We start from the raw sequence: 132,307 nt of genomic DNA on the forward strand, positions 1-132,307 counted from the left end.
ATGAGTTTTTATGTAGCTTAAATACAAACTATTCCTAATCAAACCAACGTATCTGGGTATTTGAAAATGATTGAATTACTTTGGCAATTAATCACACACTGTTAAGCGAGCTGAGTTGGACAAAATACATTGGGAACATTTCTGCAAGTTCTTTTTCTGCATTTGTTTCAATGTTACCATGTGCAGAAAAGTTCCTGGTGGATGATGCCAGTTGCAGTACATAATGAAATGCACATTATTTAAAGCACTGAATATATTTTGCCATGTGTATTTCTGGAATAACTTTTTCTAATTTGAAAATTTTACATCCATAACTGTACAACTCCAAAATGAATTAAAACAACATAAAACATAAAGCCCAATGTGTACTAGATTTCAAAAATAGAACACTGTGCTGCAGTAATACTTTGTAGATTAAAAAGCCTATAAAATAAGAGAAGCAAAAAGCAGGTATCAGAATCTCAGTTAGCATCAGGAAATGTGTCATACTTAAAGTCATTTATCAATCATATGCTGTACATCCTGTTCCTAACTGTCTTGCAGAAAAGACATAATGACATTAAGCTAGACATTAAGTCACCAATTTCACAACAATGTCCACAAAGACATTGAAGTTCTATATAATACTACCATAACACTCTGACAATGAAAATGGACATCAGGGATTTAGTCAAAGGATGTTTAACAAATTATGAAAAATCATTTTCAGTGGCATAACTGGTTTGTTTGAGATATATGCAACACTTTGCATGCATTATACTGCAGTTGCAGTATTAATTGATGTTGCTCATCTTAAAATCTTTATAAACAAATGCTGTGCAAAATGCTTCCAGTTTTGTATTCTGATTTAGACTTACTTTTGTTATAAATTCTAGCAGTTTCATCTATATGCACTATATGCACTTATTGAAAAAAACAATGCATTGTTTAGAACATGTCTTTCTTTTCAGGTCTAATTTGGGGAATTTGTATAAGTGTAATGCAGATGTTGATATGGGACAGAGCTTCTTTAATTAGACAAATGAATTCATTGCATTAACTGGGGAAGGAGCTTCAGAACTTTCATTTCCTTCTGCAGGTTCTTTCTCTTTTTTACCACTATATTGTCCAATAAAGGAGCCATCCTCATTGAATTGGCCATTGACTCCTTCTCCATAGTCAACTAAACTATCATCACTGTCTTCCTTTTTCACAGTCCTGTCTGAGGGTGACCTGCTTCCTTTTTTCAGAGGCTTGTGGTCATCAGCATCACTGGAAAAAAAAAGGAGCCATCTTTTAAAAACAAGTGTACTTATATATACTTTCTACAGCAATAAACTTTCTATAGCGCAGTACAAAATAAATGATGCATACTGATTTTGTCAACATTATTTTAGTTATTACATGATCAAGACAAATTAATACAGTGCAATTGGCATGAATACATGGTGCAATAATGGTTTAAACCAAGAGGTTTCCAGGTGCAGAACACCATTTTTCCCACCATACATGGCTTTTCAGTAAAAAACAAAAATTCAGCTCCCAATTTTGAAACAAAGGGAAAAAAAACACAAGCATTAGATATGGCCTTTTGTCTTCAAATACAAAACTTACGGTGTACATTGAAATTAGTTTGTTAAATTTCTTAATTCTTGATTCCTAAATAAGAATGAGGAATGAATTTGATTAAATGAAAAGCAGTGATTCTTTCATTAGGAAAATATAATAAATAATATGTTCTATTTGAAGTAATTTGTTATGTCACACATACCAGGTTTGAAATATTTAACCTTACCTTTCAAGAGACCTATACTGTGTATTCCATTAAAAGGGTACAGAAGAAACAAATGAAAATAGCCTAAGAAGAAAAGCAGAATCTATATCCTGATAGTGATCAGTATTTAACTGAATCAGAACCAGAACTCAATCACACATTTAAATGTTTATTACCACAGAAAGAATAAATATTTTTACAAACATATGTTGCCAGGTATGGATAAAGTGACAGATGTTATCTAATGCCACTGAAGAAAGTACACAATTTTATATATATAGCTGCCTGATGCATATATCCTCTGCTGAAATTCTAACAAATGAGAATGCATAAACAACGTATGTAGCAGATCCCAATTTTAATAATTAACTATGCATACATTACTAATAATTTGCACATGCAGGCATGCAAAGTTCCTGTTCTTACCTTACTCCAAAGCAAGTGATGAAAGAGAACTATGTTGTGCAGAACCACTGCTGCCTTAGTTATATTATTTGGACAACAATATAATTATACACTACCATTACAATGTAGGATTCACTTATATAAGAATGGATTTCTTGCTATTTTTATATCCTTAAGAAATAGCTAGATATATGTTGGTGAAATTATTTTCCAAATCATTATGTCACATTGGTGAGACATATTTGGATTTTTTTTAATTGTATAGCTACTATAGAGGTACAGACTTCAACACTATCTGGTAATGAACCAATTCTAAGTGTATCGATGAAACCTGGTGAACATTTGTGTGATTTTGCCAACACTTGAGACCTTTATTTTCTTGTCCATTTCGGTAAAAAAATACACACTGTTGTCTATGGTAGGATTAGCTTTTTAATTTTTTGATATAATTATCTATCATACTACCACATAGTGCCCTTTTGCTAGTCTCTAACAAGGAGCAATTGTTAGGTATTCAATATTCTGTAAAATGCTAAAGATATGAAATATATTTGGTAGAACTGCTTGGTTGAAATCTTTAGGATTAATACATATAATACTTTTGTGCTAATCATGGTCAACCCAAATAGGTATGGATAGTATACAGTGATTTTCCTTTACTGAACATATACACAGTATTACAACTTTGACAATGTATATATACTGACAAATATAGTTCTCTGATATGATTCCTGTGCTTATTATATTAAATTTTATTTTTTGTCTTCTATCTCTGGATTCTTGTAATCTCCTCCAGCAGCATCTGTAAGTGATATGAAATTGATGACAGGTGTGTGATGTTATCACACAAAAGCTACAATTATGTACAATAACTGGCACAAAAATGTAAGTCATGGCAGTTGTGTGATGCTGTCTTCATGGACCAGTTATTTGTGCCGCTTAGTCTTCCTTGAGGTTGGTCATTTCCTATTTTGGGGTCCTCTATTTTATAACTTCCAAAAGCACTTAGACCTACTGTGTATGTTTATGTAAAGTGTAATTTCAGCTTTAGGATTACAGTTTCAAAGGCCACAGAACAACCAGGAATAATATATTCACATTTTCCCTCTCTGTCCTGGTTCAAATAATTCAAAAGGGTGACCAGTGCTAACTCCCTGCCAATTCCAAGGAAAAGAATCCTGATATTCTGTTTCATCTAGAACCTCTGAAGTTTCAATATGTCTCCCTTTTCCACAAGCTTGACTAAATATGGAATATTGGGAAACAGCTGATATTTAAATCAGCAAAGTCCAAATGTTGGTCCTTTAGCACGGAATTCATCACTGTCTGCTTTAGGATGATGGGAAATTCTTCCAGCAAAATAGAAGTATGAATGATTTAAGTGATCACTGGCTGAACAGAATCCTTTGAGGCCCTTGTAAGCTAAACTGGGGAAGGATCTTACAGGCAAGTAGTGGCATTAACAAAATGAAGAATCTTATGAATTCTCTCCGGGGACAGATAATGAAACTGATTTAAATCCAAATCAGTAGAAGGTACAATGGACATGATAAATTTAGCATTACCCAGTATGACATCAATCCTAGCATAACTCTGAGAACTTGTATGAAAAAGGTAAAGGTAAAGGTTTCCCTCGACGTAAAGTCCAGTCGTGTCCGACTCTAGGGGGCGGTGCTCATCTCCGTTTCTAAGCCTTAGAGCCGGCGTTGTCATAGACACTTCCGGGTCATGTGGCCAGCATGACGACTCGGAACGCCGTTACCTTCCCGCCGAAGCGGTACCTATTGATCTACTCACATTGGCATGTTTTCGAACTGCTAGGTGAGCAGGAGCTGGGACTAGCAACGGGAGCTCACCCCGCCGCGCGGTTTCGAACCGCCGACCTTCCGATCGGCAGCTCAGCGGTTTAACCCGCAGCGCCACCGCGTCCCTGTATGAAAAAAGAACCCTGCAAATTGCTCACAGTGGAGCTCAGATGTTATTAGAGCACCAGTGGAACTACTCAATTACTCAAAAGTCTTGGAATTTCCAACATCATTCCTATGACCATCTGTGTTAGCTCAGTCAGGCATTCTGCTAGATAGAACAGTCTGTATATTAATAAAATCCCTCTCTTCACTGTCTATTCAAAATGAGGCACATACATAAGACATGACAGGTGTTCTTATAAACCTGTTATTGTTTGCCCCCCACACCCTCCCTGAATCTCAGTGGGTTCAGATATTACCTTCTAGAATTTTTATGGATTTCAGAATTAATGTTGTTGTATAGGCATACAGAAATGTGGTTTTGCAATAAATCACCATATATGTACATAAAGTGGTACAAAATGTGGTAGTTAACTCCTATGTTTAGTAGTGGAAAATACTTAGAATTTGATACAAAACTGGAATGTATCCTGAAAAAAATGAATCTAAAGAGTAAAAATTGTTTTAATTTGGCATATGCTTCACTTAAAAATGCTTCGAAATAATGTGTAGCATTATTAATTCAGATTGTATTTGTTTTATGTGTTATTAGAGAGTATAGGATTTTTTCTTTCAAATAAATTTGTTGTTTTGTCCAATTTTCTTCTATTCTTATTTCTTTTAGGCTTGCTTTACAAATTACTCATATATATAATCTAAATAATGAAAAAAAAATACTTACATGTTTGGTTGCATTGTTTCTGTGATTTTTCTATAAGCTAGTAATGATGCAGATTCTAACATCTGTATAATTAAAAACACACACACAAAAACAAAAGTGCAGCTTTACACACATGTGCACCTGCACAGAGGTGTGAGTTTACAGTTACAGCACATGCAAAAATTACTTTAAAAAGGCTTTCTTCTTTTTGCACACTATATGAAAAAACAAAATTAATATTGCTAGAAGACTACAGTAAATGTTTAGGAGGGTTACCCAGAGAAACCTCTCTCTGTTAAAATGGGATGCATTTAAGTGACATGATTGTCAAGTTTTGAAAGCTTTGATACATTTAGTATCCTTGGACATTGAGAAACAAGAACCGAAAAAGAAATGGGGCAAAACAGAGCTTCAGTTTAAAAAAGCTGAACACTAGATTCTGTAATTCCAAATGAATGAAGAAAGAATGCAGCTATCTTAAAGGGAGATATAGAACTAAAGAAGAATCTATGTACTACAGCTCAGAAAAAAAATCTTCTTACAGCTATGTGCGTGGGAGGCACTCAGGTGATCTCCCATTACTACAGTACAGCAAGCCCAATTCTCTTGTTTGTCTGAAGAGGGTTGGTGAGAGTATAGGGAAGATGTGGGGAAGAGAAAATTTTACTAAATGCGTTCACATCTATATGGGATGAGTGCTGCACAGAAAATGCTCCTGCATTCATTTCTATGGAATTGTTGTAAGTGAACCTTTTCCCACACTTTCATGAGAAGTTACACTGTCTTCATATTTGGTAAAAACTAGACAACCCTGTGACCCATTGTGTCATCCTTTGAGAGAAAGGTAGTGCAGTCTGATGTGACCAGAATGAACATTAAATTTTAGGCTGACCGTATCATTTTTACCCCAATGCTGGATGGTCCCATGATCCTCTAAGAAGAGTATATATCATAAATAGAAAAATAATTGTAGTGGCAAACAAACTTCAATAATAAGCCAATCTTTACTTACCTAAACATATAAACAGAATGACCATGGGTAGGCAAAAAAAGCAGTGGGAGCGAATTCCAACTTCCTGCTGGCTTCCCCATTGACTTTGTTTGTGGGAAGCAGGCAGGGAGCATCAGAAATCATGATCACATGACTGTGGGGATGCTGCAACGGCCACAACTTTGTGAATAAAACTGGTCTGAACATCGTGGAAATTTCAATTCCACAGGAGTAATGGGTCCTGGATTTTTTACGCATTCTTTAAGTTAGCAGATTTTAGGTACCTTGATTCAAAAATTGTTGCGGTATAATGCACTGTTTGGACTAACTTGAGGGAACAAACAGACAAACAGAAAAACACAATGAGAGTTTTAGTAGTATATAGATAGGGCAGTGAAATACCCTGACTCCTTGTAACTGTCCTTCAGAAGTAAGGCAATAAAAGAGATCTATATAAAATTTAACTGGATTCTTTGTCTTTGATTTTAATTCTTGGTGCAATATTTTAATATGGGGCTTTTACATTGTCTCATCATCAGAAATCTGCATCATCACTATTTTTTTTTTGTATCATCAGGTTAATATAAAAGCAGGATTCCATGCAGGAGGAACCCTTGTTCTTATATCATGTTGAGTATCTCATGATTCTTGATGATGCAGAAATGAGTGGTACTGCTTCAGGTTCTAGAAGATCAAGTTCCACATTAACTTGAAAGCAAGGCCCAAGAAATTTGAAATGGTACTCTGACTATGAACAGGAGTAGTATAGTTAGTACCATTTCTTAGACATATTTGGAATGAATCCACTGAGATAAATGGAACTTACTCATGATTTACTTTCACCTACTTTACACTTATTTATTAAGTATTTAAATTTACTAATTTGTTTTATTTATTTATTTTTCAAATTTGTATCACCGCCCATCTCTCCCAAAAAGGGAGTTTTTCCTTAGCCTAGGAGTGCAAAATGAAGTATGGAGTATTATAATTGATGTGTGACATAATCCTGAAATACTATGTAGTTTTACAAAGGCATGGGCAAAAACCAAAAACTAAAACTTACAACCAAATAAAAAACACCATAAAAATGCCATACATAACAAGTGCATTCATTCTGCTTAAGTGATTAAATAAATTTTTCTACAAAATATTCCAAAGCAAAGATTAAATTAGTGCATTCAAAGTGTCACCTTGATCATATCAGGACACCTATACTCTCATATCATCTACATTGCTTATTCTACTGTCTTTCTGCACTGCAGAAAATAAACTTCTCTCTGTCTCAAGATGGCGTATTCTTTCTCCTTCACACTGCTGAAATTTCAGAAGCTAAGTGTGCATAGTGGTTGATTACATTTCAGAGAAAAAAGGAAAGTTGAGTTTTTCCATAAATAGCCTGGGAGTGCAAAATAAAGTATGGAATATTATAAAAAATAACTTATATTAGAAAAAAATAACTTAGAAACATTGTTTCTAAGATACAGATCACAGAAAACAAATTTTAAAGAGCAATACATTAAAATATTAAATATTTCTTATCATTTATAGTAACACTTTATAATGCTGGACAGTTTACTACATTATTAATTACTTTTATTCTTCCTGCTTTATTTGGTTTGGAAGCTCTTCTGAAATATCACAGCAACCCTTACAAAATTAAAATAACTGTTACATCTCCTTATTTTTTTACAATTTAATGCATTCTGAAAGTTTTGAAACTAAGATCAACACTGAAAAAATCCTTTAAAACTTAAAATGTTTTGAATCTCTCTCTCCCTACTCATACGATTAAGAATACCAGAATAACTACAAGTGAAATATACATTTTAGCACATTATGTTCTCTTTTTTTGTGAAATGAAAAAATTACAATGGGAAATTCAATCAAGTATTTTGCTATTTGCAAGTATAAAACCAGTTTTCGTAAACTAACATTGGTGTTAAATATTTACTTCATATAGGAAATATGATATATTATATAATATCCTCTGGTTAAATTATACTCCTGTTTTCTTTATTGGTTTCATGAAATAAATAGCAAACTTGAAAGTAATAGATGAGATACATTATAGTGAAAAGGTGATCATGGAAAAGCATAAATAAACTGAAAGTAAAATATTTGAAAAATGTAAGTGTATAAAAGAACTTCATCAACACATTTAACAAATTCAAATTAAACTTCACCATATCTTTCCAATTGTATTTTATTACTTGCTAATACTCTTCACTTCAAGGATAGGCAGATATAATAAAACACTAAAAAATCAGAGTTATATACTGTATATGTACGTATATAACGATGGAATGTTATGCGATGGAATGTCCCCTCAGAAGGTTTCCTGGCTCCCTGCAAGAACCACATCATCTCGAGGGTATTTCTGACCAATGGATAAACGATCTAGATATCCGGCCATAGGCTTAGTTCCTTTAGTAACTGCTCATACATAATTTAATTTATTCATAATTTTATTCATCATGTGTATTGCGTGTTTTTAAAATAATTTATTGTCCCACTTTTATATGTTGTTTTTGTGATTTTTATGCAACGATGTTGCATTCTGCTATGCCATACAAAATAAATAAATAAATTCTTACGTTGTTCAGGAGCTGATGGATGACCTTGCCTAGCAGTTTCATGTAGATGTTGAATAGGATTGGGGATAGAGTTGAGCCCTGGGACACTCCACGTAAGAGGGATCTAGGGTTGGATCCCTCTGCTACCAACACTGACTGCAACTGGCCTTGGAGGAAGGAGAAGAACCACTGCTACAGTGGTCCTTTCTCCCAACCTGCTCAGCCAGCCCAGAAGGATACCATGATTGATAGTACTGAAAGCTTCTAAAAGACCTGGGAGGGAAAGGTGAATGCATCAGCCCCATTTCAAGCCCTCTAAAGGTCATCGAGAAGTGCAATCAATGCTGTTTTTGTGTGTTTCAGCCTCACTAAGTAGATCACATAAGGACTCAATTCTACAAGGCTAAAGCTAGCCTTTTATTGAGAGGGACTCTAACAAAAGAATCTTATGAGTCTTATTGTGCTGTATTTCCTCCCCATCTCATGCTCATATGAATTAGGGAGGTGTCTGTCTGAGCCTCTTCTACATATTTTTTGCTTGTTGTGGATTCAAGATACGTTTTTCCCCTTGTTGGCTCTCTCCATCAAGGTCATCCTCCTTACTCTCTACATTACTATAACCCAGCCTTAAACCTGACTGAAGAGTCCAGATCATTTGCTTCTTCCTGGTCCCCCAGGTAGCAAATGCAACTATCACCTTGTCAACAACTCTTCCCAAAAAGGAAAAGTTGGAAACTGGATGAAAATTGTCTAGTACTGTTGGGTCCAAGGATGGTTTCTTGAGGAGGGGATGGACCATTGCCTCCTTCAAAGAAACATTCTCCACTGTTTGAACCCAACTACATGCTACTTCCTGGCTAGAACTTACGCTACTCTATGCTGCTGCTACAAATAGCAGCAAATATACATATCTTTAATAATTTCATTGTATTAGAAGGGAAATGTTTACTAATGCTATAATTTTTACAAAAGCAAAATAATCCCAAAATCTCATTTTAAATGATAGCTTTTAGTTTATCAAAAATTGAGCGCAAATTCCTTCCTTGATACTGTGAGGCATCTATTGCTGTGTTCACACGCTGTGCTAAGCCATAATAGTATTCCCTTGTTTGTAACAGAATGTTACTGTGAACCTAGCCAACAATGATACAAGCCACTGTTAAGCAAACCAAGCTTAGCATGCTGTTTGTACCCAACATGGAATCTTGGGCAGCAATGGATCAAAATAGGATCATGTCATTAGATTCTACAAAAACAAAACAAAACAAACTAAAACAAACCAAAGCCAGTCAATGCTATTTAGCTCTTGAGCTTGAAGAATAAAACTTAAAAGTGCCACCGTAAGTTATCTCTTAGGGTTGCAAGTTCCAATTGGAAGATATGTATCAGAGTAAAATTGACTATGTATGCTTCTCTAATGAGGCAATATGGAGGATGGGATATGGTCAAGCAAAACAAATACTGAAGGAGAGGATTCTTGACATGGGATGGCAGCAAGAAGTGGCACCAAGGCAACATAAGTCTTCGAGGCTTGCTTTTACTACTAAGCCAGCTGACTACTGCCAATCCTTAACAAATCAGAATGTTATGTTATTTGCTCCAACTAGCTATGATGCCCTGGCCTCAGCAGGGATTGATAATAAATATCAAAAGATTCCTTTCCATGACTGCCTCTGCCCATGTGACTCCTGTATCACAGAGGATGTGTGACAGGTCCTATTGTATTTGAGTTCCTACAAAGAATTATGTGGTCTGTTAATTAAGGTCCTCATAAAAGAACCCCAGACAGAGATGATGACTGGCATGCCTTCTTTCTCCTGGCAGACCACAACAGCACCCTTACTCACAAAGAGGCCAAATTACATGTGGCTGCTATGAGAGGCAGCAAATGTTGTGCAAAACAACTGCACTCTTCCCATACCTTTAACATTAACTTTAACCCCAATCCTAAGGTTTTTTCTTTCTTTCTTTTCTCCTGTTGGTATTGTTTTCATGATTTATGGGAAAGCTGATGTATATTTTATGTATTAAAGCTGGTCTATGATGGTAATAAAGATTATTCTACTGGTCTCTGACTATCATTCCATCAACACATTTCTCATGTGATCATTTGAAAGAGGTGGAATTACAATCTTAGTGCAGTAATCTAAAGAGTGTCTGTCTTCCCCATTAGATCATTTAGACACAGCTTTGTTAAAACAGGGACTGCTTCAAGAAACACATTTCCTTATTGCATGGGAACCAATCTCAAGTGATGAAAAAAGTTCAGAATATTGGAACTCTTGGGAAGAAAAATGGAGTGTGTGTGTGTATGTATGTATGTATGTATGTATGTATGTATATATATATGTATATGTATGTATGTATGTGTGTGTATGTATGTATGTATGTATGTATATATATATATATATATATATATATATATATATATATTCCAAACAGAGTTGACTTTCCAATTTAATCTACAGTTCAGGGATTTCCTAGTGATCTGCCATCCAAATATGAAACATGCCTGACATTGCTTAACTTTAAGGAATCAACCTAGATCAGCTAGATGCTTGGCATTTACAACTAAACAATATACAATAAATAGTAATTTATAGTAATTAATAGTAATTAATTAAATAACTATTGATTTAAAGCTGAAAATATATACTGAATTATAAATGAAAAATAAACAACACCTTTTTAACTGCACTACAGAAAAGTGCAAGACAAAAAAATAAAAATTAATATTTTTGGTTTAAACTAAACATGCCGTTCTGAAGGTATCAAGAGCTCTCCAAATTAAACTGTATATTATTAATAGTATAAGTCGCTTGCATCAGTTAATTTGTGGGGAAGGCATGCATTTAATTTGTTTTGTTTTGTGATGGATTAGCTCTGAAGACAGACAACACTTTTCAACTAAACTGTCGGTGTTTCATATCTGTCGAGTTACGGTGAAGTTCATACATCATATAATGTTAACTTTTTCTTTTACTATTTCCAAACCAAATATATGATTATTCCAAGGCAAATGGCAGAGTCCACCTTTTTCCTACAACGTGTAAATTTAATTCAGGACATTTAAATAACTTTTATTTTTCTTTCTTTAAAGGAATAAGACAGAAACTATAAATAAATGTAAGTCATGCATGCATCATTTTCTGCCCCAAATCACATAGGAAACACATTTACCAAATATATGAATGAAATAAAATGTTGAATCCAAATTTGTTTAAGTATTGGAATTTCAATACAATAATTTGGATCTGCATTTTATGTCTCTGGGTGATTACAATGTATATTGTCAAGATTCCCCAGCGAGGCTTCATTCCTTGCTTATTTATTACGGGATAAGGCCAGGATGAACATAATATATTTCTGCATAAATACATGGATGATTGTAGCATTAGAAAGAGATCTAGAGATATGGTAAGAAATAAACCAGCTAAAGATTAGTAAGAGCAAAGCTCTACTACTTCTATTCACTTGGATAAATTTCTATAGTAATAGAAATAGTAATAGTAATACTCCAATGTGTTTCTATGATACTATGCTTTGCCGTAATACCATACCCAAGCAATCTGAAATACTTCTTAGAATTAAATGAATTATTAAATGTCTGATAACTTAACATGTTGAATTATATATATCTGAACTGAAAAGTCATTTGGTAAAACAGCATCTAAAATGTTCATATGGCATTATGTTTGAAGATGGTGAGCTGATAAGTTATTAATATACCCTAAGTTAAATATTTTTGAATAGTGTTTAGAAAGTCTGAAGAATGTTATCTTCAAATCCAAGATGGTATGATTAATAAGAAAAAAACAGAATAACTTACCTGTATTCACCAAGAGTTCCATCATCTTCTTTCATAGGTTGTATTTCTGGATCACCATGTGCATCTTCCTTTTCTTTCACTAAAATTTACAAAATTCTACCTTTAAAGATGCCATACATAGGATTTAGAGTTAAACATCCATTAGAAAAACCCTTTGAAGTCTATGAGGCAATTTAACGTTGGCCTCATAACAGGCATGACTAAATTATGAATTGGCAAAGAAGACTGAAAGACTGGAGATATATATCTGTCTGTCAGCCCTACAAGGTTGTCCACATCAGGAAACAGATACCACAGAAAGACTATAACTATACTTTATTAAGAAATAAAGGTATAATAACAGAATCCTCCCAGTCTAATTGTGCTTGCCTTCCCTTGCTCTTATACCCAGGGAGACAGGGGGAAGCCAACCTAAGTCTCTATGTAATAATTTCCCTTCACTCTCAGCTCACTTTTTCATCTGCTGGACAGTTTCTGGACAGTTTCTTCAAGGTCATCTTCACAGCTCCCTATATATGGCAAGTAGCAATTGTCTTGCTAGGACACTGAATTAAATATTCTTAACTTTTACAATTTTTACAATAACTACTAGAAATGGGACAATAGTTAGCTATCTATCAGGGATTGTCCAGAGTAAGCGCTTCAGATTTCCTCTTTTATCCCATCACGTGTTGATCCTTCTATTAGTAGTGTGCTACACTGTTATAGCTGCTCAGATGCACAACACAATTAGTTGTGACTTCATAGCCATACTGGAAACATTTGGACATTAAGCTAAGCCAAAAACAATGAACTATATAGAGTAGGGAAGTCAAGCACACTTAAAGAAGATTTACTTCTTATACTTTGAATCTTAGCAGTAACAGTAGAGATACTTATATTTAAATAAAAATGAATATTTTCCTTTTTAAAGATTAAATCGATAGATATAAAACTTACCAGGATATTTTCCACCTTTATTTCTCCTTATGAAACAAACAATGAGCAAAATCAAGATGAGAAGAGCAACTGCACACATAAGACCAATGAACCATCCTTGAGTAGCAATGTCAACCTGCCGACTTGCCTTTGCTAAGAATGGAAAAGAGGCATTTATTCATACCAGCTCTATACTCCTATGAATTAATTTACATCACTATTAGAAACAAGGTATTTTGGCCTTTTAAAAGCATTTGGCAATTTTTAGTATACTTTATACATTTAAACAAGTAAAAATGTGTAATTTTTTATCTTATGGAATACTTGGCCTATTCTTCTAATAAAAACATTTGTGGCAGTGGTTTTTGGGAATTGTCCTTTGATGCACAACTGTATATAAAAATAATCATCATGGAAACATTTCTCACACATTTTTAAAGGACCTTTCTCTATGCACTAAATAAGAAAATTTGTGTAGTCAGTTTCCTATCCTTTCTCCTCAGAAATCTATGGTCTAGGGACAATGTGGTTCATTTAGCGGGCACCAGCCACATACAAACTGAATTTATGTTCATGTAAAAGAGTGCAATAGAATTGCTAGGATAGTTATAATATTTATAAATTGCTCCAATTTACTCTGTGTTTGAAAAAGGAGTAGCATATCTTTATGCGATATAAAGAGAACAAATTGTTTTTGAGAAAGTTTTTTGTTCCTCTTTTAAAAAGCTAACCTTAAACAACATAATATGAACAAGGAATGTTTAATAGGTTAGAGCAATCTGAGCTTTTCCAAACATGCAGTTATTGGTATTAAAAATACAGTGTCATGAATTAAAGGAAGACATATACATTTTACATTCAAATGCAGTATGTAATGCCATGCCCACTATGCAAAACAGTACATGCTTAACACATACTAATATATAATAAACTATGGTAATAACGTACTTACACAGTTTCCAGTATTTTTATTGCTGTATATTCTGCTAAAAGCATATAGGCTTCTTAAAGCCACTACTGTGTATTTAAATTACATAACTATGTGTAATTGCACTACATAGGCTGCTTCAAATGCATAGGGTATTCTCTCTGAAAAATACAAAAGCTGCTAATACAGGCAAGTCATATGAATTTATTCTACTGTACTTATTTAAAATCAAATCATTACTAAAGCAAATGTTAAACAGGAATCTTTTCAGAGGCCATAGAACATACAGTATCTTGTGAAATTAAGTAATTTTTAGAGCTTTTCCTTATTTACTTCCAGCTAGAGGTAAGTGGAGAGTTAGGGAAATAGCTGTTGGTTTAGATCCAGAGATCAATGAATTGAATGTTGGTCAAAGGATGCTACTACCCAAGAAAGGTAGGACTGATTCCTACTGATTCTTTCTTATCATGCAACCTCATGTTACCTAAAGAGTTACAACAGTTTATGTTCCTCTGGTATAACGTGAGTTGGCTAGAGAAGGATGGCTCATAAAATACTCTTGCCATTCCCACCTCCTTCCAAAACTTTGGAAAAACTCAAGTTTATGCAAACTTCAGAGAAACAATGGGGGAGGGGAATATCTCTTGAACTGTTCTATTTTCTTGTTTTCCCTCCACGGGTCTTCAAATACATCTACAAATGTCAAAGAGAAACTACAGGTGAAGAAGGCATCCATGAAGAGTGCCTTTCAACCTCCAGTGGGGGTTTAGCTAGATCTCAGTAAGTTTCTCTCAGCAAAGAAAACTCTGGGTCCAAATTTATGTAATTAAAAGTTTAGATTTTATATAATTTAAAGGACTGTCAGAATGTAAGGCTTTCATATAGCTGAGGGACTAGTGAATCCTTCCAAGGCCTGGATTGTTTTCTGGGTTTCTGGAAAAAGAAGTAAAAAAATGTTCCAAGCCTATCCAGAAGTTCAAAAGAATACTGCCCTGTTAATTCCAATGTTGGCTTGTTCATCTCTGTCACCCTGCCACTCTTTTGAACTTACTTCCTATTTTCCATCCTGTAAATTAAGCATCTGTAACCATCTAGATGGGGTGCAAAGGGTTTTGAGAGATGTACTTCTCTCATGCAAAAAGTACCCAACTATATTCAATAATATTTCAGGCATAAAAAAGCTGTGAGGTGAGGAGGGATCAGACCCTTTCACCTACAGGATGGTTCAGTTTATAGAGTTGTTTGGATCCAACCCATTACTTGGAATAATATTTATGTGCTGAATGCAAGGGCTTTTCTCAAGCCAGTCCTATAATTATTCATTGTAGAACAGCAATCTGTACTTCTGTTCACATATCAAACAACCAACATACACTTTTACTGAGCACATGATGTTAATGACCTAAAATATCATCTGAGTTAGGGGCTTTGGCCCATTCCTGATAATTTATTTTATCTTACAAAATTAAGTTTATAGATAGAATTCCATTTTATAAAAACAATAGTGTTCACACAGTATGACACTATGAAATAGTGAATGAATAAAAATATTTCAACAACATTTACTACAAAACACTTCTCTTAATCACATTCTTTAAAACAGGTGTGCATCCACCAGATGATGCAAGCTCTTAACTGAGCTCTCTAGCAATCTGTCCTAACCTGCAGTTTAGGGAAAGAGCTAGAGCAAGACAGAAAGAAGAGAGTGTCAGGTATCAAAAAGAACAAAAATGAATAGGTGGATAATCTGATACCCTTTTACCTCTGGTTCCATCCTCAGCTTGCCACTACTCACATATACTCCTGCAGATTACTCCACAGGATATATGATAGAATAAGGTTGCTCACTGCTGCTTTATGAGAATATGTGACATTCAACAAATGCCATTCAAATATTTCTCATAAAATCTATATGCTAAATATGTTTCAATATATACAAAAAACTGACATACAAATTGACATACAAAAAAGATTTTGAATAAATTACTCCATACTATATACACTATTTATATGGTAGCATTTAATGAACATTATGTTTTGTAGTGGTTTTGGATATCCTAATATTAGGAGAATTTACTGCTGGTGTGTAATTTCTTCAGACGTAACTATTTTCAAACATTGTTATATTTCATCATGAATCAAAAGCATACTATACAGAAAAAAAATCATGCCTGCATTATAAAGCATCCTTGAAAAGGAGACATGAGAACTATGTCTTTTCTTAAAATGAATGGCATGGATACCCATGGTGTGAATAAAAATGGGTTGGTGTAGCTCTGAGGAGCATATTTTAAGGAGGCAAACAAGACATTAAAATATGTGAAGAGAACATGACACTGTTTTGAAATGTCAGCACTTAACACATCACAATTCTGAATGGAAGGCAGAATTGCATGGTGTGCCTCACCTGGACCTGTCTCAAACACAGCCTCTGAGTTCCTAAAACCAGAAAGACCCTCAGCACCAACCCGGACTTTATATGACGTTCCTGGTGTTAATCCTTTTAAGAGAAAGAAGCTCCGAGAACCATTAACATTTTCTTTTCTCAATTCTTCTTTGCCTATAAAATTTTTAGGAACACAACATTTACATTCATTCTTAATTTCATGTTGAGATGTCTTCTGTCACTTCGTGATAGTTTAGATTCTAATCTTAATTTTTTTTTCTTAAGATAGAACACCTAGAGAACTATGTTCTAAATATTATTTTATTCTTCATGCTACCCTTTAACAGTCTTAAAAGAACTGAAGTTAAATTTAACTGTTCAAAATTGCAGTGAAGAAGGCAATTGGATGGGGTAATCATTTCTAAAGCATTTTTTTGTATATGATGATAGACAACATTTTCTATTTCTATTTAGACATACTGTACTTCTCTTAAATTCACCAAGAAGGGAAGGGAATCACAATTAAAAGGACACATTCTGGATGAACTTTTATAAACTACAGGTTTTGACCAGCTTACTCCTTTTATTAAGCATAAAAACAAACTTCTATTCATATTGGCTTATAATATCTTATTTGGAACTGATAAAAAGCTGAAGTTCTGTGCAGAGCTGTACCCACTAGAAACCATTTCCTCACATGGTGTAAGTGAGATAGCAATTATATATAACCTCTCGAGAATATCACAACAGAAGGAAGACCAAACAGCAGATACTCAAAGTCTTCCGTTTCAGCATGCCATATTGAAATGTACTTTAAAATATATATTGCTTTATAGTTGTCTGGTCTAAATAAATAAAATTGTTCTTCCGAGAACATAATGTAGTGGCAAAACTAATGCAAAGGGATTTAGTAGGACTGAATGTATTCCACAATGAGCAGTTTTGTGAATTGCTAGGAGAGCTCTACCCACATGTTGCATGTATAGTTAGTTAGATTGACAAATACCAGCTTAAAAGGAATGAGCCATTCCTTTAACAGCCCAAAAGCTATTTCTGTATTTCAAAGGGCCAATAATCTGCTAATTTACTTCTTGGGAGAAAGAAAGAACTAATTCAGTCAGTCCTGTTGTTTCTTTACTATCAAAGTGACTTGTAGGGAAAGGCAAGCTGTGTCAGACAGGAGTGTTTAAAGTTTTAGTAAGTGCTTTTGGCAGAAATCCTAAGATAATCTAAGAAGTCAATGCTCTATGTACACAGTTACACGTATGGTACTTCTACAAAATCTTTGCCCTTAATTTTTAAAACCAAAAATAACTTTGGAAAAGTAAATGAACACTGAATCTTCTTCTATTATTACAATATTGGTAAACATAACATCATTTAGAAGAATTCAATGAAATGTCTTCTTACTGCCTGCCACACCATATTCAACATAAATGTTCTCATGAACTGGACCCTCATATTCCCAACTGATATTGGCATAAGTTTCAGCAGCTGCTGCCGTAACATTTTTGATCCTTGGGTACACTGGCTGCACTGAATATACAAGAAAAAACAGAGCAAAATATTAAAGGCTGCACGTATTCAATACAATCCAACTTCATTTATCTGACTTTTACAAAACAGAATAGGGAAAAAAAAACAGCTTATTGTGAATTCTCATATTTAGAAATTCTACTGAAGCACAATTAAAAGTATCTATCTCATTTTAGTTACTAAACATGGTCCTCCTGCAAACGGCATCAAGACGACAAACTTGCCCTCAGCTCTAAAATGAGCCGATAGACAGAATAAGCCCCTAACTTCATCTGAAACTCTGTGTGTGTGTGTGCACACATGTGCATGTGATTTTGTGAACATGTATGTGTACTTACTGGCTGACTCTGGAATTACTGACAATACATAATGGAATATTCAATGTCCAAAATTTACTTTTTTCCAGTGGCCTAGGATGGGATAGCTTGTAGAAAACCAGTGCAACCTTTTAATGCCTGACACAATTGTGAAATAAATTATCAAACAATATAATACCATCATGTAAAATATGAATATGAGCCTTCTTGGATTGAGTGACATATATGTTGTAGTGAATAAAAAAGTAGAATCCCAGGTTGTAGTCTTATACCTGGATTCCATGCATGAGCTGCTGCTGTAGATACTGAAAAACAGCAATCTCATGCAGATAGTAGCTATAAACTGAACAGCCTTATTCTGTAACCTGTGAGAACTATAAAGAAAGGGCATCAGTCCGTCCTGATGTATTTGTCTCCCATTCTTTTACAAAGCAAACTCCAAGGGAAGAAGGGAGGGTTGCTAACGAGGCAAAAGCTTTTAGAAATAGAATACATACTATTTTAATTTTAGCTGTTTTAATAAGAGGACCATATTTGGTAGCCAAAAAAAGGTAATTATTTAAGATCTGTTCCATTCTGAACTGCTGGAGAATTAGTGACTCCAGAATTAGCTGACATAGTGTATATTATATAACTAAGTTATAACTAAATATAACTAAGACCTTCAATGCAACATCTGTAAGTACTATATTTAATGAGATATTGCCAGATGATTAAGCACAGGATTGAACTGCATATTTATCTACTCTAATGTCCAATTAAATAGATAGCTGTTCCTAAAACAATATTCCAAGGTGGAGGATTCTACACATTTATGAAGAAATATAAAAACATAGACACATTTTTCTAGTTTCATGCAATTTTGTAAATTTCAAAATTTCCTTCTAGAATGGTGCATTCCAGCTGTTTCTATGGAACGTTATTTTGATAAAATAAATAATACCCTTATAAAATGTTGAAGGTACAGTATGCATGACAGATGAGGTTTCAAAAGGGTTTTCTGAATATCCTTCATCCAACAAAGCAGCAAAAAAGAAAACAAAGAGGAAAATATGTTGACATGGTGAATATGTTTCAAGCAGCACATTGCCATCTATTCTCTGTCCTTTAAGTAAATAGCACACATACATATATGAATTTCCATACAGATTTTGATAATAGAATGACAATATCAAAATGAAAACAGGAACTCATTTTATAAGCTTCTTTAACAGATAACCTCTAGTTGTCTTCTAGCACGCCAAAGACTACTGAGTGGAATCTTCTGCCCCTGGGCTGGACATCTGCTTTTACTTTACGAAAAATTCGTAAGAGTCTCATAGTAAGGTTACTAGAAGAACTTATAGTGCACTTAGGTAGAAGCGAATACCAAATAACAATACTGCTCTAATATGTTGCATTACATATGTATTTATCTTACTGAGATTGGTGATGATGGTCTTAGAAAAGCAAACACTTAGAATGTGAAAATGTATTTAGAAAGCATAATGTGAGTGTTTCTCCCCAGCTGTAGCAACCTGACTGGGAAACTTGAAAATGTTCTTTAATTTTTGCTTCTTTAACTAGTTTTATATCCCTTTGATACAACTTTGAAATATAACTTAGGCTGGTTAAACCTGCTTTTACAGTGATGAAATACTAAATACTTGCAGTAGTAAAATTAAACTATACTGAAAATGTTGTAAAAATAGATGCATATAATCCAAGTTAACAATAAAAATGTGAAGAATATAATTTTCAACTAAGGAAACTTTACAATTTTGCCCTAAGATTTTTACACCAATTCCACTATTCATTGAAGTTAATTACTTTTGTGCTTAGACCTGTTTTCTTATCAAAACTGGAGACATGAATTCTTAGGGTTTTTTAAGACTGCTGAACAAATTCTGATTTCTATCAGATTATCAGTTTCATTTTATAATGTACTCATTGAAAAATTATAGCCTATATTTAAAATAAACATTTTGCTCAATCACAAGATAATAAGCAGATTTTCAGTGCTACTGAGAAAGAAGACAAAGATCTGAACCAAGATGCTAAGTATGTGTTACTAAAATGAGTATGAATCATCCTGAAACATAGTGCTTCTGTGGTTTTTTAGTACTTGCACAAACTGCCTAGAAGATTGTGCACAGAATCACTCTGCTCAGTCTGGCCATAACATTCCTGACCTTGACCTCTTTTACTAACCAGGATAACCTAGTGAATTAGATCATGTAACACAGATTTTGACATTATCCCTATTGAATGCCAGTTCAGTCTTAAAATATATAATCTTGTAAGCAATGAAAAGATGCCCAGATAAATCTCAAAGACCTATGAGGCAGGGACCTATATGGTTTCACTTCTTGACCTCTGAGTATACTGTGCTGGAGTGGTTCTGATTTAGTGGTTGAAAAGGTAGATGTTGCTGTAGTTCTTCAAGAAGTCTCTTCCCAGGACTCTTCTCTATTCTCTTCTCTACCTTTGCTTTCAAGGATATGACGTTGTTTTGAATAGTCATGTGAAAATAAGGATTGTACTGGTGTATCAGCTGCCCTGTTGCCTAACAGCATCCCTGACTGAATTGACAAAGGTTGTTTCTTGGTTTCCAGGAGTCTTCAAAATCCATGTTTGCTTATATGGGCATGTTACGTGATTTACTGCCTTCATGGATTTTGCCCAGATTGCTTTAGAATCTACCCATGAGATAATTTACAGTCTATACCCTTAATCTTGTTTTTATCCTGGAAGGGATTCCAGACCTGGTTTCCAAACCTGGTTTTCTTGCCACAGATGTATCAACTTCTGGAAACACATGGTTGGTATAGCAAATCCCCCTCTGTAGGGGGCAGGGACCAGATTAGGTTGGTCCACTCATAGAAGTTAATGGACCAGGCTGGATTTCATGCAGCTTTAGGAAATGCTTTATTGAATCTGACCAACCATCCTATCAGTGACTCTTTCCGGAGCACTTGTTATGGTGCCTTCTAAGTGCCTTATGCCACATGTCAGAGCCAACAGCACCCCATGATTGTGGCAAAGATCTAGGGATAGGCATAATTAGATATCGTCTAGATGCCATTACAAAGTCTTTGCTACGATAATCATGGAGAAAAAGAAGTGGTAGTTTTCCTTCTGATTTTGTGAAAAACCAGCTGGTGGATTCTTTAGGATTGCTGAACAGATGATAGAGCCCTTGGTGGCCTTGGCTGGCCCTTATGTCATCTTAACTCCATTGTGAAAAGCTTGCATGATTCTTCATAGATAATATCTTTCAGAGTCCTATCAAGCCTGATAGTACTTTTGAGCATTGCTGTACCTAATATATCCACTACACTAGGAACATTTGTTTGAGCCAGTTTCATTACTTCTCTCATGAAAAACTTGTAAGTCTTTGAAGTGGTTTGCCCCATTACCTGTCTGTTAAACTCCTTCACGGTCTGGCTTAGAAAGGTCCAAGGATTCTGCCCTTCTAATGATCTGAGACTGATCAATTTCTGCCCCAAATAGATTTCCCATCACAAGGAAGCAGTGGTAAAGTTGTTGCTCAAGAAAACATCTCTGTATCTGATACGTTTTAACAGCTTTAAGCTAATGTCCAGTGATTCATATTTAATCAAGATGATACAGTAGGCAGTGGTATTCCCAATGTATGAATTTTTAGAGGAAATGGATTAAATAGAATTGTTGTAGAGTTGTTGTAGGGCTAGACATCAGATTTGGGCAATACACCTGTTCTGTTTCACTGAACAGAAAATTCTTCTTCCCTAGAAGTAAGCTTTTGAGTAAGTGCCTTCAGTTTTTCCCTTTTAACCAGGGTTACCTAGCCCAAATGACTTGGGTATGCATGGCATAGAACAAAGCCCAACACCAAATGAACAAAGAATAAAGGATTTTTATTTTAAGAAAGGAAACAAAGGAAGTGGGTTGACTGCTTAAGGCTAAAATCAGCATACCAAAGTTAGCAATCATTAACTTGAGCAAACAAAGAGACAAGGACAGAGTGGGAGTAAAATTACTACAGACCTCAGCAGTAACGGCACGAAAAAGAAATAAAACAATTCTTCATGCATTTGTTTCTACTTTCTCTGCCATCTTTAATTCACTGGTTCCAGTTCTACCATCCAGGGATATTACAGTTCTTCATTCAACATATAGGTATCAGTTCTGATTTTGATCATTATTTTAGAATTTTTAAAGCTTACTGTTTTCCCTATTATATAATAGTATATTAGCAAGGGAAGAAATTTTGAAAGAATTATGGATGTCATGAAATGTTAGGATCACTTTCTTACTTTCTATTAATAAATTATGTAAATACTTAATGCCAATGAAATAATTAATACTTTGGATAAACGGGGAAAAAGTTAGCAATACTTAGCTATATTGATACTGTTCAGACAACATTTTCTACCTAATAAGACAGCAGTATGCCGTTCAATTGCTTCACAGAAATTTAATTTAATTTAATTTAATCCACTTCTAAACTCTGAAGTGTTCCCTAGGGTTCTGCAAGAGGTCACTAGGGGTTCCCTGGGAGATTACGATTTATTTAAAAAAATATTTCAGATTCAGGCAACTTTACATTAAAGAGGTAAGTTTCATTCTTTATTTTTAGTTTAAGAACACTGTTAATGCATATATTTATTATTATTTATTAATCAGATTTATAACCGCCCATCTCCCAAAAGGGACTCTGGGCAGTTTACAATAAAAGATAGATAAAAATATAAAACTATATTTTTTATAAAATATAAAATATATTTTATATTTTATAGGCCCACACATGAAACGAATATAATAATTTTGTAACTTCTGGCCTATATTTGAGCCTCAATGTTGGCCTCCAGGTCAAAAGGTTGAGAAAGACTGCTCTTTTCACTGTACCTATCTATGCCACTCTGAATCTGCTCTGAAACATCTCCCTACAATTCAGAACTGATTTTGAACCTTCAGAAAGAGCTAAAAGAAATAGAAGTGTTATTGATGGAAAAAAAATAATGAATAGGTTCAGAGTTCCCTTTTGTTACATTGCTATTTAAAAGAGAAGGCATAAAACACATACAATATCAATTATTGGCTGGAAGGAAAAGATATAAAATAAAATTCAGCAAGGCATTGCTATATTATTTATTGGTAATTACATCTTAGTGAAATATTTCAGCAAATAAACTCAACCACTGTATGTGACACATTCATTAATGAAATAGAAAAAAATGTATTTAGTTAATGAGCAGCTTAGGTTCTCTGGAACACTAATGTGTAATACTACAAGTAACAATCCTATACCACAGGGTTTCATTGATACAGTACTCTGAAGACCTCAGTAACAGGCATGAGGATGTGTGGTCCCCTAATATGAGTGCTGCTGAACTAAAATTCCCAGCACCCTAATTCAACAAGGTGAAAAATATGCATTATAGGTTAACAACCCTGGAAGGCCACATGCTTACCATCCTTCCATTATATGAATAAGAAAACATTGTTTGCCATCCTTGGTTGATCTGGAAGTTCCATAACCTTAGAAACAAATAACCCATCCCAGCCTATTCAATCAGTAGCCAGAGCAAAGGAAAAAAAATATTGCCACTTAGTCCTTTCCAGTAAACTGAAATTGTTTTGTTCAGTGTACTCAAAAGATAGGTGGCATTACATACCTCACACCATATGAACAACACCATTACAGGTAGCAGTGATAGCAGTGCGACTATAAATGCCTTAAAGGAGGATGAATTTGCTCTTTCAGTTTTTATGTGGTGATCAACAGCACAATTTGGTCTTGCCAAGCTTATCAATTAAATTATTTTGACAAATAATGGAAAAAAAATGAATGAGGCAGCATAGACCATTCTGCTTTTTGAACCAGTAATGGAAATACAATGTTAAGGCGATGGATAAATCTCTCACAAATACTTTCTTCTCAGGACCTTATTTATGGAACTCTACTGTTTCTTTTTATCACCAACTGCATTTTTTTTCAATATTCAATCAGTGCTTACTTTTACTTACAATTATATCCCAGGAATATGAGCATGAGCAGAGGAAAATAAAAGAACACTAGATAACTACATTACTAGATACACAAAAGGAATATCCATTTATAGTACTAATCTACTCATTGATATTAAAGCATGAAAGCAAGCAGTTAAATGAAGTTATTGGAATTAGAGAATAAGAAATTAAACACTAATTGATTTGCAACAGTCAGTTTAGAAACAAAAAACAAAGTTAGTAGGCAAGGAATTACTTTAAACTACCACTCTAGCAGATTCAAATTTTTTAACAGAGCATTTCTTAAATGCTTAGTGTTCAGTCTTACAATTTCTGGATGTGTAATTAGTGGAAACTCTCAAACTGCAGGTAATGGGACTTATATGAACAGAACATAAATAAGATTCTACTGTACAAAACAATTAATGAAATACCCCAATTAAATAATACCCCAGCAAAGGATATGCAAACACTATGCCAATTTTAGGCTTCTCACACTCAACAAGCTATTTTACTTTGGTTCTAATTGAATATCCTCTTTTTTGCATTTGCCAATGTGAGGAGGTTTTTGAGCAATGTATTTTCTGCTGCAGATGTGATATCGCAAAAATGTTTCACCAAGCTCTCTTCATCAAATGCATTCTTGCCATTGTTCAAGATCTTAAGGATTGATTTTGGTTTTAATTCCTGTTGTGTGATACAGTATCAGTAAACATTACAACTGATTGATTTGTTTAATTTATTAAATTTAAAATTGTTAAATTTATTGATAATTTATTTTATTCATTTAATTCATTCATTCATCCATTGGCTGGGTACAGATGCAGTTACATGGGTTTTTTTATCACTGTAGTTAATAATCTTAAAATGCATGGAAGTTTATACCCTAATCTAAGAAATAAAACAATGACGCTACAGGCAGGTTCAGCACCCTAGCTGAGCACACTAAAAAGTATTGTAGCGATATTTCTTCCCAGAAGGAAGATTTATACTAGCCAGGCAAAGGATGTGGAATTGTAAAAAACAAAACAAAACAGAAACCCTCAAAGATTTTATGTTAGCCCTCATTTATGCTGCAGACTATTAAAGAAGACACTGCCTGAACTATGCAGTGGCACATTTTGATTGATAAAATATTGTCACTAAATATTTGGGCTATGCAGCAGTTCAGATTTCAAAGCAAAAAGGTGATTTGGAGTAGAGTGAAGGTTCATATAGTACTTTTCAGCAACTCGGGAAAACTGGCAAATACCTTAAGGAATTTCAGACAGATACCACATGTGTACTTCTATGAGCTCCAAAGCACTGTTCAGCCTTTGAATCAATAGTGCTGCAGAGTCCGAGAATATGTCCTAATAAGCTCTTTGCACTAGGCATTCAGAATTAGAAAAATGCTTTCACATAACATAGATCTGTATTCCTTATATAAGATGATTAGAACATTTTCAAATGAGTTTCCTATTGCTATAATCAAATAATCTTTGTGAGAGCTCAATAAAAATTATTAAATATAATAATAAAAAATATAAGCAAATATATTAATATCTGTGTTTCTTTTGGGTTAAACAGCTCCTCTAAATGTAGAAATTAGGATATACAAGAGTTCAAAATGGTCTGTAAAAATGAATAGATTATTCCCAATGCATATAGTTATATTCTTAGAAAATCTGTGCACAATTACTTGTTTGAACTTGAAGTCCTCCCTTAGGCATGGAAGCCAGCTGGGTGACTTTGGACCAGTCGCTCTCTCAGCCCACCCCACCCACAGGGTTGTTGTTGTGGGGAAATCAGGAAGCAGGAACACTCTGTATACTGCCTTGAGTTACACAAATAAAGGTGGGATATAAATCTAATAAATAAATATAAATATTTAAAAATGATCTTACTTTTACATACCCATCTTACCTTCATTCATAATTATTACTGCTTCTTCTGTTATTTGACTTCCAGATCCAACTGATGTTTGTGCATAAAAATAGAACTTGTATCGAGTGCTGTAATTAAGGTTGCTTAAAATCAAGCTGGTCTCATTGGCTGGAATATTGATCTCTTCCAAGTGGCCTAATTCATGAGTACTATTAACTGTTGTTGTTATATAAAATAAAAAATATGGTTAATTTGGAAACACCTTTTATATTTAACTATTGAATCTAAGCAACTTATGCTAGATGCTGAATCCTGCTACTGAAATGGTGCATTAGCAGTATTCAGATAGTATAAACTGTTTGAATGAATGTGTGACATAGGCAAAGTAATCCTGATTCTAAAGTAAAGTAAAGTTTTTGTTTGTGGCGAAGCTGTCCTGTAGCTTCCTACATGTATAGATTTCAAGGGCCTACTAATTTTGAAAGTAATGTGCACAGCTTATGTGTTCACTTAACTACCTTTCTAACATCTGAATGAATGCTATTACATCTCCTCAAGATATAATGCAGGCTAGCAGCACCATATATCAATGCTCACTAAGCAAACTTTGTCCTGTCTGCATCTTCTGCACCTTTTGTCCCCAAGGCACAATGCATACGTTCTCTGATGCAAAGAAAGGTCATAGTGAGTTTTTACAAGGAAATACTGTAATATTTGCCTTCCATGTATTCTGCATAGTAAGAATACAGAGCAGAACACTATGACAGCATAATTTAACACTGTTCACTTCCAGTTCTTAAAAACTGCTTCCTAGAGAAGAAGTATTATTCTATTAATCTAAAAACGTACTATTAATTATTCAATAAAGATATACTTTGGGAACTGATTTTTATTTTTTTTAGATTTACTTACTTGGTTGAAACCTTAATGTGTATCCCACCAGAACACCATTTGGATGAGAAGGTGGGCCCCATTCCAAAGTAAGAGAGTCCAGATTTTGATTAGTAATCTTTAAAAAAGAGGGTGCACTGGGAACTAAAAAAAAATTAAAAAACAATGTAAAGTTAATTCTAATAAAACTCAATATTATCAAAATATTTTAAATGTTCTTTTAAAATCTCATTATATTCTGATAATTACTATCTCTATCACAAGTATATAAACACAGCTTTCAGACCACATGTGGATTTCCTAAAATTTGGATGCAGCTTCCAAAAGTCTTTTGAAAGTCACTCATCACTGTTGATATGTGCCTGAATTCTGCAAATATGTGGCTGGACTGCCATCTGTCAAAGTCAATTAGCAGTCTTCATTCTCCTTGTCTAACTTACTGTTAATTTCTTGCTTCCTATTTCCATTCCTTGGTACCCCAGATGCACTAAGTATGTTATGTGTGACAGACATGAATATAATCTCTAATATGCCTTAGTCCTGCCCATATGCTGACCCAGTACAACTGCAATAATGTAGCCCCTGCCTCTAAAAGTTTACATATCACTTTCCTATATATTAATTGTATCTATTTTTGCTCATATCCCATTGACTTCTAAATAAGTATGTTAAAAATCAGAGACAGGTTTATTATGTTTTTTAATATCAATGTATATTCTATTTTAATGAAAATGGTCAGGCAGCCCTTTACTCATAATGTTAAATGTAAATATCTGAGTTGTTCGATTACATACCTCCTTCTGGAGTTTTAAATGTTTCATCTGGGCTTGGTGGTCCTTCTCCTTTCCCATTAAACACTCTTACATTCAGTTTATAAGAACTATAAGGCTCCAATCCTGGCACCATTCCATGTGTTCTATTTCCACTGAAAGTCAACATTCTTTTTTCTACATGCCGCTTAATTCTTCCAGATAAATGTTTGACTTTCCAATAGTAAATCTAAATATATATGCATACAGTAACATTAATTTATCCTGTTCTGAGTTTGCATTATGTTATGATCACTGATACAGCCCAAATGTATTTTGAGATAGGCAATTTAGCATTCTATATCCACAATAATATTTTAAAAAATAAGCACATTAAAATAATTCAGTTAATGGAAATCCATTGATTTAATAGGTCTTCTCTAGACATGACTATCCAGTTGAGTGATCTTAAATTATCTGTACAAAGCCATATCAAATCCTTAACATATTTAATATACTAACATAATAGAGTACTGCAGTATTTGCATCAAGTTACTAGCTGACTCTGGTTTTAAAATATGAGCCATTCTCATAGACAGAGAAACAAAATAGCTAAAGCAGTTGCTTTAATTATTGGGAAGCTATTTAAGTAAGTAAATAAAAAAATAAGGAAAGTTCTCACCCAAATTCATCTGTGAATATTTTTATACTAAATGCTATTTAAGAAGTTTCTATGGTTAACTTACTTTGTATCCCTGAAGATGACCACGGGCAAACTTTAATGGAACTGGATCCCACTGTACCTTCACTAATGTACTGTTCACAACTTGTACTTGTAAATTGCCTGGAGCACTCATTGGTACTGACAAGGGACAAATGCAACAAATCTCAGTTTAGAGCCACTTGCATGTGTTTATAAACTATTTTGGATTTCATAAGTGTAGAAAATTAATTCTGAATCTCTGTATTTGTACCACAATATAATTACTACTTGAAGCTTCAGAGAAGTCAGTTAAAGCAAAAATTATAATAAAAACTGAGTCAAAATAAGAAACTTACAGTCTTCCCCAGAATGTCCAATTATTGTTATAGGCTCAGGTGCAGGTCCTAAGTCATTTAATGCCTGCACTTTTATTTCATACGGAACAAAAGTTGGAGTGTCAGCTACAATATATTTAGATACATTTGCAACTGTAACAGATGTCCATTCATCTTCATCATCATTCTGCCGCCAACTGACTTTATACTGAAGCCCTGGACCATTGGACTGAAAATCTGTTAAAGGCTAAAATGAAAAATAAACAAAGGTATGATTTTAATTGGCCATAGAAAAGAGGATAAAGGTAATATAAAGTTAATGGTTTTGTTCTGAAGATCGCTAGAAAGTGGTGATTTGATCAGAAATTGCTCTCATATTCATGTATGGCATACACTTCAAGGAATCTTACTAATTTAAAGACTCTTTACCTTGCTCTTCAGTTTAAAAAAATCTCAAAGGGGTGCTCACAAGGGCAACAATAGGCGAAATGCCCTCTGGCATCCAGTCCAAAAAACATGCTATAAAAAGAAAAGGGACTGGAAAGGGGAGAAAAATGACAAAATCAAGTTATTACTTCCTTCTACGATCTTGTACTTCATGGGTGGCATAATGAAAATAAAAGTACTCTAACAGAACAGCCTATTTGTGATATAGTTGCATTGCAGAATGATAAGGATTCATAAACTGAAGAGTTTTAGATTGCATATATTGGTTTTAAAATAGATATCATATAAGCTGTATCTTAATCATGGGCAGTAACAATAAAGTCGTTCCTTTGTTTGCTTTTAGCACTATCACTAGAATTAGTATCAGCAGCACACTAATTTCAAACCCCTTTGGCATATTTGGTCCTAAATGTATACTACGTTGCTTTATAGCAAATTATTTAGCAGTGTCATCAAATAAAACAAGCACCAATGGTTGAGTGATGTTAATGGCATTTCAATGGGGTTCTTATACAACAGTAAGTCAATCTTTAAAACAATGTTTTGCTGTTTGTTCTGAGCATTGTGCCATACATTTGGAAAAGGTAGTATTAATTATATTGCCTTCAATATTTATATTAAAAAAAAAAAGCTTACCTTCCAAGTGATCACCAAATTATTAGGTTCTGTTCCAATCCCTTGAATGCTAATAGGATTGTCATCTGGCTCTAAAAATTTAAAGTTTTATATTTAAGTAAACCTTAGACCACAATAGTTGAATGCTATTTATATTCTAAGCAGATAATGGTGTTTATTTACTTGCAGGTTTTGTAAAGTATTGTTCAGAAGCTTCACTTGGTTGGCTCCTTCCAATTTCATTGACAGCTATTACACGAAATGAATAATTCACATATGGTGATAACTTTAACTTTACAGTTGTGAGCATGCTAGGGACTTCTGTCTGGTAATTCCATATTCCTGGTTCACGCAAAGCATCTTCATATTCAATAATAAACCCTGTAAATAAAGAGAAAGTAAATTTTGCTTCATAAATCCTTATTTTCCTCTCATATAACTAGTCAAACTTTTTTTTTTGAGAAGAGAGTAAAGACTATGCCAAGTGTGTTATAAATGCTTGAAAATGGAAGATTCTGAAGATCAAGTTTTCCTTGAAAATAACCAGAATTTCCAGAATTAGACCTTACCACAGGAGTGGGAGAAAACATTCAAAGGGGTATAACAAAAACATGGGACAATATTTCTGGACAACAAATGAAATTTGTTGAAAAACTGGATCAAAAAAGAAACATCTAATGTGTTTTGATACAGAAAAGTAGAGGGTGCTGCTACTGAATATGTAGGTAGTTTATACATTTTATTTATTTATTTATTTTATATCCTGCCTTTATTATTTTTATATATAACTCAAGGCAGCCAACATAGCTAATATGCCTTCCTCCTCCTATTTTCCCCACAACCACCACCCTGTAAGGTGAGTTGGGCTGAGAGAGAGTTACTGGCCCGAAGTCCCCCAGCCGGCTTTCATGCCTAAGGTGGGACAAGAACTCTCAGTCTCCTGCTTTCTAGCCTAGTACCTTAACCACTTACTAGGTAATATAAATGAATAGGTGGTTTACATTGTTATTTTGCACTGTAGTTCAGTGCTTATGCAGAGGCACTTTTCAGAAGCATATTTTATCAGTCATTTAATTGAAAACCATCAAACAAATGCTGTTTATTGCAAAGAATAAAATGCTAATAAAATAAATTCAAAGTGACTGGAATAAATGACATTCCAAATAAATATAATAAATCATACTTGTAATGGGGCTATTATTTTCATTGCCTGGTATCCAGGTGAGTTGAACACTTCTTTCTAAATGATCTGTTAATTCCAAATCATAAGGTGGATCAGGACGATCTGAAGGGGAAGTAAACAATTGTTACATTTTAGGAAAAATTCTGAACAAGCTTGCTTACAATATGTTTGTGTGACCATTGGCATGCAACTGCAATGAAAATGGACAACTGATTCCGCTGGGAAACAATGGAGAAAGAAGGCAAATTATTACAAATTCCAATAACATTGGAACAAATTCCAATAATAACATTTCTTTCGCATTATGAAGTAACAATAACTGAAAAGTTTAGAATTGCCATGGTTCACCAGCAGTTTCAGTTTATGAGATATGGCAATGAATATAGCACTATTTTATGTAAAAACAAATACTCTTTTACACAAAATGGAAAATAAAAAGACATTCAATAATTACAAAAAACTGTTTCAGAATTACACAGTTATCAGAGTCTCTACATTGGCATGTAATCTTATATTGGCTCACATAGACTGGATGTTTCTAACACCCTGAGAAAAAGGCTTCTTTTTTTCTGCCTCTTTCACAGTCAAAAATCTATTTTTGCTGAAGGACCAGGGGTCCTAATCATGGTGTTTTCTTAAAGAACAAACAGCTGTGCGAGCACTGCCAATGTGTGTATATGAGTGTGTGCTGGTTTTAAAACCCAAGAGAAAAGGGGAAATGTGATCTACATTCTTTAATTCTGATTCTGGTAAGTAGTGACAGCCTATCAGGAGAATTCAGGGCCAGGAAAAACAATAAAATAAGAGTTTTTAAAGTCATGCATTCCTTGTTAGATTCTTAGATAGGCAGACCTTTGAAAGGTGACAGAAAATTTGTAAAGAAAATAGTGCATAGATGTTCCAGTTACTGGGAATATAATTTACCTGTAAAAGTGGTTGAATATCTTACAAGTTTAGAAGCAAGATGCTACTGCTCATAAATATCTTCCGAATATAATAAATTAAAGATAAAACAAATGCTAGATTAAAAAGATAGATTCCCTAAAATTAAGCTTAACCCCTTATGTCTAACAAGGTGAGGGGAAGGGTTTTTTTTTTTAGTTAACCTGAATTCCTGGTGACTTCATATATATACGTCTAGACAGTTTTCTTGGTATCAGTAGTTCTTAGCACAGAAAAAGCTAAGCTATTTTTATATTTCTTAAAAAAACTTACTTAAAAATGTCTACACTGATAGTTATGGAGAAGTATATGAGCAACCTGTAATGTGAAAAATTCTTTGCTCATCATATGCCATAATCAAACTGAAATATGGCACCTATAACAAAAATTACCCCAAATTCATTCCAAACTGTTAAGATTGTGCTCAAAAATTGTGTGTCTATGACTAAAATGCTTAAAAATTACTACTGAAACTTTTGTTTCTTATTTATGGAAAAACAGTTGCAAAGAGAAAATATATTAAGTGTATAAATCTTTTAAAAAAGGGGGGCAATAAGAAGCCAAGGTCTGGCATAACTTAGTACATTTAATACAGCAGCATACTGTAGACTTAATTCTGGGCAGAAACAATATCCATTCTTAAAATCTTCCATTCAGTAGCAATAAACTACTAACAGCCCATAAAAAAGCTCCATATGTATGCTGAATATTATTCGCTGAGGAATTGGAAGGTATTTTTAAAAACAATATTGCACTAACTATGTTTAACTTAAATGATAAAAAGTGGTTGTATACAATTTTTAATAACTTGTTTAGGTAATTATTTGAGAAATTTATACTGAACACAAGTTTGGCTTAACTATAATAATGAAACAGTTTAAGCATTTCAGTCAAAAAATAATGGTAACACAAAATTAAATTCTTATCAGATTTAAGATAAAAATGTAATAAAACAAAAAGAGAAAGAGAAAGTTTCAATCTGAAAGAAGCAGAAAGTTAGGAAAGCTTAGTACATAATGCAAACAAGACTTATTGTTAGTTTACCGTAAACAACAGGTGGAGCTGTTGGAGGAGCTGGAAAATAGGATATTAATATAAACTATATAATCTGTGTTAGTAGCCAGAAAAAAACAAACATTGAACAATCATGTTATTACAATGATTTGTTATTGTAAAATTGTAATTATTTTATTTGTAAAAATGTAAGTGCCTAATATGCATTGAATGAAAACAACAACAAAAACCTCTTTTATCTGAGTTCTGAATAACTTTGCAGACAGTTGACAAACTATGGACTTATCATGTTGAAAGGGATCATTTAGGCCATGCAGTCTAGTTGCCTGCATGATGCAGGAACTCTTAAGCATTCCAGAAAGATGATTGTCTAGCATCCATCTGAACACTTCCAATGAAAACAAGCCCACTTCTCTGGGTAACTGGTTCCACTGCTGAACTGTTTTCACTATTAAGAAGGCTCCCCCCAACATGTAACTGGAATCTGCCTTCCTACTACAAAAGTCTACAATTCTGCACCCTTCATTACAGAATAAGAAAGAACAAGTCTCGACCTACTTCTGTGTGACATACTCTCATGTATCTGAGGAATGCTAACATATTCCATCCCTCACCCATCAGCTTTTCTCAAAACTACAGTTGTAATCGAAATTATTCAACCCCCATTGCAAATCAGGTTGATTGTCAAAATGTACAGACTTTCAGCTGTTTGCAATGAACAAATAAAACAAAAGCAATTGAAATAGCTCAACACAACAAATGCTTCAAGTGATGTCCCCAAAGTCAACTGAAAATGCAACTTATAATGACTTCTCCAGTCTCAAAATTATTCAACCCCTTCATGGCAAGCATCTTCAGTACTTAGTAGAGCATCCTTTTGCTGTTATGCCCTGCTGCAAACGAGATGCATAGCCAGACACCAGCTTCTGGCAGCATTCCTGAGGAATCTTAGTCCATTCCTCATGAGCAATGGCCTCCAGTTCAGTAATATTCTTGGGTTTCGGTGCTGCAATTGCCTTCTTCAAATCCCACCAGAGGTTTTCTATGGGGTTCAAGTCAGGTGACTGTGATGGCCACTGTAGAATCTTCCAGGACTTCTTCTGCATCCAAGCCTTAGTGGAATTTGAGGTATGCTTGGAATCATTGTCCTGTTGGAAGGCCAATGACACCCAAGCTTCAGTTTCCTTACAGACGGCATGACGTTTTCTCCTAGGATTTCCTGAAACTTCTTGCTGTCCACACGCTGCAGGTTTCCAGTGCCAGAGGATGCAAAGCAGCACCAGAGCATCACTGAGCCACCACCATTCTTAACTGTAGGCAGAGTGTTCTTTTCAGCGTATGCTTCATTCTTCTTCCTCTATACATACCACTGCTCCATTGGGCTGAAAAGTTCCAGTTTTGTTTCATCGCTCCACAGAACAGAATCCCAAAACTTCTGTGGCTTATTTATATGAGATCGAGCATATTGGAGCCGACTTTTCTTGTGTTTTGGGGTCAGTAGTGGTGTACGTCTTGGAGTTCTGGCATGGAAACCTTCTGTGTTTAGTACGTGCCTTATTGTGCTCACTGAAACTTCAGTGCCCATTGCCACCAAGTCTTGCTGCAGGTCTTTTGCAGTCACTCGAGGGTTTCTCTCAACTTGCCTTCTCTGTCCTAACAGTCAGAAATCACGCTGAGACAAGGAGTAGGTCTCTAGTGTTTATTACTGCAACGTAAGACAGAATCCTAACAAACTGAAGAAGCGTGGGAAAAACCCAGACAGATAAACCCCAAAAGTTAAGGTGGGTCTGATCTGTGTCTCTTTGAATGGCTGCTTAATTCCTCAGTACTACGCATGCGTTTTCCCCCCTGGATAGAGGCCCCCTCCTGCTCACCATCAGTACTCATGACATTCTCAGAAATCTGGTTGCAGCCATTGACAGCTTCCTTTTCTGTCCCGTCCAGGTAGTGTAACCACTGTTCCTTGAACTTTGATCTATGCTTCCAATGGTGTCTCTAGGAACATTCAGTGCCTTTGCTATCTTTTTGTATCTTGTTCCTTGTTTGTGAAGGGCGATGATCTCATCTCTTACCTTTTTGGACCATTCTTTTGACTTGTTCTTTATTCATTCAGTTGCTGTTGACTCTTCAAGACTTCATGGATCAGTACACACCAGAGCTTCCTGTCGGTTGTCGCCACCCCCAGCTTCCCCAAGGCCGAATCCGTCACCTTTAGAATGTCATCCATCCATCTTGTCCTTGGTCGGCCCCTCTTCCTTTTGCCTTCCACTCTCCCTAGCATCAGCATCTTCTCCAGGGTATCCTGTCTTCTCATTATGTGGCCAAAGTACTTCAGTTTTGCCTTTAGTATCATTTCCTCAAGTGAGCAGTCTGGCTTTATTTCCTGGAGTATGGACTGGCTTGATCTTCTTGCAGTCCAAGGCACTCTCAGAATTTTCCTCCAACACCACAGTTCAAAAGCATCTATCTTCTTCCACTCAGCCTTTCCTATGGTCCAGCTCTCACAGCCATATGTTACTACAGGGAATACCATTGCTTTAACTATGCGGACCTTTGTTGTCAGTGTGATGTCTCTGCTCTTAACTATTTTATCTAGATTTGTCATTGCTCTCCTCCCAAGAATTAAACGTCTTCTGATTTCCTGGCTGCAGTCAGCATCTGTAGTAATCTTTGCACCTAGAAATACGAAGTCTGTCACTGCCATACTGTATGACTTAGCCATACTGTATTTCTAACTTGCAGTCAAATGTGACACCCAACAAATCCCTAGCCAGTTCAGGTATTTCATGTGTTCCAGCTCAAGCACAGCTGGTGCAACTAATGAAGCCCTTGATTAGTTGCATCAGGTGTGCTTGAGACCACACCTGTTTTGCATACAGTATGTGTGCTGTTGTGATGGATTCTATTCAGGGGGTTGAATAATTTTGAGACTGGAGTAGTCATTATAAGATGCATTTTCAGTTGACTTTGGGGACACCACTTGAAGCATTTTTTGTGCTGAGCTATTTCAATTGCTTTTGTTTGATTTGTTCATTGCAAACAGCTGAAAGTCTGTACATTTTGACAATCAATCTGATTTGCAATGGGGGTTGAATAATTTCGATTACAACTGTAAATATATCTAGTTCAGCCAATTCCTCTTCATAGGATAACCCCCAATAATTCTTATCGCCTGCTCTTAACTTGTCCCCATTTCTCTGAATCCTTCTTGAAGTATGCAGACTAGAACTCAAAACAGTACTTTAAGTGGTCTAACTAAAGCAAAATAAAATAAAATGACTTTTCCTATAATTTGGAAATTAGGGTTCTGTTGATGCTGCCTAATTCTACATTTGCTTTTTTTTTTTTTTTGCAGCCAAGATCTACTGCTGGCTTATACTGTTTGCAAATAATTACTACACCAGTATCTTTTTCACAAATACCATAACAAAACCAGGAAACTCCCATCCTATACCCATACATTTGATTTTTCTTACCTTAGTGACTAATTTCCCATCTTTTTCAACTAAATTTCATTCTGTAGTTTTCAGCCCATTTCTCTAATCTCTGAAGATTTTTTAAAAATTATTTATGCCCTCCAGATTACCTATCCCACTCAGTTTTGTATCATCTGCAATTTGATAATCATTACCTCAACTTCCTCAACTAGTTATCAACGAAAGGACTGGCAAATTCTGAATATTTTAATCTCCTTCAAAATAATCCAAAACCTAACTGAACCACAACAGGCATTTCTATAGAGTCTGTTTATGTTGTGTTTATCTCATTCTAATCATGGTATGTACACCTCCAAGCTTTCTTATAATCTGTCAAATAAGGCAATTAAGTGCATAGGTTTTTGTGTGTTAGTTCACTGAAAGAGTGTACTTTTCCATTAAACTTCCAGCTGCTTTGTAGGAGATCCTTCTACAAAAAAATGCTTTCTAATAGGACTGTTAAAACAAAATTAATTTAATAATGTCTACCATGTCAAATACAAATTCTAAGGAATTAAGGTATTTTTAAATGTTTTCTATCAGACACAGGTTATTTTTTTTACCTCTAGAAAAGAAAAGCTAATTTATGAACTCATTATAAAATATTCCAAAGATACCTGTTAATGATAGGCTTATGGATAGCAGAACCATATATATCAGGATTCTGGTATGGAAAGAAAATCTACACAGAGAAAATTAAGAACTGTATTTCTGTTAGATCAGGTTCATAGGACAGATATTCGGAAACCTACTATGTTTTCAGGCAAGCGTGTAAGAAGTTATCCTGTCCTGTCTGGTAGCATTTTTTGTCTGAAGGAATTATCCTGTCCTTTCCATAATATTTTGGGTTCAAACCTAAGATACCATTCTAGTAGCAACTGAAAAATTATTTTGGTTGAATTTAAGGGAAATCAAAATGAATTATCTTATTTTTAAAATATTCCAAAGCTGTAATATCATAATAGCTTAAAATCAGTTAACATTTTTTCACCGTAAGACAACAGGTTTGCTTTTGCTTTAATTCTACATTAAGAAAAATCTTACCCACAACAGTGAGTACAGCGCTTGCAGAAACACTATCCAATGTAGTATTAGCTATGCAAGTATATTCTCCACCATCTTTATCAGTGACATTCATAATGGTCAAGTTGTATTTACCCACAATAAACCTGTAATTACAATAGATGTAATTATTTCCTTATTGCAAATAATTCTAACTATTTAATTTATTAGTTGTAGTAAATCACAATAACATCTTAATATAGATATACTTGCAACTTGACAGCAGTAGAAGAAAGAATCAGAAAGAGAAACAAAATTGGGTGACTACAGTAAATTACAAAAAGTGAAAAACACAGTGGAATTACTGGAGTTAGAACAATGGCAGAACAACAAATGTAAAGAATTTTAATTTATTTATTATAACGATTTGTTGACAAATTAAGAATTTTTTGGTGAGCTATAGGGGATTTCTGTTAGCATTAGAAGTTTAAATGTTGCAAAATAAATTCAACCCAAGTGTATGTTGAAATATGCATTCCACAGAGATTGCTCAAACCAAACCAAAACACCAAGAAATGACATGAATTATGGACAGGTAACGGAGGCATCTGCCGGAGTTGTGTGCCAAAGTGGGTAAAATGAAAAAAGTAGTGTAGTGACACCAGCTTCACCCCTTTTGTATGTGTGTCGTAGCATCACACAGGTACATGAAATAAGTGAAGTTTGCATCAGAATGGCACAATGCTGCTTGTGTAATTTTGATGAAAGCATCAGGACCTTCAATTGCCTCTGACTGGTATGACCATCTCCCCCACACCCAAATTTTCTTTTTCTATTTCTCCCATGTAGCACTTGATGGTTTTCCATTTTTAAAAAACTTTCTCTCATGTGATTTGCTGTTTCTTCCATTCCCACACTCTTTCCTATTCTTTCCCACCATTTGAGCAAGTTCCAGTGTTAGCTCCAGTGGCATCTGTGCTCTTAATTTCCCCATGGTCTTTCACTGTTTAAGCAGACACACCTAGGTGTCCTTTAGAAAAATGAAGATGATGGGTACAATCATCTCATGCAGAATACCATGCTAATGCATTTCAGCTTAATTTAATTATAAGGTATAGATGTTGTTCTTTATCTCTGTAAGAATTGGTTCCAGACTGATGCCATTTCAAGAGATCTTTAGGTCAATTACCAGCTGCAAACTTTCCCATTATCAATGAAAAGACCCACCTCCTAGCCACTTCATAGGAGGACTGTGAGAAAGGAATCAGAAAAACAAAGTATATTAAGATATATTTATTCTAAATTTAAAATAGTTGACCGGATGAAATTTTTGCTCTTATTCCTTTCGTTTCAATAAATCTTGCTAAAGAGAACTTTGTGAGAATTGTGCTTGGAACTGACCATCTTAAGCTGGTGCTCTTTGCAGCTAAAGTATGATGCCAGGAAAAGATGCTTTTGGGTTGGAGGAGATGTCAAGATATGCAACATGATGTTAAGTGGAGGGTTTACCTATACTCAACCACATTAAATCGTACATGCCAGGTGGAGGGAAATCATATAATTTTAAGCACTATCTTAAAAAAATAGTAATAGTTTATCTGCCATAGGATATATTATTAAATATTGCCTGGAAATATGTATTAAATTCCCCTATTGGTATTTTATTAACTTGCAGAGAAGTGGGGTTAGGGTAAGGGTTACATACCGTCCATCATCAGGCAATTCATCATTTTCTTTCAACCATGTAACTGTAGGTATTAATGCTGCATCATATTTAATTACACATTCAAAGAAAACCTGTTCCATCCTCTGTACAACTTTGTACTCAGGCTGCTTAATAATGACTGTGGGCTCTGAAACATAAAATAATTAGTAAGACACTTAACAGCTACAAATTGGTAAACAGATTAGGAAGTTCTTATTTCAAAACCGTGATTTCTTACCCTTAATTTCTAACTGAACATTATTCTGTGCTTTTCCTAGTTTATTTCTTGCTATGCAGGTGTACATGCCGCTGCTATCCTTCTGGGCTTTCAGAATTTCCAAGGTTCCATTAGTATGGAAAACATATTGGTTTCCCTGGAGAATGCTACCTTTCACTCCTTGAAACCTATGTATTGGAAAGAAATTATCCAAATTATGCAGGAATGAATAACTTCATTGATTAGTCAAATGACCATATCAGAAAATTGGGCATCAGCCACTATAAAATATGATACCATAAAACAGCTAAAAACAATAAAATTAACTAGAATATACTATGTTGAGATAAAATACGATATATTACGGTAAGATAAAATAGAGATAAAATTGTAAGATAAAAATGCAGGATGTTATAAAACAAGTGATAAAATACAGAAACAATGTGAGTATAAATGAATTTGTCACCTTTACCTGCCACCCCAATGCATTCTATAAATTGCATTCTCAGTTGGACAGCCCTAACTATAAACTTAACAGTTCTATTGATCACATACGTATTTGTGTCCTGGAGAAAGTAACATAGTCTTTTGTTACGATCCCAGTATGTGGTTCTGTCAATTAGTGTCTGAAGGTACTGAGCCCTTGCTGGGGCATATAGTTGGCAGTTAAATAGGACATGTGCAATATCTTCTACTTTGGGTGCTCCACAAACACATGTCCTCTGAAGGTAAGGCACTTGGTGAAATCATCCGTATTTGACCATAGAATCTAGCTGCTCAAATCTTGCTCTAGTAAGAGCTATCCTATGGTATTGGTTCCATTAGTATGGAAAACATATTGGTTTCCCTGAAGAATGCTACCTTTCACTCCTTGAAGCCTATGTATTGGAAAGAAATTATCCAAATTATGCATTCATTTAAACTTTATTTGGGGATCACAAGTGCCTGTTGCATCCCTAAACCCCAATAGAAATGCACTAATATTTGATAAATTGTAGGAAGATGATTATCTTAGCTTTCCACAGTAGAAATAAGAGCCAACTCACACAAAATGTTAAATAAATTATTGGATATGACAGGCCTAATTTTTTTTAACTGCACTGTTCCCCAATAAAGTTTTGGACTACAGCATATCATATGAGCTTAACATTTTCATTCCTTCCACTCCATGCTTTGAAATTGCTGTTGATCCCTGGGTGATTCTGTTGATGAGGAGAATACTTGGTAGGGGGAATTGCTTAACCCCAGTGATCCCAAACCTAATTGACTCCCCTCCTGCTGGTAGTTATTTAAAAGAAAATAGAATGATTATTTATAGTCATGATGTAATTTATCATCTGATGTTGTGCTAAGTAGTGTAAAGACAAATTAATTATGTATAAAATTGAAAATTAAATGAATCAAGGTTCCCTTCACATGAAATGGTAGACAAACAATTAAAGTACACAAAAAGGTATAGATCTCTATTTAACTTTCCAGATTCCCACAATATTCATTAGTTTAATGTGTATTATGTGTGAATGGTTTTTTTCATTGTGACTTACCATTCACTTTCAGGCACAGGTGAACCAAAAAAAGCACAATCTAGCAAAGCAGGCTTATTTTCAATGACTTGATAAAGTTTATTGTGTGGAGTAAGGATTCTTGGTGGTTCAGCTGAAAAGAAAAATGTTATCTTTACAAGTAGTACGACTTTTTTGAATGCATTTGTGTAGGAAAATTTATATAGGAAATATTTTTTAAAAGATGACTATTTAAAGGTAGACAATCTTGAAGATAACCCCTTTTGCCCCAATAACATGTGGCAGTAATGTTTCCATTATCATAACCTAAGTGAATTAAGGAGAATCCTCTGCTGTTAAAGATACATGACTTTGAAAAAAAAGTAGCTTTTGTTCTAGTAAACACAGTATTTAAAAAGATCAGAGTATATGTAAATTTCTCCTTCTTCCTATTTGCCAGTTTTACCAATTTGTCTTTTAGCTGAAAGGTTATTTTAAAAAAAAAGAATTAGAATAAAAAAAAAAAGAATCCATAGTGAGAAGATAATAAAGTTATTATGATTTTTGAGTTCCCAAGACAGTTTTCTAACACTGCCTTATAATGATTCTTATGTAATAACTTGAATAAGACTAATAACTTTATAAGAACAGAGTATTTAGTTATGCTAAATGCATAAGTGTCAGCCACATTTGAAAATGTGACTGAAATGAGTGTTGTATTTATTTTTATAGGATAGGTTATAATTTTGTGACTATTATCATGGTTTACTACAGATCCAATGAAATACAAGGATTGCTTTTTATGGGCAATTTGTGAGTATTTTCCTTCAGGACTGCCATCTTAATTCACCAGTTGCCCAAGCTAAATATTTACATTTAATAGCACACCTTGAACAAATATTGTAGCATGTACATTAATGAGGAATAGAAAAATAACACAGTAATTATTGGAATTTTTTATTTTTAAAAATCACCAACCGTCTTACCTAAAATATTCACAAATGCATTTGCTAATAGATATCCATATTCATTAGAGGCATTACATTGATAGACAGCACTTGATCTTTCTTGCACATTAGTGAAAATAATTGTATCACCATCAACTTTTCTGCTGGGATCTTCAGGAGCAACTGTTAAAATACACAAGAAATATTAAATTATTCAACACTGAAAAAAAGGTTCTTGGACTGTAACAACAAAAACAATTCCTCATCTTTTAAGAAAGGTCAGAAAAACTGCAATAAATACAAGGTGCGATATATAATGTATAATATAATTTTGAAAACTCACATCATATAATATTTTATGAAACTGCACATCTATTTTTCACCAAAACAGCTACATGTAAATAGTGGCAAAAAGAGCCAAAGGAAAGTTTAAGTAAAATATAAATGAAAAAGACTCAATTACATAGCCCTAGATACTTTTCCTTCCACCTTACAAAGTCAAAAATTTAGCACTGGCTAAATATTTTCTCTGAAGGTACAGAATTTCCATCACAGTCTTCATTTGTAGGTCAGTATCATGAGCATCCTGGGGCCGGGTAATGATGATTCAGACACAGTGATATAAGCATACAAATGCCATGACTTAAATATATGTCAGATGTCCAGACACAAGTATATAATCATGGCATTTACATAGTGATTACTTTATCATGTGTGTTGTTATTTTGTGAACATCACGGTTTGCTGCAGATGCTGCTGCTCAATCTTTATATCAGATGATTGATTAATTCTGGAAATAAACATATACTTGCACACTCGTTCCTTGACTCTGTCATGCACCAACTTTACTTTAAAACAGAATTACAAATTACACATAGTTAGCAGTCCAAATCAAGTTATGATAATCAGATCTCAAGCCAGTCGATCATTTGCATTAGCAAGGATGAATTCCACCAGCATTAATATGAACAGTTCAGGAAGCTAACTTCAAGGCACTCTGATTTCTATATATAGGCTCAATCTTTCTCAATACTACTTGAAATTCACTTAAAACTGGAGAATGAAATTGGACTGGAGATCTTCTTCATGCAAAATATGTTCTACCTCAGGTATGATTTCTGTTCTACCCCTTGGGATAGATCAAGGGTAAGCAGTTGTGACACTCTAGATATTTCTAGAATTCCTGGCAGAACCTGCTTGAGGGTCAGTACTGAAGAAACCTGGGCATTGTAGTTCAGCAGCAGCAGTTCATTGGGTTATTCTTCAGTTATATGCAAGTATAACTATTTTATTCTTCAAAACACTGAAACACAGCAAAGGCTCCTAATACGATTAATAAGGCAATTTCATACTCTCGCTCCCCATTTATTTCTATAGCTTCCATTCTCCTTCCCATCTTGCTTGGAACATCCTCAGATATTTTGGAATTCTTTTTAGGAGGCACATGGGCAAGGAAGAATGGGTAAAAATAATTTCCTTCTACTTTCCCCCCGAGCGGACTGTTCTATAAATCTGAGGACTGTGTTAGTAACCTTTTAATATGAGTGTGCTTGATAACTGTTTTAGAAACTTATTATTATTAGAGTAATAACACTACTGTATTACTATCTGTTATAAAAACAAGAACATAGATAAATTATAGGAGAATGGATCTTTCCTACCACAAATAAACCTCAAATTCCATTCCAAAAGAAAGACAACATACTCTTCAAGTTCTTTCTCCTTTCCTTCTGATTATTATTATTATGTACCTTCAAGTCAGTGATGACTGCTGGTGACAATTTGGACTAGTTTCTGCAGTTTTCTTGGCAAGGATTTTTGGAAGTGGTTTGCCATTGCCTCGTTCCTAGGGCTGAGGAAGAGTGACTGGCCCAATGTCACCAAGCTGGCTTCGTGCCTAAGGCAGGACTAGAACTCATAGTCTATGTACATAGGCTGTGCAGAGATCCAGATTTAAAGAGAAAAATGTGATTTGAAGCATACATAACTTAAACATGGCACCTGTTAGAACACATGAAATGAAATATGTTTTTTCCTGAAATCATGCAGCAACTATGGAGGGCAGCCTCACAAGCCCAGGAAAAGATACAATTTATAAAGATGTTCTTAACAGGTGCTATGTGTGCAACCATATATGTTCCAAATCACAATTTTTAAAAAAAATCTAGAGCCATGCCAGCCCTTGTACATATCTGCATGCGTGTGCGCACACACACACACTCATGCTCACACTGTTGCATTTTTTCCCTTAAAAAATACAATTGTGGCTTTGGGAATGAGGGAAGAAGAAGCCTTTCTTAATTCGTATTTTCATTAAAAAATATTTACCTATCACTCAACCACAAAAGTCTATAAAGACTATATTGCTTAGAAATCAGAATTATTATTATTGTTTAAATGATGAACTTGGTATATTTGTTCCTGCAGTAAACTAGAAAGCCATGGAAGCTGGAAAAAAAATCAACCTGTGTACAATCAATGGTAGCCTGTATGGATGCTTTTAGTAGCAAATAAATTAAGTCCCTCTGGGATATACTTAACTATTTTGATTTAAAATTTAGGAATTATGGCAATTATGTTATACATCAATTGAGCATCCCAGTGGATGAAAAGCATGATTCATCATTTCTAAAAATAAATGTAGTATTAAAAATCCTCTCAAACAAAATGCTCTTCCACTATAAGACCTTAGCAATCTAAAGCTTTCTTGTCCTTTTCCTCTTATTAATTGTTTCACAAAAGATGCTGGCTCTCTCCTTGTGAGGTACAACTTGAAACTCTCTCTTCCAGAGTCCCTGAATCAAACTGTTGCATAGCAACGTAGTGGGAAAGAAAAAATAAGCTTCAGAAAGGGCTGAGCAGTAGCCTGGTACAGAAGCATTAAGAAACTACTATTTCTCACTGAAGCACTTGGTATTAGTGGTTTTAGATTCCTTTCTTCAACTTCTTAACTAATGATCTGGCTACTTTACAGATTCTCTTACTTTGTAAGAGAACACAGCATTCATTTCTCTTGAAATAAATAAATAAATTAGTGGTGAATTCATAATTTTCAACTTTAGATTTAACCAACTAATTTTGTCTCTCTCTCTCCATGTAACCTTTAGCGGATAATGTGCATTAGTCTACTTATATTAAATTACAGTAAGGCAGCTCTGGAAACCTTCTTGCTCATTCTTAACAAGACCTTGGCTATCTGTTCAAAGACTTATGTTGATAAAACCACTAATATCAAGCAAGAATTTAACATGACACAAAAGTAAAAACAGCCCTTACTTTCAATGGGAACTCCATTTGCTAACCAGTTTATGCTGGGTTTAGGATTTCCATTAGCTCTACAAGTCAAGGAACCATCTTCTCCAGGAGATAATACAAGATTTGTAGGTTCTCTTATCCAGTAAGGGGCAGCTGAGTTTAAAGAAAGAAACAAAAGCATTTGGCAACTAGTTTTTGTAGTTGTGACATTATACTAGTTTACATAGATTAATATAATTAATGCCTAAATTCCAAATGCCTACAGAACAAAAAGTTCATTTATTAAGAAAATAAAATAAATGGTTTGTAAAATAATCAGGAGTTTGGTGGCACTTTTTCAGACTGACTAATTTTATTAAAGGCATAAACTTTCATTAGCTACTGCTTACTTCATCAGATCATCTGTTTGGTTGCGACTCTAAAAAGATGCATAGATCAGTAGACCAAAAGTAATTTAAATACAATAGTATATAAAATGGTATAGTAGAGACCTCTGAGACCTCTTGAATTGGCTGTAAACTTTTTCCTATCCCTAGAAAGCTTCTTATGTCAGAGGCTTGGTGAGTTGAGAGACTGAAGGATAAGAATTGCAGAAAATATACTACAGTTAGTCCTTCTTAACGGTATGCTTAACATACATTCGTTCAATGAACATTTGACGTTACAAAAGCAGTGAACAAAGGAATTTATTATCAGTCCTTGATGTTCCAGCAGTTACAGTGACCCCGTGATCATGTGAACAAAATCCGGGCCTACTTGGGCCCACCCGCACTTACGACCACCTTTTGGCTGCTCACCTATCCACTGCTACTGGGTCCTGCCCCCCGCTACCATGCCCATTGCACCATGCGCCACTACTGAACCGCCTGGGGCCTTCTTTCGTACCAGCTTCTTTCATCCCAGTGTAGCTGGGCTTCTCTCATGCCCTGCCCATGACCTCCACTTGCATGCCAGCCAGGACCTCCATTTGCATGCCAACTGGATCTCCATGTGCCAGCCACGACCTCTGTTTGTGCCCTGCCAGAGCCTTCTTTAATGAAAGAAGGCTCCAACTGTGCCAGCACAAAAGAAGGACCCTTCTAGCTGGGTTCTTCTTTCACACCAGTGCAGCCAGGTCCTTCTTTTGCATGGTGGGCTTCTTTTGCAAAGGAAGACCCTGGCTGGCGTGCAAACAGAGGCCCCGGGCAGGGTGAAAGCAGAGGCCCTGGAGAGCACATGAGAGAAGCCGGGGCTGCACCAGCATGAAAGAAGGTGGCGTGAAAGAAGGCCGTGGCCGGTACAATAGTGGTGTGTTGTGAGGCAGCCAACAGGGCTGTGCAGCAGGGGCAGCTTGTGGCAGCAGCTAGGTGGGCAGCCAAAAGGCCAGAGATTGGGGAAGATAGGCAGTTGGGGGAAATTCAAAAGGAAGCAGTCCCTTACCTTACCAAGGTTTGGGGCTGGGAGGGACCAAGCTGGGAGTGGCTTGGATCAGGGTGAGTCCTCACCTAATGACTAGTAGAATTCGGTTAACAGCAGCAATGGGAACTGCTGGGATTGCTGTCATTAAGCAATGTGGTCACATGACATAGTGCTTTATGACTGCATCGCTTAGTGATGGAAATTCTGGTCCCCATTACCGTTGTTAAGTGAGGACTACCTGTAATTTTAAAGAAATATTTCAACAAAAGTCTAGTGGTAATTTGCAATAAGATCTACGTTATTCAAAGTTTTGGGCAGCAAATTAGTGATCCCGCTTTGGAAAAATTCCTGATGATCAGATCTAAGATGTACCCCAAACTGCCAATTTGTCCAGTATATGGTTGAACAATTTATAGGCCAAAAGCAGCATCCAATTGTGATGCTTCTATCAGCCCTTGGTACACTCTCCTTGCTTGTACTAACATTCTTACAGTCCTATAACGCCTTTTTAATTTTCATTTTTATTTTCTTTTAACATTTCTTTCTTGCCATTGGTCCAATTATTCATTATAACCCACTAATATCATGGAATTAAAATGTGGACTTAAATGAAATAAAAATGTAACTGCAACCCTCAGGCGTTAAAAAGTTGACCACAATGGTCCACCAGATTTAAATATATCCTCAGATTACATTCTACATATTTGAAGGTCCTCCTTACACTATGTGGTTATTATGAATTATCAGAAAGAATTATAGGACACTAAGGAAATAAAAAGTTGTTATGAAATCACAATGAATCATGTGCAACTTGACAACTTTTATTTGTATTAAAGGATGTATTTCTGATCTGGCAAGAATGTGAATTTAGAAATACTATATACATAAATGCAAACTTTTAATTGCTAAACAAGACTACAGTAATTTTACCTCTGACATTGACGGTAATAATATGGTAAGCAGAACCCAAACGATTTGTTACCATACATTTGTATTTTCCAGAATCAGCTTGAGAAACATCTATAATTTTGAGGGTTTTCTGAAAATTTTCAAAGGAAGTCCTGTTGACAGGAAGGTCACCACCTTCTTTACTCCAACGGATTAATGGTGTAGGTCTAAGAGAAGAAAATATCATTAAGAACTGTCGAAATTACATTGATTAAAGAAAGTAGTACATTTCAGTGTTCTTTTAATAATTAAACTAATTTAATAATGATTTACTAAAATTCTAAATCCAAACATATAGACAAACATTATTCTAAGTCTTGTAAAATGCACTAACTACTTATGTACACAATAGTTACCTCTTATGGGTTGTATTACCTATACTATGTGTTACTTTAATTGGACAGGGCTAAAATGCAGTATTGCCACCCACTATAATTTGCCCAACTGTAATAAACCTGTAATGCTATGTGGGAAAGACATTGGAAGTCAGAGCAAAGACACTCTGCCAAGGGAAGTCAGATAAGAGACGGCATAGCCCACAACTGGATAGTGGGTGGGGCAAGAGGCTCAGAAGAGACCCTCCCTAGTTTCTTGGGCTGTAAAGGGAATGGAGGGAGAACTGTACTTTCAGACTTGCAAGATTCTGTCAATGCAGCCTTACAATAAAGTAGAATTACCTCATCTGATCATGATTCCTACCTGGTTTATCCCATGAGGCCAACAGGCCCTCTGAGATGGATATCATATGAGCAGATTCCTACTCTACTGACAAAAGGGAGAAAGACCATTTTGTGCTGATTCTTTACCTTGCAGGCTGACCCAGCCTTTGTTCTGAAAGGTTGGGAAGCCTCTGGAACAGAAGGTTAAAGAAAGAGAGAATCAGTGAAAATTGCTTTCTCCGTTTCCATAAATATAATTTCTATTTGCGTGTGCGTCCGCTCCACTAGGTAGACCAAACCAGAAAATCAACTCCACAGGAAGACCAGAACTATACTTTATTGAGTTTGGCTACAATAACAGAATCTTGCATGTCTGATTATGCTGCATCCCACCCCTTAGTGAATCAGGGCATCTTCCTGAGCTGCTTCTTAATATTACCTTGTTTCTCTGGGCTTAAACAATGTTTTAGACCCTTTTGTAGGGAGGCATTTGCATAAGCTGTTTCCAAATATCGTCTTGATTCTCAGGGCTTAAATAATGTTTCAGCCCACTTTGCCTAGGTAATGGTTCTTGCATATTTCTGCCAAGGTTCCATCCCTTACTGTCTATAGTGTGTGTGTGTATGTATGTATGTATGTATGTATGTGTATGTATGTATGTGTATGTGTGTGTGTGTATATATATATATAAGAATACTTAATATATATCACACTATGTATCAGCTTCATGCATATACATATACATATAAGTATACAGTACACACACACACACACACACACACACACACATACAAATTACAGAATGATATCCAAAGGAAATAAAGTCATCTGAAGACACTGATCAACTTACTATATTAGTTAAGTATAAAGACAAATGAGCAGAGACCAGAAAATTATAAGCCACTATTTATCAACTGGTAAGTTTAGTAAGAAGTCTTGGTTTACGCAGCAGATGACTGCAGAGAGCAGTCATCTGAAGAGATAGCTATGGCTGTCCTCCCTAGTGCCTACCAATCTCCCAGCAAGCATCACGAAGGGTACAAATAGTTGTTTCTGTTGCATTTGAGCTTGCCCAGGTGTGCTGATAGAGGAGAATCTATTAAAACAGGTAAGAAGATGCTTGCAACACTGCAATGCAAAACCCACACATTTTTTATGTACATCTATGAACAAAAGGGACAGGACTTGCATTGCAATGAGGCATCAAACACCTTGCATTTTTGACCCCTCCCCTGAAGAAGCTGCTGCAAATCCTGCATGCAAAACAGAGAGATGTAAAGGTGATATTTGAATATCGTATATTTTAATAAATTATTAAACATTTTAATAATTTCATCCTATAGTAGTGAATCTCACAATTCCATGTTAACATACTCAGTCTGAGCACCAGAGTAGTATGGAGAAAGTGGTCAATATGGCCAATAACATTATTGTCAGTGATGGAATATAATGTCAGTGTGGCATGTGAGCATTATGGTCTCTGTTCTTTGCAGTTCCACGGTGACTGATGGGAGCAGCAGGTACTATGAAGTCACTATGGTAGGGAAGAGAACAGATGAGTTTGCTTCTTGATGTTAGTTTATCAAGACACTGATAAATGAAAATATATTCCGTTACTCATTGTCTAGTAATTTAGCAAAAAGTTTATCTTTTATTGGTTGAACAAAGGCATTATCAATTATGAGGGGAAAAAACAGACAGGGAAGAATAACTATCTAAACTGTCTTCCTTTCTTTCTGTGGGCATTACTGAAATGCCAGCAAATACACAGATAGCATACTATTTCAGCAAGTATTTGGCAATGGATATGTAAATTAAAATCGTGTCATTATTATTTTCCTTGATTAAAATGACAACTCACAATCCTTCTGCAATACATTCCAGCATAAGAGTGTTTCCTCTTAGTTCTATTTTGCTACTTGCATTTCCAGCAGGTGTTAGAAGAGTTGGGTGTCTTTCTGAATAAAATCTGACTAAAAGAAAAAAAAAAGAATTATATATCATTTAAATGAAATTCAAAATCTACAATAAAAACTAATTCTTTGTATCCACTATAAATGCATATATTCATGCATTCAGTAATTATAAAACAAAATACATGTTTTACCTAGGGTTCTATGTATTGTTGGATTACTTGAACATTTTGGAAAGAGATAATTTGGACAGAGATAAGGATTTTGATTTGAATATCAAAATCCCACTTTTCCTTTAAAAAAAACCTCTGCAAATATGCTTGTGTAAGAGACATTTTCTTGGAAAATTTATTATTAAAACTCTAGTATAAAAAGTCTTAAATAAAATACAATACTGAAAATACTGGGTATTCTACTGAGCCACAATGATAGATAATACACTTCCATGGAAAATCTAATTTGATTTAACAATTAATTTTAATTGTTATACATAAATTCTGTGATGAATTTAGTTATCTTCCATGTATATTCCTCTTGCCCTTAATGGGATTCTGAATAGTTACAAGCAAAGAGGACATGAGGAAGGAGGAGTATTGTCATTACAAATGTACAGTAACTCTACCCAGCCTTAGTTCCACATCTTATCCTAAGGAAATACCAGAACTGTAATTTGATACAATTTCATCCTTTAGAGGTTTCTAGAATCTGCCCATGCTTATTTCCCTAACCTCAGGAATTACTTTAACTATGAAATAAAGGTAGGTCTAGGGAGAAAGATTTTGTAAGAAATAGTATGTTCCAGAAATCCAGAGTGCGCAGGTTGCCCTGTTTTCTGTATGTGACTTTTGTGCATTCAAAGAAATTATATTAAGCTACCTACTGTTTTAAGGAGAAAAGGAAAATGATCAAGGCACTATATCTGAACACTTGCACAAATTTGCAAATCAGCCAATACAAAAATGTTCTAATCAAATGCTGTGTTGTGAAAAAGCAAAAGATAAATAGTATTCTATGTGTGTTTGTGTTCCTTGAATAGTCATGGGCAATGGCAACTGAAAAGGCAAAAGGTACATGTGAAGGTAAGTAAAGGAAGACTATGATATCAGAAATACTCTAACTCATATATATGTGATCTCCAAATAAATATATTATTTACTCCTATGTATATAATAAGCATATTAAAAGCTGGTTGGTCTTTTTAATAATTGCTTTTATATTTTCAAAAAATTATATAGAATAAGTATTTATAGAAAAAATAATGACCATAGTGAGAGTCATAACTTGATTTTTATCTTCATAAAGGACTGAAATTTGCTAAATAAAATACCACATTACGTAAAATAATTTTAAACATGTAGCAAATATATTCATCCTAACACAAATGTATTAAATAGTTAACAATTTAATCACATTTTAGTAAGGCATTAAACAGAACAAGCAGCTTTTCATTGTATTTTAGCATATTTATAGTTTGGAGTAAGTATGCATTATTGTATAGTTCCAGGAATAATGAATCATCAGAGAATACAGAATTAAAAGAAAGGTTGTTATGTTGATTCTTGGGTCAAAATGAAACATGTTTTTCATGCAAACATTCTGCTGTTATTATCTAAACCCGGTAATATTTTTATTATGCAATTTACTTAACGTTCTAAAGAGATCTATATTAAAGTAGTATGGGCAGTAAGATTAAGCAGCCATGGATTAATGTTAGTTAACTAAATTCTATATGAAAGGAGTAATGTTCATCTCTAAAACTCACCACCATAAAAATGAGAGTCACTCATATTAGCAGTTAAAGTTTCATTCAATGAATCCACTGAAATAAATAGAATATCATGAAGAATGCAAACCAACAAAATCAAATGTGGGACTCAGAAGTTAACCCTGTTATCTATATACCAATGCTGTTAACCTCAAGCACAAAGGCATTTTGAACACAATCAATGATCCTTCTTAGTGTCCAACATGTGTAGGTTATTTTGATTTCTCCTGTCCAAGGTAGGAAATAGGCCTCTGGCCTGGGAGGAGTAAAACACATTTGATTCCTCCAAAGCTAGTTCCCCTGTACTAGAAATTCCCAAATATTTCGAACAGCTTGAGAGCCACTTTTAATGTATTTCTTTCATTGTAAACAATAGGAAGATCCTCCCTCCCCCAAGGAAGTTTCTCAAAGAGGTAAAGGCTGTGATTGGCACAAAATTGAAACTAAATAGTTCTGATTTACTTAGTCTTTCCAGGCTACAGAAACTACAAGTTGCCATTTCTGAACTACAATAACAACACACTTATTTTCTATATGGGATTATCACATGAAATGTCACATACAAGAAGAGTCCGAATGGGTATCATACTGTACGTAACGTCTTATCAAACTGTATTCAAATGAAGGTTGAAATTCAGCTAAGAGGTTGCTCAAATCTTAACTGATGTCAAAGGAATTTAAGCACTGAAACTATTTGAGAAGAACAGTGTTATATTTTTATAATGTTTTAATAAATATATATTGCAAATTACTTTGACTATTTTGTAAATATTTCATTTATTTATGTTCCAAGAAGACACAATTCTGCAAGAAAATGTTTTCTTGCACACCAACATAAAATATGTTTTGGCTAAATGTAATGTATACAAACAAATTTAGAAATTCATACCTACCTGGTTCAACTTTTAATGAAATAGGTTGCTTCTGCTGAATAGTTTGAGTGTGGTTAAATCTTGCATAACATATATAATCTTCACGGCTATCTTCTTGTATTACATTAGAAAAATAAAGATCTCCATTTAGACTTTGTGAAACTCTATTATTTTGAGGCAGCTTTTGAAAAGCTATAAAAATAAGAAACAAAACATCTGTAGTACCAGCTCACAGTATAGGGCTATTTTAAGCATATATGTAAATTACCGACTTTTTCCTCTGGTAAACCACTTCTGTTCTGTAGCCACAAGGAGTCCAGCTCAACTTGAAGGGATTTTTACCTTTAAGAGAAGTTTTTCTTAACTGATATATTCCACAATAATTTCTATTATTATGGCAGTTTCAGAACCTTCACAGAAATTGTTATAGGAGGTTCAGTTCATATCATGGTTTATATACTTAATTCCATGCATAGCAGAAATACTTTCTTTCTTTCAGAATATTTATTATATACTCAACATAATTACAATCCCTAAAGTGGGAAAGAATATTTAAAAAATCACATGTTCTAAGTACAATAAATAAAAAATATTGATTCAGATAATATGACTACATTAGGCCATGATCAGCAACAAAAATTATAAAAAAATACATTCAATTGTACATAACCTGTGAAAACATTCTCCACTAATTACATTACAATCACTATTAACAGTTAGACAAAAATAAAAATATGAAATAAGTTTAAAACAGTGTAAGCAAACATTTCTTGAAAATCTACTGCCTAAGCAACATGGCTGAGAAAAGAACCTTTCACTAAGATTTTAGTCACTGGACAAGTTGATGTAAGAATACAACCTTCCAAAGGGGAGACAGTTTTAAATATTAAAAGCATCACTTGGAATTACACCTTGAAACAGTCTGTCATTTGAACTACTTTAAAACTGTATTAGTGATTTCTTGTCAGACAGTGAGGAAAAGGAAAAGGCAAGCTTGCTTTCTAAAACAGTACTTCTGTTTCGGAAATCTGCTTAATAAAAAAATTGATAAACACGAATAAGCCATATTGATTTATTAGAGTGCCTCATAACAGCTCTCTTCCTAGCACAGTCAATCAGTTTGTAGCATTCAGCTTAATTCTTTCGGTTCTTAACTGCTTGAATAAAGGCTCAATGAATATTTATGTAAGTGTGGAACCTCTGGGATTGGTAATTCAGAATTTCTGTTGAAATTCTGCTTATTATACTAAGAAAGTGGAGATAAAAATACCACATTATAACCACTATGCTATAACACAAACCTGTTAATTATATTAGTTATAGAAACAATATGATAAGTATTAAGATGGGAGACAGAAATCTGGGGAGATCAGTTACATCCATCATGAAAACAGAGGCTCTGTTTCCACAATTAATCTTCTCAGTTACAAACAGAAGCATTGTAACATTTCATAACAACATCAAAATAACCTGTGTGATGACAATATCTCACAAATGGTACACTTATATAATGATATCATGACATCTGAGCAAGTACATATGTGGTATATTTACATGAAGATGTTATTGCATACGTGTCAGCATTTGCTTCTGACTGAAACTGTCCATTCAGGAAGAAAAAGAATTACTGTAAAACAGTGCCTCCAAGGCCCAAGCCTTGACAGTAGCACAGATGGATACCATGGTCAATAGTATAAAAACTTCACTAAGAGATCTAAGAGACCAGGAGAGGGTTCTCACCACACCCATCTCCAGTCTTAGACAGACTGACCCATGGTCAGGCCTGAACCCTAGCTGAAAAGAATCCACATAATTTGCTTCATCTAGGACACTTTCCAGCTGAAGAGTCACTATCTTGCCTACCTTGCTTGTCAAGGGAAGATTGTATGGTAATTGTGGGTGGTAATTTTCTAAGACAGTCAAGCCCAGAGAGGACCTCTTCAAGATAAAGTACACCTCTGAACCCCTCAAGAGAGGTGGCATTAGTCCCTCCCCAATAATGGGTTCACAACCTAACAGATCCAGCTGGTAACCTCACCCTCCACTCCCAAAGAACCCAGATTAGGCAGCAGACTAGTTCACAATTGGTAACACTCATGCTGCCCAGCACTGAATCCACTTCCTTGGAATCCACTGGATGAAACAAATCCCAAATAATATTGCAAGATTTTGTATCTGCTATATCCATAGATTCTGCCTATAAGAAGTTGAGATTTCAGTGAATTTGAACATTTTTATCAGTGCCCAAAACTGTCAAAGCAGCTTTTCTCATTGTCTATAGGGGAGGTGGATCAACCTAAACAAAGTTGTTGGGGCACTGTCACCTGATGCCATAAGGATAGAGAAGTAGGAACATTTTCTGCCTTTATTGCCCCAGTGCCCATTCATGCATAAGTATATACCTGTATTCTGTCTAATTCACTTCTGGTTTGCTCCACTGATGCTTTAACCATCTCTTCTGCTGTTTTATTTCCTGGGGCAACTTGGCAAACCAAAGGCCACTTGGGATCAGTGAACACGGAGAGGCTGCTTGGAAGCAAACTTGTCTAGTGCTTTGGTGATCTCTGTTTTTGAAACTAAACCACATGCTTATTGGAACTGCCTTCTAAGGTGAACTGGAACCCCACCCTGCAGTACTGTATGAATGTACTGTATGTATGTACGTATTCAACATATTTTTATGCCACTGAAATAAAAAAAGACTCTTGGTGGTTTACATAGACTAAATATAGTCTAAATACAAATATAGACTAAATCATCCACTGTAAGAATAAAACTACAAAAATAATAGAAGAATAAGAACCATACAATATGAACTACAAATAAGATAAATAAAAATATAGATGCCAACATTCACATCAGGGGAAAGCTCTCCAAAATAATTCAGGAGTTTCCAAAAGGCCAACGAATAGGGAGCCAATCCGATCTCCCTGGGAAGGCTGTTCCATAATGCCGGTGCTGCAACAAAAGTTGTGCGGCCTTACTTCAGCTCCCCAAACCTCTCAGTTCAGTTTTTCTTTGGTAGCTCTAACTGGTCAGGCCAAAACTGATGGGAATAGGTGGTCCTGAAGGTATATGCAAGACCCATTCTGGGCTAAAGCTAATCTGGGATTTGTCTGACTGATATAACTGACCACTTTTAGTACTCACGCAACACGAAATTTTCCTTTGTTGTAGGATCAGGGCCTATCAATAATTTTGCAATCCAGGTTATTATCAACCTGAGGCAAAATGAATTCCCAATGAATTTGAATTGTAACTGACATGTAGAATAGCAAAATAAACTTATTCCATATGTTTTATTGCTATAATCCATGGATGATCAGAAACAGAAAAACTGAGAATATAATTTTAATTTCATAGTTGCATATGGGTTTCAAATGTAACTTACAGTTATCCATCCAAAATATTATAGGTGGTGGCAATCCTGCTGGTGGCCTGCAGGGAAGAATTGCATATTGACCTTCAGTAACTCTTACTGGAACTAGTTTTTCTTTAGTCCATAAAGGAGATCCTGTATGGAAAAAAGCCTGTAATTTAGTCTTTGTTGTTGTTGTTGTTAGTGGCCATCATTTTAGGAATTGAAAAACAACAACAACAACCAGGAAGGGAAAAAGAGTCTACATAACATGCAAAAGTAATTTTTTTATAATATAAGATGAATGTCAATAGCAGCATTCTCATGGAGAAAGTGAATTTAATTTAATTTTCAAGTACCAATTAACAAACAGAATGGTATTCTTTTTTAAGTGGGAATTGGAGTTTGTTGGGTGATATAACCTGTTATATAAAAGCAAGCAATTTAAACATAGAGAGAAAACTAGTTTGCCAGTTAGACATTAAAGAAACAGAAGTGTACAAAAGCTTTAATTAAAATTTAATAAAAAAACAAATTAATATTATTTTGATAAGTTACCCAGGTACTTAGGTTTTATTGATGTTGGTTTATCCAGGGAGAGTGATACTGTTAATTCAAGCATTTGTAATTTTGTAGTAGATCAGATTATCATTATATTATATTACTGTGCAATACTTCAGGATATTCTTCTAAAAAACCTGTTGCTTCTCCTCACCCCATGTTCATCTGCAATGGACCCATAACTGTTTTGAGAGTGCAATGAAAGACAATACAGTTCCCTTGAAGATGCCTCACTGTCCTGTCTTATTTATTTTAATTTCTATGGACTTTTTTTTTTAAAGCACAGCTTTTGAGATATCTAATTTATATTTAACTCAATTCAATTCAATTTAGGTGCCATCTGACTTCAGATTGACTTTGGGTGACTCACAACATAAAATATATAACGAATATACCATCAAATAGAAAAAAAAGTTAAACCTATGATAAGATGGCAGATCTGGTCAATAACAACAACAGATCACATACTCAACAAAGGGCCCCAATCACCCTCCAATCACCCTAGATCATAGTTAGGAGAATTATAATAATAATATACTCAAGCATAACAATATTGATTTTAGTTTCCATTCTTTCAATAGCATCTGATCTTCAATATACTGGACAAAAAACAAAATATTCAGTTGCTTAACTTACTATGAATGTTCAGAGAAAATAGCCAGTTTTTCATGCTTTTATTTATCCAGCATACCATAAATAATTCCCTTGTTTTGATGTTTAAAAAGGCATATTGTTAAGAAAAGAAGAGAAATAAAAATTTCATTAATATTAAACTTACGGGATGCTCTTATAACAATATTATTGGAAATTGCTGCTCCAAGTTCATTCCTTGCCGTGCACTGGTAAACACCTTCATATAATTCTGCTTTTCCTCCACTTTCTTCATTAATAATATTTATTAAGAGAGTTCCTGAGTGAAGCTTCATTCTTACCCGTGCATCTTTATCTATATCAAAGTGAGTTCCATTACGTGTCCATGAAAAGCTATCAATAAAATAAAAACACTGAAAAAGTTCTTTATTTATTAAAAAACCCTACTTGTTTTAAGATAATGTACAAGTTATAGAAGTGTAAAGCCAATATAAATAATAACAATAGTATTTGGATATCCAATTAAAAACATGAGCAAAGATAACAGTTTTCTTAAAACAGTTGTCTCTATCCAGTCCTTTTTCTACAAGCAGGACTTTTTATTATCTCCAATAACAAAAAAGCAAATCACAGGGCATGCACAAATTTCCACATACTGAAGGCTTTTGCTCTGGTTCATATTGTCACTGATATATCTGACAATAGTTAAAAGAGTAAAAACACTTAATAAATGTATTTTTTTTCATATTTTTATTACCACCCATATCCCCCACTCGGGGGACCCTGGGAGGTTCACAATAAAACAGTATAAAATTCAATAAAATCAGAATAATATCAATAAATATCAATATAAAATATAATAAAATCCAAGTGATGGCAGATCTAATTCCACCTAAAGGGGACAAGACTGGTTCCAGCAGGGCTAGGGAAACAACCAACCCCAAGAGTGGCTCTTCCTCTCCCCACTCCAGGCATGGTGGCAAAACCAGGTCTTCAGCTGTTTTCTGAAGTCCAGGAGGGAGGGGGTTAACCACACTTCTGGGGGAAGGATGTTCCAAAGGACGGGAGCTGCTGCAGAGAAGGCCTGCCTCCTGGACTCCGCCAGATGGAATTCTCTTGCAGACGGGGTCCGTAGCATGCCCTCTCTGAATTAGCTTGCCTGAAGTATTATATTCATCTTCTTATTATTGCTTTTTATCTTAGATAAAGGATTAATTTGCCTCTTCAGATAGTTTGTGATTTTCTACTAAGACACAATTTTTTCCCCTGGAATTCATATATTCCTTTCAGAATTCTTTAATAAACCCTCCACTGAAATTTGCAACTTATCCAAAACAATTAGGAAGTTGTATTTTCTTAACTGCTTTGGTTTTAAAATTACTAAAATAGAATCACCCCTTACTGCCTGCTATTTATAAGATCTTAAAAGGAACTCTTTGAAAAAAATGTTTTGCATCCTATATATTTAGCAAAATAAAATTAAAAATACTGAACATGCTATAAGTGTTTTGCCCTGGTCAGACAACCCTTTTGCAAATACATAGAACACTGTATTTCCTTCTGGTTATTCTCCACTGCTTTTCATGAGATGTTTAGCTGGAGACTTTCTTCCTTAAGGGCCTTTTGGGAGGTATGTTCTTAATGCAAGATCATTATTTTGACATATAAAGCACTATACAGTATGAACTGATTGATTGCCTTCTCCATATACACTAGCCAAATCATTAAGATCTACCTGGAATGCCCTCTTCATAATGCTTATTTGCCCTACATTTATTATAAGACAACTTGAGAAAGAATGTTCTCAGTACTGCTGTCTCAAATATAGATTCCCCCGGCCTAGGAAGATTTTGCTCTTTTTTGTGTACTGTACATTTCTGTACCATCTGAAGACTATCTAGGTGATTTTTGAAAGTTTGTGTTTGTCTGATTTTTATTTGCTTTTGTTATTGCTGCCTACAAAGTATTTTCAACTTTCTACAGTTTTATATGATTTTGATGTTGTTTTGTAACAGTATATGGTTTTCTGGATTTTTCACACTGCAACTCTCTTCACCAGGATATTTTTTAATGGAAAGCAATAAACGTTTCAATAATTCTGAAAACTGGTCAAGATTATCATTTCCATATTACAAGGTGGATTGAGAGACTACAAAAGGCTGTGTAATCATCTGATGAAAAAGATAATTCTTGAACAGAAGATTTACATTCCCAGCCAAGCTTCTTAAGGTGCAATCCTAACTAAATATATCCTTGTTGAAGGGCAGTTATGGTAAGGTAGAAGTCACTTCTGCTATCTGAATCTTTTTTCGATTGAACAGAGACAAATTTTGGATGAGTTATAGCACATTCAACCAGATCAGGGAGATGCTTATTGGGGTAGCACAAAACTTGATCAAGCTATGGACAGTCCTACATACTGAATCCAATGCGAAGTCAAGACACCCCCTCCTCTTCCAAGTAGGCAGTATAAGAAATCAGCACAGATACAATATTCAATTAATGTATTCAGTTAAATGATGACCATTGTGTAAATCATGAGATTTCCAGCAATAGTTCTGGTTATATAGGTTCATTATTTAAAATGCAAATCATTGAGTAACATAAGTACACTGAACACTGCATATACTTTGGAATCTGATAGGAGCCATGCCTTGAACATATCAAAGAAGTTCTTCCACATATATATTCTTCCCCATAGTATTCCAACTATGTTGTTGCATTCTTCTCTTTTCCCCTGCCCTTTCTCATTCTTGTTCCAATAAAATTGAAAGCACAGCAGCAGAAGACAATGAAAGGAGAGACCCTAATAGCTCTTTATGGACTACACAAAGCACAATATAGGAAATGCTTTCAAAGGAGAGGATGTCAAAATGAAATAATAATTTCAGAAGCAAAATCCTAACAGAACCATTTAAAATACACCAGAGAAGCATTTACATAGTATATTTTGTTGTGGAATCAAAATTACTTTTCTATCTATAAATCATTGGGTCAACTTCATAAGATTTAGACATGAAGGTTACAGTTATGGGCATGAGAAGAAATCTTATTATTCAAATGAGCTTCGTTCAGGCATACATAGGACTGTATTATAAAAAGACAATGAACGTATCTATACAAGACAATCAATCCTGTAGTTATTTAAGAATGTTTCCCTTTTGTTTCACACTTCATTATAAAAAGACAATGAATGCATACAAATCTAGGACTTACGTAGGAGATGGTTTTCCTTTTGCTTCACACTGTATTACAATATTCTCCCTTGGGTCAATAATATAATCTTTTGGAGACTGCTGTGTTATTGTTGGAGGCTGTGACACTTTTAGAAAATGTGATCAAAGAGAAAAGGAGGAAAATACATTTTTAATCATTGGCTTTAAATTCCTCTTTTCCTTAAGGATCTCAAGGTGGCATACATTGCACTTCCTCCCCCAATTATCTCCACAAGAACAACCCTGTGATGTGAGTTGCCTGAGAGAAAGTGACTGGAAAGTCACCTAATGAGCTTCCATGGCTGAAGATGGACTTGAACCTGGTTTCCTCACTCCTATTCCTACAATTTAACCAACTTTCTAAACTGTCTGTCTATAAAATAGTAATGCTGATTACAAACATTTAATGTATTGCAATCATACTCAAACCTGCAATGGAATAAGCTGCTCTCAAATGAAGAATATTACCATTTCTTGACTGTAGAACTGCAATCTATGCATGCAAAACACATTTTTCTACATAAGTAATTTTAGGCAATTCAGCTAAGCTACCTGCTGCCAGTTTATACCAGCCAACATTCCAGCACACAGTATTATAAATGGTTGCTCTTATAAACCAATATCACTACTTTCCTTGTCAGGCAATAACTAGTGCCATTTTGTACATTCTTAAATGGAAGAAATATGTCACAAAAAGAACTTGGCTCAGGATTATACCCAGTGGCCTTGACCTGTTATTTTACAGAGAACATCAGCATATATAAACAAACTGTCTACTTCTAGAAGATACACTGAACTTTCACCAATGTCCCCAACACAAAGGGAACACAATGCATTATCAGATGCCAGGTTAGCATCTTTCCATTTTGACCTTCTGGGCAAGGTGTTTGACTCAATTTGTTCTTAAATATCCAGTGAATATCTCCAATTAGACTGGCAAGCAAATTCATGAGAATGAAAAGAATTGTAGTTTTATAATAACGCAAGGTTTTACATGATGTAACATGTGAAATGAAGAAATACCCAGTCATAACTAGATATCTTATTACTACAGAAAAGCCCCGATGTGAGATTGTAATTGTGAGATTAAAAACTGACCTGCTTAAAGTGATTGTGCTAAGAATGCAAAGCTAATCTCTTTAAACCACAAAAGAGTTCATACCCACTCAGGACTGTTCCAATTGTCTTAATTTCAAATTTCAGTGACTCAGCCAACTAGTTTCTATGGCAGGATTAAGCATAAATAGTGATGGCCAATTGGAGGGGCTGAATGGTTAGAAGAATAAGTGCATGTTTACATGGCATGCTAGGCCAAATTTTGCACTAATTCCTATGAGCAAGGTACTTACTCTTTGGTTTTTCACAAGATGACATAGCAAACTATAGCCTGCCACAGTCCGATACTCAATCACAGTTTCTATTAGTATCCCAGCTACTTTTAGAGAAGCTAGCTAGCCAGAATTTCCCAGTCCCTCTGACTTCAGCTTGGGAAAAAAAAAAGATTGGAAACAATCTCAGATGGCATAGGAAGGCTAAGGCTCCCCCATTGCCTTTCTGTCCCAATTTCATTCTATCCTGCCTACAGGGAGTAGAAACCACAGTAGAGATGGCTGATGAGGCCCATTTTATCACCTCAGGGCTTGGAAGTGAAAGCTAATAATAAACTCAAGCCCTCAACATTTTGATAAGACCACATGCTGGACCATGAATTAAGTAAGTCAATGATTATATATTTATGCAATAGGGCTACTGTTACAGTATATGGATAATACTTTGCTTTCCTCAAGGAAAAGAACCAGATATTTCTCGCAAGTGAACTCTTTAGCCATTTCTTTTTTCTGCAGAAACAATATTTTTGCTGAGTATTTATCATATGGTATATGTATCTTGTTTTTTAAAATACAGCTATGCTGTATGGGCTTTGATATTCTGGTAAGTATATCACAATGTATATCATATGTATGTCATGTAGCATACAATTATGGTTAAGAAATAATACTTTAATGTGTTATATTTTCTTTTAAGAATTATCTCTCTTTCATATATTGTTTATAATGAGTTCTTTTCACTTTAGGAAAGGAAGAAGTAAAAAAAAGTATTCTATTTTACCTGGTCTAACACTTCAAAACAGGTAAGAAATACATTTATAGAGGTTTAGGAAAAGCAAAATTCTAATTGTACATGCCTATAAATCAAAATAGCAAAAGGAAAAAAGGTTGAGCAAACACACACTTTGTGTACAGATGAATATTTATCTGGAACATCAGCAACATCTTCTCCCTGATGCTATGGCATAAGACTTGATTCAATTTAATGAACAAGAGACATTCTGAACAGGAAAAATGCCTCTTGGTTTCATTTTCCAAATTGCAATCATTCCTCTGAATCCTTCTTAAATAATGTGCACTAAATCCATTAGTGTATCCATCAAACTTGCTTTCAAATGTATTTTTGCATGACTTTAAGAGTTTTTAAGAGTCTTTAAGAGTTCCTAAATGGATAGGAACAGGTCCTTTCAAATATTAAAAATAAATATTTAAACAATATTTAAATCATGCCAAAATTGTTCTTGAGTATAGTTTCTATAAGCTATCATCTGTACAGAATATTAACAACTGCAAACACAATAAAAATAGTTTCCACACGTAAAAATTATTTACACACATAAATTTTTTTTTGTGTAGGCTTGTGGGCAGGAAACTTACATTCTTCAAGAAGTTTTGCTTTTTTCCATGTATCAGATGCAGCAAGTGAATTGTAATCATGAATTAAAGAAAATGATTTGTTAGTAGGACAAAAGTAATGAAATCTTAGAAAGAGAAGATACAGAGGAAGTACAGGCATCCATATTATAGAATTTTCTGAAAACAGCCACTAAAGTAGCTCAGATACTGAAGTCATTTTATTAGCAAAGCATCAGCAAAGTTTCTCACACAAAATGTTCGGAACATTTGTCTAATGTTGCATTGTCAATTATGAACATTGTTCCTAACCCATGTAGAATAATTAGTATTGATACAAATGACCTTGGCTGATATGGAAATAGAATTAATGGATGGCAACCTGACCATTGCAAGCAAAAATCAATCTTTTATGTAGAACAAAATGGAAGAACAAGTAATGAAGACAGAATGCCCTGTTGTTAATTATGCTCTTTCATTACCATCTGTTTGAATACAAGAGTCCCTCGTTAATATTTTAGTGAGTATAATTAGCTCATGTTACAATAGAAATTATAATTTTGTGTTTATGACATGGGCTTGATAAATATATTAGCTATATTTGCTAAGTTGATAAAAATGTAAACTTCAGCAAAAATTGCCTAAATGTTTTACCACTCTGTTCTGATAGCCTTTCTAATAGAACAGTGGGTTATAAGTACTTTAAATAATTATTTGAACTGCATGTAAAACCAGAGTAGTTTTTAATGGTTTCTATATGGCTGTTCTTGCTCCAATGGATGTATATTATTGCTTATTTTTAGAATATAGCCTTCTTTTCTAAGTAATTATTGCCTTTCAATATATCCAGTTAAAATACATGAAACACAAATATTTTCAACTGTACTTTGTTAAATAGACTTCCTTTCATTTCTAAGTCACTAAACAGTTTATGAGTGCTCAGGTAATCAGAATGCTAATTGTTTATTTTGAATATATTCTACATGCTCAAAGAGCAAGTATACAACAATGTAATAATTAATGGAACATTGAAAAGAAAAGGAAAACAAACTTTTACAATGAACCAGAACTTCCTGCAGCTAAGTGGAGTGTGTTTGCATATGTACATTTGCATATATTCCTTGCAATGTAGTATTGTTATATAGGTTTGTTTTAGGTTATCAAGATATTTGTCTACAACAATCTATTCAATCAGTGTATTTCCTTAGGCTGTGAACTGTTAGTACTTACAATCAAGAGGTACATCCAATGCAGTAATAATTTGGCATAAAAAAAGAACCAAATGCATTCTTTTTCCAGAGCTGATGCTGTGACTATCCATTCTTATTCAAAGATAGACCAGGAAAAATAATAACTCACACTGGAGTTATTATTACAAGTTCAATTTTCTGTTCTTTAAGGTTTATGGAATGTTTCTATTAATTTTGTATGAAGTTGTACAACCTAGAAAAGAAATGAATGCTGTAATTATCTTAAATTACAGAATGCTATGTTTATGCTTGCTTTACATGTCAAAAAATTCAGCCTAAATCTATATAACACATAAAATGCAGGGCCTCCAAATGCAATTCTCATATTTTTCTTCTTACATAGACAGAGGTTTCACACTGATTCTATTCAGAAATTCTGATGGCAATCTGAAATGTATGAAGTCACTCTTAGACAACCATGTGGCAAAATATAAGGAGCCTTCTCAAAATGAAATCTAAGTTAATTGTAGCTGGTGCTTCTTATGTAGCTGGTGCTGTGTCTGTAGCTCAGATAAAGAATATGCATTTACATGTTTCAGACAGAAGACAGATTCCCCATGAGGGATGGCTCTTGATCAGGGAGTTGGTCCCCAGTTCCTTCCTCAGTGGAGACGGAAATTTTGAGTCCTCTTCAAAAAGAAGACAAAACCTTTAGGACCATTTCTGAGACTGAAATAGAATTGGTTATTGGTTTTACTAAGTGTCACATTTTAGGCACCAATAGTATCATATTCTGCCTCATTTACTCAGAAGACTAGTTTATAAACAATTAAAACATTGTTTAACATTAACATGGTATTAAGGATCACTACAAAACACAAGTTGCTTCTATTTGGAGGTAAAAGCAGCACCTCCAGACATTACTTGACAAAACCACATCCTGGGACTACAACAAAAGACTATGTTACTTTCTCCAGGGCACAAATACATATGTGGTCAATAGGACTGTTAAGTTAATAGTTAGGGCTGTCCAACTGATAACACAATTTATAGAATGCATTGGGGTGGCATGTAAAGGTGATGAACTCACCTTAAGTCACATTGTTTTGTATTTTATTACTCGTATTATTATATCTTGCATTTTTATCTTACTATTTTACCTTTATTTTACCCACTGTATTTTATTGTATTTTATCTTAACATAGTACATTTTATCTTATCTTATTGCATTTTATCTGTTTTATGGTATTACATTCTATATTTTATATTTTAAAGTGGCTGATGCCCAACCTATTGATATGGTCAGTTGACTAATCAATGAAGTTATATTCTATTCTATTCTATTTGGAGGTATGCCAATGTAACACTTTGCTTACTTACAGAAATGTAGCTTTCTATTTCACAGGGTTCACCAGTGTATTATTTCCTTTCTCTTCACACTTTTTATTCCTTTTTAAAAAAGAAATGTTAGTGCTATAATATAAAGGGAAATAAAAAGACAAAAGGAAATAACTATAATACAATACAAAAGAAAAGTAGAAAGACACTCTCCAAACAATAAGCCATAAATCAAAATATTGGGTTAATATGTAAAAGGTTCTCATTTTTGAACACCATATTAAACTTCATTAAACTATGCTGTCAATAAATGGCTATTTCAAAGGCTGAAGACTGGGAAGTTCACAGGATAATAGTCAAAGTTGTGACACACATAAAAAACATGTGGAGCTTCAATTGCACTGTCACAGCCACCATATTGACCTTTCTTCACCAATCTGTGGATATCCCTGGCTGAAAAGTTAGCATGAAAAAAAAAATCCAATATCGTACATCTGAAAACATAATTTCTTTCAAACCTTTCAGAATTATCTTTGCCAGATTCCAAATTTTATAAGATCAAAACTCTTCATTATTCATAAATTCCAAGTCTTTAGTATATATTTCAGCATTATATTAACATCCCTACACATTATTTCTCTTCCGAAATCATATTAACAATAATGTATACTTTTTATGATTTATGAAACCACTTTATATCCTTCTTACTTTTAATATTCTTACATTAAAAACACCATGCTGGCCCCATTAGTTTCCTGGCCCTAGCACCTGTGGAATACCTGGGTCTTCACCCCTTTCCCGCTTTATAGAAGGTTTGTAGGTTGACACAATTAAAATTGAAGAGAGGAAAGAAAAATGTATGCTGCCTTGAGCAGTATGGACAGAAAACAGGATATAAATATAATCAAGTATATACTATGTTCTAAGCAAAATCAGATTTGAGTGAAACAGATCCTTTATTTTATCTGCCTGGCAATATTTCAAACCAACACATGATATTTGAAAATGTATAGTACTATTAACTTTTCTGAACAGCCACATATTGCCTCATTAATATCCAGTTTTAGATACATAACATAAATCTAGAACACAAGAGTTTGATAGGAAGCCAGCAACATTTAATTCACAAAGTAGAACTCAGTATATATGACTTCTAATAGATGATGATAAAATCCCTAGTGTAAATGCACCTGGAGGAGATGAAAGAAAAAGAATGTTCAGAGTTTTAGGCACTTGCCACCAAGGAGATTTGAAAGTAGAAGGAAAGTAGAAGTTAAACTGTAGAAAAAGAAGTAGTTCAAAATATAGAGAAAGAAAGCAGGCTTGTGAAGTAGGTACACGGAAAGGCGAAACATGAATACCACTGGGAACCATTAGAGATTAACTGAGGCAGGAACAGTGATTTGATGTTGTTCACAGGACACTGAATGCTGAGTGGAAACCCTAGGACCATCATATTTATAGGTCTTTAGAGGCTGGGTAGTGCAACCAAACCTGCAAGGGACAGAAGAGCAAAGGAAATTTGAAGTACTGGGGCTGCCATTGCCTCTTCCAGTACAAGCCATTCCATTGTAATAGGATATTTTATCTTCCCCTAGTAAGTTGTTTTACTTTGTTCTTATTTTATTTATAATTGTATGTTATTTTTCTGTAAAAGCCAGTATAAAAGCCCTTCTGTAAAAGTTTTGTATGAGCCTGTATAAAAACTTTTACTTTCTGTAAAAGTTCTGTAAAAGCATGTACAAAAGCCTTTCTGTAAAAGTTTTGTATATTGTTTTGTATAAACAATATACAAAACCATATACAATATACGTAACTTGTACAGTTGACAAAATATACAAAGCACTAATTCATACAATTTTATTTATTGATTGGTCTATCTTATGTCTATGCTGCTGCAGTGAAAGACACCATTCATGGCAGCACATAATGTAGGTTTTCATTTTCATTTAGCTCTTTGATGTCACTGAAAAGCATTATAGGATTACTTTTTTTGGTGTTGGATATGCATCTAGGAAAGAATTAATTTTGGCATGGAAAGTTCATTTAATGTCAGGATAATTGAGAGACCATACTGTACTGTATGTTTCAGGATTTAGAAAGACTCTCTAGAATGTTCTCCCTTTGAAATCTCTTCACTCTGGTTTCTCTGTGTGAACGTTGCAGACAAATAGTTTTGTTTAGTTTCCTTTTCCTCCCCAGTTATAAAGGAACATAAATGTTATTGTTTTGTTGCATGTTATTTATTTATTGCTGTTTTCCATGCAGTTGAATTTGTGACACTTACCCAAGTTTAAAAACTTTAAGATATACCACACCTTGCATTTCCAAGAAGAAATGCAAATAAGAAAAACGGAATATACCTTGGAATCCTATTTACTGTTAACATACGTTTCCTTAAATCCTAACAATGGAACGGATCTTTTCATAAACTTTAGGTCATTAATCATTTGTGTACTCCATGTCTTTAAATACAAATTTATTTTAAATAATTGTTTTGACAGCTGAAACATATTAAGTTTAAAAATATTTTATTAATCTCACTCTGTGTGTAATACTTTGTATTCTAACGAGTGTCCTAACAGATAACTGCATGTTAGCCTACTATAACGCTACACTGAAAAGTGTTTCCTGAATACTAAATATTATAAAGCTGAACAGCAAATAATTCATCGCAAAATTGTGAAAACTACACAAATTGTCATCACTTTGGAAATAAGCCAATATCATTATTTGAGTATCTATCCTTTTGTTATCTTGGCACTGACATTACACTGTCCATTATTTCAGCAGGCTTTAGAAACTGCTGCTAGTCAACATTCTCACGGAACACCAAAGCTCTTCAACGTTCCTAGACCACATACAATGCAAACACAAAACAAAACACTGAGCTAGTAAAAAGTAGGGTTACTAATGTCAGACAAATGATATCACCAATTCAAGTAGACATATGAATTTGCTTAGTTTTAGACATTCTCTAATGGTGTACATATTCCAGTTAATGTAAATAGTTCATTAGCTGAAATGTATATATTCCACTATAGCAATGATTAATCTTTTAATGATGACTTGAGATTCTGTTAAAGCTCAAGTCTCACTGTGGAGTGAGATGGATCATGGATACTTGCTTGTGAGACCTCTTTTCCTAATTGGAAAAGAAAATCTCGATGTCCCTTGGTTTATGGGGAGACTCCAGGTGAAATAACAGATGGCTAAAGCACAGGTGTTGCAAATCTCACTGTGAATTTGATTAAGCAGAGGGCATGATCATGTGGTGGTATTAGTGAAGAGGGCTTATTTCTTAACTGTTGCTGTTATCTTCGATGATCTGCTCACTAGGACTTCTTCAGGTGGTAGCTGGGCTGCTGATGGCTAGCTCTGAGTTAGACCATTAGTCCAGTCAGTAGCCTGCGATGCATTTTGAAAGTAGACTTGCTTTTATCAGCTCCAAATTACATAACACAATTATTGCAAATCCTGATGAGCTTATGGAGTTTGGTCACTGTCTGTGGAATCAGTTTGGACAAGCTTATTGTCTTTCATCCTGATTGTCCTTCTTTCTTTCCTCTTCTTGTCTCTTTTATTTTCTAGGATTGTCAGCAGCCTGCATCTGCTGTAAAGATTTAGGTGTCTTATCAGAACTTTCTTTAAAGTCTTCAGTTGACCACAAGAACTTGTAATTTATGCCCTCTGAATATTTGGAAAGTTCACTCATTTATTAATATTGAAACAGCTAAGCAGGTAGTTCATGCTTTGGTGTAATTTTGGGGAGGCTTTCCTGCTGGTATTCTCTGTCCTCTGTTTGAAGTTTAGAATGGCATGATCCATGAGGTCCTGGAACTTTTCTTATTCACCGCTTCTCCTTCATCTCTTCTTTCCATCAATCCTTACACTGGCAAGGGCTTTGGCAGCATTATCAGTTCGAACTGCCAATATTAATCTTCCAAGTAATGCTTAAAGGAACCCAGTAATTTGAGTAACTTGATTCCTGTTCCTGTATGCTTAGCTCTTACAGTTAAGATACCTTAGGTTTTTTTCTTCATGTCAGAATAGTAACCAAGTGTTTTAAAGCTTTTCTCCATCTAGTTCCTACTGTTTAGAATCAACTTCCCACTGAACTGTGCTTAGAGTCTAAGATTTAAAAAGACCCTTAAATGCTTCTTTTTTCAAGACCTTTTATGAAGCTGGAAGAACTTTCCAGTGTCAGTACTCAATATCTGTTAAAATTATGGTGGTGCTGGAATTAGATAATGTTTTTAGATTATTTTACTGTTACACTGTTGATACTGATTGACACAGTTTTGTGATTTCTATTGTTTTGTTTGTACTGTGCTTAGCTAAGCAAGTGCCAAATGCAATTACTGAAGTAAACATGCTAAAATACCAGTTATTGCAATCTGAGAAAGACAAAACAGTTGTTGGAATTAGACCACCTACCCATTCCCCAGATCCTTGTCTACTGTGGCAGTTAAGATTCAGAAGACAGGAACTAACTTTGTGATTCAGGGATAAGTCAGAGACTCTTATATTTGGAAGTTATGCCTTTCTCTTGGAGCAGCTAGCATGACTGTTCTTGAAAGATTACTCCCTGGATCCTGAGGCACTGGACTACAATGCCCATTTGCAAATATTCCTTTCTTGGGTAAGCTCCTGGAAAGGGTAATCATCATCCAGTTACAAACATACTTACAAGAAGCCAAAATCCACTTAGTCTAACTTAAGGTCTGAATATCGTACAGAAACAGCTTTGATTATTCTGACTGATGACCTTTACAAGAAGAGAGACATGATGATTCCATGTTGATTCTCCTTGATCTCTCCATAATCTTTCACATCACTGATTTTGGGATACTATGCTGGGATTGCCACTAAAATTTATGTTGAGCTACTATACTTGAGTTGTAAGGTCACACAAAGTTATCCTCTTTCTTCATTGATGTTAAAATTTTCATGAATTGATGGGGTAGTTATCTGAAGATCTGGAATACTGTGTCATCAATAATGCTGAAGACACTCAGTTCTCTCTCTCCTTTTCACATGAATCAAGAGAGGTTGTGCAAGACCTTGACAATTGTCTTGATGTTACAGTGATGGCTTGATGAGAACCAAAACACTGAAGGTAAATCCAGGTAAGATGGAGTTATTATGCATAGGTGTCTTCAGTGGCAAGAAGGGGCAAAAGATACAAATATTTCCCCAAAGGAATCTCCCCTGTGTCTTGGCTGGGTTTGTATCATCCTGGGATCTACAGCATCTTTTTTAATTTATTTGTTACTTTATTTATTTATTAACTTGTGTGCCCCCTCACCACAAAATAACTCTAGGTGACTTAATAATAATGTTAACACAAAAAATAGAAATAACAAAAGAGTCAAAAGGCATTATATTTCCTTGTTTTTCACTGTATTCTCCTTCTTTAATAAATTCCTTATATCTAGAGATCTGGCATATTTGGTTTAAAAGGAGAGTATCCTATTAAAACCTTCCCCAAGGCTGCATACCTGAGCTTCAGGATTGGCAGGTTTGTCAATTTCTGTGTTACTGGTTTTGAGCTGGAATATCCAAAGCCAGCAATACAGAGTTAGATTAATGAGTGAGGTTCTTAGGGCTAAGAACTCTTCAGCTAGGCAATGGTTACATTAGGATGTTAGAACTAAGAAATGGCAGTCTACTACAATTATTTTTTACTGCAGAAACTCAGAAGAAAGCATTAGCCAGTAAAGTTTTAGACTATCTTGTTCTCAGATTGTAACAATAATCTTACGGTATCTGGAGAATAGCAAACAACCCACCACTTAAGTTCATCAGCCTCACTGCAGCAAGGAAAAAAATCTTTCAGTTCTGTGATTTTCTATTCTTTTCACTGATGGGGGAAAGAAAAATAATTATACTGGTTTCAAGCTGGTATAGTATAGTCTGTGTCCAATCTGTGGAGGAAATCAAATCCTATGGATCCAAGGATGTTGTATTATAAACCTGCATTCTATAATGGTATTGGAGGTATTTTTGTGATTGGTTTACTTTTCAGTGTATTCCTTTTCCTCAAAAATGAGGATTGGTATGCACAAAATGATACAATGAAATTAAATTAATTTCATCACATTAATTTAGCTTAGAATACAGTCTCTGATTATTCCAGCCACTGAAGTACAACTGGGCTGAAAACTATGTGCTATTTTTCTTCCTGCACTTTTAATCAAAAGACTGTTTCTACCCTCCATTTTAGTATACAGTGGGCACTCTAGTAGTACATGAGATACAAACTTGTCTGCTTTTATTGAACATATACAGATAAGGTTTTCATGGCAGATGCTGATGTATCTGCCAATAGTTACCCTAATAGATAACTCACTAATTTGTGCCAAAGTGAAGTCTTCTGGGTGAGATGTGTAATATTTCACATATATATATATACACATATATGTAATATTTCATACACTCAGATACAAAGTATCTGAGAATGGACTAAAAAGGGATATTTATTGAACTGCAGGGCAAGTGAGAAATTCTAGTTCTATCTGTTTGAAAGTCTAGGTCCCAAATTCTCTGCTTGATGTTAGCTATAATTTTATGAGGGCTGAAAGTAGCTAATGCTGGGAAGGAAAAGCCACAATAAGCCAAAACAAGATTGATTTGAGTCCTCGTTAAGAAGACCATTCTAATGAGGTAATGTGAACCAAGGATGTTCTCCAGAGAATTTGCTTCATCTAGGATCTGAGGTAGCACAGCCTCACACAGGCTCCAAAGGAGATGCAGTTTAATTCTAACTGAATGGAGAGTTAAAGGTGGAATAAAGAACCCAGGTTATGGCCTTTAAGAATTTAGATTGAATAATTTCTAAGCTAGAGACATTCTTATAATTACACAGCTGTACACCGAATAACATAACCACAACTTTGGCCTTAAATAGTTAATAGCTGCTAGTATATAATAGTTGTCATGCTGACTTTCATATTTAATTATTGCACAGAATGCTTTTTAGGTTCTTATACAGAGGTCCTTTGCTTGATTGGTTCAACAGGTACTGTCATGAGTAAGGATGGCGAGCAGGGGGCTCCCATCCAGACTGTCAAGCGCATGCGTAGCACTGAGGAACTGTTCAGCCATTCAAAGAGACACAGATCGGGACCGCCTTAACCCTTGGGGATTATATGTCTGGGTTTTTCCCACGCTTCTTCAGTTTGTTAGGATTCTTGTTAAGTACTAGTAATAAATATTAGAGACCAGTTCATTGTCTCAGTGTGTTTCCTGGTAGTTAGGACATCAATCCTAACAAACTCATACTCCCATCGAAAGAGGGACGAACAAGCAATTAAGGAGATACGTTTAGAAATGTCTTCAGAAAACCAAGAAATGCGGCTCGCCATCCAGCAATTGGCAGCAGCCCTACAACAACACCAGCAACAAGTAGATCTCCAGATCAACACATTACAAGCTGCCATGCTACAGCAGTTACAACAACCAGCTCCGATTAACCCACAACCGGCACCAGCAGCAGCAGTAGCAGCTCCACCAGTAATGTTGAGATCCCAGGGCAGTCTACCAGAGAAATTTGGAGGAGAAGCAGGACAGCTGAGAATCTTTCTCACACAGTGTACTATGTTCTTCGACAGCAGACCCGCAGAGTTTCCCACAGACAGAACCAGAGTCACTTTCATCCTAGGCCTGCTGAAGGGACCAGCTGCCAAATGGGCTATTCCCATGGTGGAGAACAACGACCCGATTCTCAACGACTACCAGAACTTTTTGGCAGGGTTCCGAGCACACTTTGACGACCCCATCAGAGAAGCCACGGCCAGCCGGGAAATTCGGAGGCTCAAGCAAGGTAACAAGAGGGTGGGACTCTACATTGCTGATTTCAAGTTGTTAGCAGGAGATCTGGACTGGAATGAGAGTGCATTAAAAGACCAATTCAAACAGGGGCTGGATGAGGAAATTAAGAATGAATTGGTGCGCCAGGGAACACCAGCTACTTTAGAAGCCCTATATCAGCTATCGGTGGTCATAGATGCCAGGCTAGAGGAGCTTAGGCAGATGCAGCCGGGGAGAAGCAAGACCCTCAAAGCGTTTTCAGGATTTCCAGCTCTCTCTGTAGCAGCCTCTCACTCAGCACAAGAGGAGCCACTTCCTTGCCCAGTTCCCATGGGACTTTACAAGCAGATAGCACATCTTATCAAGACTCTGGAGGGGAGGGGGCTGAAATGGAATGTGAATCTGGAGGGGAGGGTGATGTCATGAGTAAGGATGGCGAGCAGGGGGCTCCCATCCAGACTGTCAAGCGCATGCGTAGCACTGAGGAACTGTTCAGCCATTCAAAGAGACACAGATCGGGACCGCCTTAACCCTTGGGGGTTATATGTCTGGGTTTTTCCCACGCTTCTTCAGTTTGTTAGGATTCTTGTTAAGTACTAGTAATAAATATTAGAGACCAGTTCATTGTCTCAGTGTGTTTCCTAGTAGTTAGGACAGGTACCTTTGTTTTGTTTGATTTGTGTCACTTTTAGATTGTTTTAGTGTGGGGTGTCTATGTGGTTTTATGTTTTATCTGTTTTTACAGATTTTGTGGTTTTGTATGCCACCCAGGGTCCATTGGAGTTGGACAGCTATAATAAACTTAAATAAATAAATAAGTTCTAGAATGAGTAAATATCTAAATACTTAAAAGTTATAACCTCCTCAATAGAACTCCATCTGATCTTCCAGTAAATCGGAGACTTGAAGTGCTTTATGAAGAATATTAGAAACTTTATTTAGAATAATTAATCTCAACATATTCCCAATGGCAATTGTTAAATATCTTAATTGTTCTTCTGAGCAGAAGATCATAGTTTAGTCTCCTAAGTCTTTTCTAAAAAGACTGCCAAATTTCTAACAATAGCTATGGACTGTAGAACTCATCTGGTACCTCCCTCTAAGTGTTTCAGGCTACCCTGTACATGTTTACTATTGTTTTATACTTGCTATATTGTTGTTATGATTTAAAATTTGGTCTTGGAACATAAAAATGAATGAAATAATGAAATCATTAATAGATACTCTTTCTGTGGGTCTCCATGACTACATGGAATTCGCTTTGAAGTTGCAATTGCAAAGTAAGTAAATGGCTATTCAATAATCACTCCATACTCAAAAAGAAAATCTGTACTTTTTCAATGCATATATAACTAAAGGTTTTGCAGTGTCCATTTAACAAAGAAAAATCTGTTCATATTACTGCATCTTCTAGTGATTATAGTCTGATGCAAATAATATTATGTTAACATTAAAAAATGTATATCAAAAGTCATTGCTGCTTTGAAAAGAAACCATTTGAGCAACTTGATTCTATACAATTAACAGAAATACATGAAAATTAGCATCAACATGTCACACACTTACACACATGAATACCCACACATTATGACTTGGGTTTTGCTTGCCATTTGCAATGCTTTGAAGTGGAGAGCTTGCTTGATTATGTCATGTTGATCCTTTGCCATTATACTACATCAACTCTTGGCAGTACAATGTGCAACTGCAGCAATTTTCTATAAAAAAGACTGAATCAGTTTTGTCAATCAATGTGGTTTATCAGATAGGAAAATCTGAAAGTCACAGACTTAATCCATGTGTTGTAATATGCATGTACTAAGAATTATCACAGCTCCCAAAAGGAGCAAGAGATGCATACAGAAATTATGTCTGAATGATGGGCATCTCATACTTTTCAACCAACCAATTAAAGTTTTCATCTAATAGCAAAAGAATTTGCGACATATCCCATTTTAAACCACTGGGCATCCATCATATACTCATGTTTTTATCCACAAAACTTGAGGCACTGCTGGCTTTCAGCCAGATCTGGCTAGTATTGTTCCTGCTACTCTACCATTCCCTGCTGATCAGTAAATGGGGCATATTTATCCAAGCATTGGAAAAACAGTAATAAAACCTTTCTCCCGTTATGGATTTCTAACACAAGAATGACAATAAGTATTTTTGAGTCAGATTGCACTGATTTAAATTCAAGATCATCAATCAATGGTAATTGCTATTTGAATGTGAAGCTGATGTAACTGTTTACTTACTTTGAACATTCTTCAAGAGTGAGAAAGGAGTTGGGTCTCTTCTGTGCAGCAGAAAAGGATAGGAGAATCAAAAACCAGATTTAAATTCTGAGGTGTTATCAGGACAGACTCATCAACTAGGAAGGAATGTTTAAAGTTGCAGCTGACAGACCACCATTGATTATGAAGTAATACATGAAGCTGTATACATACAGACTTCAGAATCCAGCAAAATTAAAAGATAGAAGATCTAAAGTGATCATCGTCTAGGAAGAAGTTGACACAGACGAAAGAATGCCAAAATAGAAGCAGTATAAGTAAAAGTAGTAACTTATTATTAGCGTGGAGAACAGGAGGCCATGATGAAAATATCTAATGAAAGATGAAGTAGGTATCTAGACCACTGAGAATCTAGAATCTCTGATACTATGAATGATAGAGAGATCTATTCAGTTATCTCCAGGATGCAGGGTCATATTAAGTACAGAAAGTAGAAACTCATCCCCTTACAGTATTGGGGTTAGTTTAACCCCAATTTTTCAACCAAGGAAGATAATGGTACTGTGTGGAATTATTATAGCCAAGAGAATATTGGGATCTACAGTATTAACCACCAACCAACCAAAGACAGATTGCCATGGATCTGTCTCAAGACGAGACAGATGAAAACGACCAAGAGAAAGCATCTCAAAAGCAAATATTATACATTTAAGCCCCAGCCACTCTGCTGAATCAGCAACAGACCCCGTCTTCTCTTCCTGGGCACAGAAGACCCTGACACACAACAGGGACTTTCTCCGCTCCACTCAGCCCTCAATAACTTTGTCATATGAAGATAAAATGTCAGAAGACAGAGACATTCAGGACTGCTTGGTCATGTTGTCGGACAGTCAAATCAGGAAAGTTTCACCAGGAAACAAGTCTAATTAGCACAACTTATGCCTGGGGAGGAACCAGAAGCTTCTAATATTTAGGGAGCAACCTGAGTATGGCAAAGCTCCTGGAATAATATTGGTCAGCGAGGGCATGCCTTAACTCCCAATTTGCCTAATTTCTTGCTTCAAAATGTCTCTGGAATTCACCTTGGTTTGTTTCTGGACTTCTTATTCATTTGTCCTTCCCAATGTGGTTTTTCAGGGAATAGTCTGACTTTGGACCAAATTTATGACTACGAGGTAGTTTGAAAGATTTAGTGTGATAATTTAGTGTGATAACAACACAATAATAACAAGCTGCCTTTTGCAAGGCGAAAACACAAGGTATGAAAAGGAAAGAGGTATACCAAACTCATTAGTATCAGCAATTCATTCTTACTTTTATTGTATTTATTGTATTTATAACTGTTCTGGTTTTAATTCCATTCTATTGTAAACTGCCTAGAGTCCCTCCTTGGGAGGGAGATGGGCAGTGATAAAGTTTGATTGATTGATAGATAGATAGATAGATAGATAGATAGATTAATTCCATGTAAGAAAGATGGTGGGACTAAGAATACAAAGGATCCCAATTTTCATCTTCAGACTTTGAGCCTGCTTTTATAATACAAGGGATATTGGATAGGGTAACAAAAGCCAGAGAGCATGGATGAAGATTGATACTCATAATACTACAGACATCAGATACAGTACTTCCAGTAATTAGCATGAGAGATAAATATATAGATTTTCATATTTTCAAGCTTAAAATTGCAGCAGATCTACTGTACCCAGTGTTAAGGGAGATCTGGAACTCTGGTAAGCTGACCAGAGTTACCGTGTGTGAGTTGGGTAGCCTTATAAATCTGTTTAATAAATAAAATAACAGAATACTTTATCTGCACTGAGTAGGCCAAGGCTACTTCAAATGGAGAGGATGCTACATTCTTTTGAAGTGCAGTAGCCTTAGCTATAATGAAAAAATGGCCCAGAACAGAAGCCGAACAAAGGCTTTTAGAAGACTGGCTTAAGAACTGAGAGTGAGAATCAATGATGTATTAGTGTGAAGTGCTTGCTCCCAAAGTGAATCTCAAGCTTGCAGGTGCTGATGGCATGTAATTCTGACAATAAATACAAGACTCAACCTGAAGGCTCTTGCCTGAACAAAAGAGACAGAGTGTTCCTCTGTTGTAGGGAGACTATTCACACAATCAGTGCATTTTTTAAAGAATTATCTTAAGGCCGTAGGCCATGAAGAATTCTTCAACAATACCCACAAAATGCTTCAAATTGCTACGGTGGCAGTAAAAGACAAATTAAGGTATTTCATCCTATTCTCAGTGTGGGAATGTGAAGTAGAGGGTGTGCTCCACTGGAAACTCAGCCTTTGAATATTTAGGAATAATGTTTTCATGGGGCAGATCTGAATGAGTCATGAACAGAAACACGAAGGACAAAGTAATGTGTAGTTACCTTTATTTTACAGGGCTGCATAAATAAAGTTACGAAATTTGAAAACAAAAACTCAGCTGAGCTGGTAATCTGTGTTCCTGCTCATGATGTGAGGATAATTTTACCACACATCAATATTCAAGGCTTTTCTTTTCTTGCCACCTCAGCTCTCTAAGAAGTAAGATGCTTATCTGACCTACACTCACAAAGCAAATGGTTCCTTTCCAAATCAATAGCCAACCTTCTGGTCATCTCATGTGATGAAAATATAGTGTAATCTGGTTTGGAAGGTATAAAACTTTTAAGCTTATTTGTTATTTTTAGTAAGTAAAATTTTTTTTCTCTCTCTTATTCCTGTTATTGTAGGATCCTATAAATTCTTGTTTATGAAACAAGAAATTCAGACCCCTTGTCCAGGTATTCAAGAAATGAGAATATGGACCAAGCCAGATATTTGGTCTTATATACATACAAACAATTTATAAAGTATGTTTGTGTGTGTGACATTTACAAATTCCCTCTTGTACATTACTACACAAGAAGAATCTTTGCTCACATATACAGAATGTGAAAGTTGGAGAATATGAGGATGGGACTACCCCACAACCATCTTTAAATATTCCTTGAACCTTTGGAAAAGATATTTGAATATCCTGTAGCTTCTGCATATGTTTTAATAGCTTTGAGGGCCATTAAGATTAGATTCCTCTTGGGGCACTTCTACTCTACCAAAATTTTCATGTCATATCCCTTACTATGCAGTCAGAAACCAAAGAACATTAAAAGGAAGTCAATATTCATCCTCCTCCTAATTGGAAAGTGAAAATTCCTGGCAAAAGTGATAAGACTCTGTTTTTCTTCTAAAGGTAGAAACAATGGGCTAAATGCAACTCCCAAGTGAGTCCATTCCATAACTTGGGAATGATACAGGAAAAATTTGTCTCCTGCATGGGCAAGAAGGAGGCATATTCAGAATCACTTTCTCTGCAAATCTTTAGTCTACAGAGGTTCATAATAAGAGAGTGTCCCTCAGATAATAAATACTAAGCTATTTGTGGATTAACACCAGCACCTTAAATTCTGCTTGAGAAACAAGGGGTAACTAGGTGCTGAACTTTCAACATGGCATCATGTAATTCCTGCATTGCACATCAGTTAGCAGCCCAAACAGCACATTTAGTACCAACTGAAACTTCTGATCACTTTTCAAGGGTAGTCTTATGTGAAACATGCTGAGCAGTTAAAAGTTAAGGGGTAAATAACTGTTGACACTGATGAAGTGGTACGGGAAAGGTTTCATACAATATATTTTCTAATACCTATTTTATCAAAATGTATTTATCTTTATAACTTGCTTTGATGTCTGCTTTTTTTTCCATTTACCACTGCAGCATTTTTATTGCTTGGAAGCTAATTTCATGTAGAGAGGCATATCTGAACTGTATATTTTGAATAATTTGATTATCTTACTTAACTAATCTTGCGTAAAGGATTTGACTGCCAGACCCTAGGAATCAGCAAAAACTGTAACAGCACTAACATTGATAATGGACTTGAAGCTGAATCACACTGTTTACAAGATTGATCATAATAAGAAGCTAAATCAGACATTTTCTTATATTTCTCTCTCCTTCTTCATTAATTTTTTTTCTGACGGGGTTTCCTCTGCTCTTACACAATAGAATTACATAGATATCATGCTAGCAGGAAGAAACCCATGTTCCATCTATCTGTGAGACAACATTAATGATCTTCCACAAGACCCTTGTATTCTGCTGCACAAATATCCAAAACTCATAAACATCATAGCTGAGTAAGCAGCTATTGAATCTGTAACAATACAAGGGTTAAAAGCAACATATATACACACAGGATTACTGATCACACTATAGGTCCAGGTTCAGAATTTACCAGTAATGGTTGTCAGAAACTACTTAAGTCATCAAATCTATATATATTTTTAATTCACTGTGTTTAATAACATTTGTGAAAAAATTAAAATGTTTTTACCTTTTTTAAGGTCTCATCTTAAGGAATTTATCCTCTATTTTGTATTGGTTTTCAAGAAGCTACTGGATCTGAAAGAAAGGAATAATTTGATTGAAGAAGATTTACAATACTTTACCCAGTCTTAAAAGTCACTATGCAGAGAGAAAAGCTCCCAGGATCAGGCGTGAAGATGCACATGCCAGAGTAAATGACCAAAATAATTCATTCCAATAATCCTTAATATGGCTTGTCAGTCTTGGCTTAATGAGCTGTGTAAACCCACTAACTGTACCTTATAAACCACAGTTTATGGCTTACTCTGCTGTATGCACCCATCCAGTTGTGGTTTACTGAATAAAACATGATTAAGCTAGTCTTAGTAGGTGGAAGCATCTGGCTGATATCTGGGTTCAGCAGATATATATGGATGGGAAATCTCGACAGAATACCAAAATTATAGAGTAGACTGAGAAACTGAAAAACATTCCAGAGGAAGGTAAGGAGAATCATTTATGTAGTATGATCAAGAAAACTATACAGAAAGCCATCATGAGACAAGTTTTTTTTTCTTTTTACATGCTGGCTTATCACTATGTACGAATTAGGTCAAGATCTTTTCCCTCTATTGTGATGCTACTATCCTCTGCTGGCTTTGGCGCTTCCCTGATCATGATATACCTGTCTGAATTAGCAAAACTGTTCCTAATGCAATATTTTGAATAGACTAAAGTCCTACTTTGTCATTATCATATTAGGAGAATTCAGCACAGCATAACGCACAGGATAAATCTTGTCACTGCCAGCATCACTCAAATGACAGCCTCCTGAAGGCATTTACATGGCCAGTATGAATAACTATGGGAAGAAAGACTTTACAGGTACATGCTAATTTCCACATGACCCAGGATTTACTCATGTGAAGTCAATAGACACAGTGGTATCTACAAATGCTATTCTTCCATAGTTCTGTTTCCAGGATTTACTTACATTAAATAATAAACTTTTTTCTTTTGTAAACATCCATGCTGAATGTGTAATTGATTTTATTTCGATGATACTGGTAAGTCTTACCAGGAAGGCTCATGTATTCAACACTAATAATTCAGTAACATCTGAATTGAGATTCTAGCCAACAATTTTCTATGGTATAGGCTATCTTAATCTATGGAAGTGATGGAGTTAAGGAAAGCAGAGGAATGGTAAGAAGAATAGAGTGGCTCTCTGTTTTTATATACATATAATGAACTAAATACATCAATAGTGAATAGCTAATATATTTTACATCAAGGGAGATAGTATTTTGGCTCTGTTTTCTTTACTGGAGTTATTTAGTGGAGTAATTAAATTCTAAGTATAAAATGTCAAAACCTGTAAATTTACTGAATGTTGTATTTTACTGCATATTCATATGAACCAAGCTACAAGAATGCCAGCTAAAAACTCCTGAATTTGTATGTCTTTCAGAAGTTAATGGCTAGAACAACAACAATTAGCATAAGCCTAAAAATAAATAATCCACTCTTAGTGAAAACACCTAGTGTTATCCTCATGATCAATTTGAGAATAAGTTATTTAGAATATGCAAGAAAACTATTTAGCTGTTACCTAATATGAAATTATAGCAAATATTTTAGGAGTAAATAATATATCAAGCATCTTTACTTTTGAAACTGCAACTGTCAGAAGGATCAACAAAGACGACTACATAATTTTAGCCACAATATTCTAAAATTCAACATCTCCTTTGAAAAGTCAAAGAACAGATACATCTTTATTGAGCTTTAGTTTCCCTAATCATACAGTAATTTAAAATAAGGAAGCTTTATGGCTTGCATGAGCAGAGATGCCTGAGGGTATTTTCTTTAAATATCTCTAGTGTATAAGAAATTTTATCAGGAAGATTGTCTTTACTACCAGAGTACTACCAATGGCAGAGAAAATTGTTAGTCTGACTTTTCCCTCTTTACACCACAATATCTGGTAGAATCTACCTGTTCAATCAAGTTACTTCTAAAAAACCAATGGGAACTCTGCTAGCCTTACATATTTGCAGCCTTAAAGAACTTCCCTGTTTTGAACAACTCCATCAGCCAAGCTCTTTACACACACTGTTTAAATCTCTTCCATTTGGATTTAAAAATGCTTCACTTTGCACTAAGATTTCAACTGCTGTAATGTAAAAAATACACGCTCTCTCACTCTGTTCATGTGTTTGTGTCTTAAGAACAGTATAAAACTCTCATAGTATTACATTTTGAATCAAATGTAGTGTATGACAAATGTTTGTCATACACTGCTATATATACAGGAAAAAAAAAAGAGTAAAGTCATCCAACAGCTTGCTTGTGTCTAAGTTGCACAATGGTGAAAAAGAAATATGCTGTCTTTTAAATTGAATTTTAGTGAAAAAAGCAAGAAGGAATTATTTGATTTCTTTTATATACAAATGCTTCATTAGTTAAACAGCATGTCTTTCCAGATGTACAGTATAATATTTTAAAACAAACTTGCAACAGGACAAAACTGGCTATTTGCCTAAAAATTTACACACACACACACACATTTACTTATGCATATGAGGTAGTAATATCAATCCAAACTGCAATATTTCCTCATCTCTTCCTTTTCACTTACAGTCAAAATCACAGAACAATGTAGTAACATTTTGCATAGAAAACAACAGAAAACTTGCAAATAAGTTTTGTGGTCATACATTATTACCGTTAAGGTTTATTAAAATAGAAGGTCCATATCAGCAAATCTAAAAAAATTGTAAATGTGTTACAGTCAATTGATTTATTTTCACATTTTTGCAAATTATTTATCACCACATACTTACCAAAACTGATGAACTGGAAGGAAACAAACACAATAACAGAGTATCAGACTATTAACCAGTTGTAACAGTCATATCTTCAGAAGTATTGTGAAGAATACTGTGCTATTCCTCTACTTCCCATATTTTAACATAAAAATAAAAAGATTGAATTAATTCTTTTCATTCTAATTCTGCTGACAAATCTCTGTGCTACTGAATCCAATTGCTGCTAGTCTGCATTAGGAAGTTGTACAAAACAGGCTGTTTTTAAATGGTCAACTGCATCCTTTCTGGACCTCCCAAGTTTCACTGTGTGATCAGCAAGAGCTCTATAGCAATACAATAGGGGTTAAATGCTTCCCTGTATTTAAAAGCAAGAAAATCTGCTTAGCTGTCTCCAAAAGCTACTTCTATTTAATTTTAAACAGCAGTAAGCATTTGTTACAAAAAGTGATTATTTATACAACTATGAAATTAGTAAATATGAAATCAGTTCATTCATAAAATTCCTCTCAGATTTTCTCCTTTCATTGCTTCTTTAAAAAAAACCTTACAGATCTGTTTTATTTTGACTTAGCTAACTACTGTAGTATTTGCTAATTAGCCAAGAACTTGGTTCTGGTCAGATAATGATGGGAACTCTAGAAATAATCTGTTTATAGACAAAGGAGCCTTTCAGCACAGGAAAAGGAAAATTCTCTGAAGCCAGAATGAGTAAGAAAAAATGACCACATTTAAATACAAAGTTGATGCACCAGATTTATCACTTTTGCTTTTTTTGCTTTTCAAGCTATTGCCTTGACACATTTAGTCAGGAACAATGATGCCTTTCAAACTTTCCTCTATGGAAAAATATGACATCTATAAAAACAATATATCTTTGCTGTCAGAGCACACAATGTGAGTTCTAGAAAAATCAACTAAAAAAATGTTTCCATTACCATTTGGCATGCTCAAAATAATAAGAATTGTTCCTTTGAAGCCCACTTCATTTCCTTGAAGACCAATTCATATTCTCAATCTTCACAAAAGCTCAATCACTATGTAACTGTTACCCTATAACATAATCTACTTCAAAATATATTGTTTGGGAAGTTAACAATAAGCATAGCCCGATGACCTCTTACACAGGAGACATCCTTAATCTGCTTTGTTCACTATGGCCATTGTAGATATTTATTATATTAGTAAAGTTAGGTTGCAGTTAATAGATAACACCAAACTTGCTTTATTTGACAATGACTTATATATTCAGTTTGTTTTTCTTTGCTTTTTTCATAAAGCTAATAAGGCATTTAAAAAATAATAATGTAACTTTTAGTAGCACCTGCCAATATGAAACTGAATTGTGTATGTATTGTAAATTAAGTATGAGGTTAATTCAATATTAATTTTATTAAAACTAGCAAAAGATAAACATTTCTCAGTATCATTAGACTCACTTGGATGGAATTAAGTGCATGCCTAATTCTTACTCTGAAATCAATGGGTATTTAATTTTTATCAGTAACATTACTTCCCCCAATTGGTATTATCTCTTCTTTTAATCCAGACTGTCTTGTAATTATTTTTATCTTTTTGATACTTGATAATATCTCAGTGTATAAATGAATTCAATTGCATGATTAAAAAAACAGCTTTTTATAGAAAATTTCTAAATGTTTGCTTGGAACAATGATACTTCTCCCATTCTTTAAATATGAATAGGAGAGAACAGAACTGATTTTGTAGCTTGATTGACCAAGTCTAATCAGAATTATTTCTGCACACTGCTTCACTACAACAGTACCCCCATTAAAGACTAAATACTTTTGAAATCCATCCCCTTTTCACCTCTAGTTGTGACCCACTACTTTTCAAACAGAAGCTACTCAATACGGTACTCAAAATTTTCAAAAGAAGATGGTGCATCTCAAAAACCATACCAAACCTATTTGATTTCTGGATTTATTATCTATAACTAAATCTGACACTACACATTAGAATTGTGCTGGCAGTCCCTTTTATACTTAAAACTATTTTCAGACCAGGATAATTTAAGTTATTGGAATTAATTGGATTTGCACTTGAAGATTTGTTGTGTACTTTTAAAAGAGTATGTATGTATGTATGCATGTATGCATAATTATATTTAATTAAAACTAAGTTTCCCAATTCCAAATGAGGTATGTTTCTAAGAAACTGTGCATTGGGCTGCAGCCCAATATGTTATATGTAACAACTTTTTCAATTTATTAAAATGTAATTTGCCCTGTTGATCAAATTATTAACCATAAGAATTGAATATATAGTACTAGCATAAATTAACCAGAGTTTTAAAAACTTGGCTATAATCTACAACCAAAGTTCATACTAAACTTGGAATTTTTATATCAGATTATTTCCTAGTTAGCATTATTCAAACAAAGAGCAGTGAGAATGAATGCAACCTTGGGTTCAGTAGAACCAATTACAAAACCAGTCCTAGGAGAAAAATTGTAAATCCACAGTTTCTACCATGTGAGTTAGCATGGATTAAAACAGCAGTAGATTTGCATCCCCAATCCCCCACACTGTTAGAACTAGATAAAGGTGTTTCTTTTACATGTTTAAATAAATATATACTAGTTTCACTGAATAGCATGACTGCTATCAGCATAACTAATGGTGCAATTCTAAATGTGTATATTCAAAAGTAAATCTCATTTAGTTCAAATAGAGGTATTCTTAGATAAATAAATTTTAAAAGATTAGAGCCCTACCAGATTGAAGTGGCATATAAATCTTATAAATAATTCAAAGATGATCAGTTGTCAGGGAACAAAAAATGAAAATAATTTACAATTCTTTAAAAAAAAATGTAAAATATTTTTCATTACAGAACATTTACTAAGTTTATTTATATATTTATTGGATTTCTATCCCAACTGTCATGATTGCTTAATTTAATGCAAATTTAAATAACATATTTGAAACATTAATGCTTTGTCTCAATGAATAGATTCATACAATTAAGGACTTCTTTAACATTCTTCAAAGCTGTAGACTAAGACTTAAAAAAAAATAATATACTGACTGCCCAGTATCCCAATGGAAAGTTGTTATATTCTCTTTCATGTACATTTCTATTGGAAAAAAAATCTGAGGTTATTGTTAGGCTACAATAAAATACCCATTTTTGATTTAACTCACAAAAATGAAAATGTTATGCCTCTAGTTATGTTTGCCATTATGACAACTAAAATCAAGAATACATATACTGTATTTTCTATAAATAATATGACTTTATTCTTTGTTTGCTTATTGATTTATTATTTGTAGAAAACCTTAATACTATTTCTCACTGTTAAAAAACCAGCTCCTGAAGTAAAGTATGAAATGCAATACAATAAATAAAACAGTAAGTAATTCAGTTTAAAAAACTCTAAAAATAACATTCTTAAAACCATAAACAACTATACAGAACAATTATCAAACCTGATTAGAAGGTATGACAGTACCAATTTAAGCAAATGTTTTGGTGAACTGATTTAGGGAAGTGTCTTTCAGCTCATGCTGAAAGCTTAAACATCTATCCCATTTGTACTGAATTCAACAATCAGGCACTTTTGTCAAGAATCTCTTCCCTTCATTGACAGATATTCCCTCTTGATTTAATTTGAGCATTAAGTACATAAGAGAACAGGTTACCTTTAAATATTTAGATTCTCAGCTGTATAAGTATTTGTATTGCCATAAGAAATACCTTAAATCTGAGAATAAATTGACAGGTTTAATATGTTTGTGGTAGGTTTCGCCGTTCAGCAACCTAACTGTAATATTTATGCTAACCGTAACTTCTGGGCCAGCATGAAAGATAGCCCTAGATTCAGCAATTTGCAATAATCCAATACTGAAGACTACTCCCCAGGCACCCTTTTAATATTTGCCATTCTGATTGTATTATAGGTAGCCATCAACACTGACAAATATATCAATAAATTTCATCATGCAAAAAAAAAAAGTGCCTAAAGTTATAATTCTGGCTATTTCTCTTCTTTTAAAAATGTTTTCAGACTTGATGGACAATACACAATTATCAAAGCAGTATTCTTTGAAACAGTGTTCTTTGGATACCATATTCATGTACATTAATGGGGTTCAATAATAAATTAGTCTACAGCCTGGTACATAAAAGGAACTACTTTAAATGTTAGAAACAGTTCAAATACATAGTAGTAGAAAACATGTAAGATATGCAGCTTAGTTACAAGATTTTGTGTTTTTTTAAAAAAACCCAACCTGTTTTCTTATCTATAAGTAAATTATGAACTAAACCAATTAATGGAAATGATGAGCTTGTAGAAATAACTTGAAGCTATAAAAATGAGAAAATGCAAAATAGATAACACATAATTTTTTATTTTATTTTTAAATCAACTGTATAAGAATGCCCAACTCTGGGCAGTGTACAAATTAAAAACACACCCCAAAACTTTCATATAATTCCCTCAGAAGATACATACTCCCCTAAACCATAACCTGGTAAAAAGGTTCTTCTGGGCCCATTTAAAAGACAGCAGTGTTGGGACAACTTGAATCTCTTTGCAATACTATTCCAGAGAGCAGGCCTTGCCACAGAGAAGGCATGCTTCCTAGGTCTCATCAGATAACATTGTTTTAAAGATGGTAACTGGACTGTACCCATTCTATCAAATCTTACCAGATGGGTAGAAACAATAGAGGCAATCCCTCATACAGTCATGCCTTATACCAATAGGCAATGTGTGACTACCAGTGAGAGTTGGGCCTTCAATAATCTGGTTAGATCCATGGTTGCCTAGTGGCTATTAATTCCTGAACCCCTCCAGATTCCACATGAGAGCAAGTTTAAGTTTGTAGTACTAGCAGCTTTGGAGACTCCACCAACAATACAGGATTCAATTGAGCAGCCCCAGGAGGGATGTTGCTATGCAGTAGGATGCCAATATAGCAGCAATAGACTCAGCTGATCCCTAGAGCCTAACTTCAACTACAGGGTTGTCTGAAGTGGTTTCTCTGAAAGCTACTGGGGTTTCCTGGAAAACAACAGCTACCCCACCCAGTACTGCATGTGCAACCCAGGTGGGCACATCTTCAAAACAGGAATATCCCCTTCTGGGCCCACCCAGGTTTTAGCAATACATGTCAGGTCAGCCTCCTCATCCAGAATTAGATCATGGAGGATGGCAGCTTTATTACAGACTGACTTGGCACTTAGCAGCAGCAAACATCATATATCAAGAAAGCAGACAACTAAAATAGCAATTCAGACTTTATAGAACAGATAATATTGGTCTCAAAGGCCATCTTTTGCTAAAACCAGCCTGTCACAAGCTGTAAAAGAAATTCATTGCCACAATCATTTTTTTGGTTGTTGTTCGATTTTCTGGAACTCCACATATAATCAGTACCTCACTTTACGTTATTGTGGCTATAATTTTTGTTTCAGAGTAATTTTCTATACAACTTAGACTGTGCATCATCATGTAACTGTGAAAAAAGGGGAAAAGAAAGGGAGCTTAAGTACCAGCTGTGGGATTGCCTTTCTTACAGAACAAGTCTCCTCTTCTCTTCCTTCCTTAATTACATTATGGCCAGATACAATATACAGAAGTATTGCAAAAATAATAATAATAAAGAGTAAAGATGGTAGTGTTGATCTACCCAGCTGAGTCTACTTAACTGATTGTTGGCATTCTTGGTATTGTCATGTGAAACAATGAATATACATTGATGTTTTGCTAGCCGTCCTGCTAGCTTCTACAGAGCAGATCTGAAACTGAATTCAGCAACAGATGTTATGTCCTTATATACTGCCTGGGTTCAATAGAGTAGCATACCCTCAAACCAAGCGCTAACTACCATGTAGATAACAATTGATAACCTTCCTCTTATTTAAATTATGTGGATGCTTATAATATTTGGAGAGAAAAATATCTGTTACAGCATGTCAGGGTGCTGATGTACTCCGGGTCTGTTTTGTGATTTGGCCTTGTGATTAGTATTCAGCCAAGGCTAAACTGCCTGGTGTTTACAAGCTTGATGAACATGTTTTCATGTTTTTTAATTCTGTATTCTATGGAATATCCTCCTTGTCCCCACATCATCCCCACACTGGCAATTTGTTTAATGCATTCCTCTTCAATTCTTAGTTTTTAATCTTCTCAGAGGACAGCAGTAGTAACTTGTCCATTATCTCAAAGCTTATTCCTATATTTTTTCAGTAGTTTTGTTGTTCTCTTAGTCACACTTTAGATACATGGAAAGTTTACATACTGTTTCATAATCTTTCTTAGATCATTCTTTTATTTTTCTTGCTCTAGTTATATTCTTTACAGTATACCTGTTATTTAGAACATTATTATACAGGTACAGAGTTTCTGTTACTTGCCTTGTTTTGTTATAACTATTCATTAGCAATCTAATATACTCAAGCATTTTATTGATATCTTAGAAAAACTGAGGGAAGGCAATGGTAACATCTTGGTGAGTCTTGGTGCTGCATCAATATCTACTAATATGCCACCAAATCGCCCAGAGTCCCTCTTTTGGGGGAGATGGGCGGTAATAAAATTTGAATAATAAATAATAAAAAAATAATGTTTTTGATCTGCTAAGGATGTACACTGTTAGGACTACCTTAAGAAACCGTGCACTAGCTAAAATTCTGACTCAGTAAGACTTAATTCCCAGGTATGAACAGAAATATGGAGAAGAAATCTTGAAATCATTAAGATTTTTATTTATTTTTTAAAATAAAGTACTTAGATGGAATATAGAATTCATGTGCATTGTGCTCATATAAAAATGAATAGGTAGGCTGAAAAATATAAAAGAAACTTTTAAACATCAGAAGATATTTGCTTCTAGAGTACATTATGCTTATCTGAATCCTCTCTATGCTTTATTAATGCTTAACTGTATTTATATAATATTCCATTTCATATGACACCATTATCCTTTGTGAAAATGAAACTATCAATGTTAAAATAATGGTCGATTGAGCTTTTAAAATAAAAATAAAGTTCCTGCTTTCATCAGTCACCCCAAACTAACCTCCTGCGGACATTGCTGCATCTGTGTGGTTTTGCTAGCATATTGCAGAAGCATTTTTGCCATATGCTTTTGCTGGGATATTTTCTTTTTTTTACTTCTCAGGCTAATAACCAACTCTGATGTTTCCTTGTAGACACCCACCCAATAATTAACCAGGGTGGATCTTCTTAGCTGTCTAGATATGCCAGAGTTGGATTTCTAGGGGAGGTTTGGTGAACTGAAGATGTCTTGGCAAAAGGGAGCCGATGACCACAGCAAAAACCAAGGAACTGGTGAATACACTGGTTGCTTGGAGCCTCTACAGATAAGGAATGATGGGAGATTGTCCAGATGTGCTCCAGATGGCTGCTTCTCATGAGGAGATTGCAGCACAGTGGTTTTTCATGGGTTTGAGGACTGGGAGACAACAGGATCAGCCATTTTGCTTGCAACCACAGCAGTCTTTTTAAGGACACTAAGTTCACAAATCTCACTTTCTGATCACTTTTGGAAATTGCCTATCAACCATCTTAAAGCTATTAGAGACCTTAGGAATGACAAGTTTGAAAAGTCTTCATCGGGTGAGTTTATCTTCAACTCTGAACAAAGGAAAAGTTAATTATAAGCTTAAGAACTGAAAGGATTTGAAATAAATGGCAAAAAGCAAGATATGCCAGAGTAGTCTTCGTGGCACCACAGGCTAAGGCAAAACAAAAATGTAGTGCAGAAAAAGTACAAGCTATATTTGTACATATATTCAGGAGAGTGAGTGTTATAAAATGAATTATAAGAGTTCAATGCTTCAGCAAAGGATCGTTACCTTGTCGGGGTGCTGGAGCTTGAGCACCTCAATGATGCCATGAGCTAAACCGTGAAGGGCCACCCAAGACGGGAAGGTCATGACAGAGAGGTCAGACTAAATGCAATCCCTGGGGAAGGTAATGGCAACCCACCCCAGTATTCTTGCCGTGAAAACTAAGTGGATCAGTACAACCAGAGATATGTCGGTATACCATCGGAAGATGAGACCCTCAGGTCGGAAGATGGTCAAAATGCTACTGGGGAGGAACAGAGGATGAGCTCAACTAGCCCCAGACGTGATGACGCAGCTAGCTCAAAGCCGAAACGACGGCTAGCAGCCAACGGTGCTGGTGGTGAACGGCGAATCCAATGTTCTAAGGATCAACACACCATTGGAACCTGGAATGTAAGATCTATGAGCCAGGGCAAATTGGATGTGGTTATTGGTGAGATGTCAAGATTAAAGATAGACATTCTGGGCATCAGTGAACTGAAATGGACTGGAATGGGCCACTTCACATCAAATGACCACCAGATCTACTACTGTGGACAAGAGGACCACAGAAGAAATGGAGTAGCCTTCATAAATAATAGTAAAGTGGCTAAAGCAGTGCTTGGATACAATCCAAAAAATGACAGAATGATCTCAATTCGAATTCAGGGCAAACCATCTAACATCACAGTGATCCAAATATATGCCCCAACCACAGATGCTGAAGAAGCTGAAGTAGAGCAGTTCTATGAGGATCTGCAGCACCTACTGGACAATACGCCTAAAAGAGACGTTATTTTCATCACAAGAGACTGGAATGCTAAGGTGGGCAGTCAAATGACACCTGGAATTACAGGTAAGCATGGCCTGGGAGAACAAAATGAAGCAGGACATAGGCTGATAGAATTTTGCCAAGACAACTCACTCTGCATAACAAACACTCTCTTCCAACAACCTAAGAGACGGCTTTATACATGGACTTCCCCAGATGGACAACACCGAAATCAGATTGACTACATCCTTTGCAGCCAAAGGTGGCGGACATCTGTACAGTCGGTAAAAACAAGACCTGGAGCTGACTGTAGTTCAGATCACGAACTTCTTCTTGCACAATTTAGGATCAGACTAAAGAGATTAGGGAAAACCCACAGATCAGCTAGATATGAGCTCACTAATATTCCTAAGGAATATGCAGTGGAGGTGAAGAATCGATTATGGGACTGGACATAGTAGATAGGGTCCCGAAAGAACTCTGGACCGAAGTTTGCAACATTGTTCAGGAGGCGGCAACAAAATACATCCCAAAGAAAGAGAAAACCAAGAAGGCAAAATGGCTGTCTGCTGAGACACTAGAAGTAGCCCAAGAAAGAAGGAAAGCAAAAGGCGACAGTGATAGGGGGAGATATGCCCAATTAAATGCAAAATTCCAAAGGTTAGCCAGAAGAGATAAGGAATTATTTTTAAACAAGCAATGCACAGAAATGGAAGAAGACAATAGAATAGGAAGGACAAGAGACCTCTTCCAGAAAATTAGAAACATCGGAGGTAAATTCCAGGCAAAAATGGGTATGATCAAGAACAAAGATGGCAAGGACCTAACAGAAGAAGAAGAGATCAGGAAAAGGTGGCAAGAATATACGGAATACCTGTATAGGAAGGATAACAATATCGGGGATACCTTTGACGGTGTGGTCAGTGAGCTAGAGCCAGACATCCTGAAGAGTGAGGTTGAGTGGGCCTTAAGAAGCATTGCTAATAACAAGGCAGCAGGAGACGACGGCATCCCAGCTGAACTGTTCAAAATCTTGCAAGATGATGCTGTCAAGGTAATGCATGCTATATGCCAGCAAATTTGGAAAACACAAGAATGGCCATCAGACTGGAAAAAATCAACTTATATCCCCATACCAAAAAAGGGAAACACTAAAGAATGTTCAAACTATCGAACAGTGGCACTCATTTCACATGCCAGTAAGGTAATGCTCAAGATCCTGCAAGGTAGACTTCAGCAATTCATGGAGCGAGAATTGCCAGATGTACAAGCTGGGTTTAGAAAAGGCAGAGGAACTAGGGACCAAATTGCCAATATCCAATGGATAATGGAAAAAGCCAGGGAGTTTCAGAAAAACACCTATTTCTGTTTTATTGACTATTCTAAAGCCTTTGACTGTGTGGACCATAACAAATTGTGGCAAGTTCTTAGTGGTATGGGGATACCAAGTCATCTTGTCTGCCTCCTGAAGAATCTGTATAAGGACCAAGTAGCAACAGTCAGAACAGACCACGGAACAACGGACTGGTTTAAGATTGGGAAAGGAGTACGGCAGGGCTGTATACTCTCACCCTACCTATTCAACTTGTACGCAGAACACATCATGCGACATGCTGGGCTTGAGGAATCCAAGGCTGGAGTTAAAATCACTGGAAGAAACATTAACAATCTCAGATATGCAGATGATACCACTTTGATGGCTGAAAGCGAAGAGGAAGTGAGGAGCCTTATGATGAAGGTGAAAGAAGAAAGTGCAAAAGCTGGCTTGCAGCTAAACCTCAAAAAAACCAAGATTATGGCAACCAGCTTGATTGATAACTGGCAAATAGAGGGAGAAAATGTAGAAGCAGTGAAAGGCTTTGTATTTCTAGTTGTGAAGATTATTGCAGATGCTGACTGCAGTGAGGAAATCAGAAGACGCTTAATCCTTGGGAGAAGAGCAATGACCAATCTCGATAAAATAGTTAAGAGCAGAGACATCACACTGACAACAAAGGCCCGCATAGTTAAAGCAATGGTGTTCCCTGTAGTAATATATGGCTGCGAGAGCTGGACCATAAGGAAGGCTGAGAGAAGGAAGATAGATGCTTTTGAACTGTGGTGTTGGAGGAAAATTCTGAGAGTGCCTTGGACTGCAAGAAGATCCAACCAGTCCATCCTCCAGGAAATAAAGCCAGACTGCTCACTTGAGGGAATGATATTAAAGGCCAAACTGAAATACTTTGGCCACATAAAGAGAAGACAGGACACCCTGGAGAAGATGCTGATGCTAGGGAGAGTGGAGGGCAAAAGGAAGAGGGGCCGACCAAGGGCAAGATGGATGGATGATATTCTAGAGGTGACGGACTCGTCCCTGGGGGAGCTGGGGGTGTTGACGACCGACAGGAAGCTCTGGTGTGGGCTGGTCCATGAAGTCACAGAGTCGGAAGCGACTAAACGAATAAACAACAGCACAACAAGAGTTCAATGACATACTTGAAACTTCAAAATATATAAAGAGAATATACAAAATCCTTAAAATATTTTTTTTCTAATGCATCTGGCACATGGTTATCTTTCATCTTAATTAATAAAAATGACTATTATCATGTGTAGAATGTTATAGTCTTAAAATATGTACGTAACAGAAATAAGCCATTACTACTTTGGTAACACTGAATTATGCATGTTGTTTAATGAAGATTATAAATATGTCTGCCAAGGAAGAAAAACAACATATGGGTGAATATAACCTATTCACTGTTTTTTGAATCAAATGTCCCCTTGTGTATGTAATGTGTCTAAAATTCCCAATTTATGGATTTAACAATTGATAAATTGTTTTAACTAAGAGTAGCATAAAAATACCACATGTAGTTTGATGACTCCCAATTGATTATACATCCAAGCATATTTAACAGGTTAGAAAAAGAACTTCAGCAAAGGATCGTTACCTTGTCGTGGTGCTGGAGCTTGAGCACCTCAATGATGCCATGAGCTAAACCGTGAAGGGCCACCCAAGACGGGAAGGTCATGACAGAGAGGTCAGACTAAATGCGATCCCTGGGGAAGGTAATGGCAACCCACCCCAGTATTCTTGCCGTGAAAACTAAATGGATCAGTACAACCAGAGATATGTCGGTATACCATCGGAAGGTGAGACCCCCAGGTCGGAAGATGGTCAAAATGCTACTGGGGAGGAACAGAGGATGAGCTCAACTAGCCCCAGACGTGATGACGCAGCTAGCTCAAAGCCGAAAGGACGGCTAGCGGCCGACGGTGCTGGTGGTGAACGGCGAATCCGATGTTCTAAGGATCAACACACCATTGGAACCTGGAATGTAAGATCTATGAGCCAGGGCAAATTGGATGTGGTTATTGGTGAGATGTCAAGATTAAAGATAGACATTCTGGGCGTCAGTGAACTGAAATGGACTGGAATGGGCCACTTCACATCAAATGACCACCAGATCTACTACTGTGGACAAGAGGACCACAGAAGAAATGGAGTAGCCTTCATAATTAATAGTAAAGTGGCTAAAGCAGTGCTTGGATACAACCCAAAAAACGACAGAATGATCTCAATTCGAATTCAGGGCAAGCCATCTAACATCACAGTGATCCAAATATACGCCCCAACCACAAATGCTGAAGAAGCTGAAGTAGAGCAGTTCTATGAGGATCTGCAGCACCTACTGGACAACACGCCTAAAAGAGATGTTATTTTCATCACCGGAGACTGGAATGCTAAGGTGGGCAGTCAAATGACACCTCGAATTACAGGTAAGTATGGCCTGGGAGAACAAAACGAAGCAGGACACAGGCTGATAGAATTTTGCCAAGACAACTCACTCTGCATAACAAACACTCTCTTCCAACAACCTAAGAGACGGCTTTATACATGGACTTCACCAGATGGACAACACCGAAATCAGATTGATTACATCCTTTGCAGCCAAAGGTGGCGGACATCTGTACAGTCGGTAAAAACAAGGCCTGGAGCTGACTGTAGTTCAGATCACGAACTTCTTATTGCACAATTTAGGATCAGACTAAAGAGATTAGGGAAGACCCACAGATCAGCTAGATATGAGCTCACTAATATTCCTAAGGAATATGCAGTGGAGGTGAAGAATAGATTTAAGGGACTGGACTTAGTAGATAGGATCCCGGAAGAACTCTGGACAGAAGTTGGCAGCATTGTTCAGGAGGCGGCAACAAAATACATCCCAAAGAAAGAGAAAACCAAGAAGGCAAAATGGCTGTCTGCTGAGACACTAGAAGTAGCCCAAGAAAGAAGGAAAGCAAAAGGCAACAGTGATAGGGGGAGATATGCCCAATTAAATGCAAAATTCCAGAGGTTAGCCAGAAGAGATCAGGAATTATTTTTAAACAAGCAATGCGCGGAAGTGGAAGAAGACAATAGAATAGGAAGGACAAGAGACCTCTTCCAGAAAATTAGAAACATTGGAGGTAAATTCCAGGCAAAAATGGGTATGATCAAAAACAAAGATGGCAAGGACCTAACAGAAGAAGAAGAGATCAAGAAAAGGTGGCAAGAATATACAGAAGACCTGTATAGGAAGGATAACAATATCGGGGATAGCTTTGACGGTGTGGTCAGTGAGCTAGAGCCAGACATCCTGAAGAGTGAGGTTGAGTGGGCCTTAAGAAGCATTGCTAATAACAAGGCAACAGGAGACGACGGCATCCCAGCTGAACTGTTCAAAATCTTGCAAGATGATGCTGTCAAGGTAATGCATGCTATATGCCAGCAAATTTGGAAAACACAAGAATGGCCATCAGACTGGAAAAAATCAACTTATATCCCCATACCAAAAAAGGGAAACACTAAAGAATGTTCAAACTATCGAACAGTGGCACTCATTTCACATGCCAGTAAGGTAATGCTCAAGATCCTGCAAGGTAGACTTCAGCAATTCATGGAGCGAGAATTGCCAGATGTACAAGCTGGCTTTAGAAAAGGCAGAGGAACTAGAGACCAAATTGCCAATATCCGCTGGATAATGGAAAAAGCCAGGGAGTTTCAGAAAAACATCTATTTCTGTTTTATTGACTATTCTAAAGCCTTTGACTGTGTGGACCATAACAAATTGTGGCAAGTTCTTAGTGGTATGGGGATACCAAGTCATCTTGTATGCCTCCTGAAGAATCTGTATAACGACCAAGTAGCAACAGTAAGAACAGACCACGGAACAACAGACTGGTTTAAGATTGGGAAAGGAGTACGGCAGGGCTGTATACTCTCACCCTACCTATTCAACTTGTACGCAGAACACATCATGCGACATACTGGGCTTGAGGAATCCAAGGCTGGAGTTAAAATCTCTGGAAGAAACATTAACAATCTCAGATATGCAGATGATACCACTTTGATGGCTGAAAGTGAAGAGGAACTGAGGAGCCTTATGATGAAGGTGAAAGAAGAAAGTGCAAAAGCTGGTTTGCAGCTAAACCTCAAAAAAACCAAGATTATGGCAACCAGCTTGATTGATAACTGGCAAATAGAGGGAGAAAATGTAGAAGCAGTGAAAGACTTTGTATTCCTAGGTGCGAAGATTACTGCAGATGCTGACTGCAGTCAGGAAATCAGAAGACGCTTAATCCTTGGAAGAAGAGCAATGACAAATCTTGATAAAATAGTTAAGAGCAGAGACATCACACTGACAACAAAGGTCCGCATAGTTAAAGCAATGGTGTTCCCCATAGTAACATATGGCTGCGAGAGCTGGACCATAAGGAAGGCTGAGCGAAGGAAGATCGATGCTTTTGAACTGTGGTGTTGGAGGAAAATTCTGAGAGTGCCTTGGACTGCAAGAAGATCAAACCAGTCCATCCTCCAGGAAATCAAGCCAGACTGCTCACTTGAGGGAATGATATTAAAGGCCAAACTGAAATACTTTGGCCACATAATGAGAAGACAGGACACCCTGGAGAAGATGCTGATGCTAGGGAGAGTGGAAGGCAAAAGGAAGAGGGGCCGACCAAGGGCAAGGTGGATGGATGATATTCTAGAGGTGACGGACTCGTCCCTGAGGGAGCTGGGGGTGTTGACGACCGACAGGAAGCTCTGGCGTGGGCTGGTCCATGAAGTCACGAAGAGTCGGAAGCGACTAAACGAATAAACAACAACAAAAGAAAAAGAAATCACAGAAATGAAGCAAATTCTATAAATCCTTCTTTAGTTTGACAAGTCAAAGGAATAGTGATCATAGTTCTAAACACTCTTTATATTTAAAACTGTGATTGAGATGCTAGATTTTATATCATTTATGGCTGTAATAAAACCTTTTTTATGGTTGTCTTAGGATGGCTGAGACAGCCCTGTGTCTCACACTTTCTCTGCCCTGTCTCATCACCTTTTACATGTAGGTATAGGTAAGAATAAGGGGACAGACCCTTTGGAACAGTGATCTGACTGTCTTAAGAATGGGGAAGCTCTTGGTACTTCAGATTCAAAGAAACATGAGGAGGACACAGTAGGTTACAAAAAGAAGAAAACGAGAAGTAACAACAGGAGAAAGAAAAATCTGAAGATGTTAGGAAGTGATAAGATAAAGGTGTCCATAGCCCGGACTGATCCTGAGAATATCCCAGACACTGAATTAGAGTGACAGTCCTGTGAACTGCAGAAACAGCCTTGAAGGGGTGGCATGGGCAAGCAAGAAGCTCAGCAGTGATGAGCCTGTCAAAACGGTGACAAACCTAGAAGAACCTGGAGGCCAGAGCAATGGAGAGCAGTGCTAGTTAAGGGAGAAAAGCACTAGAGACCATACTTGGGAGATAAAAGAGAAGGAGAAAGAAGTGGAGAAAAGGCTGACAAGAGCCACTTCCAGAGAGACAAGCACAACAGGACTGGGATCAGATAATGTTAGGCTACAGAACAGGGGATAAACAGAGAGGAATAAAGAAACAAAAAGAAATCCAGAAGTTTAAGCTATTAATACCATTTGGGGATTAGAGCCAGGTAAAAGCACAAGGAACGTAAGGTAGAAAACTCAGAGTTATAGCAATAGAATTGAATGAGGATTTGAGAGACAATAAAGTTCAAATATAGGAATAAGCTCCAGAGTAGATGTTGAAGAAGTAGGATAAATGAGAGTAAGGGTATTGAAAACAGAAAACAAATAATATAGTACTTTACTCTTTATGTAATAAACACAGTTGTGCTAGTAAACACAACTGTCCACAATTAAGAGTTATCTGTATCCTACCTGAGGGTAATTCAACCCTAGAACCTTATGACACTGAATTTCAGGCTTCCTGAGACAAGCTGAGCATACCAAGGCATGGTGCCATAGAGCTGGTTCACTACCTTTGGCATTAGAGCTTCAGTCAGCTATGCTCTTGACCCCAGTGATTTATTGCTTCATTAGTTTAGCTGCCACTGAAAGAAATATATTTGCCTTTTTATCATCTAGGAAATAGATTTCTAGATACTTTTTCCCCACAAAAAGTGTTGGACCTGACATAATATTTATCAAAATCAAAGTGCTGTCGTAGACGTCATACATCTATCTCCACGTTATATTTGATTTGCATTCCTCCTTGTCAACTGATGCAGCATATGACCTGGTACTGGGGCATAATAGAAATGCCTTCACTAATAAGGAATTTGGTACTGGAAGCTGAAATAGAAATTGGCAGCCATTCTTCTTGATGGATTCCAACTGCTCAGTAATAGGAAATAAGGGAGCCTTTTGACATTTCGCTCTGAAGAGTTGGTAGAGTTGACACAGCTGCCAGAGTTATCATAGCCAAATGGAGAATTTGGAATATGGAGTCTTCAATGGCATGGACCTGTATGGTCAGTTTTTTCATTTGCAGTAACTACTATCTACAGATGACAATGCAGTGGATTAGATCCCATGAACGTAACTAATCTAGACTTCAATTAATAATCATGTATGTTGAATGTGAGATTGACTGCTGCTTCAGAATTGACCACACTCAATCCCAAAGGCTGGATATGCACATTAAGGCTACTATAATACAGCTTGGTTTGGCAAATATTACTAATGCCAGGAATAAGGAGCTGCTTTCAGTTTCAACAATGACAAACCTTGCTATCACAAAACTTGCACCAGTGCTCTCAGTACAAAAGCCTTGGAATACATTCCACAGTTCAGGCAATTTTTGCCAGGAAAGTTCCCAACAATTCTGCAAATGGGCACAGAACCCATATGAATGATGCACAAGACCGGATGACACACAGATCAAGAACCAGATTAACCCCCTGCATCTAGGCACGGAAATCTCCATAAGTATTCTTAGATGGGTGCTGCTAAGCAGTAATGAGAACTGGCTAGATCATCACATAACTCAGTAGAAGGCAGCTTTGTATTTTCTGTGTCTGCATGAACAAGAAACTCAAATCAGATAATCAGAAAATTAGGAGGATACACCACCTTTGACAGCAGCCTATTCCATCTCCTACATATTTTAACACTTGTATGAGCTACTTAGCAGTCAATGGTAAAGCCATAGCAAAGAAACTGTGGTAAGTTCCCCATCCATGGATTTGCGAAAGTCTAAAAAAGATCAATTGATCAAGTTTAGGAAGCAGAAATTTGAGGACAAGTCATCATTATCACTGGCCAAGGCTACTAACATATGCCAAGTAGCTAAGTACATCCAGAATTCGTTTCTGAACAGCAAACAACTTAACATTTACTAACCATGAATGTTGTTACATAGTGAGGCCTGATAGATTGTGCTTTAGCCAGGAGACTTTGGCGAGAGAACTATTGGGCTGAAAACATGAAACTGTCCTATCCATGAACCTATATACTGCCTTCTTTTCCCTTTTGTCTCTGCTTTAGATGCTGTATTTCATTTATTTATATACACACAAACACACACACACACACATACACAAACACAAACACACACACACATACAGCTTCATTCTCTGATCTGCACATATTCATTACAATAATGCTTAGAGAAATAAGCAGACGATGTAAGTTCAGTTACTATCATCAATTAATACCCAATAAAAATAATATAAACACAACAGCACAAATCAAGGGACTTTAAGCACTTGATAAACTTCCTTAATTTGACTGAACTACATTGAGTTTTATCTAAGCATGTCAAATAGGAACCAAAAGATTCTACTAATCTTGGCAACAGTTTATAATAATGGCATTATTATGAGCATCTTTCTCCCAAAGATCTCAGAGGACCTAACAGATATGACACAGGGCAGGAGTAATTCAGAAAATTATAGATATGAACAGAAGATCAATGAAATAATACCCTGATATTTAAAAGGTTCATACAAGACTGAAATTGGGCAGTAGCTAATTGAAAATCTAATTCACAAAGAACATGTGAAATAAGCTGCAAAAAAAATTGTTTCCTCATTGTCTCTTTTTTGAACTCTTCTCATACTGTTAAAGGTTCCCTGAAAATTCAATGGATTAAACATTTACACAGAATAGTAGCAGTACCCTTTATAAATTGAATTCATGTTCCTATCCATAAAAACTTATTCCAAAGAGAGGTCTTACTCTAACAGAATCCTTTATAAGATTTAAATTTAAAAATGGTATAGTAGCACATAATGAAAAGGAATACGTTCCCCACTGAATAGGATCTCCTGCTTCAGCCACATCCTGATGCCAAGGGTATACAGACTTGTGATGATAAATTCATGATGACTCATGATGATAAATATATCTCATGATGATAAATTCAAAGTGTATGCAAAGAATAAAAGGCTAAATGTGAACAAATAATATTGTATATAGTTCCTTTTATAATAAATGACATTTTTACTGATTAGTTTAAACATTTTACATTCTGGCCAGAATACTGTACAATAACCTATTGGCTTCTATCACTGAAAGAAACACTGTTCCCTTTGTGATCTGAAATACCACTGAACTGTGGTCATGATTCTTGAGTCATATTACCAGAACTCTAAAGTGATAAAAATGCAAAGGATGGAATTGTTGTGCAAAATAGATGTCTGCAGCATGTATTTAAAATATATATAATTAATTAGATCAAGCCAAACCATTTGCTCCATTAGGCAAATGTGCACATTGAGATCCTTTATTAAAATGAATATTACTCATCTAATTGGCCTTAACTCACCACCGATTTTTGTGACTTATTGAACCTTTTAAAATGTTCTAGATGATGCATAAATTACTCCTTTATTAACTACAGAAAGTTCACACAAAGCATAGGTTATTTGAATTCACTATATTCAGAAGTGTAAAAATAATTGTTTAGGAGTATTGAGTTTTTAAGTGATTTTTAAAATTTTACTATCTCTGAACTATACTAAAATTGTGCTATTTCAAATCAATACTTGTTGCACAGCAAATTTAACTACTTGAGATTTATAAGGGCAAGAAGGGATGCTTTTCCTAAAGTAGAAACTGAAGAACTCTCACTTGTACTGCACCCAACATCCACAGTGTTTAAATGAAAATAGTTAACATTGCTTGGAATTAAGAAAATAATTAAAACTAGTTTCCCTTTCCTTGGATTGAAAAACACAAGTGATGTTCCTGAGTGATATCTGAGGGAGGGAGGGAGGGAGAAATACAACTCTTGCAATAGACAGAAAGGATTTGAAAAAAAGATTCTGGGGAAAAAAATGAAACTTTCAATGAATTTCACTGAAAGAAAAAAAATGCATCAAGCATTTTAGCAAGCATACGAAAGAATGGAAAATATTTTCATTTTAAACTGTTCTGTTAAACAAATCTTTAAAGAAGATTGAATCCTTGAAACAAGATGAAAGTCCTTACAGATTAATTGAATTTAATAGGGCTATGCAAAGCATTCCGAAGAGGCACTTCACAAAGTGCATTGCTACAAGTGAAGCACCCCTCCTCAAAGCCTTAAGGCAGCCACATCCTGGGGAAGGTTCAAAAGCTCTTCTTGATTATCTGTACTAATGTGCATGTGCAAGCAACTCTTCCATTATAACTGCCATGGAAGAAAAACCTTTGAAGATGCACGGACACTTCCACAGGAAGGTTAGGAAATATCTATTAGAGATATTTGGGCATCTACAGAATGGGTGCAAGAGTGACAAGAGATGAAATATGTTACAATACAAACTCTGCTCCTCATGACCTTGGCTGAGGTATCACTATGCAACTACAAAAGAATCGAGCTTATGTTGTAACACAGAGAATAAGCTTTCTCTACTTTGCATTGTGATATTGTGACAGTTACAATACATTTAAATACAGCCACTATATTATGTACTAAATGTAATGTGTAGGCTGGTCCAAAATGTGTATTTAGTAAGTCTTCTGAATTGCTTAACTGAATATTCTTTTAGTCCTTTGTGCTGAAAAAATTCTGATTTTCAAGCTTATTTGAAAATTGAAATTTGATTCCTGTACAATAATATGTATGTTTACTCTTAGAAGCCCCAATGGCTCTCTTACCTATTTGTCCTCCATTCACATGATCATAGGAATCTTCTGTATAATATATCACTGCCAGTTTGAGGCCTCTGGTGAGATGGTGAAGAGAACAATGAACATTTTACTGATTTGTTTTTTTTTTCAATTCAAAGATAATTATAATTTGCATCACTGAAAGACTTTTTCTCATTTTCTCAGTTTCACTTTTCTTTTTTACCAAGAATTTGGTCAGTACTTTAAAAAGGTTTCTCCTAAACTAATTAGAAAAATATCACTCCAAACAGTGTTAACGTGCATAAGCTTCAGATATTGGAAAGATGTCTGAATGATCATTAACAGATGAAAATGAAGGTCTGAATTCAGTCTTGATTTTGCTGTCTTTTCCCATTTCTGAAGAAGCTCCATTATCTCCCAAACGTAGTATTTTTATGGTCCATTACAATTTAGCATCCAGTGGTTTGTTACCAGCCCAGTAAAATGAGGTTTTCCTGTCTGATTCAGTAATTAAAGTTTTAGGATAATGTATTAGGAAAGTCCAAATGTTCTGTGAAAGGAACACGCAGCTTCTGGTGGTTTGCATGAGGACTGAAACATGTATGTTTAGTCTAGTCATGACTCAAAACATGGTATCGGCGCAGATATGAAGCACACAAGTTGTTCTGAGCAGAAATGTTTCATGGTGGAGAGAGCAGGAAAAAAGCAAGGTCATTAGCAGCAGGAAGTCAGGAAAAATAAGAAAAGATGGGAAGATCATGAAATAGGAGTGCAACCAGTCTGGATGGATATGCCATCTTGAATTCAAGGGTGGTGAAACATAGCAAATATGGGGAGATGGGGACCACTCCTTAGCTTCTGTTTCCTGCCACCACCCTTGAACTGAAGGGTAGCATCTCAAACAGGGTTGCCTGTTCCTTCCTGATCTTCCCAGTGTTTAATGTTTGAATTCAAAAGTGGAGGCAAGAGAATGCACTGAAAAACATTATAAACCATATGACAATGAAGAAATTTTGTACTAAGTTATCAAAAGAAAGAGTCAGGCCTTGATTTAGTGTGTAAACAGTTTAGTCGATTTATGATGCATATGTATATGCATAAGTGTGTGTGTGCATCATGCACACAGAAATAACGGCTTTCTTATTTGCCTCCTAAAGTAGAACAAGAACAAACAGGCCTTAAGTAGATATTATAAAATGTTATATTCTAATGTAGTGATATAGTATAATACAGTTTATACTATAATGCAGCTATAGTGTAGGTTGCCTTAGCAACCGACAGGACCAGCCAATCTTGTCTGATTTTGGAAATGAAACAAGGTTGACCCAGGTGACTATTTGCAGCTAGACTGGGAAGTGGAAGAGTCCCCAAAGAAAGCAATGACAAACTTCTTCCATATCAATGTCAAGAAAATTGCACAGATGCAGTCAGTAGAAATCAAGCTGGGCTTGAAAACCTCTCTACATTTTTATAGTATGTGTTGGAGTTTTGATTTTTATAGCCTCATATAAATGTCCAAGTGAGCAATTGCTAGTTTAGCGGGATATACACATTACTTCTTTTCCATGATTCCTCAATCATATGAAAGGTGGAGAGAGACAGAGATATATTATCTTGATAGAGCAGCCACTGCACACCCTTTCTGTTCCTTAAACCATATACCTAACAGATACATAGATAAAACCTCCAGAGGGCATTCCATAGACATAAGAAATAGTAACCAAACCTGTCTTTGTATTGTGTTCATTATATCCAAAGTTCTCCCTTTAACTTATAAAAAGATATGAGAAACCTTATAGTCAATCGGAGATAGTACATTAACATAATAAAAACTTAAACTTTATTTTTCTGTGCATTCAATTTGCATTTTCCTATAGAGCAATTACTATATCGAGGAATGTGTTATCAATATTAATTATAGTCATTTTCATACTTACATTTCTAACTATTCATTAATCCAAACACTTAATAAAAACATCATCGATTCTGAAATGAAACCTAGAGGCCATCAACCCTCTAGCAAATAATAATATGGATTATTTCCAAAACAGTTCTTACAACATGGTACATTATTTAAAGAATTTCTATACATAAGTTAGTGCTGTTACAACTCTGAAATAAATATTACATTTTAAATAATAGAAGAGTTTTAAAAGCTAATTTGTATGGGGCTATGCAGTGTTTCAGACTGGAGAGCAAAAAGGTGCTTCAAAGCACATAGGGGCACACATCTAGCACCTGTCAGAAACTCCTTGAACAAGAGGTTTTCAAACTTTTTCAGGGCATGCAACTTGTTCGTGAAAATTGACAGCATTTGAGCGAACTTTTTTTCCCCTTCTGTCTCTCACGAAACCCTATAGTTTGAAAACTCAAGTGATCCCTGTAAAAGACATGCTTGGTTTAAGGAACTACAGACAGATGCTACATAGGCACTCACTTGCTCTGAAGATCATTCCACTTTTGAAACTGAAGTGCTTCACAGCCCTACTAATTAAGCTACTCCAGAATGTATCCAGGACAGCACTGTGAAATAAGTATCAAATCAACATAAAAAATGATCAGTTGATTCAACTGGTTACTGTCTGAACAAAAGCTTGTTGCTGTTACTGTTTTAGATTTTCTCATACAGAATAAAAAAGCTGCTGATTCCAGTAAAGACAGATTTAATCTTTACTGTACAGTATTTAAAGCCATCTAGAACAGAGACCCAAAACCAACAGAATAAAAGCAAACTCATTACAAATCACTTGAGCTCTTATAAGCTACACACATTAACTGATGTTTATTTTAGCAGGGAAAAAAAATCATCAATCATTAAATTTCTAATGGGATACAGTGTATTTTATGATCTCATAGTATAGAAAGAAAAATAATTAAATAAATTTACCTTTCTATGATATTGTCAGAAAAACTAATCTTCTTAAGGAAGGCCAGACATTCACAATGTGCTGGAGAAAGCGGCAGGTTGTTCTGAAAGCCCACTTCAAACTGTGTCAACACTTCAAAGTGGAAGTGTAAAAACAGTGAAGCTGATCATTTTCTCATAATGGAGTACTTCCATTTATGAATGAGTTTCTCATATATGCTAAAAGTAAACTAGAACCTTCTTCTTGGTCTGTTTTCATTAAATGTAATTCTTAATGTAAGAATCATAGGCATTTAGGGACTACCAGACTTAGCAGAGACATTATGTTTTAGAGTATTTTGCTTTCTTGACAAGTTTTGAAACTGATATTGGCCAAATTATTTATTTGTTTTTATTTAAAACAATTTACTGCTTTCCAATTAAAACAACTTCAACATGTTTTACAGTTGTATAGATACAGTGATAGACTATGTAATTTTTTTATCTGAATGTATAGAGCAATTCTTATTTTTAAGCTATAGTTTAAGGTATCTGACTTAGAGACTTTTATTTGACTTATTATGTTTTTAACCAGCCTAATAACTAAAGTTCTCCAAGCACACTACATTGTTAGACATTATTTTCTATCAAATGGACAAGATATTACTCTGTTCCTTTGACTGCCTTAAGATGCATAATCAAGTAGAACAGTATAGGTTGGACATCCTTGCCAGAAAGGTATAGTTATAACATCCAGGAATGGATAGGGATTTTTGCCAGGGTATCAATTGCTCAGATATCCTCTAAGCTGGATGAGTAAGATAGAACTTGATAATGGAGGTTTTCATGCTTATGGCATTTGCAAAAATTCTACCACCAAGTGTGCCAGGTGTGCCCAGCCAACCAGGATAACCCAGGGTGATGCAGCAGCAGCCGCTGCCTTCAACAGGTATTTGCTGCCTTCATTTTCTTTACTTCCTTTCAACCAGGGTTATAGGAGCAAGGCAAAAAGAATGAAAATGCTGTCCCCTTTCTGCAATCTGGGGAGCACAACGGCACCTTAAATTACCTGGTAATTAGCCTGGAGAGGCCTAGGAGTTCCTAAGCCTGTTACTAGATTACCACCCAAGAAGTTAACACCAAAAATATTTGTTTAAATAGTAATTAGAGTTCATTAAGAATATAAATAGCCAAGTAAGAAAAAACAGATGAGTGTTAGGATTAAAAGAAAGGGATCTAGTTTCAAAACAGAAAGTGTGAATAAACCAAAGCAAAAGCCTATCTAAATTATTGATTGAGCCTCAAGAGATGTATTTTGGGATCTTGCCCTGACCAAACAAACCCAACACTGACTGTCTAGCTACACACTGATCCCAAACATTTGTGTGGTTAGATTCCTTCCAGTGGTCTTGGAAAATTTCACCCGCAGTTGGGGTGGAGAGCTTAGATTCTTCTCTTTCCTCCCCAGCGCCAGCTGCTGCTCCTGGGGAGATTCGAACACCCAAAAAAAGTCTTCAGCAAATCCTCCTTCATTACTTAACCTCAAGGCGCAGGAGGTGTTCTTCCTAAGGGATTTAGCCAACTGGTCCTCATAAACTTATTTCTTAGAGATTGAAGGAATCAATTAGTCTACAAGTTGATTATGGGTGCATCCTGATTTAATGAAAATCTCTATTTTTTGGTGTTGCTAGGGATACCCTATCAGTGTATCAGTGGACTGCTTTTTGTTTTTTTCATACCAGGACCACGTTTGTAACTGAAGCTCGATTACATTATACAAATAATTTTGGGACCAGCTCAGATAAAATATGACATACTGAATTTATGCTTTTCTGTACTGATTAGTCCTTGCCTTCTCACTGTGGTTCCCATGTGACTGTGTGATACCAAGGTACTTATAGCTGGTCTTTATGACTGTATGAGGCAAGGCAAGTTACATAACTGCCTACTTAAAGCAAGATAATAGGTTATAATGACAAAAATGACATAAAATTGGCCATTCGGGTAGAATAATGGACAAAAGTTAATGTAGGGCTGTAAAGTCCCTTGGATTCAATGGCAAAAAGATGCAATGGAGCAAAAAAGACATGAATGATGCACCTGCCTGCACCTCTTTAAACCAAAGGTGTCACTAATATATTGATATGCTTATAGGTGGCATAATTAATGTAATACCTTAATCCATAGATACAAGTAAACATATGGCTTTCATACTGCATTAACAATGAACCCTTATCAAATCAAACTAGCAAAGCATTACATATAATATTTGCTTTCAGAATGTCAGCAACAATTTAGCTTTAAAAGAAGCTGGAAGAATCAATCATATTGTGTTATTTTATGTTTTATGTTTATTGGTTTATTAACTATATCACCAGATCTAAGCAACTCACAATGGTTTCAAGTAATCATAAAGAGACAATTATAAAACCAGAAGCAGAATCACAAAAACAAGATAAAACAATAAACTACAATAAAAGTAAGGCAATCATTAATGTCAACCCCATCTAATAAAGGAAATACTAAATTGGAAAGTCTTGTAAATGAATTGAGTCTTTGCAGTCTTATGAAATAGTGCCAAGGAAGATGCAAATCAGAAATCCAGGGGAAACATCTCACAGACTGGAGGTCACCACAAAAAAATTCAGTCTCTGCCCCCTCTCCTCAATTTCAGATGTAGGAAAAAGAAAGCATTCCCAACCTAGACAAGTGCACCAGACAGATGGGTTCCATCTGCATGAGGTAGTCCTTAAGATATGTAGGACTGAAACCATATTGGGGTTTATAGATTTAAACCAGCATTTTCATTTGTACCTGGACACTTATAGACAACCAAGGCAGCACCCACAATATCAATACTATGAAACTAAAACAGCTGCTACCCACCAATTTGCAGGCTGCTACATTTTATACTGATTGCAATTTCTGAGTTACCTTCAAAGGCAGTCCCATGCAATGTGTGTTGCAGTAATCTGAGTGGTGATGAAGGCATGAATCATTGTTGCCAGGGCCTTCCACTCAGGTAGGTCTGCAAATGGTTCATCAGCTGAAGCTAGGCAGAGTTTTTCCCACTCCCACCCCAGTCATAGCTTCTACCTGCAGACTCTTCAGTAGCTCTACTTTAAGAAGGACTCCAGATTCACAGATGACTTCAGTCTGTTTTGTTTCATCAGTCCTCCATAGCCTCTAGACACCATAACAAGACTTCCATGGTACCTCCAGCCCAGCTTAACCCGGCGATGTAAAACTGGGTATCATTATATCAGAATATATAGCCCAATATACATTACTACAAATTGCTTTTTAAACTCCAAGATATAATAGTTCAGTGATGGTCAGCTCTCTCAACTTTTTAGATCAGATTCAGAGAAGGAAGATTTTCAATTTCGTGCTGATGACATCCCATCCACACCTTCAGAAAACCTCCATCAGTGGTTCCATATAGACGTTGAGCAGCATGGGAGATGGGTTGGAACACTGTGGCACACTGTAGGTTATTGGCTTTGATATTTCAAGACACATTTGTATACCACCACAGTCAAAAATTACGTTTGGCATTTCACATAGAAAAAGACAATATAAAACAACTCTGTACAAGTTCACTTTGTTCTTTCTGGGCTTTCTGTGGCCTCTAGTCCATTGATGAACTGGCTTTCTACTGTTAGTTAATTAAGTACTTGGAACCTTTAAATTCATCCCAGCCCTCATCTGACAGATTTGTTCCAATCTCTAAATAATCTGGATGAAACAGATTATCTAGACCCCTTTCAGTCAGGTTTCAGGCCAGGATATGGGACAGAGACCAGATTGGTCGCACTTATGGATGATCTCTGGTGGGAGCGGGATGGAGGGAGTGCATCCATCCTGGCTCTCTTGGACCTCTCAGCAGCTTTCGATACCATCGACCATGGTATCCTTTTGGGGCAGCTCAGGGGATTGGAGGTGGGCGGTGTAGTTTTGCGTTGGTTCACGTCTTTCCTCCAGGGCCGTTCCCAGTCGGTGGTGATAGGAGAGGAGAGATCTGCCCCTCAACCCCTCCATTGTGGGGTGCCACAGGGTTTGGTTCTCTCTCCTCTCCTATAAAACATCTACATGAAAGGGATGAGATCATCCGTCACCACGGGGCAAGGTATCATCAATATGCTGATGATACCCAGTTATATATCTCCATCCCGGGTGAAGTAAGTGATGTGGTCTCCACCCTCTTCAAGTGCCTGGGAGCTGTGGGGGTCTGGATGGGGAACAACAGGCTTCAACTGAACCCTGGTAAGATGGGGTGGCTGTGGATTGATGGCCACTCAGTTTCCAGGAAGTTGTCATCTTTGGTTCTGGATGGGGTGGCACTGCCCCATTCGGAACCAATGCGGAACCTGGGGGTCCTCCTGGACTCGCGACTCCTGCTTGAAGAGCAGGTGGAAGTCGCGGCCAGGAGGGCCTTTGCACATCTTCAGGTGGTGCACCAGCTCTGCCCATTCCTAGATCAAGATGCCCTCTGAACAGCCACTCGTGCCCTTGTCATCTCCCATATAGACTATTGCAATGCACTCTACATGGGGCTACTCTTGAAGAGTATCCGGAAGCTTCAGCTGGTCCAGAATGCGGCGGCACAGACAGTTATTGGTGCTATGAAATCAGCACATGTGATACCACTGTTACGCGAGCTGCATTGGGTACCAGTTTGCTTCCGAGTCCAATTCAAGGTGTTAGTTATCACCTTTAAAGCCCTGCATGGCATGGGACCAGGCTACCTGAGGGACTGTCTCATCCCTGTAACATCGACCTGCCTCATCCAGTCAGGAAGGGCATGCTACGGACCCCATCAACAAAGGAATTGCATCTGGCAGGGTCCAGGAGGCGGGCCTTCTCTGCAGAGGCACCCGCCCTTTGGAATACCATGCCCCCAGAGTGGAGATGGATTTCCTTGCTCCTGGTCCTCTGGAAGAAATTGAAGACCTGGTTCTGCTGCCTTGCTTGGAACGAGGAGGGTAACAGCTCCACCTGGGGGTGGTTGGTGCCATAGCACCCCCTATTGATTGGGATTCCATCTCCTCTTGGATTTTATATGTACTATCTTATTTATGTTTTTACTATCCTTTTTATTGTAAACCGCCCAGAGTCCCCCATTGGGGGAGAGGGACGGTAATATAAATCTAATAAAATAAATAAATAAATAAATAAGCTGTTTACACTTCTTCCCAAATCATGGGTCACTTTTTTTAGTTTAATATATCTTCAGTCTTATACCTTATTTTCACATATGAATGTATGAAAAACAAATTATCTAGCTTGTTACAGATAGGTTTTTGAAAAGCTAACACTTAGTTGAACAATTGAAATAATTACAGATTATTCCTATTTCATTTTCAAAATTCCTACAATTTCAGTCATGATTTCTATAGCAATTGCAAACTTATGAATGAGATAATGCAACTCCTAAATCATCTGAATTTTTGTTTTGCTGGCTTTTTTTAAGTGTCTTAAGATACTATCTTCTGTGTCTTGAGCCACTGTCCTTTGTAACGTATTTGGTACATGGAAAGTGCAATATAATGATAACAAATATTTAACAACAAAATAAAAAAAAAACCCAATTAGCACCAATGATAACTAAATGGTTTCTCCCTTACCAGCAACAGTTCTTGCTCAATACACCAAACAGAACAAGGTACCCTTTAGAATTGCAAGGGCCTTCAGAATAGCAGTTCCAGATCATCTTTCCATTCTTCTATCTTACTAGAGATGCTTAATGTTTGTGTTTGAATATCTGTGTTTTACATGCACTATCACATGCACTGTATTTTACATGCACTAGACAGTTATGTGAAACAGAAAATGCCAGACATTTCCATTATTCAACAGCCTGAGGAAATGCAATATGTATTACAGGGGGTGGTGGGTAGTAGTGAAACAAGTGTCATGACATGGTGATGGAACTATGAAAGTTTGAAGTTTGTATTGGGATATCACGAGATCCATTTTGTCAATTTGGCATCATGGTGGTTAGGAATGGATACCAATGAAAGCAGCTTGAACAAGATATTGTTTTTAGCTTGGAGAAGCATGACTAAGAAAAACAGGCAATGGAGAGATGGAAAGTGTTGATTGTGTAGGGAGAGGCACAGTCCCATCATTTCTAAGTAAGTTATAAGGGGTCCTAACATCTGCTAATCTTCTCTTGGGGAGAGTAGAGTAGCTGGTACTCTTGGCACACACAGCTCTCTTGATTTTCCTATAATTATTCTTCACATTTTGTTATGTTTACTACTTTAATGGAACCTATAAATAAGGCAAAAGAGAAGAATGAATATTATCGGTTCCCCTTCCAACTTCAACTTATTGTTATTAATCATTTGAAAATACTGTCACACAATTCAAGGATATTTTCCTTGAAACCAAAATCCAAGTAAAGGCTTTTTATGGATTTTGGATTTATTACCTTTCATTAGCAAAGCATGTACAGGTAGTCCTCATTTGGTGACCACAATTGGGACTGGCAAACCACAACTACACTTATGATCTTACTTCAGCTTTCCTTTGCTTTATAGACCTGTGAAGATTGTAAATGTGAAGATTGGTCGTAAAGTTACTTTTTCATCACCGTTGTAACTGCAAATTGCTAAACGAGGCAGTCGGTAAATGATGACTACCTGTACTGTACCCATGAATAAAAAGGAAACTGTCCTAACAGCCAGGAACCACACTGAGACAGGAATAGGTCTCTAGTGTTTTATTACTGCTACATAAACAGAAAATCCTAACAAACTGAAGAAGCATGGGAAAAACCCAGACATATAAACCCCAAAGGCTAAGGCGGGCCCGATCTGTGTCTCTTTGAATGGCTACCTAATTCCTCAGTACTACGCATGCGCTTTACAGCCTGGATGGGAGCCCCCTGCTCGCCATCCTTACTCATGACATCACCCTCCCCTCCAGATTCACATTCCATTTCAGCCCCCTTCCTTCCAGAGGCTTGATAAGAGTCGGCGTCTCCTTCTAAGGTCCCATGGGAACTGGGCAACGATGGAAAGTCTTCAAAGGAAAACTCCTCCAAGGACGAATCAGTGCTGCTCTCCAGGTCTGATAACGCTTCTGGCCCAGGTGGCCGCTGCTGGAAAATAGCTAGATAATTAGAAGAGTTGTCCCCCCTCCCCCCTGGGAAATGCACGCCTGAGGTGGAGGGCTGTGGGCCCCCCCCTCCTCTGTAACTGGAGTCAAGGCTTCAGGCGGGGTGGAAGGTGCAAACTTACGAATTCCTCTGCCTGCTCATCCAAGTGAGGAATCTCTGGTAGAGTGCGAGGCTTGGGTTTGTGAGGGAAAAGCTGATGGAATCGATGAATCAGTGCTGGAGCATGTACATCTCTGGCATTCTCCCACGTGCGCTCTTCCTCAGGGTACCCTTTCCAGTGTATGAAATATTGGATGCCCCTTCCCCTCCTCCTAGAGTCCAGAATTTCCTCGACTTCGTATTCCTCCTCCCCCTCCACAATTACTGGAGGTGGGGGGGGCAGTTGCGATTGTAAGGCACTTGGGGGAGGGTCTTTGGCTAGCAATGATCTGTGAAACACTGGATGGACTTTCATGGATGCTGGTAGCTGTAAACGATAAGCCACTGGATTTATCTGCTGTACCACAGTGAAAGGGCCGACAAACTTAGAGTCCAATTTCTTGGAGGGTCTGGTAGAGATCAAAAACTTGTTAGAGAACCACACTTTGTCTCCTACTGCAATCGCTGGCCCCTCTTGTCTGTGAGCATCTGCAGCTCTCTTATAAGCACTCTTTGCCCTGTTCAGCTGCTCCTTTAACAACTCCTGTGCGGCTTGTTGCTCTTTAAGAAAATCAGCCACGGCTGGAACAGTTCCCTGCTGGGAGGAGGTGGGCAACACCCGAGGGTTAACCCCGTAGAGTGCCTGGAAAGGGGACATCTTGGTCGAGGATTGCACAGAGTTGTTATAAGTAAATTCTGCCATGGGGAGCAGGGCTGGCCAATTGTCTTGCTGATAAGTGGTGTAACACCTGAGATACTGCTGTAACCATTGGTTAATTTTCTCGGCTTGCCCATTACTAGCAGGATGATGCGATGATGACAGGTGGATCTGGACCCCTAATGACTGGGAAAGGGCCCTCCAGAACCTGGAAATGAACTGTGGGCCTCTGTCACTCACCAAGTGATTCACCATGCCTCTATACCTAAAAACATGGTCCATGAACAACTGCGCTGTGGCTTGTGCAAATGGGAGGCACTTGCAAGGAATAAAATGTGCCATTTTTGTGAAAAGGTCCACCACCACTAGTATGGAAGTCAGCCCCTGGACCGGGGGTAAATGAGTGATGAAATCCATGGAGATTGTATCCCAAGGCCTACTGGGGGTGGGTAGGGGTTGCAAGAGTCTTGTGGGCTTCCCTGGGAGAGGCTTGGCTCGTTTGCAGGTGTGACAAGAAGCAACATAACCCTTTATGTCTGCAGTCATCTTAGGCCACCAGTAGTCTCTCAGAGCTCTATGGAGAGTTTTGAATACACCTCCGTGGCCTGCCGTTCGATGGTCATGGCAAAGTCTCAGTACTTCTTCCCTCAATGAAGGGGGAATATATAATCGCCCACTATGCCAGAGGATTCCTGCCTCCACATTGAATGGGGGGGGGCAGTGTCTTGCGGGCCCCTCTGGAGGTCATCCATCCTGGCCCTGGCATACGAGTCCTGTTGCTGCTGGGCTCTGACTCTTGTAAATAGGTCCTCTGCTTGTGTGCCTGCTGCTAAAATCTCTGTTTGGTTCCCCCTCATAGACTGATCAAAGTTGTGAGGTTGTAATATAGTAGCCTGTACCTCCTGGTGAGTGGCGGGGGTTGCCTGAAAGGATCGAGACAGGGCATCTGCCAAGCAGTTTTGCGCCCCGGGCACATAAGAAATAACAAAATTGAAACAGGAGAAAAACTGGCTCCATCTGATTTGGCGTGGGGTGAGGGATCTGGTGTTTTGTAGAAGCTGTAAATTCTTGTGATCGGTGCAAACTTTCACAGGAAAGGTTGCACCTTCTAGCCAGTGCCTCCACTCTTGGAATGCTGCTTTAATTGCCAGCAACTCCTTGTTAAAAACATCATAGTTTCTCTCTGCTGGTGAGAGCATGCGTGAAAAAAAGGCACACGGAAGCAATGTATTCTGTTTTGTTTGTATATTGCGATAACACCGCCCCAATGGCAATATCGGAAGCATCTGAATGCATTATGAATTGCTTTGTGGGATCAGGGTGTCGTAACAGCGGCTGGGATGCAAAGCGTTGCTTAAATTCTTGGAAGGATGCTTGCTCTCTCTCCCCCCAAATGAATTTTGATCCTTTCTTCAAAAGCTGTGTGAGGGGTCTAGCCCTGTCACTAAAGTTTTTTATGAACCGCCTGTAGAAATTGCAAAATCCTAGATATCTTTGTACTTCTTTTAACATTTCGGGGAGGTGGCCAAGAGAGAATTGCCTGGACCTTAGAAGGATCCATGGATATGCCTTCTGTTGATACCTTATAGCCCAGGAAATGTAATTCAGTTAAATCAAAGGCACACTTCTCTAGCCTGGCGAATAGCTTGTTCTCTCTCAGTCTTTGTAAGACATTACGTACATGGTTTACATGAGTTGTAGCATCCTCAGAGAAAATTAATATGTCATCTAGATAAATGACCAGATACTTATCTAGTAAATCAGAGAAAATTTGATTCATAAATCGGGAAAATATGGCTCCTGCATTAGACAAGCCAAAGGGCAAAACGAGGTACTCAAATTTACCAAGCTTGGTGTCGAAGGCAGTTAGATATTCGTGCCCCTCTTTCATCCGGATCAGATTGTACGCATTCCTGAGATCCAACCTGGTAAAAATGCGTGCTTTCTGTAAGCGATCCAGCAGTCAGATATTAGAGGCAGTGGGTAAGTTTCTTTTTTTGTGAGTTTATTTAAAAAACTGAAATCGTGGACCACTCTCATGGGTGTCTCCTGGGTTGCAGGTGCCAACAGGTCAGGCTTCTTTGGTACGAAGAAGGTAGGAGCAGATGCTGGGGAAGTAGATGGTCAGATGAACCCCTTTTGGAGATTAGAGTCCAAGTAATCCTTTAAGGTGGCTAGTTCCTTGGGAGACATGGTATTGTTTCCTTGCTGGAATCCTGGCTCCTGGTATCAACTCAATGGTGCAATCACAGTCCCTATGGGCCCAAGAGGCTGTGGCCTCTTGTTCGCTGAAAACGTCTGCGAAATCTGCATACTTGGCTGGCAACTGGACCCCCCCTGCTTCCATGACTGCGTTGGTTGCTGGAGAGCGGAGAGCGGCTTGAATCTTGTGGTGCTGGCATTCCTTAGCTGGGAAGGAGATTGCTCCCGTAGTCCAGTTCAGCAATGGGTTGTGGATCCTCAGCCAAGGCGTGCCTAGGATTACAGGCACATTAAGCGATGCAGTAACATAAAGCTGGATCCACTCAGTGTGGTCTCCCGTTGTCAGTTGCACCGGTTCTGTGAACCTTCTAATCGGCCCTGCCTTGAGGGGCTGGCCGTCAATGGTCTCCACTTCTATGGGACATGGTAATTCTATGGTCGGGATGTTGAAGTCTTGTACGGTCTGCACATCAATAAAATTGGTTGAAGCTCCGGAATCCACAAGGGCCTCTAGCTTGACCTGGTGCTCTGGGTTGATGTGCATTATTACTGGTAAGTAGTAAAAGGATTGCCTGGAATCCTCGGAATGAGCCCTCCTTAATTGATTGATGGTCTCCCTGCTGAGCTCTGTGGAGGGAGACCGACGGAGTTTCCCTGGTTAGAAGCAGAGGCGGAGATGGCTCTTGTTTCAGCTGCTTGCCCTGGGTGTCTTACTGAAGTTGCTTGGCTTCTCGCTGGGCAAGCTCTCACCATGTGCCCCTGGGCTCTGCAGTAAAAACAGAGGGCTCTCTCTCTCCTTCTCTGCCTCTCAGCCTCGGAAATAAGCCTCCTGCTCGCCCCGATCTGCATCGGCTCCTCTGGTCCTGAGTGAGTAGATGCTACGGAGAGAGCTGGAAATCCTGGAAGCGCTCTGAGGGCCCTGTTTCTCCCCGGCTGCATCTGTCTGAGCTCTTCTTGCCTGGCATCTATGACCACAGACAACTGATATAAGGCTTCTAGGTTAGCTGGTGTTCCCTGGCGCACTAATTCATTCTTAATTTCTTCATCCAGCCCCTGTTTGAATTGGTCTTTTAATGCACTCTCATTCCAGTCCAGATCTCCTGCTAACAACTTGAAATCAGCAATGTAGATTCCCACCCTCTTGTTACCTTGCTTGAGCTTCCGAATTTCCCAGCTGGCAGTGACCTCTCTGATCGGGTCGTCAAAGTGTCCTCGGAACCCTGCCAAAAAGTTCTGGTAGTCATTGAGAATCGGGTCGTTGTTCTCCACCATGGGAATAGCCCATTTGGCTGCTGGTCCCTTTAGCAGGCTTAGGATGAAGGTGACTCTGGTTCTGTCTGTGGGAAACTCTGCCGGTCTGCTGTCGAAAAACATTGTGCACTGTGTGAGAAAGGTTCTCAACTGCCCTGCTTCTCCTCCAAACTTCTATGGTAGACTGCCCTGGGATCTCAAGACTAGTGGCGGAGCTGCTGCTGCTGCTGGCGCCGGTTGTGGGTTAATTGGAGCTGGTTGTTGTAACTGTTGTAGCATGGCAGCTTGTAATGTGTTGACCTGTAGTTCTACCTGTTGTTGGTGCTGTTGCAGGGCTGCTGCTAATTGTTGGATGGCGAGCCGAATTTCTTGGTTTTCTGAAGACATTTCCAAATGTCTCCCCCTTAATTTCTTTGTTCCTCCCTCTTTCGATGGGAGTAGGAGTTTGTTAGGATTGATGTCCTAACAGCCAGGAACCACGCTGAGACAAGGAATAGGTCTCTAGTGTTTTATTACTGCTACATAAACAGAAAATCCTAACAAACTGAAGAAGCGTGGGAAAAACCCAGACATATAAACCCCAAAGGCTAAGGCGGGCCCGATCTGTGTCTCTTTGAATGGCTACCTAATTCCTCAGTACTACGCATGCGCTTTACAGCCTGGATGGGAGCCCCCTGCTCGCCATCCTTACTCATGACAGAAACTCTCCTAAGATGTTACATTTAAACAATGGAAAAAAAACTTAATATAAGACTTTTGGATGAAAACTAGAGGGAATATGAACTTTTAAGTGAAAAGTCACTGAAAGTCCTATTAATATTTTCTTCAACATATATTTTGAAAGTAGATCTTTAGCATCCATTGCAACCAAGACCAACTACTGAAATAAGCTAAATGTTATGCTGACTTAACAAACTTCAGTACAGATACTGATAAAATATACTGTGACTTAGAAGCTCATACATTCACCATTAAGACCTGTAATCAATCTAATTATTTAATAATATTTAAATAATTAGCCGACATGGCCAACATGGCCGACAGGTGGGTCACTAATAACTATGAGGTGTGTCAAAATAAAAGGTTAATATGGGCCAAAGTTGATACTATGGCAATATCAGATAGCCTCAAAGCAGAGAATGCAGTTAATTGGGCTACTACAATTCAGTCGCCTACTGCCGACTGGCTGTCAGTTTCCAATTTAAATAATTATTAAAACTTATTTCATTTTTTCCATATTCTTATTTTTTTTCCATTTTTTGAAAAAAAACAATCACAAGTATTCCGCATTAATACACCAAAATGTTTGTTATTCCATGATCTGAAGTTCAAGAACCACTAGGCTATTAACTGCAGTATCTGAAACTAACTGAAAAAGAAGTACTAATATGTATATTATAGAATCATTTGTGAGCCATTGGGGAAAAAAATCCTTCTTAAAATGAATATCCAAATAATGAAGTGATACGTAAGAGAGAGGGAGAGTAAGTCAGGGCACAGCAGAGTTTTAAGAATTCATAAAATAAATCACTACCAACAAAGCAGGCACACATGAAAGAAATCTTCTGTGCTAGCTGTGTGTTTCTAAAAAATTCATTCATTAAAAATGGTCAAGAACTCAAAGTACTGGAACTGTCAGAGACTACGCATTTTACATATGACATTCAGTATGTACTTCCGCCCCAAACTAACATTGCACTGATCTTACTTCTTGTTACTCATTTTCTTTGAGCATTTTGTTGGATAGCCTGCTACATTCTTGGTTTGGTAATCTTTCAGAATAGCCTTGCTGATTGTTGCTATAGTGGAAAAATACCCATAGATTTCTCTGTTCTCAAAATCAGTAGGTATAAATATTTGATTTATAAATATTTATAAATATTTGATTTATTTATTTAAATGTCAACTAGGAACATTAAAATAGGACAGTAATTATTCAGCTATGGGACTGAAATACCTTTACCTCAGATTCAGTTACCTACCATTTCAGTTATGATTTCTATCACAATTGCAAACTTATGAATGAGATAATGCAACTCCCAAATCATCTGATAATGATTTTAAACACAGAATCTAAACCTAGAATGTCTTACAGCTTCTGGATTTGCTGAATGCAGAGGAACCTCACTGGGGAGAAAATGGTAAGGCAAATAAATTGAGAAGTTAAAAAAGGAGCAGTTTTGTCACCAATGCTGGAAGAAAAGGGACTAGAAAGCTGGTCTCTACCTGGTTCCATATGTAGAGGCAAAATCATTCTGTTTTTCCTGCAAGTAGTAGAAAAAAAAATACATTTTAGTTCTCTCCACTCATCCTTGCGGTACTTGTCCCTTTCTTCTCTACACATCGCAATATCACCTTGCCCTTATCTTACATTTGCCTTATTGTTACTTCACTTTCTCCTTATTATTACCACCTGCCTTCTTCTCCAGATAAGCTACAACTATACACATGCATCATTTTAAACTACCATTTACTCATCTTGCTGAAGAAAGTAATCATCCATTCCCTAGGCACACGCAGCTATGGTAGGCTGACTGGTGCTAGATTTAAATGTTGCACATGTGGACAGCTCCAGCAATTTTTGTATTCTAGCTTTTTTGGACAAAAGTGTTAAGGGAAAGGGGGCAATAAATCTAGGAGGCTGTTGAGGGCTCTGTGCTGAGGGACCACTTGTTGTTACGAATCTCCCTGAATGCCACACTGAAATGAATCTATTTATTAGATATGCTGCTCATATACTTTTACATAGACGCGGGATAAAAATATTTTAAATGAATTAATAAAATAAAATAAAATAGGCCTCTGTTAGCTCTGCCATTAGTAAAGGATTTAAGAGCTAACTGGTTTTTTGAACTGTTTTATAATGGTTTTAAAATAAAGATCAGATACAAGTCAAGCAAACAAATATTTTAGGTACAGTAACACCTAACTATTTCTGTATAGTATGACAGTACATTTGTATATTTGTGGGTGGTTCCAATTAGTGTTGGTAGTGGAGGGGAGGCTTAGCATCCATTTGTCTGGGATGAGGTATCAGCAATACCCTGATGATACACACACGCGCACACACACACACACATTTTCAATCCAGATGTGATGGAAGTCTTGACCCAATGACTTGGATGTCCTAAGTACTGCATGGAGTGGACAGACTCACACTTAATCCCAACAAAATGGAGTTATTGGTACCAAGGAAGTTCTGTCTTGCTTACTCTTCTCTTGAAGGAACGGTATATAATTTGGGGGTTCTCTTGGACTTCAGGCTCCTGCTACAGCAGCAGGTAGAAGCTGTGGCCAGGAGAGCCTTCAACCATGTTTGCAGCCCTTCCTAAACCAGGTGCTGAAAATATTGACTTGTGCCCTTATTATCTCCCAGTAGTAATTTGTTTTATATGGGACTGCACTTGAAAATGACCCAGAAGCTGCAGCTAGAACAGAATGCAACTGTCTACCTGACCAGCAGAAGTAACTCCTATGCTGTAGGGGCTACCTGTTTGTCAGTAGCTTCTAGGCCCAATTCAAGTTGTTTCATGGCAAGGGAATTTCTTATATTAAGGGTTTTCTCTAGGTGGAACTTGCTGACCTCCCTACATTAGCCAGGTAGGAGCACTGCAGGTACCCATCACCCAGGAGGTTTGGGGGAGAGACCTTGAGGACATCCTTCTTGGTTACAGTGCCTCATTCTGAAAGAATATGCCCCCTATGCTGTAAACATTCAGGAAGGCAATAAAAACAGTGCTCTTCTGCATGGCCTTTGACAAGGATAACTCCAGTTAGGCAAACAACTGTCTTGATAGGCAGTTATGCAGAGTGGCTATGTTTTGCCTAAAATCCATGGAATAGGTGACATACAAATGCACATAAGTAAGTAAGTAAGTAAGTGTCTGTATGTGCATGTACAAAGCCAAAGTTTCTAAGGGGCAGGCTGCAATAATAAAATATATAGTTAAATTTTATACAAGCACTGTGAAATTTTAACAAACCGCAACTTGCAACTTCTGCAAACTAGTTGGAAGCCATTGAAGGGCTGCCGATTAATTTTCAGTGTGTTGCACTAATAGCAAAAGATTAGTGGCAACAAAACCCAGTATTACCAAGCAGCCTTGTAAAGCCAATTAAAGTTCTTAGCTTTTCCTTTTGTATATGTCCAAGAGGCCAGTCCCTATGAAAGATTAGGCCCTCCTGCACCACTCAGCACTAAAGGGCAAGATATTAGCCTCTTAGCAAGCTGGTAAAAATTTATCTTTGATCAAGAAGTTTCCCCGTCGCTCTGTCAGCCTTTGTTTTCATAAAGAAAAGAGGGATAGAAAAAGAGAATTAGAACATAATAATATGTTAAAACCATATCTCAGTTTAATTAAAGAAAGCCGTGTGGTAGTTAAAGACTTCAGCTTGGACCAGAGAGGTTCAGTTCAAAACAATTTTCAGCCATTGAAGCTCAGTGAGTGACTTTAAGCAAGTATTACTTCTCAGACCAACCTACCTCACAGGGGTATTATTGTGGGGGCAAACTGGATTAGGGTCTGCTATGAAGACCACCTTTAATTACTGGAGGCAAGATAAAATATAAATATTATGGATGCATGAATAACTGCCCAGAGTCATGTTTTGTGAGAAGGGTGTCTATAGAACTATAAATAAATAAGCAAGCAAGCAAGCAAGCTGTTAAGCCTGGACTGTTAAAATTACTTCTTTAGATTGTAGCAGTTCAGTTTTGCACTTACCCAGTCACACAACTGAAAGAAATTTACTTGGACATGCAACACTTCTTTTTAAGAAAAGCAGAAAGTAATTTCTTTTACTTAATATTTCAATATGACTAAAGAATATAAGAATTAAATGAGCTATGAAATGAAAGATGCAGTTACATAGGCACAAATTCCAGATCACTTCCTTGTCTTATAATTTGTTTTTCAAGTTAAAACAGTAGATTTCCTCCAAACACACTCCTTACACCAGACTCGATGCACCTCAAAATATGAATACACAAGTTTTGAATACACAGGTTTATGCATATATGTTTGTATTAATGGTTTAGAACTGAACAAATTATCAAGATTGTGCTGATTTAATCAGTAGCTGCTCTGTATTGTCTGTACTGAAAACTTCTTACAAAGCGTACTGACAAACTGAGGCTATTTTTAAAAGCCAAACTACAAATCACTTTAATCAGATTTATAGTTTGTTTAGATCCACTTCTCTTTTTAAACAAAAAAACAGTGGCGGGTTGTGAAATAAAAGTTAAAGTTATATAGCTACAATTTCCAGACCATTTCATTCTTCTTCTCAGGACTGTAACATTTGCAGCAAATAGGAACTTCAAAGAAATAGCAATGTGTGTGGGCAAGGGAAGAGATCAGCAAGAAAATGATAAAAGACAATCACACTTTACACAATCTCAACTTGTGTTCTGTTTTCGTGGTGTTTTGTTAAAAATAGACCACTATTTAAAAATGCAATTAATATTAAGATCCACATCAGAGTTTAAGTAACAGCACAATCTGATGCAGGTTTACTCAGGACGAAGTCCAATTATATCCAGTGAAGTTTAAGCATTAAATGGAGTTAAGTTTAAGACTACAGCCCTACCTGATTTAAAATGAGCAAATATTGTGGAAAAAGACATCTAATTTAATCTTATATATGGCTAGATCTCCTATTTTTCCTGTTTCCATTTAGCTATAGTGCTAAATGCTCTATTTCAGCTATTTCCACAATATTTAAATTAAATTAATAAATATTTAAAGATGTTAGCCCTTATCCGCCGAGCACATGCATCAGTGGAAGTTCTAGGAGTTTTTAATTAAAACATCATAAGGAGGGGAAAAACCTTTGAGGATTTAAATGTAGAGTCTTCCAGCATATGCTATAATTCTAAAAAAGTTATCTCAATGAGTTATCTCAACTTAATTATAACTTGCTAAATTGACAATTTAAAATACCAATTCTTTTCTGGAATTATTTTGAGAAACCATCAAACCAAATGCTAAGAAACTCTTTTCATGTCAAATACAGAATAGCTCTCAAACATAGAGAACAGAAAGCATATCTGAATTCTGTCAAATATGTGCATTTGGAAGATTTCATTTTTTGATGAATTTCCATTAAAGAAAAAAGAGTTGTATATAATCATAGTTTTTTTTTATTTGTGTGTTATGTGAAAAAAACCCATCACATTACCATCTTAATAGTTCTTGGTTGGATATCATAACCGGGTTAAGAATCAAACAAACAAAGCAAAGGTAAGCATCAAACTAAAAAAGGTAAAATAATATCCATTATTAATTCATTGATATCCAAGATTATTATGCTGGCTGAAGAATTCTGGGAGTTTATTTATTTATTTATTCTTCAAACTTCTATTAATGACACATCTTAAAGATGCTGAGATTGAGAAATACTGTCCTATCATATAGAAAAGGTAGAATGGGCAAGAATGTAGGTACTATAAATCAAACAAGAAATAAGAACATCTGATTGTGTAATGGATACAAGGCCTTGTTTTTAAGCCACATCTCAGTGCTCATTACCTATAATATTTTATAAAGGCCTTGTCAAATAATTAGGTTTTAATTGTAAATCTCAATCAGAGACTAAGTACATGCCTATTCTACCATGTTATGTTCATCATCATCTGTCTCTTAAAACTGTTACAGATACAAAAATTTCAATTCACTAAATGCACTCAGCACTCAAACTAAACTATCATTCAAATTTCAACATAAGACTTGAATTCCTTTTCAGTGCTCTTCAACTCTGACCCAGCTCTACCCCCTCCTTCATTGAAAAGGGCAAAGACAACAGCCCAGCAAGTGGGACAGGGAAAACAGACTTTCTTTGTTCACTTTTTTCCTTTCAGTTTTCTATTGAGGTAAATAACTGAAAAGCTCAGCCAGCCTTTAGTGGTTCTGAAGAAAGCAATGCAGCTAGCCTAAAACTACGCCTACAAATCAGCATACAACAGTATCATGAAGCTTGCAGGACATCATGTTAATCTTGCAAAGGAAACTTTTGAAGGTTAATTTACAGAGTGGATATTTACTCACACATTCTCAGCAACAAAACTGTTATTTTACTTGATGAAAAATAAATACATTTTATTTTATATTACATCTCCTGAGTTTATAAAATCTGTATGCAAATCCTAATGTATCTGCATGCATTAAATACAGATATTTGCATAAAGATTGTGACCTATATATTATTTTTTTCAGTTTACACAACTGAAAACCAGACTTAATTCTGCAGAATGTATTAGCTTTATAACGCAAACTAAAATTTTAAATTAAGCCCCCATCATCTTTTCTAATGTTACTTGTTCTTATATTCTACCCTCTCAATTACAGTACATATTTGAAATCTAACAACTGAAAATAAAATTATAATATGCTAACTCACAGAATGATTTGGAGCAGAAATGACACCTCAGTGGGCATTCAATATGGATTTATTTAGTATTGATTTGGCTGCTGAATATGTAATTTGATCTGCCTAATAGGCTCAAATAGAGTCTTTTTGGGGGTCATTTGGTGTCTCTAAATACTCAAATGTACTTCAAATGAGCTAAAGAAAAAAGCACATCCTTTGAGTTTTGATTATAATAAACAGTCTGAAGTATATTTGTGTTTAGAAAAGTAAACTTATCTAAATAATCATCACAGTTCTGTAGTGATTTATTTCATACCTGCATAGACTTTAACTAGGTAGCATGTTTTCTACATTTATAATGTAGGTAGGTAAGTAGGTAGATAGGCAGGTAGATTTTTTAAAAAGGTTTGGCTTTTTCATAAAGCCAAAGATCCACAGGTGCTTAACTTTGCAAACAAAGCTTTGAGATGCTCAAGCTTTTCATTTACATAAATGTTGTAATCTAATGAAGAATTTACCCACAGATAAAATAAACATAAAAGCTTTTGAAACACTGATAGCATCTGGTATCCACAAAATCCCTTTAGGTATAACTTATCTATGGATTGGTACGTCTCCTTAAAATAATTAACAAATGGGATTTTATTTTTCAACCACCATTAGCTAAACTTTTCAATCACAACCAATCTTGTATGCTCTCTATGTATGACCAGGGAAAAGTATGACTTACCACTTAATGTATAAGTCAAACTTTTTCCTAGTCCCTCTCTTTTTTTAAATTGTTGCATGGAAAGAAAGTTGGATGCAAGAAAGCAGCACTCCCTCTTGAATCTGCTTCACATCTCTGGATAAGTCTGATATTGTCTTCAATAGTTGTCCACGTGGCATTATACCATGCATTTAGGCTTCCTCAAGTCAGTGATATAAGCAGCATAAATCAGTAAGATTTGGTTCCAGACATTCCAGTGTAACAGCCAACTACATTTGTATAGTTCAATTGTCCAGTTAGGAAGAATTCTTATGGAAATAAACATTTATGTCACAGGTCAGAAATCATGACCAGTTTCATAGCTGACATTTTTCATTTGTGTTATGTACTAACAAAGATTCAATTTAACAAAGAAGATAAATAGTTCTTTAAAATGTATTAATCGTGACCCAATATATTTTAAGCCCACACAAACAGATAAAACAGTTGTTTTTATTCAATATAACATCTGCCTTAAACTTAGAAATGAATTTCCCAAAAAGTTTTAGAAGAGCTTCTTAAATAGAATATGCTATCTGGCTGTAATATTTTTCTTCAAGTTATATGCCGGTGAAGAGTAAATGAGAACTTTGAAATTTGCAAATCATATCATACTGACACCTGTTACCATTCAAATAGCATTTAGAAATCAACATACATAAATATGTTGGGCCAGGAAAGTAGTTCACTAAAAATATTAAATAAAACAATGAACCTTTAATTATAGTTACCTTAATATGGTTAAGATATAATTTGCTGCACAGGACATGAAAGATGCAGATTATACTAGATTTAATAATAAAATAGTACTAAAATTTACTGTTTTGAAATGAAGTTTCAAAACCAAATAGAAAGCCAATCACTGAACACTATGTCTTTAAAGATCATATAATAAATAACAGTTCATATAAGACTCAAAATTAGGGGGAGATGGGCAGAGATAGAAATGTGAATAATAAATAAATAAATAAATAAATAAATAAATAAAAATCTAGACAGCTTCCTACAGATAAGGTGACCCTTCTATATAACAATATGAACTTTCTGAAACTCCTTTCAGTTTCAACAACTGTTTGTCGTCTGGACTAATATTATAGGATCTGGCTTGTTTTTTTCTTTCGAAGTCCAATATCCACCACAAAACTGCACAAAACCAAAAGCCCATTTATCTAGGTTCTAATAACATGATTAATAGTCCACCCTACACTATCACTTGAAGAATCTGTATGTAACTATTAAGATTTAAGTAACACATAATATGTTTTTCTTTTTATAATCAGTGATTGAAATCCATATATGCACAAACCACACAATCATTTCAATTTATAATGCCTGTTCCTATATTCCGTGCTTTGTTTTCAAAAATCTGTTAGCAGACCAAATTCATTAATTAACACTTGCACCTGACAGATCTGCTCCACTCATTTATGATTTTGTTTTTTCTCATAAGTATAAAAAATGTGGAATGTAAGCATAAATCACACAGCATCCATTTCCTATCTCAGAAGCTCCAGTTTAGAATTCAGAATCTACTCCTCTGCTTCAAGTTGGGTTTCCAATCAGTTATTACACATCAGTATTCTAAATGCCCAAATGATGTTCTGCATAAAAGATTGTCACCTCCCCCAACCTTTTCATAATAAACCGAGATACTCTGTTTTAGACTTTTGAATGTGACACACACTAATACAAAAAAAATTAAGCGAAAAAACATATAAAATGCCATAAAGGAGACCATTTGAGGTTGAATTAATAATTGAATTTCCACTTAGGACTTGTTTTTAGAAAAATAAAATGAGTACAACTATTTCACTTCACTGCCTCATCAGGTTTCCACATCTGCCTGTTTTCTGTAAGGAAAATCAGTCCTCTTGTCTCTAATCAAAAGTGATTGCCTACAATTGACTGTGATATGAACAAATCTTCCTTCCTCCAGAACCTTATCACATATATACACTAACTGCCATGTACAGATGGAGAGGAGGGGAAGGAAAAAAACAACAACTCTGTAGCTTACATTAGTTTCTTAAAACCCAGTTCTCTGCAGGAACCATTTGCTTCAGCAGAGACAGCTCCTTTTTCCATACATGTGGTGACAGAAACAGCAAAAGATTGGGCCAGATCAGAGTCTGCTTGCAGGAACTGGGAGAGTTCTGCAAACCTTACAGCTTATTGCCCCCTTCAGGGTGCCTGAAATGGCGACTAGTATGAATCCCTGTCGGTCTGAGTCCATGCCTTTACCTGCCATTCATTCCATAAATCAGTAATTTTGCACCAATCTCCTTCAGAACGGCAGACAGCGTTGGGCAACAAGGCACCACCCAATCCCAGACTCCCACTTTCAGTGGCAACGGGCACATTTCCCTGCTACATACTTTGTCTCCATGGGGAATCAATGCATAAATAATTGAGCTATTTGCTCAGAAAGAACCCACACCTGTAGCATTCAAAGAGCTCTTCCAGAGCAGGCAGTCCCAGACACCCCAACTCCAACCCAGCCTTGATTGCTAAAAAGGGTGGGCTGATGTTGCTGCTATACCAAGCCTGGCTGTCAGACACAGTGGATATGGATGTGCACAACTGAGGCACACCCACACAGCGGGAGAAAGGAAGAAGGAGATTACGCTACCATTAGGACTCCAGCTCATGACAGAAATGCCAGGCCTTGAGGTGACCTGAGCCTCAGCTTAAAAACTGCACAGCCTGATTGCAAAGCTAGAGGTTCTATGCCACAGATCATCCAAAGCCTCTCAGACTATAAACCAAAAAGGAGAATCCAGAGGCGGAAGAAGAGAAGCAGACAGTGTGGCAGGAGGGAGGGAAAGGGGGAGGAAGACATGCCTCGAGTTCTTGCTTCTTGGCTCTTCACATCACTCCACGCATGGCGATTTTTGCACAGGAAAATCCCTGTGCAAAAATCCCTTGCCCTGGGACCCTTCCCGTTTTCCTTGATGACCTCACTATGGACTAGTTTAGGGGGTGCCCAACGGTGACCATAATTCGCCTGCCCCCTAGGTTTCTGGCATTTTGAAGAGGCAGGTGGAAAGCCGGGCGAACTTGGAAACGGCCCTTCCTCCTTACCGCCTGGGGTTCTGGAGGGTGGATCCCAGGCGGTCAGTCTGTCCCCACAGAACGGCGGCTGCCGGTTGCCATGGGGAGCCGCGAGCGAAGATTAGCTTGGCGCCCTTGCAGCCGGAGCAGCCACGCAGCCCTGGGTCTCCCAGGTTCTCTGCGAGGCGACCGAGCCGGCTGGGTGCGGACCCGGCGGCGGATGACAGCCACGCCGCACCGCACCTCGGCTCGTGTAAAACTACTACTGGGGAGGAGCGCAGCTACATGCCCCCGGGGGCCCCCGATGCTAAGAGACACTCACCACTCACAGGTAGCCACAGCCTCCGGTTGCAGGGCGGGATGTCGCGTCGAGACAACGCACCTCCTCCTCTGCTGGGGAAGCCGCTGGTTCTCGCGCAAGCTCCCGCCCGCTTATAGCGAAGCGCTCGCTCGGGCAAAGCGAAGCAACCCAGCAGGCGCGTCCGCGCGCTCCCGAGCTTATCGCCTCCCCATTTCGACTGAGCCAGACCGGCGCGCGCCCGCCTGAAGTAAAGAGGAGGCGGGGGGAAGGGCTGTGCGCGTGCCAGGGCTTCGCCCTCCCGAGGCACCACGCGCGCCGTACCCCCGTCGGCCGGTCGGGCTTTCGGCCACACCTTGTGACAGGGCGCGCTCCCTCGCACAGGCGCACGCCTGCCCACCCGCCTTCCCATCCGCCCAGCCTTGAATCGCGCCGGACTGAAGTTCAGTCGTGCGAGGGCGACCGCTGCAGCCGTCGAGGCTTCTGGATTGAGCTTATTTAGCATATTTATGTAATGAATGCAGGAGGCAGGATCTGCGCGCGGACTGACTCGTTGCAGAGTTGTTAGATGGTACTTCCTCCTGTACGAGACGGTGGCAGCAGAATGTGTGTATTGGCCCTAAACGGGCTACTTAAACTCAGCCCTAAGCTTTTAGCATGAAGATACCAGATGCGTTGTATCAATTAACTGCTGCTGGTTAAGTGTAGTCTTGTGTTGGGGTATGGTTGTGTTGTGTGTTAAATGTTCCAAATAAAAAAATACGTTTCTTGTGTTTTAACTCTAATCTACTGTGAAAATAACCTTGACATTAAAAAGGCCAGGCTGACTTTTTATGCCAATGCAAATGTACCTCCCAAGTAGATAAATTGTACATAGTCTGAAACAATGACTGGAGAAGCATGTTTTCACTCATAATTGTCAGTGAATTAGAATGCATGAATTTAAAGTACACACACTTTCTGCATTGGCTACCTGGGCAGTGAAATGCATTTCACAGTCACAAAAGAAACTTCCCTGGACAAGTGCTGGAAATCAGCATAAATAGAAAGCAAACTAGTTTGGGTTGACTATAGATTCCTCAACTGAAAAAAATCCTGCTTTTAGAATCTTTATTATTGACTGTAGGAATCTGTACACCTGCTAATCCTGGTTGCTGTGGTTGCGCTCCTCCCATCTAGTACTTCAATTAAAAAAGACTAGGATTGGATTACTGGGAAAGCTCAATTTTATGCCTACTTATTAAAAGTAAATCCCACTGAATTTAGGTGCTACCAGGTTGATTTTGACTCCTGGTGACTGTATGGACAAATGGATACCATCTCACCTTGGTGAAAAAAATTGTGGAAGGCTGTACCCTCAGAGCAGGAGAAAGAAGATACATGCCTCTGAATAGAGGAGATAGAGATGCTATTAGGCGTACCATGGACTTCAAGAAGAATCAACCTATCAATCCTGGAACAAATATTTTATTTTATTTTATTATTTATTATTCCAATTTCTATCACCACCCATCTCCCCCTGAAAGGGGGGACTCTGGGTGGTTATTACCTTTACCTTATTATTACCTTAAGGCAATGATCAGCAAGCAAAAACTCATACTTTGGGTATGTGGTTTTTAAAAAAAATGCCAATTGGCAATGTGAGAGTTGTAGAATAAGTACACAATTGTATGGTGATTGAATAGGATCAAAGAGATTATAGGACTGCCCTTGGAAAAGCCATGAGATATTATTGGTTGACCATGGAATTGCTGGAAGTTGAACTTGACTTGATGGTATCTAATAAAGTTAGTCTAGGGGTGTAGTCTAAATTAAGCAATGCACTAATTTGCCTCCTGGCTCATCACCCCCAAAGTAGCTGAGGTGAGAGACGAGGTATGGTGGCCATGGCAGGTCTTTGCATGAAGGTGATAGCAGCAGCAACATTAACTTCTGTGCTTTCTATGGCTGCTTGGTGGGGCTGCCTGAAGGCAAGTGGCATACAATCTGAGGAATTGAAAGAGGCAAAAGTAGAGACATGGGGAAAATTAGCATTTGAAAAAGATAGGAGCAAGAAAGGAAACCACTGCCATGTCTACCCATAGGAGGAAGAAGGAGGAGGAGGAGGAGCAGGCGGCAACTACGGCACACCATCACACCACAGCCATTGTGGCATCAGGGATACTTCCTCAATATTGGGTAAAGTTCACCCAGGGATCTGGGTAGCCAGCACTGGTAGCCAGCACTGGTGGCACAAGGGACCTGAGCACACTTCATTTTTGGTCAGGTGGGAGTCTTAGAAAAAAACAATTAACTGATTCACTTCAACTGGTAGATAATGGAGATAGAGATTTGGTCCAGGATTGATAGGTTGATTCTTCTTGAAGTCCATGGTACTCTATCTCCATTACTCAGAGGCATGTATCTTCTTTCACCCTGCTTAATTTGTTTATGGTTTATCTGTGACAATAATGTAGTAATTATTTGATTTGATTAAAATGGTTTAAATAATACAGAGATAACACACTCACATGTATATACACAAATTATTATGAAATAATAAGTGCAAGTAGTAAGAATTTAGAAATTAATGTTCAAACCAGCCTTAGACTATGGGTCAGTGCAATAGAAAAATAATAATTTGTACATAAAATTATCAGAACAAAAAAGAAATCCTAAAGAAAAATAATGGACAAAAAGAACTACATACAAAATATAACAAATGGAGTACATCTCTGCATTCACTCCCAAATCTGTTCCAGCTAATTACCTATCCAAAGCAGATTTGGGTGTGGAGGTACAGGTGGGAATTGTGTTGGGAAATGACTTTCTGATTGGATAAAACCCAAAGAATTCAACTTGCATACAAATACCAAATCCAGTTTATATATAATAAAGACATTTTTCATTGTTTTTTTATTTTGGAATTAGTATATTAATTGCTTTTATAAAACTTGTTTTTTGTAGGTTTTTTTGGAAGGGGTTTATTTGTACAGTGTATATTCCTTGAACGTCTGTATAGTTGTTTGATCTGGGACCATCAAGATAATAACCTAAACCAGTGTTAAACTTTTTGCTCTAAGGACCCCCTCCATTTTTAAAATTATGGAGGACCAATCGGTTATATTTATCAATATTTTAGGTAAAAGTAAAGGTTTCCCTTGACATTAAGTCCAGTCGTGTCCGACTCTAGGGGGCGGTATTCACCTCCGTTTCAAAGCCGAAGAGCCAGCGTTTGTCGATAGACATTTCCCTGGTCATGTGGCCAGCATGACTAAACAGAACGCTGTTACCTGCCCGCCGAAGCAGTACCTATTAATCTACTCACATTGGCATGTTTTCGAACTGCTTGGTTGGCAGGAGCTGGGACTAGCAATGGGAGCTCACCCCGTCACGTGGATTTGAACCGCCAACCTTCTGATCAGCAAGCTCAGCAGCTCAGCGGTTTAACCCGCAGTGCCACCACATCCCTTTACTATTAATATTTACCATATTAAAAAATAAGATTGTTGCATTCATAGAATATTTATTGAATTGTAAAAATAACAATATTAAACACATTAGATATTAACATAAATAAAATATTTTTCATAAAAAAAACCCTCTGTTTTTCTAACAAATAAATAAGAATGACATTGTTTTAATTTTTTGCATATATCTTCAGTATCTGGTAACTAACCTCCCCACAGTCCTCGGACCACGCTTTAAGAAATGTTGACCTAAACTAACCTAAACTTTCTGTAATATACAGAGACACAGGAAAATAAGATACAAAAACAAAAACTATCAGAAAAAAAGGACAAAAAATGTTTAATTTTTAAATGCCGCAGTAAACACTGACTAAATGCTATAGGTG

The 132,307-nt window shown here is 36.5% G+C and overlaps 1 protein-coding gene across 5 annotated transcripts; it reads right to left on the reverse strand.

The window, feature by feature from the left end:
* Window positions 1–931: 931 nt before the first annotated feature.
* On the reverse strand, window positions 932–65,662 carry NRCAM (neuronal cell adhesion molecule). Of its 5 annotated transcripts, XM_063309422.1 has the most exons (30): window positions 65,618–65,662; window positions 64,278–64,490; window positions 60,368–60,473; window positions 57,339–57,544; window positions 56,033–56,155; window positions 52,663–52,833; window positions 51,767–51,823; window positions 49,953–50,064; window positions 47,415–47,599; window positions 45,108–45,239; window positions 41,871–42,014; window positions 40,927–41,038; window positions 39,404–39,570; window positions 39,166–39,313; window positions 37,503–37,627; window positions 33,013–33,042; window positions 31,027–31,128; window positions 30,027–30,224; window positions 29,865–29,935; window positions 28,803–29,028; window positions 28,490–28,605; window positions 27,789–27,993; window positions 27,016–27,138; window positions 26,143–26,319; window positions 19,208–19,273; window positions 17,822–17,947; window positions 16,433–16,585; window positions 13,119–13,250; window positions 12,180–12,258; window positions 932–1,251 (listed from the first exon to the last, which is right to left on the reverse strand). In XM_063309422.1, the coding sequence occupies exons 2-30, from the start codon at window positions 64,366–64,368 to the stop codon at window positions 1,014–1,016; spliced, it is 3,921 nt and encodes a 1,306-aa protein (XP_063165492.1). In that variant the 5' UTR covers window positions 64,369–64,490; window positions 65,618–65,662; the 3' UTR covers window positions 932–1,013. The 5 variants fall into 5 exon arrangements, with proteins under 5 accessions (XP_063165492.1, XP_063165493.1, XP_063165494.1 ...); XM_063309423.1 differs by lacking the exon at window positions 33,013–33,042; XM_063309424.1 differs by lacking the exons at window positions 33,013–33,042; window positions 51,767–51,823.
* Between the last annotated feature and the right edge of the window lie 66,645 nt (window positions 65,663–132,307).

This window comes from Candoia aspera, chromosome 7 (genome assembly GCF_035149785.1).
Source record: "Candoia aspera isolate rCanAsp1 chromosome 7, rCanAsp1.hap2, whole genome shotgun sequence".
Lineage (NCBI taxonomy): Eukaryota > Metazoa > Chordata > Lepidosauria > Squamata > Boidae > Candoia > Candoia aspera.

Coding starts and splice junctions, on each gene's coding strand:
- NRCAM (XM_063309422.1), bottom strand. CDS start 64,368: ATGGATAGTCACAGCATCAGCTCTGGAAAAAGAATGCATTTGGTTCTT. Junction 57,545..60,367: donor AAAGGAAAACCATCTCCTAC/GTAAGTCCTAGA, acceptor TTTTATTGATAG/CTTTTCATGGACACGTAATG. Junction 19,274..26,142: donor AGTAATAATTATGAATGAAG/GTAAGATGGGTA, acceptor TGTTGGATGAAG/GATATTCAGAAAACCCTTTT.